The sequence below is a fragment of the Colossoma macropomum genome, unplaced genomic scaffold (assembly GCF_904425465.1).
Source record: "Colossoma macropomum unplaced genomic scaffold, Colossoma_macropomum, whole genome shotgun sequence".
NCBI classification, from domain to species: domain Eukaryota; kingdom Metazoa; phylum Chordata; class Actinopteri; order Characiformes; family Serrasalmidae; genus Colossoma; species Colossoma macropomum.
The window spans coordinates 47,086,762-47,230,940 of record NW_023494792.1 but is presented as its reverse complement, the minus strand read 5'-3'; the positions used below and the strand labels follow the sequence as shown (position 1 = coordinate 47,230,940).

At 39.2% G+C, this 144,179-nt stretch overlaps 4 protein-coding genes across 7 annotated transcripts; 2 read left to right on the top strand and 2 right to left on the bottom strand.

Annotated features, from left to right (window-relative positions):
* Positions 1–64,633: 64,633 nt before the first annotated feature.
* On the bottom strand, positions 64,634–72,341 carry creld2 (cysteine-rich with EGF-like domains 2). The gene is made up of 10 exons (XM_036577373.1): positions 72,004–72,341; positions 71,783–71,865; positions 71,187–71,297; positions 70,975–71,066; positions 70,718–70,894; positions 70,326–70,424; positions 68,951–69,034; positions 68,548–68,643; positions 68,294–68,434; positions 64,634–64,992 (listed from the first exon to the last, which is right to left on the bottom strand). The coding sequence occupies exons 1-10, from the start codon at positions 72,133–72,135 to the stop codon at positions 64,913–64,915; spliced, it is 1,095 nt and encodes a 364-aa protein (XP_036433266.1). The 5' UTR covers positions 72,136–72,341; the 3' UTR covers positions 64,634–64,912.
* Positions 72,342–74,438: 2,097 nt separating this feature from the next.
* Positions 74,439–80,593, top strand: alg12 (ALG12 alpha-1,6-mannosyltransferase). Its single transcript, XM_036577372.1, has 9 exons — positions 74,439–74,636; positions 75,948–76,080; positions 76,496–76,669; positions 77,550–77,744; positions 77,835–77,938; positions 78,453–78,676; positions 79,651–79,820; positions 79,919–79,994; positions 80,267–80,593. The coding sequence occupies exons 1-9, from the start codon at positions 74,475–74,477 to the stop codon at positions 80,502–80,504; spliced, it is 1,476 nt and encodes a 491-aa protein (XP_036433265.1). The 5' UTR covers positions 74,439–74,474; the 3' UTR covers positions 80,505–80,593.
* An 887-nt stretch (positions 80,594–81,480) lies between these two features.
* zbed4 (zinc finger, BED-type containing 4) lies at positions 81,481–88,658 on the bottom strand. The gene is made up of 2 exons (XM_036577371.1): positions 88,239–88,658; positions 81,481–85,897 (listed from the first exon to the last, which is right to left on the bottom strand). Exon 2 carries the CDS (start codon positions 85,689–85,691, stop codon positions 81,915–81,917), a length of 3,777 nt encoding a protein of 1,258 aa, XP_036433264.1. The 5' UTR covers positions 85,692–85,897; positions 88,239–88,658; the 3' UTR covers positions 81,481–81,914.
* Positions 88,659–89,326: 668 nt separating this feature from the next.
* On the top strand, positions 89,327–110,549 carry brd1a (bromodomain containing 1a). 4 transcript variants are annotated; one of them, XM_036577367.1, is made up of 13 exons: positions 89,327–89,653; positions 90,905–92,282; positions 92,900–93,056; positions 93,150–93,281; positions 94,089–94,217; positions 95,263–95,575; positions 96,383–96,634; positions 98,437–98,928; positions 100,310–100,436; positions 103,904–104,040; positions 105,515–105,624; positions 106,766–106,920; positions 108,477–108,660. In XM_036577367.1, exons 2-13 carry the CDS (start codon positions 90,922–90,924, stop codon positions 108,658–108,660), a joined length of 3,549 nt encoding a protein of 1,182 aa, XP_036433260.1. In that variant the 5' UTR covers positions 89,327–89,653; positions 90,905–90,921. The 4 variants fall into 4 exon arrangements, with proteins under 4 accessions (XP_036433260.1, XP_036433263.1, XP_036433261.1 ...); XM_036577370.1 differs by lacking the exon at positions 89,327–89,653 and having other exon boundaries at positions 90,922–92,282; positions 98,437–98,727; positions 108,477–110,549; XM_036577368.1 differs by lacking the exon at positions 89,327–89,653 and having other exon boundaries at positions 90,922–92,282; positions 108,477–110,549.
* The last annotated feature ends 33,630 nt before the right edge of the window (positions 110,550–144,179 follow it).

Below are 144,179 nucleotides of genomic sequence, written 5' to 3'. Positions count from 1 at the left end.
TTGTCTTTGAGGCCCCAGGCTTTTGACATGTAAATGGCCCAGTTATCTGGATCAGGGGGCCTTCTGTTACGGCAGAGAGTGATCTCTGTCTCTGCTTCACCATAAAACAGCCATTAAACCCAGTCAGCATATGCCATGCTGTTTCCCTCTCTGAGCTTAGATCTTATCGGAGAGGTGTCTTATGTCATATATCAATGTTCCTTAATTAGATGAAGACCAAAAGAATAAATCATACAATCAGATCTGTAAAATGTTTGCGTTCTTCAAACCAGACCTCAAGACAGTGGCTTAATGAGATTCAGTCATAATTATCCTGTTTTTAATTAATGCTAGTTGAAATAGCAAATCAGCTATAAACATAAATAGCAGTCAACCCCATATATACACATACTGTTTGCATCGAAAAGCTGGTCAGACGCCGACAGACAGTTATTTGGACACTGATTTTCTTCCTTGCGTCAGAGTGTGAATATTAAATGAGTGACAGCTTGCGTGCTGGCTCGTGTTGAGTGCCTGTAGATCAGGGTTGAGCTGGAATACTCTTTAGTTCTCTGTGGCACTCGCTGCCACCGTCATACTGACAACCTGACAGACAAGGAGTAGGGAGCCAGATGGGCCTGCGGACCCTCAGAGTGCACAGACTGAGAGGTGGGTGGCACACTGGCATCCAAAGACTCTATCAGTATGAAAAGAGAAAAGAAAGAGAAGGAGATGGGGAATGAGAGAAAGAGAAAAGTAGAGGAAAGAAAAAGAAAAAAGAGGGACAGGAAGAAAGAAAAAGGGAGATGGAGAGAGGTAGAATGTGATAGAGAGGGATGCTAAGAGAGAAAAAGAAAAAGTGAGGGATGGACAACAAAAGAAAAACAGTGAGAGAAGGAGAAAGAAGGAAGATATAGAAAAGGAAAGGAAAGGGTGATGAGATAGTGAAAAGGAAAAAGAAATATGGAGTAAAAGGAAAGAAAATTAGGAAGAAAGAGCAAAAGAAGGTAAACACTTGAGAATGAGAGGGAAGGAGAGAGGGAGAGAGAGAAATAAAGAGAGGCAGGGAGAAAAAACGAGGTACAGAGATAGAACGAGTAAAGGAGAGAGAGAGAGAGAGAGAGAGAGAGAGAGAGATACTATTATGTGTTCATGTTGTTATTGTCATTGTTGTCATTGTTATGCTTTGGCAATACTGGACCTTACAGTTATGCCAATAAAGCTACACTGAAGAGAGAGAGAGAGAGAGAGAGAGAGAGAGAGAGAGAGAGAGAAAGAGAGAGAGAGAGAACAAAGAGAGAAGGAGAAAAAGAAAAGAGAGCCAAAGAAAGATGAAAATGAGAGTGAGAGAAAAAGGGGTAAAAGGAGATAAAAAGAAAGAGACTGTTGATACTCACCTGCTTATCTTTATTTAGCCAGTAGCACCATTAGTAGTCCTATTTATGTCTCTATACCTAAGTAGTCATAAGTAGTACTTCTGTAGTACTTGGCTTGTACCATTGCTTTCCCAGCACTAACTAATGCAGCACTAACAACCATTAAGCAAGTGGTGAAAATGGATTGCCAGACAGAGTACCCCTGCCTTCTGTATTCTGATGTTTAATCTGGTCTAAGACAGCTGACAGCACTAATCAGAGATTTTGTGATAGCCTAGTTAAATGCCTCTGACAGAGCAGAGCACCACAGCTTGCGGTCTAGTCAACTTCCGCTACCATGGTGAAGTGTCCCGGTTGCAGCCCAGTCAAACTGCTGTCACAATATGATGTCCCCGGCTCATGGTCTACTCAATTGCTGCTGGCACAGAGCAAAGTCTCCAATGTGCGGCCTGGTTAAACTTCACTACCGCTGTGACAAGTGTCCCAGCTAGTCATCTAGTCAAACTCTGTTGTCATGATGCAGGGTCCCCAGCTCATGGCCTAGTTAAAATCCACTGTCATGACATGACGTCCCCAGCTTGCAGCCTATCCAAACGCCACTGCATGGCACCAATGTCCCGACTCACAGCCCAGTCAAACTCTGCTGTCACGAGGTGAAGTTCCCAGCTTGGGGCCTAGCCAAATGCCACTGGTATGGCACCAATTTCCCGGTTCGCGGCCTAGTTCGATATCGCAGTTCCCGGTTCACGGCTTACTCCATTGTCATGCCGCAAAGTTTTCGGCTCATTGCCTAATCAAACTCTGTTAGCATAGTGAAAGGTGTCCCGGCTCACAGCCCGGTCAATCTATGCTGTCACGATGTAAAGTGACACTTCATTATCGCGGTGCAAAGTCCACGGCTTGTGGCATACTTATACTCCACTATCATGGCATAAAGTCTAGGCTCACAGCCTAATCAAACTCTGCTAGCACAGTGAAAAGTGTCCCAGCTCGCAGCCCAGTCAAACTCCGCTGTCATGATGCGAAGTTCCTGACTCATGGCCTAGTTAAACTTCATTGTCGCAGTGCAAATTCCCTGGCTTACTGCTTGCTCATACTCCACTGTCATGGGGCAAAGTTTTCGGCTTGTGTCCTAATCAAACTCGCTAGCACAGTGAAAAATGTCCCAGCTCGCAGCCCAGTCAAACCCCGCTGTCACCATGCAAAGTCATCAGCTCTCAGCCTCATTAAACTTTGATGTCGCAGTGCAAAGTCCCTGGTTTGTGGCTTACTCACACTATACTGTCATGGCTCAAAGTTAGACTTTGCTAGCTCAGTGAAAAGTGTCCCGGCTCGTGGCCCAGTCAAACTCCACTGTCACAATCTGAAGGTCCCAGCTCGTGGCCTAGTCATACTCTTTTTTTGCATTGTGAAGTCCCTGGCTCATGGCTTAGTCAAACTCTACTGTCCCAGTACAAAGTCCCTCTTGCAATGTGAAGTCTCTGGCTTACCGCATAGTCAAACTCCACTGTCATGTTGCAAATTTCCTGGCTTGCAGCCTAGTCAGACTCCGCTACTGCAGTGAAAAGTGTCCCAGCTCACAGCCTAGTCAGACTCAACTACTGCAGTGAAAAGTGTCCCGGCTCACGGCCTAGTCCACGTGTGTCAAGCTCCAGTCCTTGCGGGCCAAAACACTGCATACTTCAGCACACTGCCTCATTAAACACACCTGATTCAGCTCATCAGCTAGGAAGCAAGGCCTTCATGAACTGAATTCAGAGTGGTAAATGAGGGTAAACTCTAATCTCTGCAGTACTTTGCCCTGGTAGGTCCCCAGTTTGACATGCCTGGCCTAGTCAAACTCTGCTGTCATGATGCAAAGTTCCCAGGTCACAGTCTGGACAAACTCTGTTACTGCGGTAAAAGGTGTCCCTGCACACAGCCTAGTCAAACTACATTACCCTCATGCAAAGTCTCTTTTCCCTACTCTCTGGCCAGCAGGGGAAGTTCAAAACAAAAACAACTTACAAACATACCACAAACAGTACAAAACAAACAAAAATGCACACAGCGTTCTTACACTGGACACCTGCACATTCATGTTGCTTCTTGCTGTTGTTTAAGTCTTTCTCTTCACATTATCTGTTTCTTTTCTGCTCAGCCATGGCTCACCTGGTTTTTGGATGAAAGTGGAGGAGCACATTGTTTTTGCCAATGGGAGCAGATGGAGCACAGTGTGTATATGATGCAAACAGAAAAAAGGTGGGAGACGGGGTATGAAAGGGAGAGTGACAAGTCAGGTCATAAAGACCTCTGCTCGGACTTGCTTCACTGCTGTTGCCAGGCTTTCCAACAAAACACAGGCTCACACAAACAGAGTGTAAAGAGAAACGCTAATAATATGTTAGCAACGGGCCAGCGGCACACACGTAAGCATGACACATCAGACGTATGATGTCAGCCCGTCTTGTGGACAGAGAAGTTGCCATGCGTTGGGTCGAGGTTCAGTTTCCTCTGCTGTGTAGACACCAGAGCCACTCTGATAAATATTCGGACATTTCCCCCTGGAAAGTCCCCATGATTTAAGTCTGAAAACTGAAGCGTGCTGGAAAAAAAGAGGTTATGGTCAGTAAACGGTTCATGTGCTCAGATTTATGCGCTCGTGAATCTGAATCTTGACCGTTACAAAGTGCAGTAAGGAAGTCGCTGGATTTAAAATGTCAAGAGGGCCAGAAGATAAATGGATTGCTGAGAAGAATAGAAATCCTTTGTGCTTTACAGGAGGCCTTAAAGGACATGTAGCTCAGCGTACACTAATTTTATCTGTCATGGATTACTACCTACTATTATCATGTCAAGAACATGTGCATTGGGCATCCTGTAGTAAAAGTCCCTCCTAAGATGACAATAAATGTACGCACATGTATTAGAGAGGAAGAAATCATAGAAAGAGAGAACACTTATGCAAGCAGACGTACATTATGCATATGGTCTAATGAACCCTTAAAAGCTGAAACTTATTGCTTTTGTTTTGCTATAATATTCAAACGTATCTCGATCTTAGTGCGACATTTGACACGATAGACCACTCTATCTTATTAGACAGACTAGAAAACCTTGTAGGAGTAACAGGAACAGCTCTTTCCTGGTCCTACCTCACTGATCGCTATCAGTTTGTTAATATAAACAGTGAATCATCTGCCCTCACAAAAGTAAAGTATGGTGTTCCACAAGGCTCTGTTTTAGGACCTGTATTATTCACATTATATATGCTACCACTGGGCACCATTATCAGTAAACACAGCATAAATTTCCACTGATATGCTGATGACACTCAGTTATACTTAGCAAGCAAACTGGATGATAAAATTAAACTTAGCAAGATTGAAGACTGTATAAAAGATGTAAAAGACTGGATGTTGAGTAACTTTCTCCTTCTTAACTCTGACAAAACAGAGGTTCTACTTCTTGGTCCAAAAGCAGCTAGAAACAGACTGTCTAATTTAACACTTAAACTTAACAATGTCTCAGTTGCATCAAGCTCATCTGTAAAAAGCCTTGGTGTCATTATAGACCCTGATCTGTCCTTCGACGCACATATAACTAATATTACTAGAACAGCCTTCCTGCGTCTCCGCAATATTGCTAAATTGAGAAATGCATTATCTCTACAGGATGAAGAAAAGTTAGTTCATGCATTTATTACTTCAAGGCTAGATTACTGTAATGCCCTGCTGGCTGGATGTCCCAGCAAAAGCCTTAACAAGCTTCAGCTAGTCCAGAACGCTGCAGCCAGAGTTCTTACTAGAACCAGAAAATTTGACCATATCAGCCCAGTTTTATCAACCTTACACTGGTTACCAGTTAAATTTCGCATTGATTATAAAATTCTCTTACTGACTTATAAAGCACTAAACGGACTCGCCCCTCTGTACCTGAGTGAACCTCTCTCTCACTATGAACCATCACGCCTACTTAGATCACAAGGTGCTGGCTTACTATCAGTACCTAGAATTAATAAGGTTACGTCAGGGGGGAGAGCTTTCTCATACAAAGCCCCCCAGCTTTGGAATAATCTTCCTGTTAATGTTCAGGACTCAGACACAGCCTCAGTGTTTAAGTCTAGGCTAAAAACCTACTTGTATAGTCAAGCCTTTGGTAATTAGTTTTCCCTGTCAGTTCTATACTAACACTTTAATCTGTAATCAGTCGCCCATTACAGAACTGACACCCATTACAGAACTGACTCTTAGTTCTGTCAGTCACTCATTACAGAACTGACTCTCTGTGTGTTTTTCCTTTCTTTCTTTCCTTTGCCGAGTTGAACAGCTGCCCATCCTGTTCATTCTGATGCTGCTGCCTCTCTGCCTGGATCGGGTGCCACTGGACCGGCTTGACCACCATCAAGCTCCTTGCTGTACTACGCCGTGCAAACCTCACCCTCACAACCTGGCCCCACTGATGCTGATGCTGCCGCCGCTGCTGCTGCATGAACTAAACTAATCAAATTAATCATTGCTCCACCTGTTTTCCCTGTTTTTGTACTAACGATGTTTACTATCTGGTGTCGACCAGAGGAGGATGGGTTCCCCTTCTGAGTCTTGGTTCCTCTCAAGGTTTCTTCCTGTTCCTAGGGAGTTTTTCCTTGCCACTGTCGCCTCTGGCGATGCTCATGGGGGCTTGGACCTGGATTTCTTTCTGTGATGCTGATTTCCTTGTAAAGCTGCTTTGTGACAACACCTGTTATAAAAAGCTCTATATAAATAAACTTTACTACTACCACTTACTATTTCTGTTATTATATATTTAATTGCAGTGAGTTACACAAATGACATTTGCATTGTGTATCGACAGGTCTTTCGACAAATCTGCTCTTCAAACTTTTTCCATTAGATTTGATGTCAGAAAAAGTGTGATTTTCTTTTTTCAACACGGGACTGTATGCACAGCAATAATGTCTAATCAAATCATAATTACATCTCACTCTTTTATGTAAAACACAAATGTGGTATGGATTGCAAGTTTAGAATTTCTCTGCTTGTTTAAATCAGCTACAAGTGAGCAGTAATTAATATGGATCTACGCTATGCTTTATGCAATAACGGCTACTTCCAAAGGCCACCACTCACTGACTGTTCAGCATCATGCAGCATCCAAAAGACATTATTTTTGAGAAAGGTATACATGCCACCACTTGGTGACTCCCAGCACAGTTCAAATTCTCTGACACTACACAACAGTATGCATTTTCCTATTACTGCATCAAATTAAAACCTGAACGAGACCACAGAAATCAATAGTATGTGGCATGTGGCTTGAAATGTACACCAATATAAACATTTTTAAGATAAACAGACAGATGCTAATAATCTGTTATGTCAGCTAACTAGCTTAATCTTTTTGGGAGCATACCTGTGTTCCCAGGGCCCTATGTTCAGTTCTTTGTGTGATATGACACAGTTCCAAAGGTCAAGGTTAACATCATGAGATCATCATAGGTCATACAGGGAACAAAGATTTTTCAATAGGAACATACTTGAACTCGGCTAGCCGAGCCTTAGTGAGCTAATTATCTAGCTAAGCAAACTTTGTAATTCAAACCATTTTGAGAATGTTTGATTTAAATGTGATGCGCTGCTCTTTGTTTGTTGTTGCTAGTTGTGTAGCCCTTAGGGTGCTAACTAGCAAGTTAGCAGAATAAAGGAACACACTTTAAATGGCATCAGATGACACATAAAAAGGGAAATGACAAGGGCAATTTGACAAGACATCTTAAGATAAGTGTTCTAAAGAAAGATGTGCTCAAAGATTTCATCATTAGCATGCTTTGCAATGAAGAGGTTCAAGTGAAGTTCAAATAAAAAAAAATGCTGCATATCACTGAGTAGATTCTCATTCTTGTTCACTGAAATGTTCAGTCAGAGTGTGTTTTAACAAGGGAATTTATTGGGAAGCAGCATGCATATTAAGACATCTTCAGATTTTATTTATTGAACATATAACACCAGAATATGTGTGTTTGTATGTATACCAGAAACAAAGGCATTACTCTTATTTTCATTTTGAGGAAACATGATTGAGGCAACATGGGAGCAAAGCTACTTCTCATGAAAATTTCAATGAGGGAATATAGAACCCTAGGAATAGAGGGCCAAAAATTACAAAGAGGGAACACAGGGCCTGGGGAACACGAGGTGTTTTGCTAGAGATTTCAATGAGAAAATAAAAAGCCAGGAGAATATTGGGATGATCCTGTTTTTTTCACCTTGTATGTTTTAGCTCAAAAACGAGTTAGTTGGATGTTGATAGTTTTGTTCCATTAATCTATATGAATGAAGTGTAAAATGAGTACCAGCTTGATGTTTATCAGCCCTCTCACTGTGACACATTGACCCAGTCCCATTTCACCGCTTGCCCCTACCACTTAGCCCTTACCCCTCCGTTTTGCATCTTCATGCCTAGGGGTAGGGTGTCCCGATTGAGATAGAGGGGTAGGGTGAAGTGTTAGGGCTACATGGCCCTCCAAACAAAGGTTTTTCAGAAGCTCACTCCAAACGGAGTGTTATTAGAAAAAAAGAAAAACCGGCAAGATGGCTGTGCAAGCGACCAAAGAAAACCACAAATATGAATACTTTCCCTTATAAAAAATACAATAACCATTGTATTATCTTAGTTTAATGTTGTTTCAATGTATCATGGTCTTTTTTTCATAACAAGCATAAAAATCGTAGTAGTACAGTATGCTGATGTCTCGGTAGCTAGCCAGCTAAATTTCAAAAAAGACGCTGGCAAATAGCTGACTTCAGCTTCATCTTACAGAAGAATTGGAGGTGGGTGATGATAAATAATTGTCTGCCCCCCCTCTTTAAAGAGATATGATTTGCTAAATTTAACTAAAGCCCAGCAGCTGAACTTTACCCTCCTCTGCTCTCAATGAAGACCACCAGGGTGGCCTACAGAGCACCGCTAGTAGTTAATGATGTAATATTCTTTTTTATTTGAGGGTTGTTCCATTTCATAGAGGAAGTAAAACAAGCGTTGGTGTAAAAATAAGAAATGGGATGGGCCATTTATCAGTGTTGTTTAGCTCCACTTGAAACTTTTTTTTATGCAAACAGCATATGCGATTATAGCCAGCGAAGGGTTAATAAGTCGAAGATAGTTAATCTTGTAAAAGACAAACAGAACATGCATCTTTGTACTTGTTTTGTGGTAACCCCAAGGGCTCCTTTAGAAGCTGTGTACAGTACAGCTCCAGGAACGAAAAATCAATCACGAGAGCATACTGTAGCTCATTGTGGGCTCATTATTGTAAATAAGAACAAATGTTTCCTACTCTTGGAAGTATTCTCTATAAACAAGGGCATTGAGAGAAGCAATGACTAACCCTCCTCCAGATGTAATAACAGGGTCAAATGCAAAGCAGTAATCATGGAGTGAAAGGGAGGGGAGATGTTTATTGTGCTGTTAAAATGGAAGGAATGTCTTCACCGTGCCCCCCCGGCGAAGGCATTTGTGATATGATGAGTGACTATTGCGCAAGCAACAAGACCTGATTTGTGGCGCAGTTATGCATGCACTGTACGCTCGTGGTGTTATTATGCACGTAGGGCACAAGAAATGCACATTCTACATGCTAAATAGAACATACTGCAACTGTGCCTCCTTGTTTTAATTAGCTTTTATGACCCAGAAAGGAAGACAGGTCTAAAAGTGATTAGGCCGTGCCGGAGAGTGAAGCTTATGGAAAAGCTGAGATGAGAAATGGTGGCTTCACAGTGTCAGTTTGGATTACAAGTCCTGCTACAGGTTTGCACAGACAAAATCATGCTAGCCAAACAAAAAAGACTCGCTGTTGCCATCAAGTCAACAATTTAGGACACCTGCTAGAAGTACCCGATGCACCCATGCATTTCTACACCCTGCAGTTAATATAGACATAATATAAAAAATAATGTAACACATTTGATTGTTCCACTAGGTAGCAAGATTAGTAGCTAGTATTTGTAATTTACATTTCCATCTTTGTGTCATTTTTTTGTCTAGCAAGTAGAAAATTGATAAGCTATAAAAAAACATGATTTTAGTATTATTAAGTGCTGTACTGTTGTTTCCGACTCCTGGTGACAATATTGGATAATGTTTCTCCAGAATATCCGGCCTCAGTTTGGGCCTTCAGGCTTCTGAATGGCTGGTTTATGATTCCTCTGATTGTATCTGATTGTATCCATCCATCTTGCTGCTGGTCATACTTTTCTTCTTTTACCTTAAACTCTTCCAAGCATAATGGTCTTTTCCAATGAATTGGTTCTGCTTAGAATAGGTCAAGATAAGAGCTTCATTTTGGCTCTCTGGGCTTCAAGTGAGAGATGAGGCTTGATTTGGTCGAGGATTTATTTGTTAGTTTTTTTTTTATTTGCAATCCAGAGTTCTCGCAAAAGTCTTTGCCAACACTAAAGTTCAAAGGCATCTATATTTTTCCAGTCTCACTTATTTATTGTCTAGATTTCATCCATAAAGAACTTCAGAGAAGACTACAGCCTGGAAGATTCTGATCTTTGTATGTAATGATAAATCATTGCATATGAAGATCTTCATATTGAGTTAAAAAAGCAGACCTAACTGGCACAAACAGCCATTCAAATAGCTGTCTTTAGCTAGCTAGCTATCTAGAAAATTAAGTAAAAATCCTCATAGGAAAATCTGTTCACTTCTTAGGATCTTAGCAACACCCTCGGGCAGTTATTTTCAATCATACAAGACCAGGCTACTGTCTCTTTGAATAGGAAGGGACTCTTAAATCTGAAACTGAAACCACATTAACTTTCCAAAGACATATTCAGAATCACTGATGAAATCTAAAGATGGCATTAATGTAATATTGGCTCAAACAACACAGAAGCTTTTTGTGTTTTTCCAGGTTTTTCTGGCTATCATGCACTGATCTCCACAACAAGGCATGGGTGGAGGGGGTGGGCTGGCTTACGCCTTTCCCAACAAGGCAATTGGTTCTTTTTATTAAGTGGTTTCTGTAATGCCATTATCGACTTTGTGATTGGCTGTTTCATAACTCTTGCTTCACAGAGTTGAGATGGTTGCAAATGATGGTTGCAATTATGCATCAGTCACCCACTACGAATAATTGCAGTGTGCTATGTTGACACACAAACATCAGGAATGTGTTGCTCACTCAGACATTTAGGAGCTTAGTGCAGCTAAGGAGTCCTGTTCAATGGAGTGCATTGTAATAACTATAAGTGTACAGCCATGTTGTCAGATCTGTGCAGTTTTATGATTTTTAGGTGAGTAATAACTGTAATAACTGCATTAATGCTAATTAATACTGATACATAGTAATTGTCTTTGAAATGAAGTGTTATTGTAGCAAATCATCATTGTCCAAAGACAAACATGTAGCATGGAGCATTTCTATTGGTCCATTCATCATGAAATTGTCACACAACATAAATGACAGCTGCTATGTTTAAATTATATATATATAATTTACAGCTAGTATCAGTTGCACTGCTCAGTTAAGTGCATTGCAAGAGCTATGAGTGTACAGCCATATTTTCAGAGCTGTGTTTTATGTTTTCAACTTGTGAAGTACAGTTGCGGCTGGCTTTCAAACAGGTTGCGGGAGGCTTTGTATAATGCACTCACTCACTCACATCTCATCATCTAACCCACTCATCCTCCTGGGTCACTGGGGTTGCTGGAGCTTATCCCAGTGCTCATTGGCCGTAAGGCAGGAAACACCATGGACAGGCCGCCAGTCCATCACAGGGCAAACACACAGACATTCACATTTACACACACTCACTCACACGTAGGGGCAATTTAGTATCTCCAATTGGCCTGACTGCATGTCTTTGGACTGTGGGAGAAAACCACAGGAAATCCACACAGAAACAAGGAAAACATGCAAACTCCACACAGAAAGGACCTCAGTCGCCAAGCCGGGGAATCGAACCCAGATCCTTCTCACTGTGAGCACTCACTGTTCCACCATATTGCCCTTGTATAATGCACACACACACACATCATCTAAACTGCTTATCCTTCTGGGTCGCGGTGGGGTGCTGGAGTCTATCCCAGCTGTCATCGGGCGGGAGGCAGGATACACCCTGGACAGGTCGCCAGTCCATCGCAGGGCTTGTATAATGCAATGTTTGTGAAATTTATTTTCAACTAAAGATCCATCATTTCACTATGTAAAGCCAGCCTTACATACTCTAGGTCATAGAGATGGGATTTACTGTGGATGCCAAATTTTTGTATTGGTGGAACACAAGAGAGTCATCAGGTCAGGCCTGCTGGAAGGACCAGACATACCAAGGCGTTTCTACAACTATTGGCCACAGGTTCTACATGCAAAACACACATGTACATGTGTCGTCTGTATCTGTGCTGTGCTATGCTGTGTTGTTGTTTCTGTTGTTTTAACCAGTGTTGTTGGCTAGTTGATCTTATCCACAAATCTAATTTCCCCTCGAGGTGCAGTGTAGCTGAATGAATGAGGATGAGGGTTATGTTTTTGTTTTGCATTTACAACCCTCATGTGTCTGTTTCTTACACCAACACTCAAAGTCATCAAGGTTTCAAAAGTGTATAATCATATGTTGCAAAGGTTGTTGTTAAAATGATCATTTTGAATGACTGCAGGAGCAATGCATCATCACGATAAACACACAAACCTTTGAAAAGGTGACTGACAACAGCACTTATGCTTCTTACATTACAGTATTGAGCTGACAGAATAGCCACAGAGTCAGAGCTTCGGCACTGGTGGGCACTATCCAAGGCCAGAAATCATGACTAAAAATGAAAACATTTAAGGCCAGATGATACAGAGAGTGAAGCACTGATGCCACGGAATAACTTCCCTGAGCCTGTGAATCAAAAAAAGGGGCTTGTAAAACAAATGTGCCTCTCTGTGTGTGGTGGACAGAACCCATGGCAACAGCCAATTGGAGCTGTGGATGTGACCCAGTTAGGCAGGGTTGTATGTTTCCAGATGGTTGCGTCCGCGCTCCTTTGCTGGTTGCTGCTTGAGGCAGCCCCCCCTCAGCGAGAGAATCAGCGGATAAGTGAGTTCCGTTCTGCCCTCTTTCTCCCTTAGTTCACCACGTTCTTTCCTTTCATGAGATTTCTCTTTTTCAGACCGTCCCGCTCTTTCAAAAGCTGTCCTTATCTCCTCATCTCCAAAAAGGAGTGAAAGGCCTCCATCTGTTTCCTCTGAGAACATCTAGTGATTGCAAATGTTCATTTCCCTGTTAATTTCAACTCTTAAACTGCGCATTCCAATGGAATTTCAAGTCAATAGCTACATATTTTGCATGTACGTTTCATGATAGTTACAGAATAACTTATTCAGGCTACTGAATGATAATCTTAAACATCGGTTCAGCCTAACATCAAATTCACCCAATTTTTGGAACCAGAGCTGCGAGGCTAATGCAGCTAACAGGTATGGGAAGCTTAGCCGTCAGTGTTGCAGAAATGGCATGACTAAATCACTCACATGCTTACCTTAAATTAAGTGAAATTCTTAGATGACCTCAAATAGACTTGTTTATGTTCTTTGTGATGCCACATAACATAATGTTCTTGATAAAAAATGGACAAAACTACAGACTTCAAGATGGCTGTGATCATTGATGCCAAACGATTAGGGGCATTGGGTCTTTTGCCCCTCCAAAAACCAAAGAAGGTATGGCATCGACCTCCCAAATCCTAGCACAAAGCTGAAACTGTATTGAACAGTAGGGATTTTAAGCTGCAGGGTCACTACGGCAGGGTTGCCAGATTGGCGGTTTTCCCAAAAAATCCAGCTGGTTTTAGGTGCAGTACGACAAGTAGATTTTATGCAGTCATGGGGTGCGTTTTTGTTTGAACTATTTTCTAAATGTACTGCGGCCACAGAAAAAGGTTTAAAAAATGAATCATCTTTATCCTCATGTTGAATAGCTGGCAAACCTAAGGACACACAGGCACATAGAGTATGATAACAGTTCGGCTCGTTCAGTGGTGACGCTGATCATTCTAGACTTGAAGGAGGACAAATGTGCTTCTAACATCACAAAGGTATCCCTGTACAGAGACACTGACAACTATTAATTAAATGACTCATTTTACAAGGACAATAAGAGGATTCACAAGAGTTTCCATAAGATTTGTTAGATGTAGAAATTATCTAATTAAATGTGTTGTTTCAGATGTTTACGTTTGTACTCATTCACATGCTCATTCACACATTCAGCATTTGCGCTGCTGAGTGGTGGAGCAGTAAGAACGATCCACAGATATACATAAGTCAAACGGATAAACAGTCAAATCAGTCACTCTTCTCAATAAAAATATAATTCTTTAAAGAGCAGGTACATCTGTTTACCCTCAAAAGCGTTCTGACCTGTGATTGTGTGATAGTTTTGAGCCTGTAGACCAACCTGGAAATCTGTGTGCAGCACTGAATGTTTAACTAGCGATAAATTTGATAACTGTCATGAATGTGAGAATTTGCATTTTTAATAGTTTCGCTTGTTTTCTGCTTCATTTTCATTGATTCGGCTACGACTGTTTTTAGTTGCGACTGAATGGACTTCATGTACTTTTATAGAGTTGGTATGTCATATGGTGTAGAGATTCTTAACCTTTTCCACCTCAAGGCCCACCTGTTTATCACTAGAAAGCATTAAGACCCACAAGAAAACAACGCTCAATGTTTTTGCTTAAAAATGTAATTTTTGGGAGATTTTCAAGACCGTCATTTGTGAGGGGCCTACACTTGCGATATGTGATGTGTATCGGTGAACATATATTTCTTTTTTATTGTTAGGTCAATTATTTTTTCACTGATTTTTATGACAAAGCGTCATCACAGGCCCACTACGGACCACTGGCCCCATTAGAATAGGTCCAAGGATTGCCAAGGGGTGCTTTGCAGCCCACTTGTGGTCCTTGGCCCAGTGGTTGAGAAACCCTGATATAGTGTACAAGGTAAATTTGAATTTTTCACTGAACCATTGCTGAAGGACACGTACCAAGACATTTCTAAAGGTCTTACCACATGTCTAGGCTTTATCTGCACTGTGTTGTTGCTGTTGTTTTTAACCAGTGTGGTCAACTAGTTGATCTTAAGCCACAAAGTTCCCCTTTAGGGACAGTGTGGTTAAATGAATAAGGATGATGTTTGCATTTTTTGTTTTGCATGTAGATGCCTTGTGTGAGTGTTTGTTTCACATAAAAGTACAAAAGTTGTGCTTTATAGCACCCCAGTCTAGTGCTTAGTCTAATTTGGTAGCCCTGAGCTGACACACTAGCCACAAGCTAGGATGCTAGTCACAGCACATTAATACAGTATGATATGCTGTGATACAATTCGATACAATATGTTATGTTGTTATATCCCTACTTAGCAGGTTAGAAGTGAGAAATATTGCAACTGACATTTAGTAAATTTCTCAAAGCAGTGATATGAACTATGCATCTCTCACTGAACCCACAGTCATGCAGGTTTCACTTTTTTTGGGAAATGTGTCACCCTCCCCTAATCAGAAATGGAGATTTTAATTGGTTCTGCCACAGAGTTTGACTGTCTTTTCACGAATGTGGGTGAGTTATCTATTCACTTTTTGCCTTTTTCTATAATATGCAGCCTATACTCAATCAAAAAAGTGGTGGGGCATCTCCCCAGTATTTTGAAAAGTGATGGATCAAATTCTCACTCACCTCATCATTCTCGCAGTCCTGAACCACTGAATAAGACTCATGACTGAATAATATGCCTGCAAGTAGAAAATACATTTTCTAGACTTACAATCAGAATATTCTTATAAAAAATGAAAAAAGAGATCTTTGGTTACCATTTCACCCATCATGTTGCTAACTAGTGGGCTCTCTTTTCAGTAGAGTAGACATACTGTAGCATGTTTTGCTGAGCTGTGATTAAAATGAATTTTGACATAAAAAGCCCTTGACCAGCAGAGCCTGACAAACCCTCTGCAAGTGTTGATGAACCAAAGCCAGTCAGCTCTGGGCACCATCAAATTACTGCCCGCACTGTGGGAGAACGGAAACTGCCATGTTCAAGAGTCCTGAGGACAGATGTAACTGCCTGATGTGCCAGCAAATGACAAAGCCAATATGGTCACACTGTTAAGTGGCAAACCAGCAACAGCCACTCTTCTGTATTAAGATGATGATGATGAAAAGCATGACTGAGGACAGTTGAGGTAAAAATCATGGTGAGATGGTTTGTTACTGTCACTGTTAGTGTTACTATTGCTGACAGTGTATCACTACTGCCTGTTGTATTGTTATATTGTTTTTGTTCATTTTATTATAAATCCATACTTGTGTAGGGCATGTCAGCTTGAGTACACACTGTTATTAAGGCAAAAGACATACTGAATACTAAGACATTCTGAAATGTATGTAAATATGTTAACAATTCTATTTTTTACTCAAACTGTTATGCTGATAATATAATAAAAAAAAATGCATTAAATTAGAAAAGAATGAAAAATAGAAGCATTTTCACTAGCAGTCTCAAGCATTTGGGACCCACTGTTAATTATATATATATATATATATATATATATATATATATATATATATATATATATATATATATATATCGCTGCTGTCAGAATAAGTGGACGAAAACTTCGTATCTTTTGTCATTTTTCAGTTTTTGGCATAATTTGAAAATGCCTGTTGCTCTTTACATTGTGTGTAAAGTTCATGATGAATAGACCAAAAGAAACAGTCCATAATGACTTGTGTTTCACTGTAAACACAATATGCTGTTTTAAGCACAAGGATGAGCTACTGAAAGCCCAAACTGACAGATGATGGGCAAAAATTGGAGGATGCCCACATTCCAGCAGTAATAGCATCAAAGTAAACAAAAACGTCAATATTGAAAGAAATATTTTCTTTGAAAGTTAAATGAGTCTTGGACATTAATCTGCACACATATCTCTGTTACAAACATTAATTTGGGTGAATAAAGTGATTTAATTTATGTTAATTTAGCTTTAGCTTTCAGTTAGATTTTTCATGTTGAAGTGGGCGATAGGTAGCATCTTCATGCTTTCTTCTTTATATAGCTGGTCTAGCCAGCTAACTAACTAATGTCCAGCTTAATTAGCAAAATAACCTACTTTGGATAGCAACAAGCTAGCTAGCAGAGTAGCCAGATCTATTGGCTAGCTAAAATAATGTGTTTTTTCTTTTTTTTTTTTTCTTTCCTAATTTTCTCCTCAGTTTAGCTATATCCAATTCCAACCACTAGTTAGGACTCCTCCAGTCATATGATACCATCAGCACTAGGAGGGTGAAGGCTAGCACAGACTTCCTCCGAGACCTGTGCAGGCAGCCACCGCATTTTTTCGAACTGCCACTCACACAACGTCATTGGACAGCCAAACGCGCTTGGAGAAATCAAGGCCTATTAGCTGTTAACCAGATTTCTTTGTTTGTGTGCAATGACAGTCTAGGCATGAATTCATTCATTCATTCAAATGCCAGGAGGAAAATATGTATATATATCACAGGTGCTAAGATTGGCTTGGGGAGAATTTTGCTGGCTTTACCCAGTTGAATCTCCCAGTGGAGGTCATTTGGCCCATCTGAGCCTAGCGCCTCAATACATAGCAACTCGTCCTTGTAACCATCATTACCATCACTACTGTCCTCCTCATCGCCGCTTTCCCAGTGGAAATAACATGGAGTAGCGCAGGCACACACTGACCCTTACAAAGGCCACTGGAGCGTGAACAACCCCATGGGATAGAGTGCAGCCATGCAGGAAGCTCTGGGCTCTGGCCACACAACCTCCAACCACTTACATCCACCATTACATCAGCATCTTCGTTCATTCCACAATCATTGCCCGCTGACCTTCAGCTTTTCTCTCAGAGCATTGCCCAGCTTCAGGTTACCATACAATCATGGGTCACACGCTGTACTGCTTTGTTTACTTCTTTGTTGACATTCTTCCCTCAAGCGTACCTCTGAGCTGGAACTAACTGTCCTACCTGATTGTTTATGTAATCACCTGGCTCGAAACTGCCGCTACGTGAGATTGTTTTGGGTTGCCACTTTTTTACAATGCAGAACGGACACTGAGCCAGGGTGTTATTGGTGTCAGCTCTCTCCCACAGAAAGCTTTTCCTCTAAACAGAGCAGATGGCTCCCAGGAAAGTTCAACTTATTGTTTATCACGAGAAAAAAGGTACGTAATTGAATCGTTTGCACTGTCATATTTAGCCTACAAAGGTGAGCTCCCTCCGCCCCCACCCCCTTTGTTTATGGAATCTGTGTGAGAGACGGCCTAACTCATCATAGCTCTCTTGTCTGGTAACCGATCAGGTTTCAACAGGAACACAGTGTTCTCTGAGGTGAGCCCGTTTACCCTCAACAATAAGTGCTCATTGTTCCCAAATTTCTTGGAGGGGACAGGTGATACACAACACCTGTGATAATGTGAGTTTTTATTGGAATAAATCAACGCCTCCACTTTCCACAAAAATAATGGGAGAAGAAACATTGCCAGCTTATTAGAAACACCCAGCTTGTACCTGCACTCATTGTCTGTTTTATCAGAAACACCTACCATATAGGTGCACTTTGTAGGTTTGCGGTTACTGACTGTTGACCATCTGTTGCTGCATAATTTATCAGCCCCAGCATGTGAAAAAGGACCACCACAGGAATGCCAGTGACTAGAGAAGATTTTAGGGTGGACCATTCTTAGTAATACTGCCGTTTTAGTGTATGTTGTGTTGGTATGAATGTATCAGGCAGTGGTGTTGCTGAAGTTTTTACAGACGTCAGTGTCACCGCTCGTCCACAAACCAAAAATATTCAGTCAACAGTCATCCAGTCATCAGAAACTGACCACTGATGAAGGGTTGGAAGGTGACTTACTTGACAACAAATCAAATATAGTTTCTAACTTTACACCAGCAAAGGGAACAAACAAGGTAGGTGTTTCTAATAAAGTGGCCAGCAAGTGTAGCCACTCAAATACGCAGGACCTGTCAACATCCATACCCTGTCCACAATTGTGTTCTTTCCTAGCAATTGTGGTTGGACAATCTTTACGGAGTGTTGACAAAAACCCTATTCAACAATAAATTTAATTTAAACTTTTGATTTCCTACATAATGTGGAGTTTAAAATGTTATCAAGCTGGACTTGAGCCCCATGCACGTCTATGAGAAATGCTGGATATTTCACCTAATGATCACCTGTGGTCATTTTTGAGTGTGCTAGGCTGTTGTGGACTATTTTAAGCCTAAATCAGCACCTTCTAACCAAATTTAGGAAAACCTGTTTGGTTTCTGAGTCTGTTTAGTTAGCTGCAGGGACTTGTTGCACAGGCCACTGTTGTTGCTCTAGACCATAAATCTTCAAACCAGACATTGAATACAGTTATCAGTCCTGGATTCTGTAATCTATGGTAGTTAACTGAAAACTGCATTCATAGTCTGGATTTGAAGACCTTTACTTTAGGTTGTTTCAACACTTGGACTGTTTCAGTATTTCAAGTGGTCTCAGACAACTGAGGAATGTTTTTTTGTGCCCATGTGAACTTGTCAAATGAACTCAGACCCCTCTATTTACTCCTAAATATGAACTGAAGTCCTCTAGACCATCTCTGGTGATTGTCTCACTACAGTTTGTTTACAGTATTGTGGTCTGATTGATTCATAGATTGTGAAAACACTGCGGCTTCAGTCCACTTCATGTTTTGCTTCATGTTTAAGGAAGTTAAAGGCCTGCCGTACATACACAGCCACAGTCTTTGAGCACTTCAGCAGATAAAAACAGACTCATTAAGATAAAGTCTGCCCATGGGTTCATGTGATCTCACAAAAAGACAGCAGCCCTGGCATATTAAACCACACCTTGTTTCTGTTCCGTGGGTAAAGGGTGATGCTGCGTTAAACACAAAACACAAGTTGAAATGACTGTAAAGCAGACTTAAGTGGCTTATTCCTTTTATGGAAAGCCGTCCAATCTCACAACATAGTTAGGGTCATTTGTGGTGTCACATTCAGGATTTGAACCAGCATAACCTTTGGTTCCTTTACAGCCTTAGAAAAAGAGGTCAAAAACAATAGTAACAGTATCTTATGAGAGTGACACTGCATTTATTGTCCCGTCCATCATAAAGGATCACACAGAAAGGGCAGCTTTCTGTCGTCTGTGCTGTACGTGTGTACCCTAAGCTGCACATTCCATCTGCTGCGGTCAGAACAGCAGAATACTCACAGAGCAGGTAATCTATAAACCAAACCTGGGCCAAGCATGTGTTTTGTGTCATGCAAGAAGGGGGCAAATGCTGACTTAGAGTGTGAGGGTTTCTGTGGTTACTTACTGCGAAGTAGGTCAAATGAAATGTGGTCATTACTGAGAAGAAAGAGGGATCTGAAAATAAGAGGACAAAGCTGCCCTACTTTTCTCCTCTTGTATAAGAAGAAATGTTTGTTTACAAAAATGAACCTGCATTGGCTGGAGGTAAACACAGCAGTGGTAACCTGTGATTTCTCTAGTAATTAGGCTTTTCAGCAACTTAACAACCAGTGTCCTATTTCACTGTAAAAAAAAAAAAAATCCCATGCATATTTCAGCACTGATTCCATTCTGGAATTCATGGGTGACCTACAATGAATCATCACAGCTGACCTTAAAATATGGACAGGTATAGATTACTCACATTACTTGAAGCAAAACGCTCAAGACTGGCACTCTTACACCAGAAAATGTTCACTTGAACCTGCCGACAGTCTGAGCTGTAAATTCCACTGTATAAGAGCTTATGTGGCTTGAATGGAGCTCCAAGGTCCAGTTCACAGTGCTTCTACACCAAGGCTATCATGCATTTTTCTGCCTCTACAAGCCTTGAGAAAAATTCAGTCGCTGTAAATGTAACTGTGTAAACTATATAAAATCACTGCTTGTCACAGTTTAAATTGATTTCAATGTGGAAACATCAGCTTTTGTTCCCCAGCCATACTATGTTTGCTAAAGGCCCGAGAGTATTGCTGAGGTAAATGGAAGCCTATTTGGTTGATTTTGTAAATGAAAATATGTTAACACATCCTTTACAAGGAACAAACTGATTCTATTAATTTCTATTAATTTGCTGAGCTTAAAACATAAATCATGAAAAATACATGCACAGGCCACAGTTTATATTTTATTTTTTCCCCAATATGTTAAATTCATAAAGCGTGCTCTTTGTAGAGGATGTGTTAACTTATTTTCAATCAGACAGTGAACTAAACATGTAATTTGACCAAGGAATCTTTGTTGTGGTGGGTACTAATAGCAATAGCAATAGCTTTTGGCATTTTAATCAGCTTATAATTTATATGTGCAGTGAACCTTACATTACATTCCGAGACAGATCATTGATTAACCCTTAAAGACCAACACAAAACAGTGGTCATTTCTGCTGTTTAATCTGCTGTTCACTGTCAGTGATACGATGTGTCAGTGCTGATTTGGCATGTATATGATAAGAAACATGGTCGAAACATTTTGTTTGAGTCTTAAACTGTCTTTCGAGGTTGAAACAAGTAAATGTATGAGTTGGAATGTACCTTTTACCATCACTCTGATTAAAGAAAACAGTAATAAGTCCTCATCAGTTAGAATAGCTCACTGCATGTGCTCACGTGCTTGCTCTGAATCGTAGTGCATTCATCAACAAAGGCAGCATGGTGCATCCTTTATATACTGATAGATAACACAGCAGCACACTTCAATAACTTAAGAATAGCTCAGCCAGCTCAGCAAGTCCCTGTAGTTACTGAATGATAAGCCTTAGTATGTAATAAGCCTGAGATTGTAAAGCGTTAAGATGAGACTCTACAGTACTTCTTTTTTTAACTTACACATGTAAACAGTAGGACTAGATTTAAACACTGAAAAATATGATGCACTGAATTTATTTGATTCAAGTGCGTGCACCATTTCCCAAGAAATGAAAGATATAACATCAGTACAGTTACTGACAGTGGTGACTAAACTGATAGACAAAATTGCATGTTTAATAAGAACTGGACATGCTAACCAGCAACATGATCATCAATATTTTGTTAGTGATTTTTAATAATAAATATTACTTATGCTGTAATAAATGCCCCTATTTCAATTTTTAACAAGCTTAGTAACATATAAATAATACATCATCATTTTGTTATTCATTATCATTAATAACAGTTTGTTAATAATGATTTTAACTTGGATTTGTGCTTTAGAAACTTAATTCTTAGATAATTAATATTTAACGGTTAATATATACTTGTTTGAACATTAATAAGCATTTACTGGACCCCTATTATAAAGTCGCAGCTGAATTTTACAATGTGTTTATGAACATATGTCATATTATTTATAACAGTTAATTACAATACACTCATGAAAAGTGCTTACAGTACTTTAAAACGCTGAAATATTAGATGTTAAAACAGGATGTAGACAAGTGCTACAGTTATTCATAGAGATTATAAAATGTATTCTTCATCTTATGCAACTATATAAATGCTGAGTTGTGTAATTTAGTAGCTGTATCACATAACAAAATAATTATGAACAAACTATGATTTATGATTTGTTTTCCTTTGGACAGCGAACATGTGACAATTATATACTCTAAATAAAAATTCTATTAAATATCATTAACAAACTTTCTGATTATGTTGTTATTTATAAGCGTTTGTCATTATAAAGTGCTGCTGATATACTTTACCCATGTTGAAATAATGTACACATTTGAATCAATGCAGCACTGCTTCCAGTACAGGCTGGTTTTTCTGAAAGTCATCAGGTAAGCAGTACTTGTATGTCAGCAATGAGAATACACTACAAATCCGGTTTGAGCCTTATGCCATAAATAGGATTGCGTTTTTCAAATTAGGAAAGCCCCTCTCAGTGCTTCTAGTAATCTGCTAGCTGTGGAGATTTTGCTTGACCAATCTTGTTAAGCAGTGTTTATTTCGCCATTTGCTTACTTCCTTTAGAACACAGTGTCAGCACCAAAAGTGCAGGTACAGGAATTCCTCTCTGATCATTTTCCCGGCAGAGGGTTGTGAGAGAGTGTCTAGCAATCCAGTGCTACACAACACAAGTACAACGCACTGTAACGACATGTTCCGGCTCTACACAGATGAACTGGCGTGACCAGAGCTTCTGCTGGTTGGGAGTCATGATGATGAAAGCAAACTGACAACACATTGTGCGTTTGGAGTTTCACCAGAGGAAGTCATTGTTTCCTGATGTTCTGACCTGAGTGTTGGATTTCAACATGACCTTCTTGTAAGGTTTTGTTTAAAATCTCAGTGCTGGAGGCACACACTGTTTACTGTGTCCAACAAGCATGTGTGTGTGTGTGTGTATGCGGCCATGTGAGTTTGTATTATTGTTCAAAAGCAGCGGATGATTCTATATAAGCTGATGCTTTATAACATGAAGTGGCCTCATATGTTTCTTATTTGAATGGGGGTGATCAAATCTTGAGGCAAATAAATTGACCAAAACAGTTGTAAATGGGTCATTCTGCCATTGTGGAAGCAAGCAATGGTCAATTTTATTTGCTTCAACTGAAAATGGCTGCTGTCCTTTTTATTGTGTGAACATTTCATGATGATTGGACCCACAGAAATGCTCTAAAATTACTTAAAATAAAACTTTTTACATTTCTTTACATGTTTTGCCTTCTCCTGTAAAGTTATTATTTTGGAGATACATGCTTTACTTTGAACAGTGACAACATGTAATTCAAGTGTAAAACATCGTCTTGTATGTAACAACAGTAAGATGAGGTAAACATCAGCTTCCATATTAGCCTTTTCTAAAAAAAAAAGTCTGCTGCCACTTTTGTTTTAAAGTCACGCTGTATGTGGAAAACCACAAATTTTGCAATCATGTTGTTGTTTTATTTCAATTCTAAAATCACTTCATGTTTCATGACTAACATCACTGACACAGTCTTTTTGTGACACAGTATTTTCACCGGATTTATCAGAAATACAATGTGATATTCCACTGACCACTCAGAGTTTGTCTTCCTTTGAGATATTTTTTACAATAAGCAATGCAAAAATACCTTACTTTGTTTTTAAATGCAATGTCAGGTTTCTATAACACCACTGACAAAATACATTTGGTGTGTGTGTGTCTATGTGTGTATGTGTATATGTGTGCATGTGTGTGTGAGGGTGGACAACATGGACAGGCTGCTGACTGACTACAGCTGCTAAAGGAGAATCCTATGCTGGCCACTTGTGATATTTTAAACATCTGGTATTTTTACAAAAAATGTTATGGGTGTATTGATTTAAAAAAAAACAATAATGTGGTGGGTCCACCAGACCACTGAGTAACAAAAACATGAACACCACACAGGGGTTAAAAAAATTACATAGGGCAGAGAATAACTCTAAATCATTTTTAAAAAATTAAACTGAAAAAACAAAATTGTAAAATTAAAAAAGTAAAATTGCTTTTTTTTCATAAAAATAATACCTCAGTATCTGTTAGGTCACTGCTGTGACATGCTGCTTTTCATATAAAATATGGTTTAAAAAATCACTAAAATAAAATTAAAAAATAATAGTCATCAGAGATTTTTGTTGGTTAATTTAGTAACAGAACGAAGAATACACAGACATCAAAGTTCTGTGCTTTATTCTTATTTTCAGCTCATTTTCCTGACTTTAAAGATGCCACTCCAGTAGGAGATTGACCTAAATAATACACAAGTAAAATATCTCAGTTGTGTTTTGTTTGATTTCTTGTGTCTGACGATTTCTTTAAATGTTGTCCTTTCATTAATATTTAACATAGAAAGTCTACAGCATCAGCTCCTAATATCTGAAGATCCCCTTATTTTTGATATGCTCTATTGTGTACCCTCATTTTGAACGTCCCCCAATGAGCACTGGGATCTCTGTGTGCTTCTGAGGGGCTGAAACCTCACTGATGCATTTAGATTCACATCCTGTAAACAGTGCAGAGCTGAGGCCTGTCACCATGGCGACCAGGTTTGTTGTGAAGGTGTTTGCCATGTGGATTTAATATGGGATAACTTCATTATTAAGTGGACAGTCCTAGCACGTGGCCTTCTCTCTGCAAACCACCAGCGCTGTTCATTAGCAGGTTCATCAGCATGTTTCTGATGAAGTCATAAAAATCATATTCGCCCTCATTAGTGGGTGGATTGAGTGGGAAACTGCAGGTCGTGACCCAGCCATAACCGGCCTAATGTGATTACACCAGCAGAAAGGGGAACCTGACGGTGTGTGTGCGTGTGTATGTGTGTGTGTGTGTGTATTTGCGTATGTGTGTTACTTTTAGTTTTTTATGATGAACAATTAAGATAGTAAGTATTTCATTAAGGCAGAATAAAACTGACACACCAGTAGATTGAGCTCAGCTCAGTTTCAGCTTACCTTAAAGGCAGCCAAACACAGAAAGGATCCATTTCTAAACTCTCATTCACACACTGAAAACACAACAGTTCCTCTTATTAATTCAGGATTAATAGTAATAATAGTTAATAATACAGGACGCTGTTGGCTGGATATTTTTGGTGGTGGACTGTTCTCAGTCCAGCAGTGACACTGAGGTGTTTAAAAACTCCAGCAGCACTGCTGTGTCTGATCCACTCAGATCAGCGCAACACACACTAACACACCACCACGTCAGTGTTGCTGCAGTGCTGAGAATGATCCACCACCCAAATAGTACCTGCTCTGTGAGGGTCCAGGGGGGTCCTGACCACTGAAGAACAGGGTTAAAAGGGGGCTAACCAAGTATGCAGAGAAACAGATGGACTACAGTCTGTAATTGTAGAACTACAAAGTGCACCTATATAGTAAGTGGAGCTGATAAAATGGACAATGAGCGTAGAAATAAGGAGGTGGTCATAATGTTATGCCTGATCGGTATATACATATATATGTATACATATATATATATATATATATATATATACACATTAGGGGTGGGAATCTCTAGGCACCTCACGATTCGATTCAATTACGATCCAGAGGGCTGCGATGCAATTATAAAACGATTATCGCTGCATCTTTTTTTCTATATAGCATTTATATTTTCTCACTGTGTGAGCTCAAGTTTCGAGTTCAAGTTTCAAGTTTATTTGTCATTTGCACAACATGACAGGACATTTATGCATTGAAATGCTTGTGGTGAGGCTCAGCTAATCACTCTACAGAAAGTAAATAAGTAAAAATACAAGAACAACCAACTGAAATATATTTAATATACACAAAATATACACAGAATATAGAGACAATATACATATTAAAGTGACTAAGTGACTCGGTGTTATTGTTATTTAAAGTGACTTGGTACTTTTAAAGCAAAGTATTTGTAATGATCCATAATGAATTTACTTCCAATATCTCTTATTAATAAATCAAATGGGAGTGATGTGGCAAGTGAACTAGAAGACTCACATTCAGTGCTTTCGTTTGGAGCACGAGACGCTGATGCTACTCATCTGCGATAAAATGCGCAGTTACGGTGAAATAAGATCCAGTGGTGATGGATGTCCACGCAGCACATGTTACAGCTGTTCTACCCGTTTTCTTTAGTGATTTTATAACTTCGGTTTTGGTCTCGTTGTATAGATGTGGGGCAGGGGAATCGCTGTGTCAGTAAAATGTCTTCGAGGTGGGACGTGTGCGCAAAAGCCCTGTTTCGCAACGACTGAGAACCGCCGTGCAGACTGTAGGTTGCATAGCAATGATGCGTTATTCACATTTATAAACAGCGCAGTTGGTTTTCTGGTACGTTAAATCTGCAACGAGAGACTGTCACACACTAAAAAGTGGCAAAGCTTAAGTCAGCTTCTCTTTCGAATTCTCCCGTTCCACCTTAAATGGTACCACATTTACATTCGGCACCTCAGTTAGAATTTAAGGTGGAACGGGTAAATTCGAACAAGAAGCTGAACGTTGAGAGACATTTAACTGATCTATCTCTGAGGAAAAGTTTTCTGGTGGAGATGGGAGGAAAGCGGCTGTAGGCGAAGCTTAAAGCAGAGCGAAGTAAATCTGCATTTTCGTTTATATTGTTTAGTCTATACTAGGACGTTAGCACATACTGAGACATACTGGACATTAAATGTTGCGGCTCCCAAGATGGTTTGATTTTTGTTGAAAGGTCAAAATGGCTCTTCTTAACATTTGTATTGTGACTCCTGATCTAACCTGGCTTTTAATGCAGAGGGAGCCGGTCGGATTTCTCGCTCATCCAGTTGTGTTTCTGTTATGTGCCGCCACAGACTGTCCGGGTGCTGCACTTACCCACTTCCAAGTTCCGCCTTTTGCGTTCCGTCAACATTACATTATAAATTAAATATTTAGAAAATCAATTTTTGACATTTGTGAATCGATTCAGAATCGTTCACGTCAAAATATATATATATTTCTTTTCTTTTTTTTTCAAATTATATATATATATATATATATATATATATATATATATATATATATATACCTGCTGCCCTTTACATTGTGTGTGAATTTCATGATGAATGGACCAACAGAAATAATACTTGTCTGGTTCCATTGACTTACATTAAAAGGTTTTATCATTTTTATCAGTTATCATTTTGGACATACGAGGATTTGTTTTGACAGCAGCGAGATGGACTTGCTTATGTACTTTAGATCATTGCCCTGCTGCACAATCCACCTGTGCTTGAGCTTTAGGTCAGGATTTTCGGATAGAAAGCAGAATTCATGGTTCCATCAATTATAACAAGTCATCCAGGTGCTGCAGAAGCAAAGCAGCCCCAGACCATCACACTGCCACCACCATGTTTGACTCTTGGTAGGATGTTCTTATGGAGGAATGCAGTGTTAGCTTCATGCCAGATGTAACAGGACATATGTCTTTCGAAAGGTTCTACCTTTGACTCATCAGTCCACAGAACATTGTCCCAAAAGTCTTGGGAGTCACCTAGATGTTTTTGGCAAATACAAAATGAGTCTTTGTGTTCTTTTTGGTCAGCAGTGGTTTGTGCCTTGCAACTTTCCCATGGATGCCGTTTTTGTCCAGTGTCCTTCTTATTGTGGAATCATGTACATTGACCTTTGAATTAAGGCAAGTGAGGCCTGCAGTTTAGATGTTTGTCTGGGTTTGTGACCTCCTGGGTGTTGTCAATGCGTTCTTGGTGAAATTTTGGTAGTCGGGCCACTCCTAAGAAGGTTCACCACTGTTCCAAGGTTTTCTCCATTTGTGGATAATGGCTCTCAGTGTGGTTCACTGGAGTCCCAAAGCCTTAGCAATGGCTTTGTAACACTTTCCAGACTGAAATTATTTAAACAGTATTTGGTGTTTACTTTGGTTGTCTTTGTCTAATATTAAAAGTAGTTTGATGATCTGAAACATTCAAGTGTGACAAATATGCAAAAATAGAAAACTCACACACACACACACACACACACACACACACACACACACACACACACACACACACACACAGACACACACAGTCTCAGCTACACACAATGACAAGTTGAACAGTGTTCTGCCTGTGTTGGTATATTTAAGAAACTGGCAAACAAAACAAAATAGTTGCAGATATAAAAACAACAGAACACGTGGAACTGTGTGTTGTTGTAAATAACATCATGCCTGTGATGACCTATGCTCATCTGTGATGTTATTTGCAATAAAATACTCCCTCTCGTGTTCTATTTTTCAAATATGAGACATGAGCATGACCTCATGTCCTGCCGTTGTATGAAAATAAATGCTGGAATGCGGTAGCTCCAGATATCCACACATGTATATTTTTGTTTTTCAACCTTCCTCCTCAACATGTGCTGCATCATGGTGACAATCAACTGACAGCAGATCAGATGTCACTGAGGCAAGACTCCTTCATTATTCACCAAAACATTCTCACATGTAGTAGGGATATGAAAATGCATCGATGCATTTTTATGCGGCTACATCGATTTTATATGGTAGAATCAAATCTCTTCCACGACTCTGACTGGCTGAGCTGCTTTTGAAGCTGGTAAAATACTCAGTATAGGCACACTTATGACCACCTCACAGCAATTAAATTCTCTGTTAATGTCACTTAATGCCATTGTGCTGTGAATGGCCTGTTATGCTGTTCACATAGACCACTGAGTGTACTGACAGATGAAGTAAGAACCGAATTCAGTTTAAAATCATGTGCTGGCAGCTTAATTATTTAAAGTCTAAAAGGCTAAAAGTTTGCAAGCTAAACAGGATAAAAATAACAGGCTAAACCGCTCCTACTTTAATATTCAGCTTTCAGATGAAGAATTTACTGAATGATTTGCGGTCAAACTGTGGAATAGAAAGAAAAGAGCATGGTGAATATCTTACATACTTTAAATGTGTGGGTTTTGGAAGATCTGCTTTAAGTAGTATTAAACTCAGTGTGGGAAAACGTGGCACCGTTAGTTTGATGCTAATACAACATAGAAAACTACTTCTAGCAGGGCTTCTAACTGTCACACATGGCCTCGAGATTCAGGCAGTTTGGTCTAATCTCTTAGTCATGCATTTTTACAAAATGACCTACCGATGAATCTGAATGCTCAAAAAGTTTCACTGATTAAAAACACTCTGGACTGGCTGTAGTGCTTTATTTGAAGGAAAGTGAAGGAGATCACGCTAACTAGTCAGTCACTTCCGGTCCAGGTGTGTTTTTGATCATTAGGGGCAGGACGAGTATCCATAGCAGCAGGAAACGTTCGGTGGAACCAGAGAATGTGTAATCATCAGCTAGTACTTTTTTACTGGTTTATATTCCATATTTTCTGCAATTGGTCTGTATTTTGCCCATATTAGACTAGGCTGACCAGTTCAGGGGAGAGCTAACAATTAACAAATGATCAGTGCTGAACAAAATTAGAACTTAGTGGCTTTCAGTCTTTCCTTCTCTGAAGGCTTAAATGTTATGTGACAGAATGTTATTTTATAGGTAAATAAAGCAAAAATCAAGCTGTATTTCTATATACTACATTAATTAAAAAGTTCAGGTGTTTTAGTCACATCCACTGCTAACAGGTGTATAAAATCAAGCACATAGTCATGCTGTCTCCATAGACAAACACTGGCTGTAGAATAGGTCATACTGATGAGCTCAGTGACTTTAAATGTGGCTCTATCACAGGATGCCACCTTTGTCACAAGTCAGTTTGTGAAATTTCAGCCCTGCTAGATCTGATTTGGTCAACTATTATAAGATGTTACTATTGTGAAATGGAAGTGTCTAAGAACAACAACAGCTCAGCCACAAAGGTAGATCATGCAAACTCACAGAGCAAAGCTGCCAAGTGCTGTGCGTAGCATAATAAAATCTCCTATCATCTGTTGCATCACTCACACTCTCAGAAAAAAAGTATGAAAACTGTGACTGGGGCAGGACCCCTCTTGTCACTGGGGTGGTACCCTCAAGAATACATCTCAATACCTTTAGTGAGGGAACATAATTGTACCATAATCCATTGAAATTATATTTTCTAAGCTGTATTGACTCCACACACCCCGTCTCATCTCCTGGATTTTTATTTTATTGTTCTGTTTTAAAACATTTGGTTATGAAAAGATACAAATATGTATTTTCCTCTAGGAAAAAAATATATATATTTTACGTTCAAAATTGGACCTTAAAACCACTGTTATACCTTAAGGTACAGTTACATTTTTTTGCCTTGATGAATGAAAAATGTACCTGCAGTACCTTTATTTACCTTTATAGTACCTTTATTTCTAACAGTGCACTACTGAGTTCCAAACTGCACCTGAAAGCAACAGCAGCACAAGAACTTTGCTTTGGGAGCTTCATGAAATAGGTTTCCATGGCTGAGCAGCAGCACACAAACCAAAGATCACTATGCGCAAATGCCAAGTGTTGGCTGGAGTGGTGTACAGCACACTGCTATTGGACTTTAGAACCCTGGAAACGTGTTCTCTGGAGTAAAGAATCATGACTGTCTGGCGGTCTGATGGACGGCAGTCTGATGGGTTGGGGGTGCAACTCCATATTAATGTACATTGTTTTGGAATACAACGTCCAACAAGCTCATATAGGTGTGATGGTCAGGTAACCACATGCTTTTGGCTATAGTGTATATCAGTCATATTTGAGTATGACGACCTTTTTTTAGTTCAGATGTTGTGAGCCAAACTCCCCAAATTAGAAACCATTGTTTTTAATGATGTTATGCAAACTAGTGCTGACATTTGGCATCGATATACTGCAGCATTCAGTGACTCCAGACACTGTTCGGTTTCTCTGCACATCCTAGTGCACTACTAAGAATTTTGCCATTACTGAGTTGAATAAAACCCGGAACTAGGTCACACAAAGCCACAGAAGATCACACGTGGCTTAAAATGTACAAAGAGAAAGGCAGTCAGTCTAAGGTCACGCTAATCATCTGTCACCTCAGCCAACTTTACTAGGCCAGTCTTTCTCACCTCACACATTCTAGGTGGAAAAGTGAAGAGTGTGAAGAGTGCTGATACCAAACGGGGTAAATTTATAATTGCTGTTGAAAATTTTATTCCATTAAATTTACATGAGTAGTGTGAAAAAATGAATGTGAGGTTGATGGTTGATGGTTATGAATGTGAGGTTGATGGTTGATGGTTATCGGCATTCTGTGTAGTACAGCTGCATTTTGTACTGCATCTGCTATGTGATGCTACGTAATGTAGTGCAGTGCTTCCAGTGTGCGGTAGTGTGGGGTCAAGGTGAAGCAGCTCTGTTCTTTTAATAGACAAACCATGGCATCACCAGCGCAAAGTGAACTATATTTCTTAACAAAATGATTTATTATTGCAATTATTATTCATTATAACTTAAAATTTATTTGGAAAATTTCTGTATTTTATCATATTTTGTGTTGTCCCCATTCTATAGAAGCAAAATGACTTGAGGTCACGAGTTACAGTGATTTTAAAATAGGTAAGGGTGTTTTACCTCACTGTGCAGCATTTTTTGACCTAAATGCAGAAATGGAAGTCATAAAATTTGTGTATTCACTGTATTTCTACAAATAGTTTGAATCATATATCAAAGTAATCAAACTGAATCATGGTAAAATGTGACATTATGTTATTTCCTAGAAAAATCAAACCATTATGAGGTCAGACATTTACACCCCAAACATGTGTGTAATTTGGCCTTCGTTTGCATACTTTATAGCTTATTCTCACAGCTTCAGGAAGAATTAAATGCTGATTTGGCATGTCAGTGCAGACTCCTCGTGGAAAGCCAAACCACAAGGAGGGAAAAAAAAACGCAAAGGAAGCAGAAAGGAAAGAGGGGTTGGTCTGTGTAGAACAAGCAGTGTATGGGAACCTCACTGAAAAGAGCCTTGAGGATAATCCAGCAGGCTTTGGGGTTCATTGGGAGGCCATTGCGTGAATCTGGGTCATATTGGCGCATTAGGAGCAGGGAAACACTCGAGCAAATTCACCGTGGGACCCATTCCTGTAGTCTAGTTTTAATGGTCAAATCTGGCCTTCGTACACTCTGCAATGCATTCCTATGCAAAGGCCATAGCCATTGTCACTTAAGCTAAGAGACCACTCAAAAGTTGTTTTAAATTTAATAATAGACTTTAAAAAATGTAGATTTAAAAATTATAGACTTCAAGTGTTATTTTAGGATTAGGTCACTTTTAAGTGTTATAGGGAAACTTTTTTGGAAACAGCAAGAAGTTATTAAGTAAAAAACAAGACATTATAATTATTATGTGCAGTAATATCCTGGTTAACTGTTAAGACTTGATCACTTTGATCATTTTAAAATATAAGGCTTTCAGGATCAATTCAATTGTAATATCATTCTCAATGTGGTACCTTTTTATTATTATCATGGAATCATCTATAGCTCTGTCATTCCTGACACATCTAATATTTCTTCATTATTTACAGCTACTTACAAAATTCTGTGAATCCTGTGAAGTTCCTTGTGCCGGAAGAGGCCACATCCAGATCCAGCCACTCCCAGATATGGCACCTATTTTAAGGGGTCCAACATCTCTTTCACATATCAGATACATTCATGCAACTATCTGTAGAGATGCATCAATAATATTTTATGATCATTAATAAATAACGAAAAGTAGAAAGGTTATCTAAAGTACATTGACATGTACACACTTTCAACTCATGTTAGGGTGCTCACAGTGACATTTATGCCACTGAAACAACACCGATGCCGTTTATCATTCGCAAATGCGCACAGGACCTGAAGCTAATGCTAATTCTATGGCTAACTTAAATAAAAAACACGTCTAATATGAAAAACCAAGAAATGCATGTATATGCCAGAGTAAACACAGCATATACACAATATTTAAATCCATACATGAGGCTTGTTTTGATGAATCTACAGAGTCGTGATGCGTGATGTGGGGATATCTTACTGTCCCAGACTTCAGATATGGAAACACTGAAGACTGCTGTAATTGTTCATCCCTCAAAATAGATCATAAAAAACACTGGTTTGTGACATTGATGTGTTAACTATTCACACATTCTGTTTAATGTATTCCATGTCGGATCCATCACTACTCGGTGTTCTGAGACTCGATCATTTACAAATGAAGCCCTGGCTCCTCCTATCATATACATAGGTGAACAATTACAGACTACTGTTAGCCACCTTCAGCCTCATTCATCATTGGTCAGTTTCTGTCCCCAGGATGACTGTTGACCAGATGTAATTTGGGTGGTGGGCCATTCTCAGCACAGCAGAGACTGTGATTCCGAAAAGTTGATTCCAAATTTTTTGAAAGGTGGTGTAGGTTATGTTTGTTTATGGTTGTTTTTGTTCAGAGGGGGATGCTGCTCATGACTCATGGTCCTGTTTTTGCTCCCATGATGCCTTTCTGCTCCCTGAGCCTTTATTCTCTTACATTTTATCGAGTCATGAGGCCTCTGTGTGAGTGAGTGTGTGTGTGTGTGTGTGTGTGTGTGTTTTAATGTAGTCTAAAAATAGCTCTGTATTTATCTGCTCACTGAACTGCTCAGAAGCGCTTAATTATTCAAGATGTGGAAAGGGCTGAGGGCCTGTTTTTTCCAGGGCATTAAGTGGGGCGAGTGAGAGAGAGAGAGAGAGACAGAGAGAGAGAGAGAGATGAAAACAAGTGCTTGCGTCATCATGGAGTGCATGTCACCGTGTCATTTCGTCATGTGCGTGTTCAGCAGATATTATTAGAGTGGATTCCAATCACTCACTTTTGTCACTCAGCGTGCGTGCTCCGCTTGAGGAACATCCAGCATGACTCACAGAAGTGTGGAGTGAGAGAGAGAGAGAGACAGAGAGGGAGATGTGTGTAAGAGAGAGAGAAGTAAATACAGTCAGAAAGGAGTTTAAGAGAAAAGGAGAAGGAGAGAGACAGAGAAAGAGAGAGGGATGGGAGAGAGACAATAAGAGTATATTAGAGAGATACAGAGGGTTAAAGAGGAGTACGAGAGAGGTAAACAGAGTCAGAGAGAGAGAATGAAGGAGAGGGGGAGAAAGAGGTAAATGAAGTGAGATATATCTATCTATTTGTCTATGTATGTGTGTGTGTGTGTATATATATGTATATATATATATATATATATAGAGAGAGAGAGAGAGAGAGAGAGAGAGAGAGAAATGGGTGGCTGAGAGAGAATGAGAGAATGTTAAAGAGAGAGGAAATGAGAGATTAGGGAAGGAGAGGAGTGAGAAAAACAGTGATGGAGGGAGAAGTGAAACAGTGATAGAGGGTATAGGTAGTGTGTGTGAGAGAGAGAATAAAGAAACGTTAAAGAGAGATAGACAATCCGAGAACGATAGTGAAAGAGTGAAAGAAAAATGAGAGATGAGTTTGTGATGAGTGAGCCACTCTGTGTGCGGCTCAGTCAATGTGACTGCGCTCTCATGTGACGCTGTGGCTGATGGGGGGGGTTGTTGTATTGTAATGTGGCTCTTAGTGTGTGTGTGTTGGTGGTGAGCGTGCTGCCCATTCACTGAGCCACAGGGGAGTGATAAGTCCCCCCCTCAGCCTCGTGACCAGTGTGGCAGGACTTCAAATACCACAGAGGACAATCTCTCATCAGCCCCATCGACATCACACTGATTTAGGAATGCATCAGGTCCAATAGATCTGAAAAGGGGAGATATATGTTTGAGACACCTAGCTATTCCAAATGGGTTTAACACAAATAAGCATAAGCAAATAAGATCCTTGTGTCCATGACAGTTATGTTGGTCTATGTACAAACAACAGTTTTTGTTACTGTATCTTTAAAACTGTGATATATGTCTAAACGAGTGGCTGGCTGTTATTGTGCCTCATTCAGTCCAGACTGAAACACTCTTTATAACTTCATTGTGAGCAGCTGGGATAAACTGCTATTGGGTGAATAGTTGAGTATGTGTGCTAGTTTTATGACATGACAAAAACAATAAGTTGAAACCTATGAAGACTATGAACTGGGGAGTGAATGTTTTGAAACATCCTTGCACACTGCATCACTATATCATCTGCATCAGATGATATAGGCCCTTTAAAAGCTATTATTAAAGGGGTTGTTTAGAGAAAACAATATAACATGAGTAAATACTATACTTACAATGACAATATAAGTGACAGTGCTACTTTAGGAATAATGCCAAAGCCCACATACTCACACCTTTCAGATGATTTAAACCAACTTTGAGCCAAAAGAGTTTCAATGAAAGCAATTAAGCCACAAGAGGCCATGCTTTTTTAAAACTCTTTTATTCTTTTTATCATATAATAATGAATATCATAATATACCACTGTATGGCATAATATACCAGCATGGCTGGTCACCAGCAAAACCAGCATATGCAATATTTTGACTGCTGGTATGCTAATCAATCAGAATGGCCATGCTGTGTGGCCAGCAAAACCAGCACCAGACCATCTCTGCCAATAAGCTTTGGCAGTATTAGTGTACAGTCTGAGTAGCTAGTATTGGTATGTAATAGTGTTGAAATTTAGACTTACTTTCAGAGCATAAGAGTATTAGCTTGTATGCAACATTGTTCGTATTTCAATTGCTAAATGACCTTGTAGTTCAGAGAACCCAGTGACACTCCAGGAGAAAATGTACACTGGACGAAATACATCAGCTTTAGAGCATTTTTGTTTACCACAGTGTCTAATACTCACTTTAGAGGTTAATATCAATAGAGGTTCAATATCAAGTCTATGTATGTTTCAAACACAGCACAGCGTTAGGACAACATCAGATTTAGGACTGAAACTATCCAGTTAATAAATGTACTTTTAACAAAAGTTTGTCAAATCATTATTCAGCCAAAAAAATGCTCTTCACACCAAGAAAGACCCTGATTGTTAAATAAGGGAAGGTCTTCTCAAGCTTCTGAGCTTTATTTTTCAATAAATGTGGTCAGGGACAGTAACCAAGAGCTAATTTCAGCAGTGTGAGCTGACCCATGTGTCAGTGCTCCTTTGCCTTCTTCCTGCAGCCTGTCATGCAGCGTCATCACGGGTTTTCAGTGCCTGCTGTTGTCTATGAGCTCACGGTTGGAGGGATCATCAGTGTTGATGTTTTTCTGTGTCTCAGTGTGTGAGTCATTGGACCCTTTAGTATCTTGCCACACAGCCCTGTCATCCTTGACCAAAAACACAATCGCATCCATGCCTCATGATCTTAACTGCAGCTTCAGATCATGGGGATTCCCTGCGCTTGTCTCTGCAATCGCTCTGCGAACACTGAAACAACTTTGATGTGGAAACAATTCTTTCTCTCTTCTCTGTCTCAGTCATGCTCATAAACCATAGAGAACAGCAGTGCACACTTCCCACCGGCCTTGACCCATTTAACATGGGTTGGTTTTTACACAGCCAGTGGCAAATATTGCCCAGCATAAAGATATACATTGCATGCACCTTTGCATATTTTCTATGCATTTTTTTTTGATAAAATGAAAATCTGTAGTGAATAGAGGTGGCACGATACCACTTCCAGTATGATACTGATACTGAAACCTTGAGTTTCGGCTGATACCAATCTAATATTTTTTCTTTAAAAACTATTAAGCTTTTTAATGAATTTTTTTATTAAAGCGATTTACTTGAAATTAGCATAAAAGTAAACTATTACTCTCGAACTACTCAAACATTTTACAATCTCACAGGAAGAAATACATAGCTAACAGCATCACATTGCACACTGTGCATGTTACATTGCAGGACAGATTTGTTTTGAGGATTAGATGAGGTGACACTTTATTTTGAGTGGTCCTTTTTAGATTAAACAAACACGCAGTGGATTCTCTGTATCATATCAAAAACATATGAGGGTTAGGATTAGGTTTTGGGTTGAGGTTAAGGTTAGGGTTAGGATTAGGTCCAGGGTTAGGGTTAGGTGTTGGGTGAGGTTGGGTAAGGTTAGGTTTTGTGTAATGGAAGTAACATATTAACAATAAATCTACTTAATGTAAGTAATGTATCAACAGAGCATCTTCAAGATATTTACTTCAAATATATTCAGATGCTTCACTGCTGCTACTTCACTGATGTGTTGTTGAAGTGTTACTGATAATCTGTTAAGAGTTTATTAATCATCTACAAAGGACCACTCCAAATAAAGTGTTACCGATGATCAGATTCATTCTTTTTTTCCCTCAGATATCCCATCCAGATACAGTTATCTGTTATTCAATTGGTGCCCTCTATAGTAGTGAAGCTAGTAATATATATGCAGATCATTACCTACAGATGCCTGCAAAAGTTTGGGCACACCTGGTTAAGTAACATGTTTTGTTGATTTTCTAAATGAAGTTAACACATCGTCTACAGAGAACACACTTCTGCTCATTTTTATGCACAATTACTGTTTATTTGTTGAATTTAGCATACTGGTAAAAATAAAATATAAATCAAGCCTGTGAAAAATTCATGGCATATTTTTAATTTTATGTTTTAGTTTTATCCCAACATGTTAAAATTATCCATAACATAGAAATAGTAGATGTGTGGTTGAGAAAGTGTTGAGGTATTCTTACTTAGAAATTCAAAATGATTTGCTCAAAATTTTGCATTTGATCGTCTACCGTATATTATTCAGGGCACCGTAAAAGGAGTTGGGGACAGGAGGGATTATGATGATGAAAGAAGCCCACAGAGTTTGCATTTTTTTTTTTCATCTGATTTTTAGTGTTACTGTTCTTAATTACTTCATCTTTAAATAATAACAAAAATAAAAGTCACTGGGGCAGTACTCCTCTTGTCACTGGGGTAGTACCCTCAAGGGTACATCTCAGTACTTTTAGTCAGGGAACATAATTATGAAATGATATTTTCTAAGTTGTATTGACTCCACACACCCCGTCTCGTCTCCAGGATTTTTATTTTATTATTCTGTTTCAAAACATTAGGTTGATACAAATATGTACTTTTCTACTGGGAACAACTTGTTTAAGGTACACAATTAAACCTTAAAACCACTGTTGTACCTTTGAGGTTACATTTACATAGTTTGTACTTTAATGAACCTGCTCAATACCTTTATTTCTAACAATTTAGTGGACCCCTTGGTGTAAACAATCAGTGGTTTAGTCTGGTTACGACCTGTAAGAAGGATAAAACTGTTGTTTTTAAATTAAAATGAAGATGCCACCAAACACATAAATCAGACAGAAAAAAACTGAGAATCAGTGTGGCACCATGTTTTTGAGGTAGTTTATAAACTTATTGGATCTGTAATAGAATGAAAGCCTATGCTATAGTAACTGCAGTTGTCAAAGGGAAATGATACGATGGAGCTCTTACATCCACATATCCTACAGCAAATTACTCAATCTCAAATTAAAGGTATATCTGTTTTCCAGTTCAGTATTCCACGACTGAATTTCATGATCTATAGCTGGATAGACAAACATGTTTGTGGAGATTTTAATGGGCTTTGAGTAATATGTGTAATGTATCTGTAATATTCTATTCAAAAACAGTTTATTATAGAGTTTTGCTTCGACAGCCAAGAAGCAGCACTTTTGAGAAGCAACAAACATTACAATTTTAGCAAGTTGCATATAAGATATTGATATGTGGTCACATTTATTATATTGTTCACAGCTTGCTGCATGGTGAAAATAAGAGTTGCAATTATGGAGCAATATCAAAATTAGGTTATTATGAAAATGTAATGTTATGACAGGTTCTGCTAATGAAAATTAGGACAGGCTAAGGGCCCATGCATGAAATCGACCAGGGGCCCAAAATTTCTACCAGGGTCCCTGATGTTACTGCTATCTACACAGTTATTTTTGGGGCCTAAAACAAATAATCATTTTCAAACTTGTTCCATTTTTAATCATATGTAACACCTCCTGTTAGACGAGTCTGTCTGGCTCCTTGACGCACTAGAGAGAGAGACAGCACACACAGCTATGTTGCTTTGTCTCAGAGATCCAAGTTAAGTTAGGGCAGTTCCTTGTGCAGTGAACTAGTAGTCTTATCAAGTCAGGTAATATGTCAAATCTGATGAAACATTTGATCAAAAACAGGATTTATCTCAGTCGAGAAAACCGTGTATAAGTAGCACCAATGTACTACTCAGTCTGAGAAACAGACCACAACACAGACTCAGACACAAACATCTTAGTAAGGATATATCAGCAGGTAAGATAACAGCGTATTGGGCAGCTTTCTGACATTTGATAAGAGAAATGAACTGCTGTGGCATTTGTCAGTGTAGCAAGCACATTTAGCACCAGCTAGCACCAAAACTAGCATTTATTAGCTGGCCAGCTAGCTGCTGTCCACTGGACTGAACTATACACAGACTAAATTGTTCCTTAAGGATAAGCCCTAATTACTCTAACATTTCATTTCCACGCTAGGCCAGTTGATCTAATGTGGTCGTCCACAGGGACATTGTTTGCTCCCTGGTTTAGGTAGGTGAACTAGCTAGAAAGGTATTTTTTCATCCATTGCATAAATATATATACAGGTTAAGTGTTTATCAGATTCTACAGTCAGGTTGTTATCAAATCAGTGAAAATGATTAAGACTATTTCCCACCACATGTGATTTCCCACCACATTCAGCATCCAGAGGAAGTGATTCATCTGAAAGGCCAAGAAGAGGGTAAGATGTCTTGTTTAAATTGATTTAAAAGCATATCAAAAAAAGTATTGTTTTGGTATTAGTATTGAATTCAAGGTACCAGATCAATTTTCAACAAATTTCAAATGACACTTAGCCCTACTTGTTGGTATACAGCTGTTCTTTCTTCTTTTGAGACTACAGCTCATCTTTTGTCCATGCACAATATAAAGAATTATCGTCTAGCCCAGGGGTGTCAAACTCAACCACTAAAAGGGCCATAATAAAAAATCTCCAGCTGTGTTTTCATTTTATTTTTATGTAACATTGTGCCACGACCTGAATGGGCCATTGTTTATTCAAAATATGTCAAGACTGCAACAGCTAAATAGGCATACTTATTCAAAATGATTAAAAAATAGTTCTAAATAAAAATCAATTGTTTTAGGTAGTTTTTTTTGCCTATTTGCTTGAACTAGACACCAGGCATCTTTTCTTTTTGTGTAACCGCTGGCCTATAGATTGTTGTTGAGGGAAGGGTGTCAGAATGCTCACCATGTTGTAGTGCATGCTGGGGACTGTAGTGCATCTCAGGCTGAAATAGGTTGATAAGAATAGAAAATTAAAATAGAACTGTGTCACCGGCCTGACTTGGCCTGCAGGCCTTGTGTTTGACACATGGGCTCTAGCATTTCTACAAGCCAGTGTCTTGGAGTATATGTACTTCCTTCACTCTCAGCATTGTTGAAAAGCAGTATATGATCCCTTTAGCCACTGAGCTGCCCCTGATGGCCCCACATCCTTTTTTGGGGTCATTTTGTTGTGTGCACGGCTGAAAGAGATTGAGTTCCACAGGCTGTGCAGATTTTTCGCCTGGGTTCATGGAGGGCAGAGGCCTAACTGGTGGTTCAAAGAGCAGATGACCTGCCTGGGCCGAGGTCATGGCCAGAGATGCTTCATTGTTTGTGTTTGTAATGTTGCTTTCTAAGACTTTAGGGATTGAAGTGGAAAAGTGTGGGTGTGGATATCAGATAAACAGGGTGTGCAAAAGGGCTACAGAGTTCTTTGGTCATTGACAACAGTGTGGGATTTAGCCACATGAAGGATAAATGCATTCAGAGGAGTTTGCTTGTGCACACCTCATGATGTGAACACATACACATTCACCTAAACACCAGGATTAGACATGAGTTAAGATGTGAGGTAGACCCATATACCGCACATTTCAGTAGACACGGTTATTATTCAGAAGCCGTCATTGTGCTAAAAGCCTTCAGTGCTAGGGGTGTAATTCTCTGACCTCAGAGTGATTTGAATATGATTCTTTAGGAAAGGATTCAACGCACCATGAAATCTCAAATTTCACCACAATTCAGTTCAATTTGATTCAGATATGCAAGTGTCACTGTAGGAGCTACTGGTTACACTTTACTGTATTACATAGTCCATAATTTTACATGACATCTACATAAACTTGACAACTGTCATAAAACTCCGTAAACACTTGTATGAGATTATTTGGGTATCGTCTGTCATAAAGGCTTCTTTTCTCAACTTTGATGACATAACATCTGTCAGGTGAATTTTTTTCTGACATTTCTTGACACTTTTTTGGGTGAATGACATAGCACACATTTCAACAGCTGACGTCAAACTGCAGTCCCACAGTAAAAACAACTGTTCAAAAAAACAATTAAGTAGTCATTCCTTAGATATTTACAGGGATCATATTATGGACTATTTAAACCCAAGGCCTTAATCGAGACCATAATAAGTTAAATATATACAAAATGATTATCATTTATTGGGTGCTTTCTATTTTTCTTATTTTTTGTATTTGTGCAAAGTTTTAGTGAAGTTGAAGGATTTAAGTTGAAATGTTTAAATAGATTTAGGTTAAAATGTTTAATAAAAAAAAATATGCAAAAAAGGCTAAGATGAGTCCATAGCCGGAGACTTATTTTAGCCACACCCCTGTTTTTAAGAGCAGGAAGTGAGACTGCCAGTGTCCTCCGGAGGCTGCATTTGAAGGCCGATTGCATCACCAAAGTTTCTGGCTCCATCTTTAAAGAACTTTAAAAGAACTTGACAAGAGCGGTGTTTCGTGGCGCAATGGTAAGGGCGGGAACAGCGGTGCTGTGACACAAACAGAAAATCCACCGTAGAGCAGGCCGTCGCATTTCGGTTCAGCCTTCATGGGTCTAAGCAGCCTTCGAAGGACGCGATCTACGAAGGTGTGTCCTTTGAAGGCTGCTTAGACCCATGAATGCTGAACCGAAATGAGACATTCTGCCATACGGCGGATTTCCTGTCCAGCCCCTGAATTGGGATACACAGTGCATCCCTGTCCATCATAGCCACATGATGAGCAGTTAGAGTCCATTGTTTTGATGTGTCTCAAGATCTGAAAATCAGTATGTAACAAGCAGTGTCATTACTGAAACACATTTTCTGCAATCAAGTAACTTTTTTCTGTTTTAACATAAAATATGATTAACATAATAACTATGATTTTATGTGTGTACAACTGTTCAAAGCTCTGCTTGCTAGCCATGTAGTTTTTTTGACTTATGCTCAAAATGAGCTAAAACTGTCACTATCAAAACATTTGGTAAAGTTGTGTTGTGATTGTTTTCTTTGTGACAAAATGGAATGTTAAATCATTTTTTTTAATAAAGTAAACCTAATTTAGTATAGGGACAATGAAAGCAAAAGCATTTTAGTAAAAGTCAGTAAAAAGTCCAAAATGTGTTTTTGAAGTCAGACTTTGAACCCTTTTGCTAGAATGATTCATATGAGAGAGACATAATACTACTGATGTGATGTAGTTTAAATCAGGGGTGTCCAACCTGTGGCTGCAGGTTTTCATCCCAAACAAGCAGGAACACATGTTTCCATTTGTTCAATCAGTTGATCTCAGTCTTCAATCAGTTGATCATGTGAACTCCTGCTTTGTTAGAATGAAAACCTGCAGCCCACCTGCTTTTTGTGCGTAAGACTGGGAACCCCTGGCTGAAACTTTGGAAATGGTACAATTAAGCTCACTTTGTCATTTTACCCTAGGAAGTCATGTCACAACCTAAAGTAAGAAAAAATCATTGTCGTCTGACGCAGATGTGATATTAACCTGATATAAAAGTTGGAAAATGCACCTTTTATAACAAAAGCAGATTGGAAAGAGTGTTTAGAAATGGTTGTGTAGCTCTATGTCACTTTTCGGTGTCATGTAAAGGTTTACTGAACTATTACCACAGTAGTATAACTGGACAATAAACATATCTGTAAATGACTGGATTGTTATGTTTGAAAATAGCTAAACAGTTTCTTTTTGATGAAAAAATTGCCAAATATTTTATTAGATATTATCATAATGTATTCTAACATTCCAAAATTGACACCATTCTTCACCTCTGGACAGCATTAAAAACGGGTCTGCAAATTGCAGCAATCCCTGATTGGAGCTTTAAGGCCCTGCTTTGTGTGTTTAGCCACTGTCCTGTTAGCACTGGGCTCTTTGTTGCCTCTCAAACACCCCAAGCATCAGAAAGCTGCCGGTCTGCATTCCTGCAACATGGCAGCAGCATTCTGCTCACCCACAATGCGACAGCAAGGCTGGGAGAATGTATGGGGTCAGATGGGGTCGAAACCAGGGTCAAAAGCTTCGTTGTTATTGTTTGAGTCTCTATGCAGTACAGCACTTACATTAGCACTCTGAAGCTAAGGGGTGACAAAGGTAGAAACGTTGGCCCATCTATGCCAGGGCAATAGGCCTTGCCGCATGTTAGGTGTCTCTTTCCGTGGAAAAAACAATGAATGATTATAATGTGAAAGTCATTTTGATAAAGGTACAGGTTAATGAGTGCCTCATATTGCTCCACTGAATCAATCATCACATAATCATAAAGTGTCTCACATAAAATAATGGCCCATTTATTACTGTTTAAGCCAGGACCCTTTGGTAATTGACACACTATGCCCATGTGTGCCTCTACTTTCTACTCTTCTGAGAAGGCTTTACATTAGATGCTGGAACATTTCTGTGAGGATTTGGTTGCATTCAACTGCAAGAGCATTAGGTGATGTTGAATGACTTGTTTTGGATCACAACTCCACTCCAGCTCATCCCAATAGTTTTGGATGGAGCTCCATCACTCCAGAGAATGCAGTAGCTCCACAGCCTGATGCTAAGGGGCTTTGTACCCCTCTAGCTGATGCTTGGCATTGGATGTGGTTATCTTAGGCTTATGTGTGGTTGCTCCAGAGCATCCCAGTGCTTTTCTGTGAAGATTATACATGCCACATGTGCAACTGAACACCTGTGTCAGTAATGGATGCACCTTAAAGTAGCTGACTTCACTGATTAGAAGTGGTGCCTGGATGCTTTTGGACATACAGTGTGTATATATGTATTATGTATTTAGTGTGTGTGTGTGAGTGTGTATTTGTGTGTCCTGGGTCCTAACTCGGCTCTTTGTTGGTGAGTGAGCGAGGCTGGAGTGTGCTGGGGAGAGTCACAGGCCTGCAGTGTTCTGGCAGGGAGCGAGGTGACGGCAGCACCACAGAGGACTCGTTGTCTGGCCGCTTGGAGCTGTGTGTGGCAGGAGCCTCCGCAGCTGCTTCCAGTTACCCGCCCTGTGGGGGCCCCGATTACATTTCAAAACAAGCACCCTCCTTCCACTCTCTCTCTCTTTCCATCACTCTCTGCCTCTCTCTCTCCTCCACAGAAAATGCTATATACTGACTGAAGGGAAAAAGCATGTAAGGTCGGTGTGAGTGACTGAGAGAGAAAGGGAAGACTGAGCATGACTGTGTTTTGAGGTGACTCAGCTACAGTAATGTAACATACGTGTGAGCGGTGAATGAGATAACATCAAACTTAAATGCCAAACAACTATAAGACTTCTCATCAAAATTGACCACAATATGTAGAGCGCTGTGCAAAAGCAGAGACAACACCCTCCATTTATTTCATTTCCAGTCAAAACAGCCATTAAGGGCAAATTATTCATTTTTCAAAACATATATTTAACAGAAAAATTCCACAGATGTCTCAACAACTAAAAATAATGCTTTTTTTCAGCCTTAATTACAGTTTACATTCTTTTCTTGACACATGCATTCAGTTTTTCAAGATAATCTGGAGTGATATTTTAGTTCAGTCTTAGAAGTTGGTTGTGTGTTCTGGTTCTCACAATCCAAATAACACAAACACATTCAGTAATGTTGAGGTCTGGACATTTGGGTGGTCTGCAAGTGTGAACATGCTAAATGTTGAAAAAAACTGATAATTATATTTAGTTGTTTCATTGTAAATATATGTTTGTTAGGAGTCCCATTTTTTTGTATCCTTTAATATTTTTTTCACTTATTTTCCTTGGAGTTTCTTTCCATCCTTATGCAAGTAGATTATTTTATATGTAATCTTCTCAGGAATACCTTAGAAAATTAATGCCTTCTACTTAATGGCCATTTTGACTGGAAAAAAGCATCTTGACTGTCATTGGCCAAGAATCTACACTGATTCCTAGACATGTTAGAGTCAAAGAATCAATTCTGTTCTAATCATCTCTATCACTAGCTGGTAGACATCATTAGAACCAATGAGACAAACAGTATTAAGAGCACATTGCTGTGATATAAGTTTGAAAAGAAATAAAAAAGTAAGCCTTACGCATTTTCTTTTGTGGTGTTTTGCAGACAAATAATATATTAATAAATAATAAATTAATTTGATACAAGTTAATGGTATAGACTAACATTAATTAAATTTAGTTTATTTATTGTAGAAAAAGCCCAATTGATATTAATGTTAATTATTTGTACCCATAATGTTGCTACACACCAATGTAAATACACCGTCGTAACATGAGTTCATTAATTGTTAGCCATGTGTTAGCTGGCTGGTGCATATATTAGCTGGTTAACCTATTGTTGGCTTCTTATTCACCAGCTTCTTAGAATTTTCCGTTCCACCTTAAATGATGCAGCAGGATGCAGTAAATGCGGCTCCATTTAAGGTGGAATGGAAATTTGAATTAGAAGCAGGTGAATAAGAAGCAAATTTCAGCTTCCTAAAGTTGAATATAGGAAAGAGCTTCATGTTAGCACACTATAGGATTATTAGTTATTTCCATATTTTAAGAAATAAAAAAAGACAAATATGTTGTATACATACACCGATCAGGCATAACATTATGATCACCGCCTTGTTTCTATGCTCACTGTCCATTTTATCAGCTCCACTTACTATATAGGTGTTCTTCAGTGGTCAGGACCCCAGTGGACCCTTTTTGGGTGGTGGATCATTCTCAGCACTGCAGTAACACTGATGTGTTGGTGGTGTGTTAGTGTGTGTTGCGCTGGTCTGAGTGGATCAGACACAGCAGTGCTGCTGGAGTTTTTAAACACCTCAGTGTCACTGCTGGACTGAGAATAGTCCACCAACCAAAAATATCCAGACAACAGCGTCCTGTGGGCAGCATCCTGTGACCACTGATGAAGGACTAGAGAATGACCAACACAAACTGTGCAGCAGCAGATGAGCTATCGTCTCTGACTTAGGAGGTATGAGTGTCTAATAGAGTGGACAGTAAGAGGACACAGTGTTTAAAAACTCCAGCAGCACTGCTGTGTCTGATCCACTCGTACCAGCACAGCACACACTAACACACCACCACCACGTCAGGCTTACTGCAGTGCTGAGAATGATCCACCACCCAAATAGTACCTGCTCTGTGAGGGTCAATGGGGGTCCCAACCACTGAAGAACAGGGTAAAAGGGGGCTAACAAAGTATGCAGAGAAACAGATGGACTACAGTCTGTAACTGTAGAACTACAAAGTGCACCTATATAGTAAGTGGAGCTGATTAAATGGACAATGAGCATAGAAACAAGGACATAATGTTATGCCTGATTGGTGTATTACTATTTTGATTTTATAGGGTACTAGTAGATGCAGATATATTGTTTTGAATCACCTAGTAATTGTACATGCAATTCATTAATTTGTAGATAAAGGTATTGCCATTTGTAACTGTTTTTCTGTAGTGAAGGTGCTATGCAATCTAGAAGCCTTGATGTTGGTACAGTCTAGTCACACCCCTGGCTACTATTATAACTATACACTACTTCAACACTATTATATAACAACAGCAGCTACTGCTGTAGCCTACTACTGAGAAAGCTTGCTGGTTTGTGTGGTAGGAATGCTAGCTGCATTTAGCATATATGCTAATATATTCCTATTTTGATGACTTGGCAACCTCATAATTCAAATTACACATTGACATGCAGGGGAAAACTCACATAGGCTAAAAAACAGCAGCTTTGAAATTTCACAGAGTGTGATGAGGATGTTTTTCAAAAATGCAATGCCTTCAGAGGTCTATGATCATTTGACAGATTGCAATCCACTTTGGGAAGCATAGAGGGTGACATGGCTTCTATTTTTCCATTGTACCATGAAAGATGAACTTTGAATGATAGCAGCATTGTGAGAGGAAGATGGGTCAATTAATCAATATTCAACAGATTAACTCATTATAGAAAAAATTGTTAGTTGTGGTCATATTATGAAAGGAATGAAAGTTACTATGGGTCCTTCAGTTTGATGATTTTTTTGCAGCCGAGTTTGATTCTGTGTGAGGAACTGACATACATTTGTGCCAACTTGTTACATAATGGCCGTTCTAAGAGCAGCCATCTGGGCCTCAGTATCTTGGCCTGTATTTTACAGCATGTGTAAAAGTGCGCGTGTGCGTTAGCGTGTAAGTGTGTGTGTGCATGTGTGTGGGCAGCAACAGGAAGACGAGTGGGCAGAGAAGGAGTCGCGCTGTTCCCAGATAGCCGTTCTGAGCGCTCCTCCGGCTGTGATCGTACCGCGCAGACGCTCCTGACTCAAGATTCTGCCAGAAATACAAGCTGGCAGGAAGCGCACACTTGCTCTCATTAATCTGCCATCATTAACAGAGAGCCGGCCGAGCGCCTCTGCCATTCCAGCAACCCATTCACAACTTCTCAGAACGTGCTAAGTAGAATAAAGAGGATTCACCCCTCACCTGCCTCGCCTTACACATACACAGAGAAAGGTCAGCAGGGGTTAAGCAGCAAAGCTGAGGGAAGAAAGCGTAAGAAAGAAACACAGTTAGGAGGCTTTGCTGGAACAGTCACACATTCAGCAGTCAAATATGCATGTTATTCCAATTATTTCATTTATGGACTGTGTGCCTGCTTTAATATGACGGTTCCACCAAATATCAAATGCACACAATTTTGCCCATCTGTTCAGCCAAGAAGTGTTTGGTGTCTAAAGTTTGCTTCTTTAGTTTTGCGGCAGAGCTACGACGCTAATGTAGCTAACAAGTAGTGGAAGCTTATAGCCATTAGCATCATACAGGCTGTATACAAACTCTGCTATATAATCTTGACTTCTGGACTTGTGTATCGTTGCTTCACCAAAAAATACATACATGTTCAAAATAGAAACTTTACTGGAGAAGCCAAAAACGTTATGTAGCTTTTGGCATTGTGAGCCCATTTACACCTGGTGATGTCACGTCATAGTATCTAGATCAGGGGCGTCAAACTCAACGAGTAAAGTGGCAATATTAGAAAATCTCAACAAATCTGTGGGCCAGAGAAAAAGAAGAGTTTTAATTTCATTTTAAAGTAATGTGTTATAACCCAAACTGGCCATTGTTTATTCAAAATATGTAAAAGTTTCAATAGTAAAATATAGGCATTTGTAGTAGACCTTAAAATATTACATTAATACTTGAAATATTCAAAATTTAAATGTCCCCAGGGGCTCAGTCTTTTAAACCTACCTATCTGCTTGAACTAGACACCTGGCATTCTTTCTTTGCTGCAAGTTAATTAATACTTAGACTCAATTTCTGAGCTGCTGAGCTAGCATTTAGTGTTTGTTTGGTTGAACTGCAGCTGAAACACAGCTAGTGTGTTTGGTGATATGACTGGTGTGGAATTGCATAGAATTATGTAGAATTGAGGTGTAATCGCTGTCTTGTAGATTGTTGTTGGGGTGGGAGAGTCGGAGTAAACATAACGTTGCAGTGCATGCTGGGGACTGTCCGGTCGGTCCCTAACCATGTGTGTCCACCATGAATATCTTCCTCGCCCAGTGACGTACTCAATGGGGAGGAGTTTTGGTTGTACTGGGAGGAGTTTTGGTTGTCGAATGTGTCTTGGAGAGACAGATGTGTTTACACTGCTTTAACATGTGGCTTAAAGGCATCGCAGGTAAAGTAGTTTAAGTGATCAGATTTGTATCTGTTTTAAATGCAGCTTGTGTTGCATTTTTGCATTACGCTTGCATTTTAAATATTTGTGTTAAAATCAGGCTGACCAATCAGAGCTCTGTTGTCATGGTTTCAGTCCAAGCAAATGTGCATAAGATAGCAGCAGAACAGCTCATCTTGCTTACAGCAGAGCACAAAAGCTGACATGATAAGCAGCTCGCTGACTATAAAAATGTAGAGGTTACAGAAAATATGTGGAAGATCTTAGCTGAAAGGCTGGGGAGTTGGTACTACTACACAAGGAATCCATTTCTTCTTTCTCTTCTGTCTTCTTCCCACATTCTTACAGTGTTTTAAATAAAAAATATGCATTGGACTTGATGTGAAGGTTCCACTGCGTTAAAAATGGCATCCGTATCTGAAAAAGTCATACTTGGAGTGAATAGGCTTTAACTTGTTAAATACGTTAGCTTTATAACTCCAGTCCAAGAAGCAAACTTCAGACACCCAACATGTCTTGGATGATTGACTGGTCACTTTAGGATAGGAGAAAGTGGAAAATTGCGTAAATTGGATTTTTGGACGAACCATCACTTTAAAGATGCTCAGATGCTCTTTGAGGGTGATCTGAAAGGGACATATACCAGAAGGAAGTGAAGGCATGTGGAAGGAGGTGGAGAGCAAAGCCGGCCTGGCTTGCATTTGTGGCTTGTTATTTTCCCCTTAATTAAGCCTGTGTACACAGCATGCTTGTCCTGTCACTGCGTGTTCTACGCATTCCTGCACAGATTGCGGCTCCATCTCTCACTGCAGGTGGCTCACGTACGCGGCCTTCCCCCTCACTCTCAAGAGGGGGGTTCTGACCCTCAACTAACTGCTAACCCAATTTAGGAGGCACAGGCCTGATCCATTAAATCCAATGAGAAGGGAGCGTTCAGTTCAGGTGTTGAGGCCCACAGGTATGATGTGACATAAGGCTTTTTTCCAAACAGCTGACTGTCTTCAGACCCATCTCTTTGAAAAGCGTTTAAAGGGAGCATCGCAAGGAAAACCAAACTTTCCTCATTTGTGGATCACATGGACAAACAGTCCATGTGATCTATATATGGAAGCTAAGCCTGTTTTGACTTTTATGATGTCACAAAAATCAGCACATTTACATATATTCACCAATTCAGCCTAAAACAGTTTAGCTATGCCCGTTCATGTTAAAGCTAACTGTTTTGGCCTGGACTGCTTTTTGAATGAGGCGCAATACAGAGCAGCCAATTGGAACACATCTCATTTACATATATTAGTCTTAAAGGCACAGTCTGCTTATTAGATGATAAAGAGTGGTTGAACGACTCATTTTGGTACATAAACCCACACAAATGTCATAAGTGGATTCTGGATAAAAAAACACAGGATAAAATATAAAAAAATTAGAGGATACAGACCCTTTAAATGACACTGTTGCAGTAGAAATGCATTGTGTATATATTTAGATATCAGCACTGATCCCTGCTTCAGGCAGTGTCTTAGCTCAGGGGTATCTTTAGACTATCTTTAGACTAGTTTAAGGATACATTTACATACATTAAATGTTTTCTGCTGGGCTGCAGGCTCTCTTTCTCTCTCGTTTTTCCTGGCCATGTTACAGCTTCTAAGATCAATGAAGCTGCTACGTTTAAACTTAAGTTATAAACTGAAGTGCTTTTTCACCCTCAGGGCAGAGAAAGAGCAGCAGTGGCTTCCTTTGAACGGGACGGCAGAGGAAGTGGCCCACTGGAGAATGTCAGGTTCCAGGCATGGCTTTACATGGTAATTAGGATGATTCCAGGTGTTCCCTCTGCTATTAGGTGCTTTAACACTCACACCCTGGATTTTGGTAAGACTGCCATCTAGTGTATAACAGCGGCAGTTCTGTCCGGTCATTTACACCAGCAAGAGATACATACAACGCTCCCTTTGCTCGGACTTGATCATACCCTTTTACGTTAGTATTTTGAAATCTTTTAGGCATGTAAATAAGGCAACCGTGTCATGTTTGGATTTGTCCTATGCGTTGATGTTGGCCATTTGTGATTATGTTAAATGTGCTTTATAAATAACATTTACCTACAGACTGACTTACATATGAAAGGTTTCATTGGAAAAAAGCATTGTTGCCCACTTCCAAGAATTTGTTTTCATGCTGTACATTTTTTTTGGGTGGGGGGGCTTTACACATACAAGAACTATCTATATAATAAATGTAATAAATGTTATATTATGATAAATACTTTATTAGATAAACAGACATCTTCTATTAATATTAATTTTCCAGTAAAATCAGCCATTATTCTTTTCAAAACTGTTACAAATGCATACCATTCTTTGGTTGGGGTGATACACAGCTGAGTTGTGAAAGAGCTGTGAGATATCAATTATTATATAGCTGTTGATTACATACAAAAATCTAATTAAACCCAAAATAGATTCTTGTTTTATTTCAAGTTATAGTCAATAACAACAAAAGACAAAGAAAAAAAGAAGAAAGAAGCACTAATTTGTACTGGAAACGATTTCATTACTTCTATACTGTGTTGTTATGATCATCTGTTGACATATGCCATAAGTTATTAATTGTGCTTAATCTTTTTATTAATTATCCTACTTTTTTAGCAGAATTGTGGCATTTTGCTAAAACATTTATAACATGAACATCAAATGGAGAATTTCGGTGGCACTAGAGAAATGAAAAAATGGAATTGTAATGGGCAGCATTAAATCTCTTTACAGAATGTGTATGATATGTTAATAATATTATTTGTTTCTGTTTTTTAACATTGACATATAAAGTATAATATCAATATGATAAGTGTAATTGTAGATATGCATTTTTTTTTCACCCATTTCTACATTTCAGTTGACCCCTCCAAATGGATATGGAGCATATTATTATGAAACTCTTCATACTTTCAAGGGTAAAGTGGTACCAGAGAAGAGCATTACAGTAGATTTTTGGGGTGATGCCAGGGTGAAGCCTCAAGCTGATGATAAAGGAGCTTGAAGTGCTAAATGTGCACAAGCTGCATGCTATTTCTCAGTGTCAGGATGGAACTGCACTTGAAACCTTTTCAGATTAATCAAGTGCAGTCTGGGCTGACAGCAGACATTCTGTACATAATTTTGAGCACAATTTTCATGTGTGTCTGTTTCAAATTGCAAGAGCATCCTTGCTGTTATCCAAGAGGGAATGAACCCACTCTGTTTGTGACAGCCCAAATCTCCAGGGCGATGTGTATGTGTGTGTGTGTGTATGTGTGTGTAGCTGATATATGTCCCAAACTGCTGACCAGTCAGAACTCGCTAGGGAGCCTTGCTGACCCAGCACAGCTCCACCCAGCAGGACTGCAGAATCATCGCTATCTCTCTCTCTGTTCTCTCTCTCTCTCTCTCTGTTCTCTCTCTCTCTCTCTCTCTCTCTCTCTGTCTCTCTATCTCTGTCTCTCTGTCTCTCTCTCTCTCTCTCATATGCATGTCCAGATGCATACAGTACTTCTTGTCATGCAACCTTACACAACATTACATGCAGTCCAGATGGTGTTACACTCAGAAAAACACTCTTGCATGCTTATAAATCAGGGTTCCTTCACGGTTCTTTGGTTGGGTATACAGTTCTAGGGTAAACCTTTGAAGAAGCATTCTGCTGATTTTTAAACTTTCTGTGCAATTAAATAATTAAGATGTCATTAAAGTCATTCAGAGTGGTTTGATGTGAACCACTCTAGAGAAACTTACTGAGTCACAATTATTCACAGTGGTTGTGTTATAAACCATATCTCTGAACAGTCTAATGCCTGAAACAGGTTTTTTATTTATTAAGCTAAATAGGTATGAATATGTTGCCTAAAGCCTGAGATGTTGTGACATAAACCTTTAGGCTTATATATTTATATATATATATATAAATATATATTCATGGTGGAGAGGTACATGCAGGACGTTATAGGGCAAAATACTCCCCAAAGAAAACTTATTACTTCAGAATTTCCACTATTTTATCATCATCAGTATTCCACATAAAAACCCAGAAGATACGTGTAGGTTCACTGGTCATTAGTCAATAGAATATTTTTATTGTAGACATCACAACCCCTGGTTTCAACCGCCACTATAATGATAGCAGACTTGGTAAGTTTAAACTCTTTCATAGCAAACCACTCTGAATGACTTTGTTTGTATCTCAACCATTGAATTATGCAACACAAATTGTAAATATTTGTAAGAATTTCTCTTTAATTTGTATACAACCTTTACATTATGTGAAGTTTCTCTAAACTTTATTAAGGTTCTTCACACACATACGTCATATAGAAAATTAATTGAAAAAAACATCAGTGACACTTTACTGTAGGGTGTTTTTCATAAGGCTACATAACACCTACATAAGCTTGTCATGACAACTGACATAACTCTACGTAAACGTTCATAAATCGCTGCTGTCGGAATAAAACCCATCTCCATGTTTGTCATTTTTCAGTTTTTGAAATAATTTGAAAATGTCTGTTGCTCTTTACATTGTGTGTAAATTTCATGATGAATGAACTAAACAAAGTGGCCCAAAATTACTTGGACAAAAGTCTGGTTCCATTAACCTACATTAAAAGCAAAGTATGTTTTTTCCTTCCACTATAAAGTTACCATTTTGGCGATTTCTTGATTTCTTGAGTTCTTGTTCCAACAGCAGCAAAATGCTTATTCCAGTAGGCGGTTAAATTTGGTTAAATTTGCTAAAAAAGTGAGTTAAAGTTGCTTTTACTACAGATTGGAATGCCCATCGGAATAAGCTTTATAAAGATTTACTTAGGGCTATGTCATCACAACAATATAGGTGTCATGTAGCCTTATGAACAGTACCCTACAGTGAAGTGTTACCAAAAAATCGATTGAAAGGTTCTTTAGGGAACCAAACGTGTCATCACGGTCATACCAAAACCTTTCATACATACTTTTGTGCATATCATTTGAAAAAGGCAGCTACCTTAACATTCCATGATAAATGAACAAATAAAAAATGTCCAAAATGAAATAAATCTTGTTGCTCTGCCATACATTAACAATTGAGAACATTTCCAAGATAGGATCTGTTCTGACAGTGATTTCCTATAATAGCAGGTGTTGGACGTATAAGTTATGGTGCTTAACAGGTTGCACATGAGTGAAGAATCTTTGACCTGCAGATGACCATAAAGAAATCACAGCTGGTCCTGTTGCATCACCCGCATCTGTGAGAAAATCGCTGAGACCCCAAGGCTCCCTCAACCTCCAGTGTGACCTTTCCTCAGGAAGCTCTGAAGAATAACAACAGCTTTAAAAAGAACTCTCTTTTTGGCAGAGATCTTGTTGCATTTAACTGTAAATACGCAGAAAATATGCTCCACGGTTGCAAAAAAGACACCGGTTGGTGGGAGTCATGAGTGAATTCCATCGCTGAGCCCAGCTAAGCGCTCAGACAGGAGCCCGTCCTCGTCTGAGGTCGGCCTCCAAGAGAAAACAGAACCATATGAATTAATATTGCTCAGGAAATGAAAGTGCCTTGATAGCACAAAAGAAGAGAAGTCTGCTCCACGTTAGGTTCTGTTTAATAAGCAAAAATAAGAGCATCCCAGTTTCATGACTGCAGCCGCCACATCCTTTCATGTGGCTATAGCTCATGGTAAACAGACTTTGTAAAGAGGCAAAGACTAATTTCCCCACTTATCCTGCTCCAAAGAGCTGAGAGCTCAAGACAAGGGCGAGATCCAACTGCTGATTTGGAAAATATCACACACTTTGAACACATGTCTGGCTGGTAAATCAGCTGTTCGTGTTTGATATGATATACAGTTCAAAGGAACACTCATTGGCTACTTTATTATAAACATCTGCCTTGCTGGTGTGCAGTTAGAGACCGTAGTCCATCTATCTAAGAGCCTCTCATCAATAGGCATTTATGACCACACACTGCAAAAACTATATCTATGCAAGTGAAAACACTTTAAATCAAGTCAATATGTGTAATATTTTTTATTACGAGATTGGTGTAAAGGTGTTATGCAATTATTGATCTTGTTTCTGTGCACTTGTGTAATTTTATCTAGTAAAAGTGTCTTAATTTATTGGCACATAATTTTACTTATTTTGAGAAAAATGCAGTTAATTTTTCTTATTTCAAGAAATAATATTTCAAACTAGTAGAATTATCTGTCAATGGAACAAGACACTTTACTAGATAAAGGCTGAAATGTATAGAATGAGATCAAATAATCTAATATCCTTATAATAATCTCATAATGAGACATATTAGATATACTGGTTTGATTTAAGATGTTCTCACTTGCTTAGATATCTTTTCTATCATGATGTTGGCTTCCATATTGTTATTTATTTTATTTTACATTATTTACTTAATTTTATATATGTTTATTCATATTATGTATCCAGTTTATAAAATCATTTTAGTACCACCACAGAGTCTAGGCCTGTGTTCATTATTTGAATTGTTAGAAGCAGAAAATGCAACCAACTCCTAAGACTGAACTTTGGAGGTGTAAAAAAAATATCCCTACAGATTTCTTGGAAAAACTGAAAGCAAGTCTCCCAAAGTTGAAATTATATTTAAATATAAGTGTTCTGCATTTTTCCTGACACTGAAAAATTAATAACTTGTCCTTAATGGCCATTTTGGCTGGAAATTAAATAAATGAAGGGTGGTCTCTGACCTTTGCACAGTACTGTAGTTATTCACTATTGTAGTGCTTTTATTATTTTATAAGAAATAACATGATTGGGATTGGTGTTGGCCCCCAGTTAGGATGTACAGTAGCTTATGGCCTCCAAATGTTCAGAAATAGTCCTGCCAGTGCCACACACACTACCATGCCACTACTGCATCAGTGTCACTACTGTGCTCAGAATCATCCACCATTCAAATACTATCTGGTCACACAGACGTCCTGTGGTCAGAAGGTGACCAGTGATGAATGGAACAGAGGGAGGCTGACAAACAGATGTGCTACGCTCTATTTGTAATAGTACACCTGTATGGTGGATCCATAAGGTAGGCAACCCCGATAAAGTGGCCAGTGAGTGGAAGCACAAGGATGTGTTTCTTATAAGTTGGCCACTATGAATAAAGCAAGGCTACTCTATATAAAGTGTCTAAGGAGTGAATCTATATAATCAGATTTAGTGACATAATGCATTTTGATGCTTTCTTCTCAGGCTAATGTCTTGACTGCACGCACTGCTCCAGCCTTTACTTTATTTGTTTACTCTTAATGTTCCAGACAGGCCCATCCAGACACCACAGCAGCAAGTTAGAACAGATGAGCCCTGGTATCCCTCAGAGCAATCAGTCGCAACCTGCACTGACCACAACCACGTCAGTGTGCGTGTCTGAGGTGAAACCCCCAGACAAAGGTCTGGGCCAGATCAGAGCTGTTTGGGTGTTTAAAGTACGAAGTGAGCGAGAGATCAGAACAAAACGTACGCACCGGGCCGAAGATCAAAGGCAGGCGGAGCATGCATCACTCCATCTCTCTCATCTGCAAAATCTCTTCCAAAGTGGCTGCTGGCGACCGTGCCAGCAACACCTCCCCCGGCCTCCCCAGAACATAAACACAGTGAGTGGAGAGAGCGTGAGATCTAACTGCTTAACCTCAGGCTTAAGAAGAGTACAGTACCTGTTAGAGGGATTCGAGGAAACGGACGAAACAAAGTGAACCCAAAGAAACCCTTTGTATAGTTTTCCATCTATTAAATGGCCCATATTCCACATTTTTCTTATATTTTATAAGAAAGAAAACCCATTGCACAGACTTTCATCTTTTGAATTGCTTATACTGTACACTTTTCTGAGGTCCACTTATAAAATTTCTGTGGTTTTATCTACTGAAAACAGATGTAATCCATTGTTACATGACCATTTTCCAACTTCTATTTATCCTTTAGAATTAAACAGCCTTTTTTTATTACTAAGCCTTAAAGACTGATAGATGTAAATTGTGACTGCATGCCTTGTATTGTGCAGTCAGAATGTGCAGTAACAGCACTTCAGCACGAACAGGCAGGCTAGACTGAGGCAATTTGAATGAGATGCATCAATGTGTTCATGGTTGTGACATCACAATCATGATGAATTCAAATCGGGCTATTTTTGCAGCTTACACTCTAAAAACTGTTGGGTTGTTTTTTCCTCCTAAATGCTGGGTTCAGCCCATTTGGGTCAATTTATTCTATTAATTCCACAGTGCTAGGTAGTTTTTGGGTAGTCCAGTTGCTGGGTTAACTGTGACACAATAACAACCCAGCAAAAGGGTTCGTTTTCAAACCACAACAATGCCAATTAAAGGGCTTCTCCTCAGGCAATGGTGGGAATCAGTAACTAAATGTCTCTAAAACATAGACATTTTACTACCTACTATTAAGTGAAACCAATACAATATTATATAATAAATTATTGTTTAATTTCAAGAAAACTACTGTATATTCTAACCCAGTGCTTCCCAAAAAGTAGCACCAGAGTAGTAGGATCAATGTACACAGTGAGCATGTAAAATAGGAAACTGTATTTTTATTTTTACAGTATTTTGTAGCAATAATACAGTAACACAAAAAATTGCTGTCTAAAAAAAGAAAAAGACATGGAAACCAACCTCCCCCTCAACCCCATACCACCCACCGCCATGGCCATTTGATTTTTCATGATAAAGTCCCTTTAAATTACACAATTGTGTCCTCTGCACAAAATCAGAACGTGGCCAATAGCATAGTCACACACTCTCTGACCCCAAATAACACAGCATAGATCAGCTATGATTCAGAATCCATGCTGGAGTCGACCTTGAGCTGCTCCTGCCCAGTGCAGTGCCTTTGATATCACACTGAGCTCTCTCAGGTTCAGAACAGGCCAAACGTCTGTGCTCAGCTGTGCCCTCCAGGCCAAAGATTTGTTCATCCTTATTGACGGTGGCTCAAACTCCAGCTGTGTGTCGGAAACAGGGCGACCACATCTGAGGGGTGCAGAGCAGAGGGCCGCAGCAGAAAAGAGGGTCTAAGTGAAAGCACATGCTGCAGCTGCTTCCTATTGTGTGTGTGTGCGAGCAAAAGAGAGAGGGAGTGTGTATGCTCTGGGCGATCGCTGACCCATGAGTTTAATTCAGGTCAGAAGAGTTGTTGGGGTCAGTACCCTTTGTTTTCATATGAATATTAAATCACTGCTTTGCCCTTATCACAGAAGATCAATAACATCTCTTCAGTCAAAAGGTACCTGAGGATCTTAAAACTGCATTGTTCTCTTAAGCTATGCAGTATTAGTTGTATACAAAACGTATATGATTGTCATGACTAATGATTTAGACTTGATTACTTGAAAAATGTTAGTTAAAACTTACCTTCTTGATGAATCTGCAGTTGTAAGTCAGCAATTTACATGATGATAATGCATATTTTAAATACTCCTGGTTTGTCTTACAGTAAAAAACAAAGCCTGATTTTGACCTAAAACTAGCAATATCATGTTATTTATGTTCAGCATTGCATCTCTCAGTCACATCTGTTTGACAGAATTCACTGTTTTGTATCATTTTAACTACAATAACCAGCATACATTACTCCATATACATCCCAGGACCATTGTGAATCCCTAGGCTGCTCAAAAAACTGCTAGTGACTGATCTAGAGGCTGATAAATACATCTGTGGTGCTAGTTGGCATTAGGGATATACCACTAAGCTTAATTAGTTGTCAAACATTTTTCTTTGCTAAAGAAATAATTCAGCCAGCTAGCAAAGAAAGAACAGCCCGCCCCCGAGTATCCACCCCAAAGCACTTAGTCTTCCAAAATTTAATTTCGCCTTCAAGACGCATCATCAGAAAGCTGTTTTTTTTCCTTGTCTTTAAACCTGGATATCCAGCTTTAGATTCCACTGGGGCACAGCTGAGGCGAGTGGACATTTTTCTAATGGATGTAGTGATGGTTAAACTGATCATTTTTGTCAAAGTGTCTCTTTAATACGCATTTCTTGTCACATAGTTTTTTAAAGATTTATATTTTCCCAATATTTCGTAATCTTCAGAAAGCTATGTATTGGGTGTGGAATCACTACAGGCCCCACAATATAGTATCACTATAATGGAGTCACAATGTGATACTTTTGCATTATTAAAAGATTTGTGATATGCTAAGTATTGCAATATATTGCAGTTTATTATTTTTGACTGCAAATTACTCCTCCAAAAAACTTGGTGTTTATTTAAGTTTGCATTTTGTTCATCACACTTCAATCCTTTTTACTGGATCACAATTGAGTTGTGAAGTAGACAAATCAACATTCAAAAAGACTTCATCCTTTCATTTACATATTTAGCAGATCCTTTTATTTGTGAAGTAGACAAATGATTCAAAACATTTAAACAGAACAGTTCACTGTGACGGTGATGCCAGTTTTGCCTTATTGGAGTCTTATTGTTAAAGTTGGGTATTTGAGTATTTGGTTAATCGCTCAGAGTGCCAATATTCGAACACTGAAATCACTGTTTGCTTATTCGTCACATAACAAGTAACATTTTTCATCAGATAAAATACAGAGACCAACAATTTAGTGAAACAAGACTATTTTTAACAGTTTTAAAAGGACTGCAAAATGTGGCAGGTTTACTCATATTTGTGTGTAATTATGTATATTATGTGCACTTTGCCACTCTGAAACTGGAAACTAAACATGTTTCTAACCATTTGTGTGGGACCTTCCCTCAATCAAAGGAATTCCTTTAATTGAATTCCATTAAAAATTCAAAGAAAACTTACCTATATTTTTCCGTTTTTCTACAGAAAACAGGTTTTTGACAGTAGGACACTAGCTTTACTGCTACTGAGTGCTAACTGGTTGGTGAGCTGATAGATGTACATGAGACACTCTCATGTCCTATTCATGGAGTTCAAAAGCACTCAAAAATATAACAGCAGTGTGAAACTCTCTGTGCAGTTCTGTGTTCCGAACATTAGTGTATTTTCATAAATGAAAAACGATTGAGGACTTACAAACTATGATTTTGCACAAAATCTCTAAAGGAACCTATTCATTTTGGACTCAATTCTCCTAACTACATATTCTGTGGCAAAACTACTTTAGCTGATGTTAGATGGCTCCAGAAAATATATTTGTCTGTTGGCATATCATCCACTGAGGAGAAAAGACCACCTGTAAGATGATTCATCCTCATCTCTAGTGTTGTACCAGTTAGCTATAGTTTTAGCTCATTAACTCATCTGAGGCAGCCACTATTACTGATCCAATATCAAAATCAACAGATTTCCCTTGGCTATTTTTGAATATTAAACATGTTTTCAAATGTTTGATTCTGCATGGCAATAAATATTTGTGCAACCCCAGTGCTGTCACGAAAAGGTAAGTCCACAGCTTTTGGCCAGAAACATACAAATACAAATGAAAACACTCAGCCAGCGCATTGCAAATGCACAGTCTTTCTGTACAAACATGACATGCATTCCTATGTTACTGTGGTGATTAAATCACTGAGTACTGAAGAGGGCAACAATGTGACCTCCTCCAGCTGTACGGGCAACATCAACACGATAGTCAAATTCATCCCATACTCGATTGAGCATGTCGGGTGTCACTGTACTCACGGCTTTTTCAATGCGATTTCAGAGATCATCCAGTGTTGTCGGGAGTGGTGGCACATGAACAGAATCCTTAATGTACCCCCACAAAAGAAAGTCACATGGCGTGAGATCTGGTGATCTTGGGGGCCAGAAGTGGAGAACGCAAAGCGCTTTCTGCTCAGGGGTCGCCATCTCCCTGCAGACTGAAAGGAGTCATCTTCCGGTGACAGTCAGAAACTCTATGACCTCCTCTTTCAGTTGGTATATGATTGGTTCCTAGGCGCCTCATGGTTGTAAAAATATGGCGCTTTGAAATCGGCTTAATCTTTTTGAATCACTCTGTTCATATAAGCAAACCAGCATCCAACTGTTGGTCTGTTATGACCAGCAGAAAGCATGCTGGCAGTATGAGACAGCTTGGCCAGGTTTGGCTGTCATTATAGCACCCTTTGCAGTAAAGCTCACATCTGCACTTCCAGCTGCGACTGAAACAATTTTCTTTTTACCCTTTTTTAATTTATTTTTGGCTTTGGGGATGAGTAGAAAACAAAACCTTTCTATCGCGATATCTTTCAAAACTGCACAGCACATCTCTTGACCAAAATATATAAATATGTGTTGCTACAGACCTGACCTGAAAAGATCTGAAATGCCCCATAGTATGACATACGGTTTTTTGTCGTAAAACTGTGTACTACTTTGAACAGTAGCATGTAGTATACAATACTGTATATACTTGTGCAGTTTGAAGTATGTAGTAAAGTAGCATGCCATTTCGAATGCACTCCTTGTAGAATGCAATGATGCACAAAACTGTGTCTGTGTAGCTCGAAGCATCTGCGTTCATGTCCTGTAGAGAAACCTACCAAAACAGATTTTCTTTACAACAGTGAAGAGGTCCCAATGTCTGCAACGCAAATATAGCCATTTTATTTACCACGCAAAACCACAAGTGAACCCACACTGTGAACCGAGTTTATATATATTGATGTTGATAATGGTAAAATAATGGTCAAAAAATAAGTTTTCTTGAGGGACTATTTTGCCTTAGAACATCCTTCATGTATCCCTACACCATGAATGGATTAAAAAACTGTGGCGTTTACTGCTCTTAAAGAATGAGACAGCTTTGGCGCAAGTCGTTGTGCTTTGTTAACAGGCTGTAATCGGCCACAGGCACAGTGTGCAATAAGCAAGGCTTTTGGCTAACAGGTCACTTGACACTAAGACTTCTAGGTCTGACTGACACAATTCTTTTTTACAGGTATAAACACAGAGAGCGGGCTAGCCCTGTTCTTCACAATAAGAGTGAATAAATGTCTCCAACATTTCCCCAACACATTACAACACATTTATTAAAATATGTTTTAGACTAAAACTTTGTCACACAACTACAGTAAAGTCAATATTTCAGATATCAGGCGGCATATTCATAACTATTTCATGTAATAACTGTCTGTGAGCTTTTAGAGGAGGACATCCGCTTCCTATCACCATCACAACAAAGCACCAAACATCTCTGAATGACTTGTTGATATTTTAACTATTTAATCGTGCAGAAAGTTTGAAAAAAATGCTGGAGTTCCCCTTTAAGTACACTGTACTTGAATGCTCAATCTGGGTTTTTGTCCTCATGCTAACTGTCACCTCAGCCTGAACTTGCTTTGCTGGAGCAGGCTAACCACAACACATAAAAGAAAGCTCACACAGCCATTTTTAACTTTAAACTACTACTTAAGGGCAACAACTGGAATGGCATTTACTACTCCATTGTTTACTCTGCAGAGCTGAGTCTGAGCAATATTTCCTTGTCTTCATTCCACACTGGCACACACGCTAGACTCATCCTGCCTGTGAGTCAGAGAGGAAGATAAGGGGGAAGTTTGTATATTGGGGGGAGAGGGGGTGTAGGGGAGTGAAAAATATGGTAGAAATCTGTAACACTGTTACATGCCTGAACTTGCACTAGATCTGTCTCTAACAGAGGTCTGCCAAAAACACAACGTAGCTCATTCCAGACAAGAAGGGATGTAGCTGAACCTTCAGCACATGCACTTTAGTGGACTGTATAACCGAAGCAGTGTGAGAGTGTTATCATCTGTCATGGTGGTCAAACGTGAAGCCTAGAATGTTCAACGTAAATAATAAATTAACACATTCAACCAGAAACGAACCTACAAGAGCGGGCAAGATTATTAACATCAGCCTTATCAGTCAAATGACTGTCCATACTGCTACAGTCTGAAACTGATCACAATCGATTCTCAAAGTGATGGCTTGGCCAATAATCAAATTTACATAGTTTTCGCCTTAACTCCAAAAATAGGCGATCTATGAAGACGTATTTGTGTCTGAAGCTTGCTTTCTTTGGTTTGCAACAAAGCTATGAGGCTAATGTAGCTATAACAAGCAATGGAAGCTTATAATCAGAGTGGTGTCGCAGTACTCAAGAAGCTAGTCTTTATAAATAAGCGGTCTCGGTCTCGACCTCATTTGGACTCTGCCTTGTCTCGGTCTCAACCTCACTTCTCAGTCTTGTCTTGGTCTAAGGGTGGAAATTATTGTCGAAACCAGCCAAGGTCTGAGGTAATTGGAAGCTAGCAGCACCGAGTGGTAGTTGCTTGTTTTCATGTCTCAGAGCTACGTATTCACTGTGTATTTCCTTTGTTTTGGTTATGCTTGCACTTTTTTTTGTGTTAAAAACTGCAGTACCACCACAATCCCATAGGGGGCAGCCCCCAGGTTGAAAACCACTGTTGTATAGGTTCAAGTAAGATCTGCTGATTAAAGATCTAACTGATCCTCTCCAGGATGACTTAAGTGAATATTATTTGTTTGCTGACGTTCATTGGTTCGAAAGATCAAACATCCCCCAAGGGCATAATAATGATAAAAATGGGTGTAGTTTGATTTATGTTCATTTGACTTTAGGTGGGGATTCTGAATACATTTTGGAGAAGGGAACAGAGAATAACCTCACCATTAGCATATATATTTTCTGAAAAAAATCTTAATCTGGTCTTGGTCTTGACTTGGATTCAGATCTAGCGGTCTTGACTGGACAACACTACCCCACCCATTAGTACTGCACATGCTGCTATGACATACTATCATAATGATGAAGAATGTTGCTCAGCTAAAAACAGTAAAAGCTATCTTGAAGCCTGAATTTTGTCCATACTTTTGTCCATTTTTAAATGTATGTAGACTATAGTACCAGAATAGTCACTATTGATAAAGTGTCATTTAGCACACAAGTGAGTCTCGTTGAGATAACTTTTCAGACACCTAACATGCACTGGCTGATCAACATTTGGGCTATGTTATTGATGAGAATATTGTGTAACTTTGGCCTATCTTTTGGCATTGGCATTGAAAAACACGACAGAAAAATTCTGACTTCAGTTAAACTCTGCAGTCAGGTAAATAACCAGGACTGGACTTTGGTACCGGTGCTTAACACTGTCCGACTGTCAGTACTCTAAATTGTGATCCTACAGTGCCACCAAGTGGTCAAAAAATGCAGAGCTCATACTGACAAAGGTGATCATTAATAAAGCCTACAAATATAGGTTTTATAGAGTCCCCAGTACATTTTGCTCTATGGATCCAGTCAATACAATGATGCAGTTGTGTTCTACTCAGTATGAACTATCAGAATTTCCACAGTCTAAGACAACACATATAGGTTCACTGACTGTTTTGGACAGTAAACAAAATTTGTGCTATGTCATAAGCATGTTGTATCTCATCACCACCACCGTGAAGAAAATTTGAGTCTGTAAGTTTCTCTACAGTAAATCATTTTACATCAAACCACTCTGAATGTTTACATCTCACAGATTTAATTATGTTGAACATTAGAAAAAAAACTGTGGAATTCACGTAAATGGAATTCTACTGATTTTTTCAAATCAGTGGACTTTTTAGTGAACTGCTTGTTAGAATTAAACATCAATCTAAACATTAGTGTAACTAAATCTTATCACTTTCCATGCCTAGCCACAACCCTACCCTCACCTGAAGCCTAGCCTAACCATGACCCTAATGCTAAACATGCAGTTCCTAACTAAATCCAGACCCCTGTTTCATTTGATTCAACTGAGAAGGGGGTGATGATCACCAAGAGCAGGACTACAAAGCAATACTTTATGATACAATTTCCCAACTTTTTTCCGTATTTGTGAGGATATCATCACACGCATACATCAGAAGTAAATCTCAAAAACACAAAAAAAAATATTTCTGACCTCTAAATGATCATAAATGATATAATCTGAGACAAAGTGGAATGACTTTATTTTAATTCACAAAGAAACAGCCCGAATAAAGTAAAAAACCGGACAAAAGGACATTCGGCAGCAGTGGGAGGTTGTGCTTGGGCATGACATCGTTGTATTTCCGCAGTACAAAAATAAGCTGTCCATGTTCTGCCGGTACAGAAGTGCAGTTTGTCAAGTGTGTGCAGTAAGTGCTGTGTACTCCACATGATTCTGAACACACTTTTGGAACAGTTATTGACACCTGGTGGCCAAAACAGGTACTGCAGCAACATGTCACAGGTCAACATGTTCTGTTACCCTGTTGGTAGATTCGGAATCCTCAGCATCAGACGCAGGTCCTTCCTGACTCTCCTCTGATAAGACAGGAATATGACAAAATAAGTTCACCGCACAAAGGAGAACAAATGGCATAATGTGTAAGATTTTCCTATATCAGGATTGCACCCTGAAATGTTCCTTGAATAAAGCTGCTCTCAACAATCATATATCAGACATGATTAGGTCCAAAGGGCATCAGCACCGTGCGAATACATAGAACTTTAAAGGAACATTCTACCATGTTCAACCTAAACTCAACCTGCAGATTAATAGCATGCAGTCATTTACCACAATCATTTTGACGTGTCTGCATGTAGTTAGAAAAACAAAGCATAACACCTGATGACTTGAAACACACTAAATAAAGAAGCTATTGGGCAGTTGCTGAAATTGGTCAGTAAATAGTTATAATTTTTTTTTCTTTTTTTAAGACGACTTTCACATATATTTGTCAGTAACATTGTATATCTGCTTGACTTGCCCTTTCAAAGTTGGCACAAGTTTTCCAGAGAGGATGCTATTTGTGTTAGGGATGGGCAGAATGAGGCTTCTGAAGTAGTAACACGTTTGAAGCAGTAACACATTGGGAGCAAAAATGGTTCTGACACTCAGCTCTACCATGACATCTGTTGGGCCATAAAAAAAACCAAAAAACCAAAAAACCAAAAAAAACACACATAATAAAAAGACTAACAATACCATCATTTGTTTCATTTCAGCATGAAAACAACAGTATTCAAACATACAAACACAGTATTCAAAGAGAACTCAGTCAAAATTTGGTGAAATGAATTATCTACTATAGTCATCATATCTTCATCAGTGTAATGTTGATTTTTCATCTGAGACCTAAACATCGAGCTGGACCTTCTTTTTAAACTTGTGTGTGTGAGTTTAATGTGTACAGACATGTGGCATGGTCTGAAAAACTCCTGCGAAATCTGATTGAAGGCCTCTGACTTTTAAGTAGCTATTTCATGTTTCACAGGGTGACTCGCGGCAGTGCACACACAAAATAGTTTAGCATGTTTTTTTTCTTCTGACTCTTTTCTTCTTTCAGTGGTAAGAAAAAAATCTTACAGCTGTAAATGTGTGTCAAACTCCATAATCAACTCATGGCACTTTACACTAGAATAGGACAGGGGAACTGATGAGCCCCGTATTTTAAACCTGCGTGACATAAAGTAATCACATGATCAGTGCTACTTTGAGCAATGCTTTCACATAATAATGGAATAATGGTGTAGGTCATAGGTGCCAACCACAGGAGGGCACTAGGTCATGTGCCCTCCCCAAAAATAAAGAAGGGGGGACGAGGCTTCCCAATCCTAGTGCAAAGTTCAACAAAAGCTGTGGTAGTGAAACTGCACAGAACAGTCTGAAAACAGATGCTGTAATGAAACTGCATTTAACAGTAGGATATTTGTGTGTGTGTGTATATATACATATACATATATATATATACACACACATACATATATACATACATACATATATTTGTATACACACATATGTATATGTATACACATATATATATATATATACACATATATATATATATATATATATACACACACACACACAAACACACCAAAACAGATCTCAGTAAATCGACACTGACACATTAATTAAAAGACTCATTTTGTAAGGACAGTAGTGAGTGATCAGTGTTTATGTAAGATTTGTTAGATGTAGAGATTATTTAATTACACTGTTTTGGACGTTTACTTTGGACTCATTTTGGGTCAGTTTTAGATTCAGGTTAGTTTTACGTAAACTTTTGGCTGTCCATCCTGTTTCACTCTGTGGGGCATGAGCGATGCAGCCACATAACTGCGTGCTTCAGTGCTGCTTCACTCACGCCGTCTGTGCGAAATCTCTGACATGAGCACTGAAACGAAAAGAGAGACCTTCCGCGTCGCTCCCACCATGCAGAGGTAGTGTTTTAAATAAACAATATTTCCACTTAATAATGATATAAGTAAACATTATGAGCAGATCACACACTATTTTCCCCGACTGTGATCTGATCATTATGTTACGAGATGACAGCAGTGCAAAGCAATCATCAAGGTATATGATAATGAACATGAAATAAATTATTAATAATTTACATATGATTCCTGTTCTTACGTCAACGTCCTTCTCACCAAATTAAACGTCTGTCATCGGAATACCACATAAATTCTATTTTTTATTTTTTTATTTATTTATTTTTTTGGCACCCTCACCCAATATTTAACTGAAGTTGGTGTTCATGGCGTAAGGAGCAATTTTCACAAGCTCCTGCCCCATCATCACACAAGGGAGGAAAAAAATGAAAGAAAACTTAGGAAAAGAGAAAGTGTTGTTACTCCAGTGTTGCAAAGTTGGCCAAATCTTCAGAAGGATAGCTCTGCTAAGATTTTCTCTCATGTATGTCTCATCCTAAGGCCTGTATTGTTAGAATGCACAGTGATGGAAAATACTCGAGGTATAGTACTTTGTTGTGATACTTTTCTACAATAAATCATTATTGTACACTTAGATTTTCAAGAGAAACTTGTTACACCTTGTTACAAATCTCAAAAAGATCCGGAGATCATGACATCTTTGTGCAAGAAACAGTACAGCCTATTAGTCACAATGTGCAGTGCTGATGAGGAACAGGACTGCAGTGTGCTGCTGACTGAGTGAAGGATAATACTGCATGATGAGATGGTCATGACAATATCACATTATGTATTAGGGATATTACAATGCAAATTGTGACAATGTGCACTGCAGAGAATAGATATTCTGTTAATAAACATCTGTAATCGATCAGCACCAATCAACACCTCAGCACAGCACTCCTTCTGCCTCCCAGCTCTACAGATGCTAGTACGCTGTGCAACAATGTGGTTACAGTAATAATTTTTTAAATAAATTATGTATCGTAAATCTAATCAAATCATGAATGTATTGTTACACCTCTACATTGTATGCACTGCAAGTTTATCCTAGCGTTAAAGGGTAAAATGAATTTTACAAGCATGTAGAAGTTAATGGCATTTAGACCAATTCGCTAGTTTGGATTATGCGGCACATGATCAGTTTGTGAGCAGCTGAAAAGTCAGTTTAATATTTTAAAATAATAATAATAATAATAATAATAATAATAATAATAATAATAAGTAGGAGGATAAAGAAAGCAAGAAAGAAAGAAAGAAACTAGTTTACTAGTTACCTTTTACTTTTATATAAACTTATATATTTTTTGTTCCACCTATCTGACAGTAACAACACAGATGTAGTAGATAGAGATCAATTTGAAAAATGCTGGAATATTCCTAAAGTAGTTACATGTACAGATACCTGGTTCTGGCTGCTGAACACAGATTCCATCTTGCTCCTGAAAGCCACTGGCGCACCGACACTTGTAGCTGCCTTTAGTGTTGACACACTCCTGGTGTTCCTCTGTGCACACTGCGTCAGGCAGCTCACACTCGTTCACATCTACCAAGAAAGGAAAAAGTGGAAACAATAAGTGCAAACATTATCATCAGCAGAGCCAGGCACTAAGCAAACACACAGCCACTTTAGGACTTCTGCAGGTGAACGTTACGTGCCTGTGCAGGTGCCCTCTTCATCCTTGTAGCCCTCAGAGCAGGCCAGGCAGTTTCCAGGCCCCGGTCCTTTACAGCCTGAACATCTGTTATCACACACTGTGGAAAAGAAAGAAATGGGCTAATTCAGTGATTAAACATGCACACACTACTAACGTCACTTTATTCACGTATTCATTTCACATTTCCATTTAAATTATAATGCTTCAATGTTTTGCTCATCACTTTGAGATTGTAGCTAAAAGTAAAAAAAGTAACATAGATTAAATAAAAATGAAGTGAAATAAATAACAATTAAATAATTAACAACAACAACAACAACAACAACAAATAAGTGACAATTATCATCAATGTATTGTGTTGATTTGACTCTTTGAGACTATGATGAATTGAAAAGTTCACAAACCATTGCAGGTATAAGATCCATCTGTGTTAAGGCAGTACTCTTTGTCTTTGCATGGAGAGGGATCGTTGGAGCACTCGTTGATGTCTGAAAGCATGTATAAAGAAAAAAAAAAAAAAATCAAGACTAAGAAAGGAGAAGAGCTTGAAATACCTGTCCCAACCCAATGAGAGTTAGGTTCAGAAGTCATTTCTCAAATATGGCTCTTGTAGAGTTCAAATTCATGTTCAGGTTCTCTCCTGCCACTTTTAAACACAACTTACCTTGCATTTCCCTCTGCTTTAGTTTTACTTTTTACTTTATTCTACCTCCCTACTTTCATTACCTTAAAACAGTTTTCAATCTGCTTGCTGGAGTCACTCACTCATAAGAAAATGGATAATGTACTAAAAAATGTTTGGCATGTTTAAAAGCATTGTGTGATGAATACATTTGTTAAAGCGTGATTTTTTTTTACTTTATTTTGAACAGCTGATTATTTTCTGTTGTCTTATTTTATTTTATTGGTCTGTGATGTAACGATGGCTATGTGGTAAATTAACCAGCACGATCCTGTTGCACTTTATTCAGCACTTTGGGTGATTGATGAACCGTTTCAGACACAATTTGGCGGCCAGGGGTGAGTTACGGACTCAAAAACAGGATAATGTGGGCTGGGTTTGTACACAATTTTGTTGGGCTTGGCGGATTTGGACAGAAAATTCTCAGGCTGTATTTGTATTTGAAAATTTCAAGCCCAATTAAAGTTCAAGAAAGGAGCAAGAATAGGAAACAGGCTTTGGGCTGTGACTATTTGTGAAAAATGAAGAAAATCTGTTATTTAAATGTAGGATTATGCTTAAATCTGTCTAAAAACTTGCACAGGGCTGCACAATATATTGTTTGTTAATTGTTATCACAATACTGCCATTCGCAGTACTGATATCACAGAGGGCTGCAATGCAAATAAGCATTCTAATCAATCACTAAGGGCTGGTTTGGCAGACTTGAAATAAGTCTAGACTAAAAAGAACTCCTAATGGTGATTCATCATTGGCCCTGCATTTTAGTCTAAGACTAGTCTTCATCCTAGTCTGGGAAACTGATTAGTGTTTATGTGCTGTGAGCACTCTGACCAGCCTCAGAGGCTCCAGACATGTTTCTGAGGCTGTTTTGATAAATGGAAGGCAAGCACATGATTTAACAAACATAAATCATTTTGAACAAAATGATGCAGGCCACTTTTTTATCCTCATCATATCACGCATCCACTAGTATGTTTTTAATGAGCAAGTTGTATTCTAACCACAATATGTAGCAGCTGGCTCAGAAGCAGGCAAATTACATTTAAAAAGTGACAGTTACAAGTTTCATTCATTCAACGAAATGTTTTTCTTACCAATGCATGCGCCTTCCTGGTCTTCCTCCCAGCCTTCCCTGCACTCCTCACAGTCCTCAGCAGTGGCTCCAGAGCACTTAGTGCAAGACGGATGACATTCTGGAAAAAAAAGGAGCGCAACATTCAGTCTATAGGTTCAATCTATAGTATCACAAAATAGCATGAAGCTGCTTCTGGATTTCATCACTATTGCTTCTAATCAGACTGATAAGTGATAAATGATACGACAAGTTCACCCGATACATAATATACAGTTTCGTCATCATATTTTCGAGGTAACAGTGAACAATTAGAATTGATACTACACACAGAATACCATCTTTTCTCCCCATTTTTTATGAGGAAGACTCATATTACGTTATAACATGCTCCACATGATCTGCATTGCTTACCTTTGCACAAGGAAAAGGTATCATTCCTCTCTTCGCTGAAATATCTTTCAGCACAATCCAGACAAAACTCTCCTTCATATCCAGAGTCACAAGAGCACTTGCCATTTCCTCCCCTCGTCCCATCACCATCGCACCTGCCGTTGCCATGGCAAGGTCTTTCAGCTCCTCCTACACATGCTAAATGAAACAACAAAGATGTTACTTAATGCTGACATAAAACAGACCAATCGGTGTTCAAAATCCTGGAATTTACTTACAGTTACAGTCTGGTCCAAACATTCCTTTCGGACAGCACACTTTGATGGTTTCAATGCAAAACCATTTATGCAGGTCTGGGTGTTTAGTTTTCCTGCAAACAGCAATATATTACGCTTTAACATTTTCCAAACTAGTCATAAGGAATCTGCACGATACAAGCTAAACATTGAAGAGTTGCTGTTGTTTAAGTTCAGAAGACAAGAGGCCTAACCTCTTGAACCACCAGGTCTCAAATTGCTCCTCATGTTCTTCCAACATGTGATTACACTCAAAACTGCTGCTTTCACACAAGCCCTCCAGAATCTCCATCAGCCGAATCTCACTGGGAAGGAAATCAACACAGCGTTACTTGGCAGTGGCACACAAAGTGAATAACGTCAACAAAGTGTAGAAAGTAGATCTCAGTAGGTGCAATTATCGGTATCAGCATCGGACAGATGTTTAGATTTAATTGATATTTTATATATTGATATTTTACTCCAGAAGAGCAGAACAGTTTCAGAAATTCTGTGCTACTGCAGTAAAATATTATAGCATTTTTTTTTTATTTTACTGCATTTCAAACCTTTACAAGTAAATGTTATATAATCCATGTAGATGTACTCTCAATTTCTATATTTTATGAAATGCTTATGCATTGGCAGACGTGACAAAAAACCGATATCAGCCCCCGACTCCCACACTGGAGCATCCCTACACATCAGCATACAAAAAGTTAATGCATTTGTTTACATGCATGCCAGCAAAACACTGCATATGTGTAGTGCAGAATGGACCACAACACTTACAGTGAAATATAAACCTCACCTGGTCTCATATTTGGACAGTTTCCTTTCTTCCCATGCAGTGTTTCCACCACCAAAGTTTTTATTTGCAGTTCTCTCAAAGCCCTGTGATAAAGAAGACAATAAAATGCAACCAATGGAGTGACTTAAACATACAAGTTTTAAAAAGTCTTAACGTTACTGTCACATCCCTGGACCTGGACAGGCTAAACACCTACAGTGAGAAAAAGAAAAAGCTCAAACCTTGTTGAAATTCTCAACGATGCGTGTGCAAGTTGAACATAAAGCTTTGACATCCTTCGTGCTGCCAGGTCCAACAGCAAAAACTAAAAGCAGACAAAAGAGGAGACTGACTGTTTCAGAGAGCAGCATCATTTTAGCAACCTTGCTACTAAACGCTAAGCCCTAAAAATCATGATAAAAGGTACTATAGTGAAAGTTAAAGACAAAAGCCAGATGAAAACGCCTTGTGCTATCAGTCTGTAACGTTAGTCAACAAAAGGCGCTCAGTATAAAGTTCTCTACGCTGATAAACATGCAGAGCTCCATGCCGGTTTCAGGACTCATGTACACTTCCGCCTCTGTTCTCGCATTACGATTGTGGCTTCTCCTGATTGGCCAAGCGGCCCGGTCAGTCAGGGCATCAACCAATGGCATCCCGCCACGCGCGGGGCTTCTATTCCAAACCATTCTAGCCCCAAAATGAATGAATGAATTAATTAATGCTAATTTATACGCTTAATGTCAACGTCTGATACGCTGCTATTTTACTTCATTTACATATTGAAATGTAAATATTTATTTTCCCATAACTGTTAGAAGTCGAAGTTTGAATAATGTAAAGTAGATAATGAGCATAAATGCCATGATTATTTTATCCGCATTATTTTTAATCCTCTTAGAAGTTGAAATAGAAATAGCAACAAGGAGAAAAGATACAATTATTATTATAAGCCCATGAGCAAGCCAACTACGTCTTATAATATAATATAATATAATATAATATAATATAATATAATATATTAGACAGGAATAATGGAAGGTAGTATCTAAATAACCCTGAAATAATGTCTGAAAACTGCTCACAATAGTTAAAAATACAATCCATTATGGATGAATGAATGAACACATGATATGTGTTCATTAGTAACATGGTGAGCGTGAAATACTATTTATAAACACTGTGTAGTACAAAATTACACAGCTTGTGGCCACAGGCCACAGTTCCCCTAACACATAAATGTGGGTAATTAAGAGGTCACTCCTGCAGAATGGATTTTCCCGAGAGAAGATGGCAAGGGGAAGTGCAGATTGGCTGAATTTGTCTGGGGAGAAAAAATAAGGAACTGTCGTGTGAGAAAACAAGAACAAAGTGCTTTCGTCCACTAGGAAAAAAAAATCAATGAGGAAAGAAAAAAGAGCGTGATCCATTTGAACAGTGATTTGATTCCTAAACTTCGCAACATGTCTGAGTGCATGTTTTCTCTACCCTCATACTACTATATGATCATATAGCTAGCATATTTAGCATAGCATATAACGATTCTCACAGGAAACTTTACTTTTAAGAAGTAAACTGAATGTATCTATACTACTGAAAAAGTGAAAAAGTTTGTAAAAAAATAAATTTGTAGAATAAGAACTGCTTCCTCTGCCGTCTCCTTCCGCTTTTTGAATATGCAGACAGTGACGTGAGAGTGAAAACATCAAACCTTTCCCATGCTCATATGTGCAGTGAGGGGAAACAAGACCCTTTTCTTTGTTATTTAGTATACTTCCAGTGCATATATCCACTTCAACTTTACACACATAATGTCTTTGTACTTATAAGCATAAACAGAGATATATTTAAAATACAAAACTGATAATGGGAAATAAAATAAGTATTCAGACACCACAAATTAATAACATTAATACTTTGCTTCAAAGCAAAGTACTAATGTTACTTCACTTTGGGTATGGTGTTCTTGGGATCATAGGTCCATCCCTTCTTTCTCCAAGCATTCAGGAGCTGATTTTTTTGCCACAATGGTCTATTTTTGTTCTAGCTGTTCAGTTCTTAATGAATTAAGATTTGTCTAAATTCTTATAAGCAAATTTTAGATGTGCATCTTTGTGGTCCTTTTTTAGCAGAGGAGTTTTGTCTGAGGTGTTGGAATGGAGATAATTGTTGCTTATTGTTCTCTGTGCAGCTGTTGTTCCAGCTGCTTTCAGGTCGTCTGGCCTTTTTTTTTCAAGTGACTGCTGGCTTCTCCTTCAGCTTCACCATGATTGCTACTTGTTAAGAGTCTTTTATAATGCCTCAGGTGCAATTTGTACATTGCAGCTTTATCATCTAGAATCTAAGTTATAAGTAGATATGTGCACTTTAAGTATATTAAATAACAAATAATAAAAAAACTGTCTGAATACAGTTTTTTTTTGTTTTCACTCTGATGCTGCATAATTCAGTTTTTGCATAATCCACCTTTGTCAACTTATTTAGCCATAAAAATAATATTCTGTAATTCAGAGACATGATGAAGAGTAAAAGACATCATTTCAGACTTCAGATGTAATAAAAACATGGACCAAAAGCAACATAACAACATATACAGAACAAACTTTGAATTCCTTCCTTATTGTGCTGCACATAGTTGGAACACTTACTTTGTAAAGAGCTTTCTTACTTCCCATACAGCCGGGCTCCTAGTGCGCATGCGCAGTTCTTTCCCATGATGGCGCGGAAGCGAGGCTTTCCCGAGTTCCCCCTGTTTCTCCTCTTCATGTTCGTAGCTGGTCTGCATTTGCTTGCGTGTCCTTTCACCAAAGTCGAAGAGAGCTTTAATTTACAAGCTGTTCACGATATCCTTTATCACAGACTTGACTTTGAGAAGGTAAGAGACTGCAGACTACGGTAGGTCCACTGTTCATGTGTTAAGCTGCTCTGCTGCTGTTGAGTCCTTCAGTCAGAACGATACTGCTGTGTGCTGTGGTTTGGGTCGAGTTGCATTTTGCGCAATCAAATAGAAAATACTAAGTCCACTAGGAAGCCATTTGGCATTTAGTCTTCCTCTTTCTTGCCTCTAGTCTTTCCCTCAGCAGTCCCTCTGAATTTACACTCCTGTTGTGAATAACAGCTTGGAAATACCGCCCTTTATTTCAAGTAAAATATTTGTGTAAATGTTCATGTGAGGGTTCATGTGAGACAGAAAAGTCACTCAGTGAGTTTCTCTCTTGCTCAGGTAAAGTTCTGTCAAATGAGCTAACCCGCTCATTTTTTGTCCAAAAATTTCCAGACAACTATCTAATGAGTGATTTCAGCCGCTTTAAGGTGCACCTATTGCTGACACAGGGGGTTAAAACACGTCTTGTATAATCTTCATTAGAACTGGGCTGTATGACCTCATTTATTGTGATAAGTTACATCACAGTATGCTTTTCTGAGCATATTGTGGACATCAGCTGCGCTTAAAAACTTCTTACCAACTGCATGTTTGATTACAAAGAGAGCATTTTTGCCATATCGCCCACTTCTAATCTCCATAGAAAAGCATTGCCAACAAAATGGGATGCTCTGGAGCAGCCACACATGGGAGCCTAACGTCAACCCACAGGGGTATAAAGCCCCCCACCAATGGGCTGTAGAGCAGTGGGAGCATTGTAACTGTGTTTACCAGGGTGATTGGGCTCCATCCAGTAACGCTAGGATGAGGTGGAGTGGTGCTGGTGATCCAGAACTAGTCATCCAACATCATGCAATCAGATCCTCACGACAATGTTCAATCTAGTGTAAAGCCTTCCCAGAAGAGCAGAGGCTGTTAATGCTACAAAAATGGGAACACTCCCATTATTAGTGAATACCCTTAATTTTGAAAGAAATCAGTGAGCGGTGTTTTAAAGAATTTTCACATCTGAAAGTTGTTTAACCTTTCTAACCTCAGCTCAGGACTGGATAGTGTCTACTGTTTTAACAGCTACAGTCTTGTAATGTACTTGCTCTGCCCAGTGTTGTGCTTCCCTGCTCAAACATATCAGACTTTATAATCAGCTAATCATGTTATTGAGGTTAAAGAAGACAGTAATTTGTACAGTGCAGGTAGACTTGAGGACTTTAGTTGGGAAACAGTGAACTAGACTCAGGTGAACTTTACTGTGCACACTGTAACCATAGTAAATATGGCTCTGTTTTGCATTCTTTTTTGCAGTATGATCATCATGAATTCCCTGGAGTGGTGCCCCGCACGTTTCTTGGTCCGTTGTTTATCTCTGCACTCAGCACACCCATGGCTGGTTTACTCTCATTCTTAGAGGCACCAAAGTTTTATACGCAGATTATTGGTAAGTATGCTGGTACACAAAGAACGTTTTTGTGTGTTGTAAGGCTTTCACCATCCATTACATGTAAAAACAAGTTGTCTACTGGTTATTTGGTTGATTATTTAACAATAATTGAGTATTAAACAATAATAAAAATAGATTTAACTGAACAATAACAATGTATGTATAGGTTTTTTAAAGGCTTCAGAATATTTTATTGGAAAAAGATGCATCTTCAAAAATTCTTGACAAAAAAATACAACCTATGCAATTATTCAAATATGCATTACATCATGCATATTATAATAAATACATTTTTTATTTATTGTTATTTTCAGTTGAGTTCAATCATGTATTGAGTGACAGCCTTACTGTATTGTTCAAGGAAAACCTTTCATAAACATTGATGACGACAGCAGTATTTTGTGTTCTGCAGTGCGAGGAGTTTTAGGGCTGTGTGTCTGCCTGGCTCTGTGGATCATGCAAAAAGAAGTGAGGAGACAGTTTGGATCACTGGTCGCAAGTCTGTTTTGCCTCATCAGTGCTTCACAGTTCCATCTTTTGTTTTACAGCACAAGGACACTCCCTAATGTTTTCGCTCTTCCTGTAGGTACGCATGATCTGGAAATGTAACTGCTTCTATTGGCAAGAAAATGGTTTATGGGAATTAAAACATGTTTATTTAGTGTCTGAAAGATTCTTTAGTTTTGCACTGGAGCTATGAGGCATCCAAGAAACTCCAAGATTCGTCCACCAGACTTCCAGACAGTGAAGCGTGAAAACATGTTACCACTGCTCCAGAGTCCGGTGATGGTGCGCTTTACACCAATCCAGCAGACGCTTGGCATTGTACATAGTGATCTTAGGCTGGTGTGCAGCTGTACGGTCATGGCAACACATTTCATGAAGCTTCTGATGCACACTTCTTGTGTTGATGTTGCTTCCAGAAGCAGTTTGGTGTTCTGTAGTAAGTAACGCAGCAGGCGATTTTTACACGCTACACACTTCAGCGTTTGCCGACCTCGTTCTGGATGGTCTGCCGCTTCGTGGCTGATCTCTTCTTGCTTATTGATGCTTGTATTTCACAATAATTGTACTTACAGTTGGCAGGGGCAGATCTAGCCAGGCAGAAATTTCATGAACTGACTTGCGGCAAGGGTGGCATACTTTGACATTGCCTTGTTTTAAAGTCACTGAGCTGTTCATTGCGATCCATTCTGCTGCAAATGTCTGTCTAAGGAGATTGCATGGCTATGTACTTGCTTTTATACACCTTTTTAGCAAAGGTTTGGCAGAAACACCTGAACTCAATATTAGGAGGGGTCGCCAACATACGCCATATCCTCACAGTGTAGCCTCATAGCTCAAGTGCAACCATATTTGGAGGAAGGGGAAAGATTTTTTTGGTGCAAAACTATAGCATTGACAGATGTCAGTCATCATACTTATTTCTTATCATACTTATTTCTTACACAAACTTAATTTCTCAGTTTTGCTGGCATTCACATCCTGGATGGCACAAAGGCAGGGCCGCTTCATCTGTTTCTCTGCTTTTGTCATCATCGTGTTCCGCTCTGAGCTTTGCCTTCTGCTTGGACTCATGTTGCTGATGTCACTTCTGTCCAGGAGGCTCAGTATTCCACAGCTGTTTTATTATGCTGTGCCTGCGGGGATTTTGTCACTGGGTAAGTATTGTTTTGAAATTGTTAGCTGTGTACTGAGAGATGTGTTTAGGTAGATTATCCTTGAACTTAAATTTCTCTTTGTCTTTGCAGGCCTCACTGTCTGTGTTGACTCTGTGTTCTGGAAGAAACTGCTGTGGCCTGAAGGCCAGGTGCTTTGGTACAACACCATCTTGAACAAGAGCTCCAACTGGGGAATATCCTTTTGACCATAGTAAAGAGTTTAGCAGTGCATAGAAATGCACTGAAAGAGTCGCTCAAATGTTGTTTTTTGTAATGATTTCTGATGCACACCAAAAAGTGAATGCAAACATAGAAAATAGACAGCTAAGAGTGTGTTTTAGTTATTTTTTTTTTTGGGTCTTCCTCTGGCTTTGATGACCGTCTCTCACAACTTTGTCTCACGTTTATCATATTTTTTATTATTTTAAAGATTCAGACATCTGGTGATTGTCTTAGCCATATCATTGCCTGATTTTTCTCCTCCTTTAAGGATGAGAGGTATGGCATATTGCATTGTCTTGTTGGAATATCCTGTGGCTTTTTGTGGTTGTCCCTTTGTACACATCAAAAACAGTTGCGAAACATCGGTGTGTAGGATATGTGCATCTAAGTAATTTTTGATTGTCAGTGTATTTCAGGCATCTCGAACAACTCTGCGGCAGCCCTTGTTAATTGTTTAGTCTTTTCTTGACTTCCTCCCCTCAGTAAACCTCCCCCTTCCTCTGGTACTTCTACTCTGCTGTCCCTCGTGCCCTTGGCACTACTATCTTCTTTGTCCCATTTGGCATAATGGACAGGAGAATGCGAACACTGCTGTTGCCCACAATTGGATTCATCCTGTTGTACTCCCTTCTACCACACAAGGAACTCCGCTTTATTATCTACACATTCCCTGTCTTCAATATAGTGGCAGCTCGAGGCTGTTCCTTCATGTACGTTGAATAGAGTATGTCTCTGAAGTTTGACTAGTTGTTTTGCGCTGGAAGGCTGTGTAGAAAGTGGTTTCATTGTTTGGGGTGTAAATCTCTGATCTCACAATGATTTGATTTTGTTATGATTTACAAAATGACTTAGTGCATCAGAAAATCATCAGTTTAAGTCCATACAGTTATCTTTGTGTAAAATTATTATAAATATATTATGTGTATTTTTTTAATAAAAAGTACTACAAATGTGAATAAGTGAATATTATTGTTAGGGATGCAAAGATATGGGGATTGCCATCCGATTCCGAGAACTGTTTTTTACACACTGTTGATACCGATACACAAATATTTGAATATTATGAATAAAATGTAGAAATTGGGGACTAAATCTAACTGGATTAGCATTGCAAATAAATAGAGCATGTATTTGTATAGAGTTACAAATGCAGTATGTTGAATAAAATACAGACATTTAGGTGTAGTAGTCCAGTGTAGCCTAAACATTCTATTCTGCCAGAGTGGCAGAAATACGTCACCAGAAATAAGATCAGTCTGAAATATCGGTCAAGTCTAAACATCTGCATGATTTTTGTAAGCAATTATCTGCCGATACCGCCAATATCACTGTGCGTCCCTAATTACTTTGATCAGCTCTGACATTACAGAATGGATACTGTTCGGTCGCCACCTTCTCACTGACGCATCATGATGCAGTGAAACTTTTTTACGCCCCTACTGTATAACTATGTTCTGCAGTCTTCGTCCTGGAGTGCCTCTGCTCTGTACATTCCCGTGCTTTCATCTGCAGCTCATGAAGAGCTTCTTATTTGTCTGATTTTAGTCAGTTGTGTTGGAGCAGAAAAAAAAAGCCCTAATATGTAGTGCACAGGTACTCAAGGACCAGGTTTGGGAAATCCCACTTTGTGCAAATGTTTGTTATCAGGAAAACTGATCTTACTTTTTTTTGCTTTCTGTTTCAGTTTAAACAATTACCAGAAGTCATGGATGTATAAAATTGGATCTCTTTTTGTAATGGGACATTTGGTGGCAAATGGCGTGTACTCAAGCATTTCATTATATGTATCTCATCACAACTACCCAGGTGGCAAAGCCATGCAAGAACTACACGTATTAGTGCCAGCCACTTCAGGTATGTTAATTTCAGTAGCAACTGAGGGGGCTGAGACGTTACACTGTAAAATGAGATCAGTCAAGTCTGATATAAGGTGTCTATATGGTTTGTCCTAGATGTGTCCCTACACATAGATGTACTTGCTGCACAGACAGGAGTGTCACGCTTCTTGGAACTCAATAGTAAATGGAGGTAGGTATCAAACATATTAATCCAATAAAGTCCATATCAGAAATTTTGAATTTCACCACTGATTCTTTTTTGTATATTCCAGTATTCCATGTTGTGATACATACTGTGTTTTGTGATAGTTTCTTCAAGTATTGTGATATTGATTTATTTTTGCTATACTGATTTTTACTTAATTTTTAACTGAACAATCTGTGAATGAAAGTATGAAAATAATGTGAAAAAATTCAGATGTTAAGCATTTAACAAGCTTTTTTCTGTGATTTTTTTTTTAGATATGACAAAAGAGAAGATCTGGCACCTGGGGATCCACTCCTGAAGACATATTCACATATACTTATGGAGGCAAACTCAACTCAGATATCACTACTTAGTGACTCTTATAAACCTCTTATCTTCATACAGGGGTACGAGCGCATGGAAATAAACGTATCCCACATTCCACCACTCAGCATTAAGCTAAACAATAAACTGGTTGTACTAGAGAGATTGCCACATTCACAATATAGATGATGGAGTGCTAACAGACTGCCAGTCTTGTTCCTATCAAATATGTTGTAAAATACAATCAAGTGACCAATAAATTTTTTTAATAATGGCCAGAGCTTGTCTTGTTACTTTGTTTTTGTTCTTAGCAGTGATGTTTTCTCATCAATGCAAAAGAAACACGCACTGAGCTAAATCAACACTGTGATTATCTAGAGTCTGTGGTGCCACGCTGCACATATTCCTGACTCTCAAGAAAAACTGGTTTGTGGCCCACGTCTGCTTGCCTTCCAAGAGGCACCTGGGGTTGTGTAACGGCTTGGTCATCTGCTCACCACTTCCTTTTACAAAGAGTAAAGAACATACTATTACTGTAGCACGTTTCCTGCGAAAGTATGTACGTAAGAACGATATTCCCTTAATATTGTGTAAAGCTTTCACTTCTACTCATTTTGTTGATCACGATGGCAAAATGGCATATGTTCCAGTTCACTGTATATGGAATAATATCCCACAACACTGAGTTCAGCCGTGTAGACATGTAAAAATCCAATGTTGTGAACAAAGCTTTGAAGTGAAATTTAAGAGCAGGACAAATATTTGAAAAGGTAAACCTTTTATTAACAAATTGACCACGAAAATCGCATGGTTCCAGTCTAGATGCTAACTCTTTAGCAAATTGTTGGAAATCATTATTTGTAAAAATGTACATTAACTGACATTAAATTGACATTAACCCATAATTTAATACCCCAGAAAAAGACATTTGTGCTTGCAAAATCAATTTTCAAACAGATTGCTCACCCTGAAATTACAGCATTATATTACATAATGTTAAGAAATTTTAACAAGTTTAAAACAGCTAATTCTAATGGACAGTACCGTAAGCCACAATATCACAATGAAAAGATTAAATTACAAACATTTAAACATCTTTCAGTCACAGCATTTCTTTTTGGGCCATGTGTTCATATTTAATAATAACAACAACAACAATTAGTATTCAGCATCCCATTCTATTTTACATATTCATTGAGTCAGTACACTATGATGTGGTTTGCACATCAGATAATATTTACAGCATTTTGACCTGAAGTAGTTCATATAAGGCACAAGAAGAGAGAAGACAAAAATCTGGCCATAAAAAAAAGAGAACAGCAACACACAAAAATCCCTACAGCTAAGTATCCCTCCCTCCCTCCCTCCCTCCCTCCCTGAAAACACTTATCACCGGGTATCACACCAACTCCAGTTACTAAGTGTTGAACAGTAGTACACATACAAAGCATTTATTTAAATTAACATGATCTATATGCTCTGTATGCCAAATCTAAACCTCAGTGTAAAATATTTTAAAGGGCCATCTCAGAAGCGATTTGGTCCTTGGTCAGGGTTTATCAGGGTCTAAGAAATAAGCTTGCACACATAAAAAAGGTCTCAGTACTGAAAATATATCAAAGGAAGGTTGACCTTTAAAAATAAGAGTCCTTCAAGATTTTCTATCAATGGTCTGGATTGATTCAGGGCACAGTTCACACCTGACGTGCTGAACAGAGTCTCTGCTGGTACAATGCTGGGTGGACAACCCACATAACGTACAGCTACTTTGGCAAGTTCAGGCCACAAGAACTTCTTGAGATTCCAATAATCCAGAGGATCACAGCTCTGGTCAAGGATGTCTTCCTCCAAGTACTCCAGAACAGCAAGCTCTGACGACTTTGGTCTGTCTTCTTGCTTAATCTTTTGCCTAATGTCATCCATCAGGGCCCAGAGGTTGTCCTTATTTGCGGCTGAACTGTTAGATGAAGCTGGGACCTCACCGCATCCGTTGGACAATGGAGGTTTAGTCTCTGCAGAGGTAGCTACGGATACCTTATCGAGTTCTTGTATTAGGTCTTGCTTGCACCGCTCCGCTTCCTCCTCGGTGAACAGGGAGGTCTTGTACCGGGGGTCCAGCATGGTTGCCCATGTATAACGTGGGTCATGAAGTGTGGGAGACATTCTGGTCACCATGGCCTCTTTCAGAGACTTAAGCATGTTGTCAATACCCATAGTCTCATCAAAAAGCATGTCTATCTTGCGGTTAAGGATATGAATGAGTGGTATGACTTGTCCAAGAGTAGCAGTGCGATTACTCATCTCCCTGCAGGCCACCTCAAAGGGCTTCAGAGCGTTGCAAACTGACTGCATCACCTCCCACTGGTCACAGCTTATAAGTTCCCTGAAATTGCACTCTAAAGACAGTTCGTCAATGGCTTTCTTTTGCTCAACTAATCTGTCAAGCATGAAATATGAGGTCTTCCACTTGGAGGGAACATCCTGGACCAACTGATTTTCAGGCAAGTTATAAGCTTTTTGCAGTTCTGCCAGCTTCTCCTTTGCCTTCGGCGAACGATGTACTCGCTCACAGATCTTTCGTGCAATGCTCAACAAGTTCTGGACCATCCTCTGACTTTTTATGGCTTCATTAACAATGAGGTCTATGTTGTGACCAAAACAATGCATGATGGTGTGAGCACTGTCCTCCAGCACGTTTCCTATGGCTTGATTATCAGTTACAATGAATCCAATCTGCAGGCCTGAGGAAGCAATCCAGGTGTCCCAAAGATACTCAAGCTGCTTCTGTATGCTCAACATATTGTAATCACAGTCTATTGGGGACACACCAAGCAGAGCTGAGCAGTGGAAATCTTGGCCCTGAGGTCGGACACATGACTCAAACGTTACCCAGTGGGCTGTAAGAGTCAGGTATTCCCGAGTTTGACTGTTTACCCATACGCTTGTTGTGAAATGGATAATTCCGCTCTCAGCCTCCTTGAGGTGTGTCAGGACAACCTCTTTCACGCTTTCGTACATTTCTGGTATGGCAGTGCTGGTGAAGTAAGATGAAGAGGGTACAGAATACTGTGGTTGGAGATATTCCAGTAATCGGTTTAAGCCAACGTTCTCCACCACAGCCGATGGCTGAAGATCCAGTGCAAGCATTTCTGCAATGAGTTTGGTGATTTTTTTGGCAACTGGGTGGCAATCATCAAATTTCTCATTATTTTCCTCATATGCAGAAGTGTCCATAAGCTCCTGCTTTACTGTGATTTCAGCTGATGACACATCACCTGAGATACTACTATTATTTTCAAGCACATGTCCATGAAACCTTTGCATGTGTCGAAATAAGCAACTAGTGCCTAGATTTGTTGGTTTTTTGCCCCTGCTTATTGTGCGGCTACAGTGCAAACAGACCACCTTTGTTGGGTCTCCAGAAGAAATAGAAAAGTGATTCCACAGTTTTGAAGTCTTCTTGCTAAAAATGGGTAGAGTGCGTTGTTTCTTCATACTAGCAGGGCTGTCAGCTGCACTTGCTGACATTTCCTCCTCTGCAGTGAGGGTAGTATGGAGTGACTGAGGTGAATACACTTGGACGCTTGTGCTTTTTTGGTTCTTTAGAACATCAGGATGTCGCCTCATCAGATGCCGCATCAAACAGCTTGTGCCGAAGTCACCACGTTTGCCACGACTAATGACACAAGGACAGTATCGACACAAAGCCTTGAGTTGGTCAACTGGGGAGACAATGAAGTGGTGCCACACCTCTGATTTTACCCTTTTCATTATTTTTTTGTTTTGCTGGAAAACCGAGCTTTGCTCTTGACCTAGACTCGGGCCTTCAGCAGAGTCATCTGGAGACGATGATGATGGAGGTATATTGTCATTTTTTAGGTCAAAGGACATGTTGAGTGAAGATTCATGTTCAGAATGATACGTGGCATCATTTACCTCCTCCTTTACAACCATATTTTCACTGTCATCATTGGGCACTTCATGTGATATGTTTTCAGGTGAGGTACAGCTGGGCTCTTTTTTGATCTCCACAGGGTCCTGCATCTGTGACAGTAGTGTTGGCGGTGTGGTATAAGGTGGTGGAATGGAGGAGCCCTGTCCATTTTCTTCAATGACGATGTCTCTGTGGGCCCGCCACATGTGGCGGATTAGACAGCTTGTTCCCAAGTCTTTCCCATTTTTACCCCGACTGAACTCATTCATGCAGTGAATACACACAGCTTTTGAGCTATCCGCAGGAGACAAATAGAAGTGTTTCCACACAGCTGATCGCCTTCGAGAACTTGAGTTTTTATGGGTTGAGCCTGAGCAGTCAGACCCGATGTCCATGGCATCGTCATTGTGGTTGTTGACGGAATGTGGGGAAGGTTCCATGCCAGAGTCAGTCTTGGCATTCTTTTCCGCTTTTGGCTTGACCTTTTGCAATGCCTCTTTGGATGCTACATCTGTGGCTTCTGCTAAAGAGATGGACGGTGAGGTGTGATTGTTTAAGTGGGGCTTAATGCTAGCTGCCAGGTCTCCATTATTTGGTGATTTAATGGGAGGTATTAAAGATGAGGCAGAATTGGATGAAGTATTTGAAGAGTCACTGTCTTGTAAAAGTACAGTGGGGTGAGCCCTTCGCACATGCCTCATCAAACAACTAGTGCTGAGGTCTTTTTCATTTTTACCCCGACTAAACTCTTTCATACAGTACATACAGATTGCTTTGGTACTATCACGAGGAGATATGAAAAAATGGTTCCAAGCAGGAGACTTCTTTCTAGGATTAAGAGGATTTCTAATAGACGTGAGAAGGCTTTGTGTGACAGCATCCATTGCAACATCGTAAAAAGTACTCGAGTAGCCACTCAGTATATTACCGTAGTCATCATCATTGCTTTTAGTGACGAAGGGACCAACAGCACCATCAAAGTACAGCTTTTCATCCTCCTGAGCACCTTCACCTGTTTCATTTGGTTCATCTTTGATATGCACATTTAGTTCATCTGCTGAATTGTCCTTGTCTGTTTCAGTGCTCTGGTCTTTAATTGAAATGGTTGGAGAAGTTGGCGAGCCCTGCTTATTGCAGCTCTCTGCTTCCAAACTATCTCCTGAATGTCCATCAACCTGAGAAGATGCATTATCCATTGTCCCCTTGAGGCACGAGGACGCAGAAGAAGAGTCTTTAGCCAGTGTGTCTGTAGGAGAATGAGCGGATGTTGCATCTGTTATCTCGCGAGGAGTAATGCGGTATGATTTAAATACATAACCATCTTGACCCTCAATTTTTAAACAGGTTCCTTTGGCCTCTTTTCTCTTGTCACTCTCCAAAGAACCATTATGTTCCAGGTGCACATCATCAGTCTTTTGAGAGAGGCCTTCCTCTCCATCCATTTTAGCAGACTGAATTTCTGCTAGGAAAAAAAAAAACCTTTTTTTAATGAAAGCAGCTTGTTAAGTGTTCAAGTGTCATCAGCGTGGCTGTCTCTATCATCCGTCCAAATATTTACAGCGGTGTGTTATTTTCAAATCCAGGTGAGGAAGACACATCAGACTTGTCCATTTAGGAAAGTGTAAGAAAGTTGCCCATTTTGTGCAATCTGAAAAAGAGAGAGGAAAGAGAATAAAGAAAAGTGCTTACACTAAAGAGGCAGTTATTCAGTATTAAGTACAAATTAAGCTAGAGGGAGCACAGATCCAGTACCAGCTATTGGTATCAGGCCAATATCAACAGAAGAGGCTGTAACAAATCTATCCTGAAATAGTATGTTGTGTGATGTAATGTTGTTAGCTGTGTATTTCTGTGGGGTACTAGAGTGTTTAAGTACTTTAAGTACTAAACTAAGCATGATAGCTTAATTTAGGTGCACATCTTAAGTGCTTCAGCTTATTTTAAAGCGTAGTAGTTTTTAATAAAGTATCAGGTCAGTGTCGGTATTCAATAATACTCAATGTTTCAATATCATTTTTGAAGAAAAAAAATCATGCCACCTCTAAGTTAAGCTGTTCAATGAAAGACAAGGCTAATACTGTTAATGTTTATTAAAAAGGGTAAAACAAACATAAATTATACACAGATATAAACAAATCATGATAAATCATGATCTGTCTCAAGCAAAATCAGACAAGTTTAAAAGGCTCTGGTGTGTCCTAACTTCTGGTGACTATAAGGCACTGTCTCTCTTTTTTTTTATATATGTATTCTTATTCAGAAGTTTGGGATCACTTCAATAAAACTAAAAAACAAAAATAAATGAATGAAATTATGGTACTAAGATGGTATTAATTATGGTATTAAGGGTGGCAGTAGAACAGAAGGAGCTCGATAGAACCAGAAGCAGCGAAGGCAGAATTGGATCTGCACCCCCCCCCCCTTCCTCCTCAACACACACCGCACAGACGGATCATTTTTTGTATTTCTTTTTATATATGCATTCTTATTCAGAAGTTTGGGATCACTGTTCAATAAAACTAAAAAACTTGAAGATAAATGAATGAAATTATGGTATTAAGATGCTACTACTGTACAATGTTACAGATTTCAAGTAATTAGTTGGACTGAAGTTACACTGAAAACTGAAATTAACATCCAGAATTCATTGTATTTTATACATGATCAAATCACAGGAAGGGTTACTTAAAGAAAATGACTACAAATAATTACAATACATTAGTATTTGATAACATTTTGGTGTTCCTAAAGAGTCCATTTTTAAAAATACAGACCTACATGATGCATAATGACAAAGGTGAATCATTTCTGCCAAGCGTGTTTAATGGGTTGTGCTTGACAGATCTGCTCCGTCGGTCACCTAACCCGGAACAGTAGCAGCGATAGCCTAGATTACACTCACGCTGCTATCGTTTTTCCTCCTACTTGGTTTTCAACTCACAAACAAAAACAGCAAAATCGTAGAAATGCAACATTGAAAGGCGTGGAAATTAGTAAAGGTTAATTAAATGACAAGAACACATTATTTGGGTCATAATTATATCCAACAAAATGAATTGACGCTAGCTAGCTGCTGTAGCTGTGTATGTGTTTATGTAGATAAGACATCTAACTAACATTAGCTCCAGTTTGAGTCCTCAGTGCTGAATACGTTTCTTCTTACATAGGTTTATTTTCAAGGCTGTCCAGCGTCCACCTAGCAAGGTTAGCTAGCTAACTTTTCCGGAACCGTCAGTGCACCCTGGCCACAGTTCGTCTAAAATAGCTGCTGTTTTCCACCAAAAAAAGAAAAGAGAAAGAGAAAAAACGACAACGAGGCTTCCTTATTACAACCAACACAGGCTGAACATGGAAATTCGTTAAGTTAACGTTAGTTCCCTAACATGTACTTATCTGAATAATCAGCTAATAACATCGCAGTGTGTGGTGTTTTTATTGATAGGCTATCTAATAAACAATTCCCCAAGACACAGCACGTTGCAGAGCAGGTTCTTGATAAAAACAAGTTTTTTTTCTGCAGACTACCAAACCCGGTTTAATCTTGTAGTAGAGGTAAGGTTCTAGGTTACTTGCGGGTGAATTATTAGCAACGTTAGCCATTTAGCTATCTGTATATCTAACGTTTCTTAAGCGCGGACAAAAACAACAGGAACAGCGAGGAGAGGTGCCGTACTGTCACATGGATTCAGAGGACTGACAACTTCAAGCAAAAGCACACTTCGTGTCATTTTCAAGCCCTCAAATGAGGTTTAGGGCGATTAGAGTTAGTAAGTAGGTCTCCCTTTTCACGTAGCTAGGCCCCAGATCTCGGAGACACAGACCTGGCGAGGCAGAACCCAGCAGGTCCTCGGTGGCAGTAGAACAGAAGGAGCTCGATAGAACCAGCAGCAGCGAAGGGAGAACTGGATCTGGCCCCCCTCCTCCTCCTCAACACACCGCACAGACGGCGATTTAAAGTAGCTTAGCCGGAGAAATAAAAGGTCACGTACCTTCAGCTTCGAGTGTCCAGTTCAGACTGCTGTTATACAGTTAAATAAACAGGTAAGATTGATCCTGGGGGGTAAGGGGGGCAGTTAGCTTCGTTGCTTTGTCTCCAGTGCGGTTAAACACTCAGCAGTTGTAGCTCCACTCAGCGTCGGACGGAAGGAACATGCTTTTATGACGTCACTGGGGGGTATTAGGGCAACACCAACATGGCGGGTGAGGGGGTAATAAAAATAAAACACATCCAGAGACGGCCGGCCGGGTTACATTACCACACCGCCGCTGCTGTTGCTGCTGGGGGTCTGTACGGCGACACTGGATGAATCAACAGCCGCTCTTAGAGAACTGAGTAATGTCCGGCTAACTACTACTACTACTACTACTACTACTACAGGGACTTTTGGCTGGAAATGTGTCTAAAGCACCCTTATCGTGTTGGTAAACCAAACATACGGGGTTTCTTGACCTGAGGGTCTCTCTCAGGGGCGCTAAGGCGCCATCAGGGGTGGGGCAAACAGGGGGCTTTTTTGCAATTTAAATGGAACCTTTTTAGCCTCATCATTTGCATATACTGCATACTAGAAGCACCTTCTCCGAAATACGATGTACTTACATCGTTATTATTCATGTAGATGTGTGCATATATATATATATATATATATATATATATATATGTGTGTGTGTGTGTGTGTGTGTGTGTGTGTGTATAAATAAATTACAGTGTATAGATTGGCTACTTATTATTATCTATTTAGAGTACCAAATATAACGAGGGTGTAAATTGGAGGAACATAAGAACATAACCTATTATGTAATAAAATTACATTTCTACTCATTGTTAATAACAATAATAAAAATAATAATAATAATTATTATTATTATTATCATTATTAATTGAAATTTAGTTTTTTTCTTTTATTCTATTGATAAAGGTTCACCCAACCGTTTGTTTTGTAGCCATACAAAACAATCTATAAATGTCCACACGGCTACAACCTAAACGGCTGTGTGAACGTCAGCCGCTCTGAATGTGAAACGCCATCACGTCGTGCGTGGCGGGTGGGCCGTTGTGTAGTAGCCGCCCGCCCGCATTGTTGTTGGGGGGGAAGGCGAAGCCTTGCAGCAGCTGCTCATCGTTTACGGGGGGAAAGAGGACACCATTCTTGCCTTTGAATGGCTTTTAAACCTAGTTTTCCCCCGCGGAACACGCTCCGGGAACCGTAGTCTCGGCGCTCAGGGCATATCCGTGCTCTCCTCACCCAGATTCAGCGGTGGAGAGCTCAGACTGCGCCCTGTGGATGAGAACATTGTGTACGGAATCACAGCCGCCGCCGAGCAGGCCGTATCGCCATTGCTTTCAGGAGCTGCTGCCGCCGCTGCTGCCGCCTCTCTTTTCAACCAGAAGCAACGGGGCTCTAAGGTAATGCGCTCTGAAAACAACAACTGCAATTCAAGCCAGAAGGGTTTGTTATAATCTGCGAGGTAGTCCGCGTTCGAGAGGTCTGCATGTGATTAAGAAACATCTCTAAAGGGCTCCACCAATCTGTGTTGCCTTGCCTGTGTCTGTGTTTTGCTGGACGCCATTTGCTCCCTTTTGCTGTTAGTTTATTATCGTGAGGTGCCCTCAGTCGCAGCACAGAGCCGCTGCTTGCTTGCCACGTTTGTTCTCCGTTCTCTGTTGTTGCTCAGCCGTGATCGATACAAAGGAAACGCGCTGCAGTCTGATGTGAGCAGCCTCAGCTTAGTGAGCTAAATATGGTTTAAGGTTTGGGGTTTGGAGCGTTTCCCCGCCCCCCACCACAACACCCACTTTGTGGCAGCGTCAGAAACTGTCATAGCGCTCACCTAAAAACGCTGCGCGTCTTGAGCTCGATTGCTCATTTCACCTTGTAGTGAAGCAAGTTCCTGTTTCGGCGTGTGTATCCATGCCGCGTTTATGTCAAGGTTAATGCTAAAGATTGAGACAGTTATTCGTTCGCGTGTGTTCTCTGCAGCTTCAGAGTGGGTGGTTAAATTGGAAAACATCACTAACTAATGTGAGAAGAGTATATTCCTCCTGAGTTGGCATAATTCATAATTGCAATAGATTAGGTTTGATCTATAGCCTTTGGAGCTATACATACTTGGCTGTATTAAAAGTATGCGAAGTGGTCTTAACTGCTAAGGAATGTAGTTTTTAATCTGGGGTTATCACAACAGTGAAGTACTTGCAAGCTTTTGATAAACTCTTGTCAGGAGAAACCAGTGCTTATCAAGCAGTGGTCCTTACTCCTCCACTTCCGCCAAGACTGACGGCAGGAAAACATTTCCCTTATAGATTTCTTAATTCTGTCCCAGCTCTGAGGAAGAGACACCTAAGGCTGGCTTTACTAAGACGTATTGATTTTAGATGATGTGCTTACCTCAAAAGACCACTGGCACCTTGAAAATTGACATGCGAATCAGTCACAGATTAGAGCATGTTCCGCATAGATATGAGGAAATGTGTGGTTGTGTGAAACGTGTGAAAGCTACATTGTAAGCATGAGATTTTGTGGGAATATTAAGACTGGTCTGTGATTAAGACTGATAAAATATTGATACTAATCTTTTATAAACTCTGATAGTACTTCAATACTGATCTGTTATTCATTCTGAGAGAATCTTAACACCCGTCTGTTTTCCTCTTCAGCTTTTTAAGGTTCCACAATGAGGAAAAGAGCACGGCAACCCAGGCCCTCTGCACCGCAGCGGTCGCCCTCGCCCATCAAACCCTCGCCAAACCGGGAGACCCTTACCTATGCACAGGCGCAGCGCATGGTGGATCTGGAGGTGGACGGCCGCATGCACCGGATCAGCATCTTCGACAAGCTGGAGGTCATCACCGACGATGACCCCACAGCCCAGGAGATGATGGAGTGCACCAGCAATAAGGAGAACACGGAGAAGCCCCAGCAGGCCCCATTGCGCTCTGCGCGGCTCAAAAACAGCCAGCAGAAAAAGAAAGCCGCTCTGAACGCACAAAAGCCTCAGGCACCCATAAGCACCCTGCCTGAGCCCAAATTTCGCACTGTGGATTACAACCTTCCAGCTGTACCTCGGAGACCTTCACAATACTACAAGTATGAGGAGAAGACTTTGGAGGAGCTGGACGAGGAGGTGGAGTATGACATGGACGAGGAGGACTACGCCTGGCTGGACCTCGTTAATGAGAAGAGAAGAAGCGAAGGGTTCAGCCAGGTTTCTCCTAACGTCTTCGAGTTCCTCGTGGATCGATTTGAGAAGGAATCGTTCATGGAGAGCCAGGGCCAGCAGGTCCAGCAGTCACTGGTGGACGAGGATGCTGTGTGCTGCATCTGCATGGATGGAGAGTGCCAGGACAGCAATGCCATCCTTTTCTGTGATATGTGCAACCTAGCTGTTCATCAGGAGTGCTATGGAGTGCCGTACATTCCTGAGGGCCAGTGGCTGTGCCGTCATTGCCTACAATCTCCCACCCAGCCTGCTGACTGCATCCTCTGCCCCAACAAGGGCGGTGCCGTCAAGAAGACGGACGATGACCGCTGGGGTCATGTGGTCTGCGCCTTATGGGTGCCCGAAGTGGGTTTCTCCAACACGGTTTTCATCGAGCCCATTGATGGCGTGGCAAATATCCCCCCTGCCCGCTGGAAGCTCACCTGCTACCTCTGCAAGGAGAAAGGCGTCGGCGCCTGCATCCAATGCCACAAAGCTAACTGTTACACCGCCTTCCACGTCAGCTGCGCACAAAAGGTTGGTCTCTTCATGAAGATGGAGCCCATCAAAGAAGTGACAGAGTCAGGTACCTCTACCTTCTCGGTGAAGAAGACGGCCTACTGTGGGGCTCACACCCCCAACGGCTCCGTCAGGAGGCCCCTCACCATATACGACGAGACCAAAAACCAAACCAAAAATGGACTCTGTCAGACGGCGGGGAAAAACCACAGCCGAACAAGACTGAAAAAGAAACAGAAGAAATCAAAGAGCAAGAAGGCCGCAGAGCCTGTAGCAGCAGTGCCAGCAATGTCTGTGCCTAGTTTTCCAACCAATAGGTAAGCTGGAGGTCCTGAAAATGGGCATCACTACAGCATTCTGTGGGTCTGCAGCTGCTACAGAGGGATCTAAAGGGAATTCCACAGATTTTTTTTACACAGCAAAATTATAAAGATGTAAACAAAGTCATTTAAAGGGGTTTGATTTGACATGTGGCATTCTGGAGTATCAGAATTTACAATGGTGGGGATAAAAATACTTTTATAATGCAGATTTACATGCACAGTGTTGTAAGGGAAAATACTACCCAAGGAAAAAATTGCCCTCTTTTTCCAAAATGTAGTCGAACAGCTAAGACATGTTTAGGTTCTAAAGTTTTTAGTTCTTGACTTTTGCGCTGGAACTTTGCCTTATTAGCACCCGTGCAAAAGAAGCAAACGTTGGGAACCAAACATTTCTGGCTTGATTAACTACATTTTGAATCAGGGAAACTGTATAAAGCAGATTGTTGGCCGAAATGTTGTTTTAAAGTGAAAGAGTGGCTTTGTGTTACAGATTTATTTTTTTTTTTCCCTTTGAAAGTCTTTACACGAAGGATAGTGATAAGCGTCAGTATCAAGCTGTTGAATATAGATCATTAATGTCTTTTTTTCAAATCGCTTCATGTCTCCCACAGGTTAAACACCATCCTTAATCAAGTTTCTCTCCAGAGGAAGAAGGTATTCGTCGAGCTGGTCTTGAACTACTGGACCCTGAAGAGACAATCACGGAACGGACTGCCGCTGATCAGGCGGCTCCATTCTAGCCTGCAGTCCCAGAAAACCGCACAGCCTGTAAGTCCAGTGGCATCATTCGCCTCACTGAATGTGTGGTAGATTGGAATGTTGAATAATGTTATGTAATGTTGATGTGATTAATTTATTCAGAAGCACAGTGAGGAGGAGAGCCGGGCGCTGAAGGAGCAGCTGAAGGAGTGGCATCGTTTGAGGCATGACCTTGAGAGAGCCCGGCTGCTACTGGAGCTGATCAGAAAGAGAGAGAAACTCAAAAGAGAGGAGGTGATGGCATCGTTCACTCTTTCAGCCTTACTACTTTTGCTGAATATTTTGCGCATGGTCATGCTTTAAGTGAGCTAATGATGCATTTCGAGTTCAGTGTGCTGGAGTACAAGTATTGGTTCATGTCTGATAGGGGAGTAAAGATTCATTAGTTTTCTTGATGGATCCTTTATAATCCTTCCCAATTGAATTGGAAAGAAATAATACTGAATCATATGCATCGGTCCGAAATCGATTTTAAAATGCTCTGAATCGAACAAATCATGATTTACTAACAAAATAAGCTTATTTAATCAAATACATGTGACATTTAAACATACATGTAGTCCTCAAACCTGCCTTCTTTAAAGCGCGAGTGTGTCAAGCACCATTCACAAGTGAACCACATACGAAAATCACGGAGGAAACGTAATGCGAGAGATTTACAAACCAGTTCTCACCCACTGCTGATCATAAATCTGCAGCTCTCTCTTAGTTTTAATTTAATTTCATCAGACAGAGACAAGCCAATGCTTAACATATGAATGCTGCTGTTAGCTAATAATTGCATAATGCTTTTACAGGAGGTAGTGAAGTAGTCCATTTTTTTTGGCCCAGGAGTGTACAAGTTGAACATATGCTGTGTACAGTAGCTGCCTTCATTTTGAGCGAATAAACCAGCTTTTTATCTGATGCCTGGTTGCAGTGACATGAATGCAAAATTGTATCTGTTGAGTTTTCTTGCGGCATGTGCTTATCATTTACATTATTTCTTTACTGTGTGTGTTAGAAGGATATTAACCTCATTTTTTCTTAATATTCCTGCAGATGAAACTTCAGCAGTCAATTCTAGAAATGCAGCTCACTCCATTCACCATTCTCCTAAGGTCTGTTTTGGATCAGCTACAGGAAAAAGACCAGGCTAAGATCTTTGCACAGCCTGTTAGCATCAAGGAGGTACGTGTGAAGATCTACATAAGTTTTGGAATTTCTGTCCATCAAGTTCTGCTGCTTGCTTTTCAAAACGATTTTTGCAATAGCTTGACATACTTTAATATTAACCATATTTATTTAAAGGAAAGCTGTATTACATGTTTTTCACAATAAGTGTTTGTGACAGTATTTTTGGAGGCATCAGCATTCAAACTTTTCTGGTGTTAAAACCACAGAGAGTCTCAGTATGTGCTCTTAACAAGAGTTTAGAAGAATAAAAAGTCAAACCATTATTTAGGCAAAACCTGCTCCTCATACCAAGCAAGACGCTTTGATAGACATGACGCTGTTGCAAAATATACCCTTCTGCAAAGAATTTCTATTATGTTGTCCCCTCCCACATATTGTGTGAACTATCAGTGGTTCTTGCACTAATACAGGTATGGTTATGTTAGGTTCGGGCCCTAAAGCAGAGGGAAGGTTTTACTGAAGATTATAAAATTGCGTGTTATAGTGACCTCACTATCATCCAAAACAACCAAAACATATGTGTGTAAAATGTTTATTTCTTATGATTTATACAGCTAAAACAGCCTGGGGACAAACTGACCCCAAAGAACACAGACGCACATGAAGCAAAAAAATAGTATATATTTATTATTTAGAGAGGTTAGACATTAAGTGGGATCAAATTGACCCCAAAGATAATAGGAGCGTTAATGTAGTAATGGCAAAATGCTGAGTGCTTGATGGAGCACCAGCGTAGGTCTGTGTACCTCTGAAATTTTTGGATGCCGCGTCACGCAATGTGTCCGGTTTTGTATGCCCAAGATCTCATTGACATCGACCAAAAATGTGTGTGCAAAATATTGAATATTGGCATCGGCCCAGAACTCCCATGTTGGTCCATCCTTAGCTTTACAACCTTTGGCAGATATTTTTGAAAAAAGTAACCATGAAATTCAGTTTTCACAAGACGGCAGGTTTTGACAGGCAACCCTGGTATATCACTAACTAAATGTCTGTAATGATGAGCACTGGAGTGGTAACAGACGGCTTGTTTTTTCAGGTGCCTGATTATCTGGACCACATCAAGCAGCCCATGGACTTTTCCACCATGAGGAAACGTATAGACGCACAGAGCTACAAGAACCTGGACGAGTTCGAGGCTGATTTCAATCTCATCATTACAAACTGCATGAAATACAATGCCAAGGACACCTACTTCTACCGTGCTGCTGTTAGACTGAGAGATCAGGGCGGGGCCTTGCTCAGGAAGACACGGCGCCATGTTGAGGGCATTGGCTTTGAATCTGACAGTGGCATGCATTCACCTGAACTTCCTAATATTGAGGCATCTGCTCCATTCTCCTGGGAAGAAGGTAAGGAGTAACGTAGTAGCATAATGGAGCCTGTCTGCCACAACGTTTTTGGTTCTTTCGTTTTGCACTGGAGCTACAAGTCTGATATAGCTAATGATGGAAGCTTAGAACAGTTAGCATCATGCAAAGTTCAGGCTTTGAGAAAGCTGCTACTACTCTTTGTAGCTATGCAACATACTTTTGTCCATGTTTACAGATAACAGTATGTCATAGCAGTGCCAGAAACTACATAAGCAAGTCTTTTTGAGATTACTTAACAGCTCAGTGAGGTTTGGGCCAATGCCATTTGGTGTTACATAGGTAGCCGGGTATAGAATTTCAATACTTTTGACCGACTGAGTACCACAGAGTATTTGAAAACTTCGTTCAGTCCCAGATTTCAGTATCTTAGGCAGTCGTCTTTGCATCCATGAGCCAAAATCTAGATTTGTGATTGTCTAAATTTCGTTCTATATGCCTGTTATTAAAGGCTTATTGCCTTATTGATCTGCAGTATGTTGTAGCCCGCAAACACCTTCAGCACCTCACACATATTTCTAGTTTAAGTCATGACTTTCGGTTTGCATTTTAAGAGAAGATATTGAAAAAGATATTGTTTAGTAATTGTTATCAAAATCAGGGTATCAGTATTGATATTGATATGGAAATTTTTTTAACAATACCCAGCTCTGTATGTAGGCTCTTATTACTTAACTACTTTAGCTTTGTAGCTCCAGTGCTGAAGAACCAAATTCAGACACCATACTTAAACTGATTGAATACATGTGGAATAAAGGGTAAGTACACTTTTTCTATTTCTTCCTTCAGTGGACCGGTTGCTGATCCCAGCCAATCGGCAACACATGTCCCTTGATGAGCAGCTGAAGGAACTTCTGGAGAAGCTGGATCTGACCACGGCCATGAAGTCCAGCGCCTCGCGCAGCAAACGGCTGAAGCTGCTGAAAAAGACTATCAGTGATGTGAGGATGGAGATGAGTCTGAGGAGCAGCCAGCCACTCTCCTCTGAACAGAGAAGAGCAGCAGTGGAGCCTTCAGCAGAGAACAACTCGGCAGAGGAAGGTTTGTTGGTTTTGGACATGTACTCCAGGGTTACTTGGTTTATAGTGATGGTTCGATGAAATATCGAACGTTCATATTTTCCTTTATCCTAAATGTGGCTCATCACTCAAGACATGTTTGCACTGTATCTATGAAGCAAATGTGACTAACATGTAATAAAGTTAAATCCCACCAGTTAGCATTGTACAAACTGCTGCCTTATATTGTGGTTGACACTGTTTAACATTATCTGAAAAAATGGACAAAAGTACGTTACAAACTGAATGTAGTACATAGTTTTGACCACTTTTATAGACAATAGTGTCATACAGTGTCAGTAATCACTTAAACCAGTGTAATTGAGATTGCATTTTATAGATCGGCGCTGTTAGAGAGAAGTGATTTAGCCATGCAGTTTGAATGATGCTAATTGGAGGCATATTAAGCTGTCATTACTTGTTAGCAATATTAGCCCCTTAGCTCAAATGATAAAAAGTAAATTCTGGACACCAAACATGTCTTGGCTAATTAAGTACATTTGGACTAAAGTAAGAATTGTGTAAATTAAATTTTTGGCTGAACCATTGTTTTAATAATCTGTTAAGTGGCGTTTCCCACCAGCAGTACTGTACAGCACAGTATGGGTAAAATATGAACTCAGTTGTCACCGTTACTTGCTACACCTGTGCATTCTGGCTCTACAAGAAGTAAAACGGTACAGTACAGCTCACTTGGCAGTGGCAATGACGACAAGACGCCGATCACACGTTTGAACCGCACCATACTGTACTGCAGTGCCCAGTTAAATACCTATAGCAAGCAGCCGTCTTTGAAGAGGTGTCTAACATCACAAAGCAGTTGTGAGTTTTTATGGAAATCCTATTGTCTGCTCTCATTTTAGCCAAGTGGTGCTTGAACCATGCATTCCTGTGCTTATTGAAAGTGCTTGGTATAACAAGAGCTTGCCAAACATGTGTGCCGATGATAGAATTGGAGCAACAAACCGAAAATATATGTGTGTGTGTGTGTGTGTGTGTGTGTGTGTGTGTTAGAAAGTACCCATTTATAGTAGAAAAACCTTTCTTTAGTAGTTGGACATAGATGGTTGTGTCTGTGAAGAATGTGAAGTCTGAATGTGAAAACAACAGAGTTTCTTCAGTAACAGGGCTGAAAGTGCCATCAGTAATGGGGCTGAAAGTGCCAGCTGCACCCTGACTATCCTTTGCACATGTTGGCTTTGCTGTCAAAAGCCAGATAATGATGATTTATTTATAACATGATGGCTGCTTACTTGTGGTTCCTCAAAACCATGAAGTAATTGTTTTTCCGAAAATCGAGTTTACACAAATGTAGTTGATCAGTCAACACGTTTGCTTCTTTAGTTTTGCACTGAAGCGATGAATGGAAGCTTATACCCCACCAATTAGCACTGTACAAACAGTTCCTAAGTGGTTCCAAGTGTGTCAAACAAAGAGCAAATCTGTTTGAGATTTCTTAACATCTTGATGTGGTTTGTAGCAGTTTGCACAATGTAATTGGTGGAGTTTACGCTTCTAGGGCTGTCATGATCCTAAACATTAGCTGATGAGTATTTGTCATATTAATGATTGTGATTATTAACTTTAATTTTCTTTTCTTAATGATTATGTGCAGTTATTAAGGTGCAAACCTAAAGTGGCCAAATTAGCTTACTAGCCATCTTGCACTCCTAGAAGTGTTTACTTAGTAACGAACATTGGTGGTACTGTAGAAATAATACACTATTGTCTCCTGCCATTCTCAGTTCCAACAAACCTCATAGAATTTTTTGTCATTTTTTGCAGGCGACAAATCAGTACCTCCAGAGCTGGAGCCCTCAGACTCCCACGCCCCTCTCGCAAACACTGATGGCCCGTCTGAGCCACCTACACTGAAGCCCATTGAGCCCAGCCTGGACCAGCCCCGGTCAGGCAAGCTTGACGGGCACCAGGACGCCTTCCCGTCCCACAAGGAGAACCTCAACGGACACTCGAGAGACCGACTGCTGCTTGATGATGGCGATGTCAGCGTGGTTGCCACGTCGACCCTGGCCGAGCCCTCCGGTCCGGTAAACAGACGGACGTCAGTGCTTTTCCGTAAGTCTAAAAGTGTCAGCCCCCAGAAGCCTGTGCGAGGCGGGGAAGCCCAGGCAGAGCGTCCTCAGCTGGGCGCCAGGAACTTCCTGTCTGTGGTGATCCCCCGCCTGGAGACCCTACTCCACACCAAGAAGAGAACACGCAGTGCCAGCAGGGGCAGCGAAGGGGAAGAGGAGTTACCCGCCAAACGCCCCGACACTGGTACTGCCTGCAGGAACGCAGCAGTCAGAGCGGAGTGCAAACCATCCGATTTCAAATACACAGTTGTATGCAAAGGTTTAAAGACCCCTGGTCAAATTTCATGTTTTGTTGTTTTTAAGGTAGCACATCTTCTACAGTAAACAGACTTAAATATGGCATTTTTCTGTAAGTTTTAGTGTGCAATTTTTATTTATTTGCCGACTTTAACATATTGGGTAAAAGTAAAGCATAAAATGTAAAATGTACCAAAGCTTTTGCACAGGCCACATTTTATGTTTTCTTTTTTTCCCCAATATGTTCGATTAATCAAACAAGCAGTAATAGTGAATCACAATGTGCAGACGTGTGTTGCCTATAGAAGATACTGATTTTCACTTAGAAAATCAACAAAACATGTCATTTGAGGTGCCCAAACCTTTGCATATGACTGTATGTAGGATATTAAATATATACAGTACTGTGCAGATGTTTTAGGCCACCTGGGAAAATTATTTTTAATGTTTTTTTTGGTCACTCTGCATTTGTTTGCTTGGAACAAACAGTATAATTAGAATAAATTAGGGCCCAGCCATTATTTGTTAGCTAATATTACTGGCTGATATTGAGGTCCTACAGCTTTAATGGCAAAAATCGAGAACATGCTCATGTTTAGTGGCTTGATTAATGGCGGAAAAAACACTTTTTATACGAGGAAAACCATTAACTGCTGATGCTTCATGCTTGTATGCAAGTTTTTATATAGACTGCTGAGCTTACAGTCATCACTTGCTCATTTTCACTACAGCAATAGAGGCTAAGTTGGTAAATTTAAAACCTAAAACAAGATCATTGTTAAAATAAGCAAAATGTAAATGCTAAAGTCTAACCTTTAGCTTTAGGGTAATTTGATAACACATAAAAGTTTCTAAGAGCAAAACCGCAAAGAATTCTGAAGCTCTGCCCCCAAGCTAGTTTTTATATTATTTAAGATTCTGAGTTTTTGTTGTTTGTGCAAACCTGTTACTTAACAGTATTCATGTTCATTTGTATTTAATGTATTGTTTTTTTTTTTCCAGTGAAAATACACATACTGTCCAGAGAAATCTCCTCAGGTTGTCTGACTTTTGCACAGTTCTGTAAACAGATGGCACAAGTTGTATTGTTTTGGTTGTATTGTTTTTGAAAAAACGCCCAGAGTTAGTCTGACAGTTGAGGAAAGTGAGAGAAAAGGAGACAAGGGAAAAGGACATCAAATAGAAGCGTAGCATTCAGACTTGCTCTCAACTTCAGCTAGCTTGTAGACTGCAATTTGTTTCCCCTCAGGCAGGCTCCACTTTGCTCACTGCAGATTTTATTATGCATTTTGACTTCCTCTCGCTCTCTCTTGTTCTCTTCTTCTCAGGCCTGTCGAACGGTTTTGTTCTGGAGCAGCAGAAAGAGTTGAATCCCAGCAGGCAGCAGGAGCCTCGCCGCAGGTGTGCTTCTGAATCTAGCATCTCTTCCAGTGGCAGTCTGCTGGGTGCTACCAGGTACACACGCATTTTCAGACAACTTCAAATTCTCCATACTCAGTGTGCTCTGATGTATTGAGCGAGTCTTTTAACAGCAAACGTGGTCTTGTTGTTTATTATTGAGCAAATGTTCAAGGCCCTTGAAATACTGTACATGTATGTCTGTGGTGCTTTCAGGTTCATTTATCAACTACAGATGTAGAAGTACATGAGTTCGAAATGAAACCAATGTCAGCTGTGCCCTTCACTCCTTCATTCAAGCTGTACATTAACTACAATGAGAGAAACTGCAAAACTGGTCTTAAACTTTCCTTTTTCCCAAGACATGTTTGTTTATACAAAAAGAAAGTTGTGTTATTTTGCTTTAGTTTTGCAAGGCAGCTAAGATGCTGGTCACTAAAGGAAGCTTACAGTCATATCCAAAAGTTTGGGCGCCCCTGGTCAAATGACATGTTTAGTTGATTTTTCTTTGTTTTTTTTAATAAAAATAACACATTCTCTACAGAGAATGCACTCCTGCAAGTTTTAATGCACAATTACTGTTTATTTCCTGAATTTAATGTATTGGGTGAAACATTACCACACAAAATCTGGCGTCTGCAAAAGTTGCAGCACATTTTTAATGGTACCATTTTAATAAACTAAACCCTCACACTTATTTTCACTTTACTATCACTGTGATGGTGAAGGGCATCTGTTACTTCTTTATGTACTACATTTAAAACATTGCAGTGACTCTTAAACACCAGTTTGTTTGAGCTGACATAGCTTAATTGAGTGCATATTTTAAGTCACCCTGAAATCAAAATAGCCCCTTTATACATTGTTAGTTCATGTCCCTGGCCACATTTAGCATGATTAATCATACATATCATTTAAAATACAAATTTATATTTATTTGCCCCTAATCTTCCATCAAAATAACCTTTGTCCACCTCTAAAACTGAATTTTTGATTACATCTTAATACACCAGTGGGTGGAGAAAAATATTAACTCAAAATATCATGTTTTCATAGAGAGAAAATGCTCAGCTCGCTCGGGTGTCCCTGATGCCATGTTTCATTCAGAAATGCATCAGAGTATTAAAGGAAAATGTGTCATGATTTTTCCTACCATGTTGACTTGTGATAAAACTTGTGGTAGTAGCCTACTGTATGCACTCAGGACATACAGCACTGAAAATCAACTCATTTAAATCTCATTTAAATTAACCTCACATGCATTCTTCCATTAGCCTTCCATCTAAGCACTCTTTACAGTGTGAAAACTGTTTCATCTGCGGACTGTTTTATGCTGCGGTGGGTAGAGCAGCCTAAACCCACACTCAAGTAAAAGTATTGATATTTGGTAAAATAATGACTCAAGTACCATCCCAAAAGTATCTTGGATAAAAGTACAAAATAGTTGGTTAAAAACATACTTAAGTACTGAATATCTTGGAGAACTGCAGTGCAATTTCTTTGTAAATTCAGCATCTGTCAGTGCTGGACCCACAGTTTGTTTGGCTCTAGTGAAGCCTTTTGGGGATTGCAAAGTCAGAGGTAAGACCAGTCACAAAGCAGTACAGATGTTGTCACTAACAAAATGTAATTAAAAAAAAAAATTAGTATTAGATTGAGATCGAATGTGACAACATGCATGACATGCTGAGTTGTGATGCTCAAATTGACCAAAAAAATTTCCCTTGATTTGGCAAAGAACAGAAAATTTGCTATTTGGAAATTGTGATTGTGATTTTGATATAAAAACAATAAATCTTTCAAACTTTTTTAGAGATGATTCTGTGTATTATAGGGCCTCCAAAGGCTGTTACATTTTCAGTGAGCTGTTCTCTGGCAGTCGAGTCACATCAGCTATTCCAGTGTGTTAGAGCACAAAAAACACAAAACTGCAGGACTGGATTTCAGACAGCACTGATATACTGTTCCTAGCCTAAATCCATGTATCTGTATTTTGTCAGTTATTCATCAATTAGTATTGCTTGTTTAATGATTTTAAACTGTGTTATTTATGGACAAGATTGTGTATAGCACAGTTTCCAACATGATAGCTCTTTGAGCGTTGTGTGGTTTAGCTCTGCTTCATGACCTCACTGTGCATAGTGCTTTGTCTCTGCAGTGGGCTCAGCCAAATAGAGTTCTTTTTTTCTGTGGGGCCAGATAGGTCTAAAGAAAACTGTAATTAGAAGCATATTTGTAGTGATTTCCTAGCTTAATGATTTTGTCCAAGCTAAAAGCTAAAGAATGTTGAAGACTCCAGGACTGATAGCTGTATCTGCAGTGTATTGTCATGCACATACATTGAGCAGTGTTTGTTGAAGGCATGAGAGATGAAGTGTTTAATTACTACTGTTCTGCTTTCACACTGACACTTGTGGTTTTTTGCCTCTTTGTTATCTGCATGTGTGAAATTGAAAGCCAACCTACAAGCTGTGCAGTGTGTGTCATGACTTCATACCTATCATCAGCTCTCCGTAAATATACTATAGTTCTCTGCAGACTGAATATCCAGTACATCATATATATTATTTGGATGTCGTGACTGCATTCTGCATTGCTGTTATAAGGCTTTGTTAGGGGTTTCATAGTAGTTCGTCTGGACAGGCTCACTGTATTTCAGAATGTATAAGTGAATAGCGTCTCTCTCTGTGTTACATCAAAACATTTTTTTGTGCAGATGTTGATCAGATTTTACCCTTGGAGTCAGTTGAGTGTTAAACTTGACTGCAGCATGTGCAGATTCACATTTACTCTCTATTGTTAGAAAATCTCATATCTCTGAAAATCTCTTTATGGAATAGGGGAAAAAAAAACATTCTTAAAGTCTGGATGATTTCTCTTGGTCTGTTCATTATGAAAAGTTCACACAAAAGGCAGCTGATGTTTTCAAATGGTATTTAAAAAATGTACCAGTGTGCAGTCTTTCATCTGGTTTGCCTTCCTCAAAGTGGAATTCCACCTTTTTTTTATTTTTTTTAATTTCTGGATTGTTCAATTGTTGAGATGTAAACTAAAGTAGAGTAATGTAAAGTGGTTTGATGTGAAATGGTTAATTGTAGAGAAACTAGTGACTCTGATTTCTTTACAATGGTACTGATAGGAATTAGGGGTGTGTAATTAGCAAAATATAGACATCTGTTTTTTATTTACTATCCAACACCATGCAAAAATACACTTTAGCCCAACGTTTATCTGAAAACTTTCGTAAAACAATGTCCCCGGCATCAGACAACACATTTGTAACTGTTTCATGTAATAACTTTCTGTGTAAAAAGCTTTTAGAGTCTTTTCAAAATGGAGCGTTTCACATCAGACTATTCTGAATGAGCGTTTAGTCATGCAGAAATTAGACAGAACTCGCCTTTAACTAATGAAGATTGCGATGAGCAATAATCATGACCTCTTGTTGCTGTTTCACTGATGTATGATTGACCCATACTAAAGGTATAAAAGCTCTCTGGACTTACTGCAGTCTCTCTCTTCAGCAGTGTCCCGCTGAGTTTTCCAAAGTGTGGGAAGGGGAAGCCAGCACTCGTCCGGAGAAACACTGTGGATGACAAAAGCGAGCTCATCGCTTGCATTGAGACTGGCAACTTCGCCAAAGCCGCTAGACTCGCTGCTGGTGAGTAGGCAGCTGGACGTGTGTTCTGATGGTTGCAGCAGGGAGGTGTGCTCACACCAGGCAGTGAATGTGTCTGTGTGGGTGGTAGTCCAGTTTGAGGTGTGTGAGTGGGGGTTAGCTATGCACACAGATCATCCTTTACAAACAATGGAAGGTCTGAAGATACATTTGATCACCACTAGCAATTTGCAGAAACTGGAACAACAGTCCAGTTATTAAGTAAAAAAACGACATGGTAATAAAGAAAATACATTTTTGTTACAGATAACACCTGCTTTCAGTGGCACAAATCTGAACTGGAAATAAATAAAACCCTTTATGTAAAATAAATGTAAAATTATTTCAATATATAGGAATGTGCAGTGAAATCCAGCATCCTGGACAGTAGAGAACAATTCTTTATCCAAGGCAATGAATTCAATTTTTTGTCATTTCAAAATATGAGACTACAAATGGTGTTAGCATGCTAGCAGGGACTTTCTGCTTCTGTCATTTAGCTGTTATGAGCGTACTGAGTGGGATGTAGTGTTTTCAAGTGGTATAAAACCTGTAGTGGAGAAGTTTGTGGGTGTTGCACTTCCTCTTGATACGTGACCTGAACCGATTACACATTGCTTGTCTAAAGTCCCTTGTATATAGTGTTTTCCCCACTGTTTATCTGCTGCTGCTCAAACTGTTCGAACGCGTCTGCACTGACTAGCACAGGAGAGTGAAGGAAACAATGTTTTTAATCAGTTTTTCACGCTTTTATTACCATTAAAATGATTTGTAAAGATTTAAATTTTGATGCGTCGCTATAGTTGTATTTAATCTTTTCTTTATATAGAAAAATTAAATTTATATAGCTCTTCTCATTTGAATTCTAAAATATCAAAATACCGTGGTCTAAATGAAATAACAGCACACTTGCCAACATTCTGAGAATTTTTCATGTGGTCAATAAAATCTGAACTGAATCCGATCACTGAGAATACTGTTGATGCAATGTGTAAACAGGTCTATAGTTTTGAGTAATCTAACGATTAATGTGATAAATAATATAATAAATTAATAATGTGATAAGTAATCAGTTTTTTTTTTTTAAAAAAAAAAGGTCAAACAATAAAAATGGACTCAACTGAACGTCTTTCAGAAGCAGAGGTTCCAAATATGCTGGAAAAAAAGAGACGTGTAGAAAGACTTCATGAAAAGGAAAAAAAAAAATATATATATATATATATATATATATATATATATAAATTTAAATAACCGAAAGACTAAATTTAGTTGCAGCCAGTCAGTCTTCATCCTGTAATAACTGGAATGACCATTTTTCTGCATCTTGTTTTGATCTCTAAATGCACTGTATGTTTTTGAGTTAGTTGGTGTGTTGTGGTGTTAATGTTCTGCCTCTATAAGCATGGCTGTGGAAGTGTTCTGCTCTGTTTGCAGTGAACCCCTCATAACCTCATTGTCGTTATTCCTGCTTCCATAGAAGTTGGCAACAGCAATATTTGGATGCCTGCTAATGCTGCAACAGTTGTTCTGGAACCTCTAAAACTAGTTTGGGCAAAATGTAGCGGATATCCCTCCTACCCTGCCTTGGTGAGTGTGAGCGTGCTTGTGTGGAAATTAACCATGTCCCCCCTCCACCCCCTCCATCCAGTGAGTGGGTTGATACCAGTCATGTGCTAATAAAATGAGTGCTCTGAGGTGGATGTGTGCTTGTATCACAGTGCATTGGCAAAAATATAACATCATGATATTTTCATATAATCAAATAATGACAATTCATTATGCAGTACTATGCAAACCTCAGAGGCCCCCTTTTATTTATCTGATTTACAGTCAAAATGACCATTAAGTAAATGTAATTTTTTCAAGAGATATTTTTGAGGAGATTATATGGAAGATAATTAATTTTCATAAGAAAGAAGAACATTTAAAGGAAACTACATGGGGGTAAAAAAGGGAGTTTTGAAAACTTGAGTTCAAAAGCATTCTAAAAACATACAGGGGAAATGAGACTCCTAACAACTATGCAAGACCTGGTAGACCACCAAAACTGTCCCCAACAGATAAACAGTACTTAAAGCTTTCATCTTTGAGAGAGAGGAGAAAATCAAGCTCTACTCCTGATTCAGATCTGAAAAAATCCACAAGTGTTTTTGTCCATCCTTCCACTGTGAGAAGACAACTCAACACTATGAGTCTGAAAGGATGTGAAGCTGTCAAGCTGTTACTGAGGAAAATAGATGAAAAACAAGAACAATTGCAGATCAAAGTGGACACACAAAATACTGAAAATGTTATATTTAGTTGTTGAGGCACCTTTTTTTTTTTTTTTTGTTTTTTCACTTTGTTTCGTTTTGATTGGAAATTCAGTAAATGAAGTGTGGTGCCTTACCGTACAATATATGCAGAAAAGTGTATTATGATGTCATTTTTCATAATAATGCTAACATATTGGCACATTGGCACCCCTACTGAGATGGCTGAGCACATTTAGGGTGGGTATTAAGTATTTTCTGTGTCCACTAGGTGGCGACATTCTACCTCTCAAGATTTTAATGACCTATTTTTAATGCTCTGTATTCAGTAATATCCCCCTCTGTCTTTAATGGACTCTGGCTGTTTAAGTGCAGGTTACTGCCTCTGTGCCTTTGTAGCTATCAGACCTTGAGTGGATTCTCTGCAGGTTTCACCTGTTTGGTTTATAACCTGTATAATCTTTTGTTTCTTCTAGATAATCGACCCTCACATGCCTCGGGTGGGCTGCCATCACAATGGTGTGTCCATTCCAACCCCGCCTCTCGACGTGCTCAGGATCGGAGAGCAGATGCAGTACAAGTCCGAAGAGAAGCTCTTCCTCGTCCTCTTCTTCGACAACAAACGCAGCTGGTGAGATTTAAAGAGCCCCTTAGCTCTCAGCCATTATTATGTACATGCTGTTAAGTTTCTAGGCTGCAGCACTGTTAAGAATGTCTGTGAATATTATATTATTACAGTAGTAGAAGAGTATTTTACTTCCCAAAATATTAGAAAAATTGTTGTAGTTAAATATCTACAACGATATTTTACCTCACACTGATTTCTTGGTGTTGTTTAAACCAGATATGAGTGTGAGGTACAGGAAGTGAGGATATTTATTGACTGTAATGGATTAATAGATTAATCTATTAAGAAGTACAGAGGTTAATAACATTCAAACTGAATGTACTTTAGATAGCCAATCAGCAGTCTAGATTTTGGAAAAAGTTTACTAATTGGCTCATGGATGCTGATGAGAGGAATAGCAGTGCACAATCAGAATCGGCCAAGAACAGAATTGGCAATTTTTTTTTTGCTAGGCCAATTTATTGCTTTGATTTTGGTCAGTGTATTACAATTTTATGCTACAAATGCTGCTTCTACATCTATACCAAAATATCAGAGCATAATTATGTATACTCACTCTGTTAAACAGCCAGTCATCTCTTCTTTCTTTTTGATGAACTACTGCATTTGATTGATGATTCGAAAGGCTCATGTCACGTAAAACCAAATTCTCCTTGCTTTAATAAAACAGTTTGAGGAAGTATGCAAACATTGTTGAAGTTTCAAAACATACCATTCACTCCCCAGCCCACGCAGTTCATATATAGAAACTGTACTTCAAAAACGGCTCATTTTGAATTGACTGCTTCTGTGGTGTCACAGAAAACAACATATTTACATTTCTACACCTATGCAACCTACACCGGTTTAGTTATGCCCATTCATGCTGAACCTGTAAGTACACAATACAGGGCAGCCCAACAGAACAGAGATTATTTGCATTTATATGTCTTAAAGGCACAGATAAAGAAATTGGGGAAAATGGTCATATGAAAATAAATTGACTGTTTTTGATACATAAACCCACGTGTTTTATAAGTGGACAGGAAAAAAGAAAAAGGCTCTTTCAAATAGGCAGCCGAGTTTTCAGTTATGAATTTAAAATGACACTTTGGCCCATTGAAGAGCAAATGATTGTTATTTATATTAAGACTTGTTTGTTTCAAGTGTTCTTTTAGCCCACAGAGTGTCAGTTTTGGGTTGGAAAAAAGGCCAATAATAATCATCCATCAGCCAATATGCTTGTAAAGATCAGAATTGGAATTCACCATAAATATTCATGGTTATGCATCTCTAGAGACCAAATACTGATGTATACAAAGTTGCTATTGAACATAGAAGCTTTCAATACTCAATAGTAGTGCTGAAGTGTTTCGGTCGGTATGATAAAAGTACTGAATTTCGAAGCCCAGTCTTGGACACCAGTGGCATTTCCCAAATTTACTTCAACTTCTGTGAGTGTGCTTTCATTAGCTTATATGTAATATAAACTCTCTTGATAGATTGTGTGAGGTTTGTTACCTTAAAAAAAAATCCCCCACTCCCCACACTGGAATAACCATGCAATATTGTATCTCTAGGCAATGGCTTCCTAAATCCAAAATGGTTCCTCTTGGGATTGACAAGACCATCGACAAGATCAAGATGATGGAAGGACGCACTTCGGCCATCCGCAAAGCTGTTCAGATCGCCTTCAGCCGGGCAATGAACCACCTGAGCAGAGTTCAGGATGAGCCCACCAGTGACCTTAGTGACATCGACTGACCCGCTCAGCAAACTGCTCAGCAAACCTGGGCATGTGGGCGGATTTTAAAGCCTTAGTATTCTTTTTGCCAGGCTGGCACTTATCCAGAGGCGCCTAGGGGGTATCTCACAAAACAGGATTTCTTATGTATAACACTCGCAGTTATTGCCAGCAATAAAAAATTCTATATTAATTATTATTTCATTTATGGTCATTGAAACATGGAAAGTACAGATTCTAAACTTTCAATCTGTATCACATTTGTGTTGGTAACTACAAGATGAGATATTTTATGATCATTTGAATTTGATGAATAGTTATTGTTGTGCAGAGTCCAGTTTACTGGATTTTTGCCACTTTTTAATATTTCTTAACATCGAATGATGGAAAAAAGTCAGTCATATTAATGCAAATGGAATGTAAATATCTAATTAGTTCACTCACTATGTTATTACATACATAATTACTATTGAAAAGTATTAACTATTGACTTCCAAGGGTTAACCAGATAACTAAAGCCCACAGTCAGTCCTGTCCAATAGGAAAGAAAGTAATGGACAGTTCTTTTGGACAGCCTTTACTTTGGGCTCAAGTTGTCCAGCTAAACAGAGAAATCCTGCCTTATGAGATACCCCCATGACGTTCCCCTGAGGCCTCTTTGTGAATCTGTAGTGTGTCTGCTGCCTCTCTGCCCTTTTTCATCCTCCGCTCCGGTGGCTGCTGCTCTGTTGAATGTGTAGAGAGGTTTGATCATTTCTCCTTCACTGTGCTGACTGACCACTGAGTGACCAGTGCCAATTCCACTGCCACTCGCCACCTCCATGTCTTTCACTCCGCCTGATGTTTTCATTTCCTCTCACAGAAGTGTTCATCTTATTTAACAAACTGTGTAAATAACTGTAAATGGCCCCATGCTAACTTATTCTGTAGAGTTACCGCAGTGGGTACTGTACATTCGTTATTTTTTCCTTTTTTTAAAGTAGTATTTATACTTTTTTTTGATGAATTATCTTCAGCATCCCCTCGTCTTCCTCACTGATGCAGGAAAAAAGTGAATCGTGTGAAGCTCAAGCAGGAAAGGATGCGTGATCAGGGCTTGAACATAATGTGAGACTATATCCTCTTCATTTGTTTTTTTTATCATTTAAATTATTGAAGTTTATATGCATAAACTTCCCTTTGGTATTAAATGTTTTTTGTAACCGATGATGTTTTTTACAACAGTTTTAGCGCTATTTTGTTCTGATATATTTATATAACTAAATATATATCTGTATTCTTCAGATTCTCACACAGAAAGTCTTGTTGTTATGGAAACTGAAAGTTCGTTGTTCTCATGAAACCAAAAGAAAAAAAATGCTGCCCAGACATTTCCTCTTTTTTTTTTAATTGTTTTTTTTTTTTACTTGATTCGTTTGTGTTGTTTGAACAGTTTTGCTAAAGCTGTCCTGGTTTTTTTTTATTTTTTTTTATTATTATTATTATTTTATTATTTGATAATACAACAGTTTGGTTGTGCTTTTGGGACCTTCATGATCATTGTAGAATGATGTGCCTGTGTTTATTTATTGTGATGGGGGGGAAAAAAAGGAATCTGCATTTACTTTATATTAAATGGGAAAGAAAGAAACGAGTCATTAGTCGCTTATGGCACATTCTGGTGGATCTCTATTGATTGGCCTTTTTTTTTATTATTATTTTTTTTTACTAAATACTGTTGGATATGACTGTTTAGTGAAATTGATTACGTTCATTTAGTTGTACTCTGGGTAGCAAAAGGTAGATGTTTGGATACCTTTTTATACATTCTAGAAGTTTCTTTTATTTGATAACAGAATGGTTGCTGGGATTTCTTTTTTTTATATAGATACACTGATAATAAAACAGGCAAAAGATATGAACCACAAAAGAGTCTTCAGTTGTTATTTCCATTATCCAGTGCAATAAAAAGGTGTTTATTGCCTGTATTCAATCCTAATGTCTAACTCTAGCTGTAAGGTTTATGAAGCTGTTTAGGGTTCTGCCACTGGATGGCACTGTGGCTTCAGGAGTGTGAAAGGCATTAGACAAATTTTACAAGTGGCTTCCTAAGGATGTGTTCTGCGTACTTCTCGTTCAGTCTTACATGTTTTTAATTAATTGAATTGAAACACTTAAATGTATAAACATATGGCTATGAATATACTGGCCAGTCGGTCCAGTCATTAAATTTAGGTTAGAGATTGTAAGACCTATAGATGGTGGCATTAGAACCAGTATGTATTACTGAGTCTTTGGCTAAGTTGGCAAAAATATGTACATAATGTAGGCAGGGCCATTTTTGTTATTTATAAACCTAAAATAGCATGGATTCATGAATATGAGAGGCATTCTATGAATTTCACAAGTGGATTCTTAAGGATGTTTTGTAGTCCTCAATCAGTCTTCATAGCTGAAATAAATATCAAACTAAAAATACTTTTAAGAATTGAAAAACTTTTTTAAACATAGAACTATAAAATCTACAAGCCAATGAGCCCAGACATTTTATTTAGACCATAATTAGGTCATAGATTCTAAGGCCTATAGATTGTGGCACCAGTATTTATTGGGTTAAGTTGACAAAACTATGCACATAAAGTAGTCAAAGCCATTTACCTTATTCATTGCACAAAGTAAATAACAGGTAGGGCTTTTTTGCTGTTCATAAGGATGTGTTGTAGCTGCCATTCAGTTTTTGTTGCACAGAAGCAAATCAGAAAATCTTTAATAAAGGAATTGAAAACATAAAATATACAGGTCAATCAATCCAGTTACTCTGTTAGGTTACAGATTTTAAGGCCTGTAGATGGTGGCATTAGCACCAGTGTGTGCTACAGAGTCTTGGGCTAAGTTGATGAAACAATGCACATAAAGTACGCAGGGCCATTTTTGCTATTCATAATCTCAAAATGGCCATTGTTCAATGTTATTGGTGGAAATTTGAAACTCTTATTTGTGCGCCTAAAACATATCACTTTGAACTATACTGGCCAGCCACTCATTTAGGCATCATCACCAGTACATATTACTGAATATCAGGCTAAGTTGGCAGAACTGTGTACATGAACTAGGCAGGGCAACCTTGGTATTCATAAAATATAAAATATATAGGCCAGTGAGTTCAATCATTTTACTTAGGTTAGATATTTTCAGGCCTATAGATAGAGGCATTATGTGGAGTCTTAGGCTAAGTTGGTTAAACTATGTATATAAAGTAGTCCAGGCCATTTTGTCAGTCATAAACCTGAAATAATGTGGCTTCATGAATATAAATGGTGTTGCACAAATTTCACAAGTGGGTTCCTAGGGATGTATTGCAGTCCTCGTTCAGTCTTCATACTAGAACAAATTACACTTAGAATGCTTTTAGATATTACTTTTTACATATCACTTTGAAATAAATAGGTCAGTGAGTTCAGTCATTTAAATGCTTTTAGACTGTAGCATTGGCAACGGTCTGTATTATGGAGTCTTGGGCTAAGTTGATAAAACCATGCACATAAAGTAAGCAGGGCCATTTTTGCTATTTATAACCCAAAACAACCACTGATCAGTGATATTACCAGAAAATTTTAAAGTCCTTCATATCTGCAACTATGAAATTGACCGTGTCGAAAGGGCCAAGCTAGCTTTTGATTGTACTGCTTAGAGCCCGCCGAAGGTGCGGCGCTGAATGCAAATATGGCGCAGGCGCCACTTTTGTCGTCTTTCTTTGCTATCAGATACTAATTGCACGGGGAGGTGAGCGCCACGCTCAGGTGGAGAGGGTGGCAAGTGGAGCATGAATATCAATCTACCACATCAGTGTCATCAAATGACTTTGACGGCGCCGAAAGTGCCCTAATTATCCGGACGCACTCAGGAGGCCTAGCTGCGTTTGGAGAGGGGCTTTGAGCTGCTCTGATCGAAGTCAGCAGGTGAAGCCCAGAGACAACCCAGGGGCTCTATAATCCCTCACACGCACGACATGGAGGTGTCGCAAAGGCTTCAGTGCGATACGTCAACTCCAGAGGAATTCTGTAGGGTTGAGGAAAAGGATAACCAGCCCTGCTGTCACATTCCATGGATGTGTTTTTTTCAGCTTTTGCTGGCCTGATATTCCTTGTTTTTTCCACTCCACTTCCTGAATTCATGGTTCATGGACATTACTCAAGTACCAATTAATTTGCACTGAACTGTAATTTATGCACTATGATTCATTTGCTGCAGTAACAGCCTCTACAGTTCTAGGAAGGCTTTACACTAGAGGTTGGAACACTGCTGTGGGGGTTTGATTGTGTTCGGCCACAACAGCATTAGTGAGGTCAGGTACTGATGTTGGATAAGTAGTTCTGAATAACCCCAGCTCATCCCAGAGGTATTGGATGGAGCTCCATCTCTCCAGAATGCGCAGTTGGTCCACACCCTAATGCTGGGGGGGGCTTTATGCCCTTGATGATGCTTGACACTCCCATTGTGCTGGGAATGAACTGTTGCGCTGCTCACGTGGACCACCGAGTGTCACAGATAAACCTGTTTGAACTGAGAGGCTGACAGCTTATTTTCATAACTTGGCTAAAAGAAAGCTAACAGGCTACACGTCTCCTTCATTACAGTTTGTTTATTGTGTGTTACTGCACACCAGTGGTGGACGAAGTACGCAAATCATGTACTTGAGTTAAAGTAGAGATACCCAAGGTAAAATATTACTGCAGTAAAAGTAGAAGTTCCTCCCTTTAGACCTCCACTTGAGTAAAAGTACAAAAGTATTTGCCTTCAAATGTACTTAAGTATCAAGTGAAAGTACTAAAAGATTAATTATGGCTCTGATGTCCTATTATCATTTTTGTAACAAGACTCGCTTCATTAACTCATTTTTGGTGAAAATACTCCAGTGTCGCTCTTGGTAAACCAAATCTTTTAATAGAATGTCATTAATTAGTCACTGATGTCTATTAAAATGATCATAAAGCACAAAACACTGAAGGCAAACAATTTCCATTAGGTAGAATCAACTGGCTATGAAATAACTTTTTGCAAACAATCAAAGTTTAGTTTAAGATTTATTTTTCAACTTAGTTAGAAGTTTAAGTTTAATAAAAACTTTAAACTCAGGTTCACAAATGAGTTTTCCTTTACTAAACTGCATCTGTAGGTCTCTGTTCATAAACATAAACCAGCATAAACAAATTTACTATAAAATGAAATAATGTTTGTATAAATTCAGAAAAAGACACGTCAGTCACAACTGCATATGTGTACATATTTCTATATTGTGGTCTATTTAGACAAAGTTAGGTTAGTTCATCATTTATGTTGAATAGACTCTCCCAAAATTTTACACTGCTGCACTGACATTTAATTGTATGCTTGCACTGGGTCAGTATGTCCAACAGGTCAAAACAAAGTGTGCACTGTGCCCTGATTGGTGCGCTCACTTTGCGCTTCTTTCGTTTTGACATGTTACGTTTTTATACACACAAAAGCCAAAAGGAACGACAGATTTCACATAATGTAGTGGAGTAAAAAGTAAGATATTTGAGTTTGAAATGTAGTGGAGTGAAAGTTAAAAGTCACCCAAAATAGAAAAACTTCAGTAAAGTACAGATATATTAAAAAACTACTTAAGTACAGTAATGAAATACATTTACTTAGTTACTGTCCACCACTGCTGCACACAATTCAGAATATCTGGAGGTCAGATGTTTCTTCCTTCTGTCAGTGTAGCAAAAACTCTGGACGCATTTGAATGCACTTCACTAACATCATAAATTGCTTACACACTCTTTTCAGAACACTCAACACAGTTCTTCATTTCTAACCACACATTCTATGAGACTCCTAATGATTTTTTTTTCAAAGAAGAAGGTAGAAAATGCATAAATTCAGAAATCAGTTACAGAGCTCAGACTGCAACAGGACACATTACAGAGCTTTTCTCTACACTCATTTGTCAGTGACAATGCAGAAAAAAGTCAACTTATATCAAACTTTACAGTGAAAATAATGCAAATAGGTAGAAACATACATGAGTGTGTAATAACTTATAATGCACATATGCATGTTTTACTTCATGCAGTAAAGCCACACAGAAGTATTCTGTATGAACTGGCTGCACCTGCCAGCTCTCAGCCAATGAGCTTCAAAACAGCAAACTGACACGTGAAAAAAAACAGCAACTACAGGTGCTGCACAGCTGAAGCAAGCTGAAAGAAGAGGGGAGGAAGAAGAGGAGTGTAGAGACAGTAGGAGAGAAACAGTAGAAGTTTCTAGTATGCACTGGGCCTGTGTTCTCCTGTTGAAGTCATTCAAGCTTCATTCCAGAACCAGCTAGTGCTCTGATTTACACCTCCCACCATATTCACCATTCCTACATCCAGAAGAAGAAGAAAGTTTTCTCTTATGGTCTTGGAAGGTCTATGAGGTCACTCCACTTCACATTTAGGAACATCAGAGTCAGGAGCTGCCAGGAATGGACAACACATTCTAGAAAATTCTAGAAGAATTTTAGAACACGTTCGGCAAGACAGCACACTGTATGAGATGTTGATCACCTCTCAGTGGCCAAATAGAGAAAGACAAGATCCTGCATAGTTACATTTATTTATTTATTTATTTATTTATTTATTTATTTACAGACAACACATTGTAAATATTTCAAATAAGCATTAATCTGTCAGCTGACTTCACGTTTTTACATTCTTAAAAGTATGGTATATATTTTGCATATTTTGTAAACACAAATAATAAAGCCATCATTTAATACTTCAGTACATTTATATGACCTGTCTTTTCACTGTCTCCAGGTTGCAGATCTGCATTTTCTTCTGTCCAAAAACAGCAGCAAACTCACTGAGACAGCCGTGTCCTCGATTCCTCTCTGCAGTGTGGAAATCTGATTTGTTGTAGAAATTCATATGATGGCTGTGTTTGGTATTTTGATATGAATATTTCATTTTTAGGAGAGAGGTCACGATTTTGTAGCTAGAGGTTCATTTTGCTCCCAATATGGGAGAATTTGCTAAAGGTGTTTTGGGAATGTGTATGTGAGCATTTGAGAGCAGAGACACCTTGTTCTAAAATGTGTGTAAGCAATCAAAAAGAACTGTAATGTTCAGTGTTAGGCCTTGAATTGAAGTATCTATTGAATGATTCACAGTAAAACTGCAAAATAAAAAGTCAAGAAAATGTTAAATTCTTCAAATGTCTGTATTTTTGGAGGATCTGCTTTGAGTAGTATTAAATGCTTAAAAAAGGGGGAAAGCAAATGTGTGGCACTGTCAGTTTTGTGGTGGTAATTTGGTTGAGCAAAAACTACTTATAAGGCAAAGGTTTCTGCATTAAACACTACTATATTGTGATAATGTCATTGCAATTTGACAAAAATATTAGTGAAAAGTAATGAAATGACTGCTGCGTACAAAAATGGGTAACTAGGTAATGGATAACTTCTCATTTAGTAGTCCAGTTGTTTGTCAACAATAACATACTCTAACTATTATTGGTTGACAAATTGTTTATCATAATATTTTATATTTTCATTGTAATTATTTACTGACAATTTGTATGTTTCTTCATACTTGATATTAGCACCATTTTATAAAAGCTATATTCCCATATTGCCTCTTTTAAAATTGTCTTAGGAGAAATTAAAGATCTCCCATGACTGTGTTAATGAAGGATCACTGCTTTCTGAATTCTTTCTCTTAAACCACTATGAGACAAAAGAGATTTAATTCTATGAAGGTTCGGAGATAAATGAGAAAAGCAGGTCTTCTGACAGACTGCTGGAAGACCTCTGCAATACGTGGATCTATAAATGAAAATAATGAGATGAGCCAGTTAAACCATTTGTGAGACATTATTTCATTTCTCTGGAGCCAAATTTCAGAAACAGGAGAAAATTACTCTCACACTGCATTTCAAATAGAACTTCTCTAGGAGTCCACTTAAGGCTGCGCATTACAGTCATTTTATCACAGGTAAGGGAGTTACTAAGAACCCTCCCTATCAGTGATTAAATCAAAGTAAAGCACAGCCTCTCGTGGCTTATTACTTTATTATCTATTAGCTTACTCCTAAAATTTTCACCTCAAAACAACATATTGTCGTTGCTGTGACAAAACCCAGTCTCCAAAATGGTAACTTTAAAGGAGAAGGAAAAATGTTGTTAACACTGAATGGATATTAGTGGAACAAGTTTTTTTCTAAGTAATTTCAGATCATTTCTGTTGCTCCATTCATCATGAACTTTAACACATTGTAAATGACAGCTGGAATTTGCAAATTCTGGAAAAAAAAGAGAAAGTGTTTCTTCAATAGTGACGATATAGAAGTCATATTAGGCCTTTGAAATCTTCCCAGTGTCCATTCAACCTCCACTCTTTCCACACTGAGGAAGCTTCATAACAACTTGGCCAAGTCCTGAAGGAGTCAACTAAAATTAGATGCAATGTGCCTGGAAACATATTCCTCCTTATATTCCTGGGACATTCAACCGATTTAGAGCCGAGCAGGCCGGCCTGAATGGATAGCAGCGGCATCTCAGAGATGTAAACTATGCGATGAAATGAATTAAACAGTTCCACTTTCTTTTAAGTCATATTCAGAGAGTGGAAAGCACTTCACCGCTTACCTCAGCGGACTCCTTCTCAAGTGGCAGTGAGAGAAACTCGGCATAATATTGGGTAGGCAGCAGCTGAATAAATATTAATGTGCTGTGCTTTAGCTAACCTACAGCTCCCTTAGAGAGCGAGAGAAAGAAAACAAAGGCCTACAAGGTACGCTAAGTCAACAACAAACATCAAAAGTACTGAAAGTACAAAAGGCTAAGTTTATTTTCACGTTCTATTTCATATGCTGACATTAACCTGAAATGTAAAAATGACATAAAGACTGTCAACTGTAACGATGTATGGCAGACATTGTTGAAGCTTGGACCAAAAGCTAGATCTAAAGCTCTCAAGTCTGACAATTATTAATCACATCTTAAACTTTCATTTTGGCTTATGTAGCACAGTGTTTCAGTATAAGCTAGCTTTGCACAAACTCGGGCACAATATTTATGCACGTGGAGGGGCAAAGGGGCCCTCTTGCCTAAAACTAGCTTTTAATATGTTATTTGTCATGCTATGTAATATTCTGTAGTGCAGCATTGCATCCCTCAGCCTGACTGACCGCATGACTCATGTACAGTCAGATCGGAATTCATGCGACTTTCACATCAATCCAACTCGACATTCGTCATAATTCTGCACTGCTGAAACCTCACAAACATTTGGGATGATATTTCTGTACAAAAACCTAGAAGATGATCCTTATCCAAAACCCCTCTGAATCCGGTCGTAGGACAGCGAGGCTGGAGTGTCAAAGAAAAGTTAAAAGTCTAGAAGCAATGTTTAAAGAATCCGAGGACATGAACCAAAGAAGTGACCGTGCCCTTTTTACAGCAAGCTCAAACACATACTGGGTGATGAGCCCAACTATCAATCACCTACCTCCGGTAGCAACTGGTGTTCGTTGGTAGACTTGTTTGTTTACCTCTGGACGAGCACGCCACATGAAGCATTGTTCCTTTGTGCATGCAGGTCAGTTTAGTAGTGTCATCTGTTCAGACTAATGTCGCATATAGGTCACATTTAAAAGATATTGTGAACAGGCAAACAAAAAAATCAGTGAGAAAATGAGATTTGGGCCACTTTTACCTGCTGTGTGAATGTAGCACTGGGCAAAACAGGGCAAAAATGGCATCCATCAGGCAAAAATGGCATCCATCAGGCAAAAATGGCATCCATCGGAGAGTTGCAAGGCGCAAAAAACACTGCTGAGCAAAAAGAAAACAAAGGTTCATCTTGCGTTTGCTAAAAAATATCGAAATGAACCCCAAGACTTTTGGGATAATATTCTGTGGACTGATGAGTCAAAGATAGAACTTTGTAAAAGACATAGGTCCTGTTACATCTGACATGAAGCTAACACTGCATTCCTCCATGAGAACATCATATCAACAGTTAAACATGGTGGTGGTAGTGTGATGGTCAGGGGCTGCTTTGCTTCTGCAGCACCTGGACGACTTGTCATAACTGGTGAAACCACAAATTTTGCTCTTTATCAGAAAATCCTGACAGAAAATGTCCGCCAATCAGTTTGTGACTTGAAGCTTTAGCGCAGTTGGATTATGCGGCAGGACAATTATCCAGACCACACAAGCAAGTCCACCTCTGAATGTCTCGGAAAAAAAAACTAAATTAAGGTTTTAGAGTGGCTGCGTTAAATTCCTGACTTGAATCCTATTGAGATGCTGTGGCAAGACCTTAAGCGGGCAGTTTATGCTCGAAAACCCTCCATTGTAGCTGAATAAGAACAAATCTACAAAGAAGAAGGGCCCAAAATTCATCCATAGCAATGTAAAAGACCCATCACAAGTTATTGCAAATGCTTGATTGCAGTTGTTACTGCCAAGGGTGACACAACCAGTTATTAGATTTAGACATATACATATGTCTAATATATAAAAATACATATTTGCCATGCTGCAGGATGCTTTACACACAGGATGTACACCTTTAACCACAGAAGACATGACAATCAGATTCAGAAACAGAAATGGAAATGGAAAAACAATCTTTGGTTTGCAATTCATTTCCTCATTGTCGCGAGTCAGCTCTGCCAAAATGAAAATGCAGTTGCAATCCCATTTGCAATTGCATTTTTACTGTCAGTGAGGCACTCCTGTCAATCAAACGCTGTGGGAGAACTTTGGGACGGACGTTTTAGCAAGGGGCGTGTTTTAAGAGGAAGTGACGAGTCTAAACTTTGGTGGTACTGGAGCTAGATGCTTGTTTATTGCTATACAGAGCTAGCAATAGCAACCACAGCTAGTGTTTTCAAGCTCGTTAAACAGGCAGAGGATAAACCTGTCTGAAGTGATTTTTATGTGTGATTCTTGACCCCCACGACCCAGAAGGCTAAGCAGTTTAGAAAATGTGTATATGTGTGTTTGTGTGTGTGATTCTTGACTAGGAAAGCTTGTGGCTGTACAAGTCATTATACACCATTACACAACATTACACACAGAAATGCAAATTTGAATTATGTCTTTAATAATGCACTTAGAAATGCAGTTGTAAATACACAATTGCATTTTAATGTTCAAATTTGCATTTTAATTTGAAAGTCTGGAACATGCTGCCATAAGCAACATTGATAACATAGTGAAAACAAAGACATCTTTAACAGAGATTTAAGTGAGAATAGAGAGGTGGCATCCCAAGTAGATGTGGGGAGAGAATACCACAATTGAGGAGGTACTATGCTAAATGACTGATCACCCATCGAGGTCAGTTTGAACCTTGGAACATAGAGAAGGTTTGAATTATTCAATCACAGAGTATGGGATGGGCATATAAATGGAGGAGCTCAGCCAGGTAATCAGGCTCCAGGCCATGCAGAGCTTTCTAAATAGTAAGAAGAACCTTGTACTGAATTTGTCACCATGCTAATGGTATCTTAATTACACCTGTTGTATTCTAACAGAGTGAGCAATCACATTAGATATTGAAATTTGACAAAGGCTAAGCTACATTTGCTGAAATAGTGACTTTTATTATAAAGGTTTTTTGAGTCAACAGGTTTTCTTTTTCTTTCTAAGTACTACAAAAACCCTTTAAAATAACTGAAGGAATTTTGATCCAAAATGTATTATAGACCACTTTCAAGACTGTTCTTTACTTTTTTCTGATGCTACAGAGTGGAGTCCAAAAGTTTGAGACCACATTGAAAATCTGGTATTTTTTATTTAAACCTGCAGCAAAACAACAGAACGTTTTAGAACCTTGAATTAAAAGAAGAAACATAAAAAAATCTGCACTATTTTCTGATCACTATGAAAATCACTATGTTAAGGCTTTTGTACAAAAAGTCAGATTTTTTTTTCATTGCTTCCACTGAAGCTCGTGTTCAGACGACTCTCAGGTGGATTTGATCTGCTGATCAGAGGCTTTTCCACAAACTTATGGATTCCATGCCAACTTGAGTGCACCTGTCATTACAGCAAAAGGAGTACATACCAAATATTAAGAAACTCTGAAATTCATGTAAACATTCAGAGATTCTACATTCAGAGATTCGCCTTTTCACCAGTCAGGTCAGACTTCTGGACCCCACTGTACATTGTTGGAAGTGGGCCATACAGATGCAATAAACAGTAATGCCATCTTACAATACTTTCTTTATTGTAGACATAAAGACGTATTTGCATTATTCATCAGCTGTTATTAATTTTAAAAACTGCCTATATCCAAAATTGTTCCAAAGGGATGTACAGCATTTTGAAATAAAACTCTTCAGTTGTAGCTGGTAATTGGCCCTGCACTACAAACGCGACAGACATACATTAAGTTAAAAATGCTGAAGTGTTCCTTTAAGGCACCATGAACAGGATGAAATCGTTACATCTGCTCCATCTCTCTTATACAGTCAGTAATCATATCTCTGATTAAAAAATGGCAAGCCCAGGCTCATTTGTTATTGATGAGCTTCCTCTCCATTGCCAAACTCTGTTGGTGAGCCACATTTGCTTACACAGAGAATTGATTTTTATGCTAATGGAGTCCTCCAAACTGTAACAAGGAACACTGCGGCAGCCATTGATGTTAGCACTACAAGATGAACAAACGGAATAAATATTTAGATAGAGAAAATGGATTGCACACTACCTGGCGTCACGAGTCGGTCTTGTAGCCTCTGGTTTGCATCAGAATCTATCAAGCTAAAACAAATGTTTGAGACTGGCCTGGTAGTGAGGTGCTTCTTTTGTTTAGTCCTCTGTTCCGACAACAAAAGGGCAAGAAACGAGATTTGTGTTTGTCTAGCAATCAAACTGTGCCCTGTTCTCCTCCAGGCAACATGGTTAATACTTAATTATCCATAAATGTCATGATTCAGTCCACCTTGAAAACAGGGGACTGAGCCTCATCGGGAGAAGCTTTGAAGTGCAGCATAATTAGTTGTGTAGTGAAGATAATTAGCAAAGTCCAGCTTTAAAGTAAATAGACTCAGCGCTGCATGCTCATGACTGTACATGAGGATTCTCTTCAAGCTAGCAGCTAATTACAGCATCAAAACAGCCAAGTGCACATACCATTGTGGAGGAGGAGAATGATGATGGAGCTTGGGGATGCAAGGTTTTACTGTAAACAGTGGGGATGCATGAACACAATTGGCCAGCATCAGAATTGGCCAATGTATTATTTTGATTTTGGCTGAGCTATGTTGCAATGTTATGAAATACAGTACTGTACAAAAGTTAGATACCATCCTTCATTTATTTAATTTCCAGTAAAACCAGACATATTCATTTTTCAAGAGATATTCCTGTGATTAGATATACGATAACGTCACTGTCCGAAGGAAAACATGTATTTCCCAACTAGTAACTTTACAGGAGAATGCAAAAACCTTCTTAACTTTTGATGTAAGTTAATGTGAAGAGAGTTCCAGAACAAACAGTTTTTGAGCATTTCTACTGGTCCATTCATCATGAATTAGAAATTTGCACTCAGTGTAAAGGACAGTGGCTATGTTTAAATGATGTAGAAAAATAAAAATTGACAAAATCAGAGATTTTTATTTTTTTGGGCAGTGATGATAAGTAAATGAAAAAACAAAAGTTTCCAAAACTAAAGTTCAAAAACATGAAGAGAAGATACAGAGAAAATAAGACTTCTAACCACTGTGCAAAACCGGATAGACCACCAGAACTGTTCTGATCAGATAAACAGAACTTAAAGCTTTCATCTTTGAGAGAGAGGAGAAAATCAAGCTCCACTCTTGATTCAGATCTGAAATAATCCACAGGTGTTTCTGTCCATCCTTCCACTGTGGGAAGACAACTCAACACTATGAGTCTGAAAGGATGTGCAGCTGTCAAGAAGCCCTTACTGGGAAATGGAAATTTGCAAATCAAACAAAGAAGCTGCTGGTGTTCTCAGACTGACCACCCCAGAGTCCAGAGCTCACCATCACTGAATGTGTTTGGGATTACTAGGATCATGAGAAGCAGAAAATGCAACAAACTTCAAAGACTGAACTTTGTTGGTGTGGAAAAATATCCCTACAGATTTCTCTGGAAAACTGAAAGCAAGTCTCCCAAAAAAATGTAAGCTGTAATAAAGGCTAGTGGTGGACACACTAAATGCTAAAAAATCTCATAATATATATATATATATATATATATATATTTAGAGGCTTCTGGTTACCCTTCTGTTAAATATGCAGTGTGGTCCAAAAGTCTCAGGCCACTAGTGAAAATGTTTCTATTTTGCATTCTTTTCTAATTAATCCAAAGTTTTCATTGCAAATTAAATTATGAACATAACAGTTTGAGTGATGAGTAGAATCTTTGATTGTTTACTGTAGTTCTCCCCAGAATGACAACAGAGCTGTAGATGATTCTTTAATAACTGAGAAATCTGAGTAATACTGACTGAGATTGAAGTTAATAAAAGTAAAATCCAGAATGTCTCATACTTGAAAAGTGGTGACCAAATCTGAGAGCACCTAACTTGACAAGAAATTACCACAAAATAGTTAATTCAAGTATATTATTTATCATTTAATAACAATTATTTTTCTCCAAAAATAATTATTTTCAATCTTCAATATTAATATACAATGTGTAAGTAATGTTAGTTTGTACATAAACACTTGTTAATATAAGTGATTCCTAACTTTTAAACAGGAGTGTTTCTGTAGAGCAATTTATACGCTCCCTTTCAAAAAAAGAATCAATTCTTTCAATAATATAACACCAACTTGGAAACAGGCAAAAAGTATAAAATGATTCTAATAAAGTAGCTGTGAAAAAAAAGATAGATTTATCTAGAATGATAAACAGAGCTGTAAATGATTCTACAATGACTGAGTACATCAAGAATGGAGTTATAGTAAATTTAATATCCAGATTTCATTCATTTCATTGATTTCATTCATTTCATTCAATCTCAGGACAGATAACTTAAAATAAATAAATAATCACCATAAATAATTCCTTGTTCACCAAATTCTTAAGATATTGAATAAGGAATCTAAAAATACCTTTGGATGAACAGTTTGTAGTACTTAAATCCATACTGTATAAAGTGCTATCAGTAGGGTTTGCACCTGCTTGTGAATTGTCTGGGGGGCCGTGAATCGTCTCTGCATTTTATGTTATCTGTAGATAATCACCTCAGCTTCTTAGCAGATGAAGGCCTGCCTACGCACACTGGCCGAGTAGGCGCCACAGTTCGGCGACCCCCAGCACTGACCTGTTTCTCACCGTGCTCAGCATTCTGCTGCATCAAATTAAACCCAGAATGAAACCACAAAAAGATAGTAGGTGAAATGTGGTTTGAAAAGAAAGGAATCAATGTAAAATATCTAAGATAACAGACAAACACTAACCGTCCGTTACCTCAGCTAGCATTACTAGCATTATTAGCACAATTAAGTATTAACTTATTTCACCTTGTATATAAAAGTACCCCTAAAGTCATCAATTAAAACAACAAAAAATGATCTATGTTGAAAAATAAACTGTTCAATATTTTATATAAAAGGAACTACTAAAGAAACTACTGAAATGGTATAGGAGTGTCCCTAAACTTTAACACGCATTAAGAATGTAAAGAGGTATGAATATTCACAATTATGCAAATTGTAAACGTCCCCTTGCCTCTTTGTTTATACATTCCCCCTACCACCCCAGACAGCAAGAAGACAGCGGGCCACCTTTGACCTGCTGACAGCAAAGCTGGAGGCCCATTGGCTGTTTACTCACTGTTTTCTGGGCGGCCCACTGATGGTTAAGTAGAGTATTAGACGAAATGTCACTTTTCATTGCCCATTTTGCACTCACAGTCCTATTTATTTATTTATTTATTTATTTATTTCATTTCTTTCTTTTATGATCCTTTATAAATTAGTTTACTACATAATTTTAATTTAGCACAGTGTCAGCAACAACAGTTTCAACAAAAGCTTTTTATATTAGGCCTAGTCATTAATTTTGTCTCTGTTTGTAATATTTGTTTTATTTATTTATTTATTTTTTTTTCCCCAAAATAAAACCCTCTGTGCATTTAACCTCTTAACATGCCACTGCCCACCAGCAGGTCCAAAGTCTTATTACACACTTCTATAACCTAAGAATAGGTTACCAGTTTGTATTGACGTCCCTGTAGTTACTGAATAATAAGCCTTTGTATGTAATAAGTCTGAGATTTTAGGGGGTTAAAATCTGTTTGAGGAGATTAAAAACTAGTTAGACCTTGTATGCAGGATAGTAATTAGCGTGGTCCAAGGGTGGAAGCTATCAAGCTAGCAGATCAATATGTTTGCTATCATGGACGCTGCTCACCATTTGAACAGGTGAGACAGGGAGGAGACAGCGCTCGATTTCTCTCACTCAGTTTTGGGTCTTTTTCCTCTAAACTTGTCTCAATGTAGCATCAGTGAGCTAAAATTGTTAGTGGTTTAGGCTTATAGCTATGCTACCGTTAGCCTCTGGTGCTAATGAAAGAAGTTTAAGCTAACAACTCAAAAAAAAAAAATTAACAGGTTTAACACACAAAAACAGGGTTGAGCCTTTATTCTCTAAACTTCTGCTAGTGAAGCATCTATGAGCTAAAATGAATCTGCATGGTTGTATGTAAAGCTGTTTAGGCCGTACCGCTAAGGAAATGCTAGCTTCTAATGCTAATGTGTCACGTCCCGTGGCAGTGCCTTTTAACCCCGATGGTGTTGACATGGGATGTGAGTGCTGAGGCAGGTAGAGCAACAAGTTCTCTCTCTTCCACTCAGTTCACGAGCTTGTGCTACCCTTACTGACAGCAGCTAATACTGGTTTGGCATCTGCAGCATGGGCTCATACTGCTTCCCGCGACTGTCGTAGGCACTTGGGGCTCAGACGCTGTACTCATGCTGCCTCTCGTCCCTCTTGTCGGCACCTGGCACATCCTCTCATTAGCATAGTTTAGTCTATTAAACCGTAAAAGGTTCAAGCTCATTTGTGATGTACAAAACTAAGCTGCTAGGTATTCCCTCAAAAGGTGGATGTACTGACAACACATTTGACACAAATATCAGTCTATATAATCATAATAAGCCATCCAAGAAGAGTCAACTATTTAAAAACACATTTTTGAGGGCAGGGGGTCTTTGAATCAGTGAGTTTGTGATAAGTTAGTTAGCAGATACCAAACATGATAAACTCACTAAACAATGTTGAAAGTTTTATTCCATAAAATCTATACTAGTGAAATGCAAAATAAACTTGAGCCTGATGTTTATTGGTGCTTTTTGCGTGGTGGATCTTCTCGGTGAGCGGTAGCCCTCAAATCACTGCTTAGCAGCCTCACTTGACACCATTACTTTCTTCAAGCTTTAAGTTCACAGCGCACTAGAACTTTCCAGATCTGGTCATAAGAGAAGACTTTGAAAGACACCCGGCAGAGTAGAGTGTCTTGTTTTCTACACTTTTTCCAAAAGCTCTGCATACAGGCTTGGGGGTGACTTGTTACATCACTGATTAATATTTCAAACAAAGTAATGAAAATTGTTAATATGGCAAGTGATTCCAAACTTTTGAACAGTAGTGTATAGAATAATGTTTAGTCATGGAGGGATTTATGACTGGCTATGTTGTTATGTGTGTGTGTGGCAGAATGGAAGCAGGATAAAGTGGGAGATCTATGGAAGAAAAGCTTCGTCCTGGGAGAGCCCTCCACCAGTCTCATCAACATGCCTCTTCTTTTCTTTTTTTTTTTCTTCAAGGGCAGCACCGTGAGTGACAGGGCTTAATGTGTATCTCGCCAGAATTGGATTTGATCCTGGGGGGCTCTGCCAGAGGCTGCTGCGTAAGAATTGTTACATTTACACTTTCATTTTTGCCCCTTTTGCTCTTTCCAACAAACAGAATTACCTCGCTTTGAGAGCGAGCATTGTGAGAAGCATTGTGAAGAAATCAGTGTCTCTGGACTGAAATGGTTGCTGGGATAGGTTGTGCCCTGAGAGTTTACACAGGGGGCTTTTGAAGAGTGTGTGTGAAAAAGAGAACATCAGTTCAAGTACACAGATTCTGAAGCAATTTTCTTCTGTTTTATGGTAAATATTAGAGATGGCATGATAATGTTTTTTCTTTTCCAATATTGATATTAAAACCTTGAGAATCAGTCAATTTTGATCTGATATTTCTTATTTAAAAACTACTGTGCTTTAAAAAGCCCATATCCCACATTTGTCCTGTATTTTATTTTCCTCCCTGAGGTCCATTCATACTGTTTGTGTGGTTTTATGTATCCAACTTAATTTTTAAATGACCATTTAAAAACTGGTATACTTGTATACCTGTTTACTTTCATGTTTTAGTCTGCACTGCTTTTTGAATGAGGCAAAATACAGGACAACCAATCAGAACAGAGATTATATATAGACTGAACAGGTGGATATAGGTAAATGTGTTGGTTTTCATGACATAAAAAACAATGAAACAAAAGTTCTTATTGCAGTTTAGTTTCCATATAAGGACTGAGGAGAAAATGGTACATTTTGAAACTTTAACCATGTTTACAAACTTCATGAACAACTGTTGTAAATTTGGTTTTACATGACATGGGCCCTTAAAATGAACTAATTAATGAACTAATTTAATTAAAGCACTTCACTGAAGATGAGCATCTACAAGTATGCTTTCAAACTCAAAGTACTCAAATTCTCTCTTACCACACAGGCATAAATACACAGCTAACAGCATCAAATAATGTGAGTATGTGCTATTTTGGGACAGATTTGTTACAAGACTGAATTGGGTTATTTAATTTTCCCCTCCGATATCTGATCCTGCATTTTCTGCTGTTGTCAACATCATATTCATATCCACTGACACCGAAATGCTATCTGTAATAAATATACATTTTCTCTTGCTTTCCCCTGTTTCTCTTGTTTTAGATAGAAACCCCCATTACAAAAAAACTTTTACTATATTTGTTACTTTGTTTTACTTTATGGTTGATGGTATCTTAAAGTGATAGTTTGGCCCAAAGTCAGATTTACACAGTTTACTCCCCAAATATTGCCGATGTTTGGAATATGAAGTAGGTCTGCACTCCCATGGGATTCCCGTTGGACCTGCGAGATCCGCCACAATATCTTGCAGTGTGGAACTAATTTTCAGTGTTGTGCATGGGACCGGGTGGGTGTAGTATGAAGCACGCATGAAGTGAAATGAATAAGAGAACTGAATAAATAGCCTAAATGAATAAGAACAATCACTAAATCATATATATATATATATATATATATATATATAAAAGGGCGGCACGGTGGCGCAGTGGGTAGCGCTGTCGCCTCACAGCAAGAAGGGCCTGGGTTCGATTCCTGTGTGGAGTTTGCCTGTTCTCCCCGTGTCTGCGTGGGTTTCCTCCGGTTTTCCTCCCACAGTCCAAAAACATGCAGTTAAGCTAATTGGACACGCTAAATTGCCCCTCGGTGTGTGTGATTGTATATGTATGTCTGTCTGTCTGCCCTGTGATGGACTGGCGACCTGTCCAGGGTGTATCCTGCCTTCTGCCCAATGACAGCGGGGATAGGCTCCAGCACCCCACCGCGACCCAGAAGGATAAGTGGTTTAGATGATGTATGTATGTATGTATATATATATACATATATATATACAATATAAATATAACAGTAAAACAATTACAACAAATGAAGTCATTCTAAAGAGTGATGTAGCAACTGATCATGTGAACAACATGAAAATTCTTGTAGCTTACAGAGATGTTGGAGCCTTCAGTCCAATGGCCACAGCTGCCCATTCTGTGGTTTAATTCTTGCTTTGTGTTTACTAGGGACAAAAGGTGTATGGTGCAGTTACTTCACAGTCAGCTCAATGACCCTCACTATCATGTAATTTCAACAAAGAATAATGTATTTGTGAATAGACTATCTCAAATATTGGATGTCAGTGTGCTTTGACAGAACTGTGCGGGCAGGAGCGGACCAAATGATTCAGATTTTCTGCAGGAGCGGGCGGGAATGGGATAAAAGCTTGCGGTAGCAGGAGGGAGTGGGACTGAAAAAACAGTCCCATATGGACCTGTAGTCTGAAGTGTGCTTCTTTTGTTTTACACTAGAACTAGATCTACAAGGATAACGAAGCTAATGTCAGTGTGTACTCCCAGTGAGCATTGTGCTAACTTAGCATACACTTGCTGCTTGTTAAGCAATCTTAAATAGACTTGCTTATGTTGCTTCTGACACTGTATTACAGAGTATAGATCTCTTTCACACTACTGGATTCAACATAATAGAAAAATTTAAAGCTTTTACTGTCTTTAGTCCTATTCAAGCTGAATTAGTTTGACCAGGGGAGGGTGGAATTTGAGTGATTACAATAAGATTCATGATTTTAATCCAATATGAGCCTGTCCATAGTCTTTACAACTCTGCTAAGTAATAATTCAGGAGTGAATTACCTTCTATAATTCTATAGTTCCCACAGTAATAGTAGTCCTGCTTGAATTGACATCACAGAAAACGGAAACCCAATTTTCTTTTATATATTTTTTTAAGCTGCTAAAATGGAGCTTGATTTGACCCAATTCCTTAATATTCAAGTTCAAGAGAAGACTACTGAAATCCACAAAATTTTTGGTAATACAGAATTACAAAGAGAAGGAAAATGAAATATCTTGAAAGTACTTTCTCTTTTGGGTGGCATTTGGTAAGCCTGTTGCATAATGCTGGTGTAAATGTCTGTGCAATGATGTTCCGATCTGAGCTATCCAGGGTAATTTGAGGAAATTACACCCACCCCATTCAAATTGGCTGGTCAAATTATGCACAGTTATATTAGCGGACCTTCTCAGCTAGAATAGTTCCATTGTTCTTCCCTTATGGAAGTTGTGTTACGGACAATTCAGATGGGATAACCTTTCACATGAGGAGATGGGGTAAAGTAATTTTTGTCTTGTCCAAATGCTTCATGTAAGTCATTTTGACTGACTGTGTGCTCCCTCATCAGGAAGCACTCTGGGGCCTTTTACCTTCTATAAAAGTAACCACAGAAACAACCTAAGGTTATATTAATCCTGTGCGAATCAAAAAAGTCTTCAGTAAAAAAATCTAAATCAGTCATTTCTTCTCATCACAGATGTGGTGAAAGAAAAATGAAATGCAGTTTTTCCAGGACAAGGTGCTGCATTTAACATAGAACAGCAGCAGACAACAATGTAGATAGACAATAAATACAATAACTGCAGAAAAACCATGCAAATGTTATATAATAAACTGTTCTATACAATTTACAATTACAAATATATAACAATTATCCACAGGACAGTACAGATTAGCCATTGAACAAATGGGTGGTGAAAAATTGACCAGCTGTTGGTCCACAGCAGCAAAAATAGTTGTGTGTGAATTCTTACCAGTGCACTGTTAATAACAGACTTTAGTAGCGCAACAAAAAAATTTAATAAAACTGCAACAATGTGCCAAAGTGGCTGGGTGCAGAAGGTAAAGTGCAATAGATGACAGGGAGTAGTATGGCTGAGGTAGTAGTTCAATGAGAATGCTCAAAGGTCCATCAGGTAGATCCGTTCAGCGGTCTGACTGCCTGCGGGAAGAAACTGTTCATGAGTCTGGAGGACTTGGCCTGGATGCTCTGTAACCTGCTTCTAGATGGGAGTGGTGTAAACAGTCCATGTGATAGATGAGAGGGATCTTTCCTGATGCTGCATGCTTTCCATTTACACTGTTTGGTGTAGATGTCCTTAATGGCGGGGAAGCTTGACCCAGTGAAGGACTGGGCAGTTTTCACTGCCTGCTGCAGTGTCTTCCTGTCTGAGATGGAGCAGTTTTCTCACCAGACAGTGAAGCTGCAGGTCAAGATGAAGTGTGCAGGAGGAAGTGTTCAGGGACCAGGAGAGATTGTCAATAATGTGCACTCCCAGGAACTTCAACATAAACACTTTTTGGACAGGATTACTTTTATATGAAGGGGGGGATGTCATTTTTACCGGGATTTCTCTGTGTTTTAGGCCCGTCTTTATGCACCATGTCAGTCATTTTTATGCACTGCATGCTCCCACATCGGTAAAGATTACAGTGCCATTTACCTTCTATAAAACGAGCTGTGGAGATAACCCCAGGTTATATTAATCCCATGACATGTCAGTAAAAAAACATCATAAAAGGAGTTTCCTAAGTAGAGAGGCACTTGGCAAAGTTTACTACTATTATCTGTCATTTAAATCAAACTGATATATACTGTCCTGCAGTACAGTGTACAGTATATTAAATGAATGTTAAAAAGTATAAAATTACAGAAAAAAGTTTGACTTTATGCAGCGATGTTGGTCACTGGCCATGAAATCCCAAGCTAATGACCATGGTAATAATGCAGTGCATTCACTTATACAGTACAGGACAGATATTTAGGGTAAATGGAATAATGGCTAAATTAAACATTTTACTCTGTACAGTATGTACATCCAAATCAGGTCAACAGTATAAGAATTATAACCATTTTCATACATACCATTCATACATTCCATTCATATTCCCCCTCCTTTTTAGGGGTCAGAAGAAATTGGACAAACTAACAAGCATAAATTAAATTCTTTTTTTTGTTGAAAATCCTTTGTAATCAATGGCTGCCTGAAGTCCAGAACCATAGACATCATCAGATGCTGAGTTTCTTTCCTGGTGATAATCTGCCAGTAAATGAAATGCATTCTGGATTGTGCTGAGGTTAGGTGATAATTTAGGTATTTTTTTTTGCCTTAAAAATTTGTTTCAACGTGTGCCTCTGCACTTTTTAATCATTTGACTGAGTCTGAGTAGATACTATAGCCCTATACACTTCATAATTCATCCTGCTGCATTTATCAGCAGTCACATCATTAATAAACATACAAGGGAACCAGTTCCAGCAGCCATACATGCCTACACCAACACTACCTCCACCATGCTTTACAGATGGGTTGGTATGCTGTGGATCAAGAGCTGTCCATTCCCTTCTCCAATTCTTTCTCTTCCCATCATTTTGGTACAAGTTGATCTTTGTCTCATCTGTCCAGATGTTGTTGGTCCAGAATTGTACAGCATGAGGCTGACCAATGTTGTACATCTTGTGGTAAACTTTCTCATGTTTGTTTGTATTTATTTTTAAAGTTTATTTTGACACAGATACATCTAACTCATGGAGAATATTCTTGTTCACTGGTGGGGGTATGGGGATGGGGAGACAGGGCTGGTTCAGTGGTAGGGTTATGAGGATGGGGAGACAGGGCTGGTTCATTGGTAGGGGTATGAGGATGGGGAGACAGGGCTGGTTCATTGGTAGGGGTATGAGGATGGGGAGACAGGGCTGGTTCATTGGTAGGGGTATGAGGATGGGGAGACAGGGCTGGTTCATTGGTAGGGTATGAGGATGGGGAGACAGGGCTGGTTCATTGGTAGGGGTATGAGGATGGGGAGACAGGGCTGGTTCATTGGTAGGGGTATGAGGATGGGGAGACAGGGCTGGTTCATTGGTAGGGGTATGAGGATGGGGAGACAGGGCTGGTTCATTGGTAGGGGTATGAGGATGGGGAGACAGGGCTGGTTCATTGGTAGGGTATGAGGATGGGGAGACAGGGCTGGTTCATTGGTAGGGGTATGAGGATGGGGAGACAGGGCTGGTTCATTGGTAGGGGTATGAGGATGGGGAGACAGGGCTGGTTCATTGGTAGGGGTATGAGGATGGGGAGACAGGGCTGGTTCATTGGTAGGGGTATGAGGATGAGGAGACAGGGCTGGTTCATTGGTAGGGGTATGAGGATGAGGAGACAGGGCTGGTTCATTGGTAGGGGTATGAGGATGAGGAGACAGGGCTGGTTCATTGTACTGGTATGGGGATAGGGAGACAGGGCTGGTTCATTGGTAGGGGTATGAGGATGAGGAGACAGGGCTGGTTCATTGGTAGGGGTATGAGGATGGGGAGACAGGGCTGGTTCATTGGTAGGGGTATGAGGATGGGGAGACAGGGCTGGTTCATTGGTAGGAGTATGAGGATGGGGAGACAGGGCTGGTTCATTGGTAGGGGTATGAGGATGAGGAGACAGGGCTGGTTCATTAGTACTGGTATGGGGATAGGGAGACAGGGCTGGTTCATTGGTAGGGGTATAACGATGAGGAAACAGGGCTGGTTCATTGGTAGGGGTATGAGGATAAGGAGACAGGGCAGGTTCATTGGTAGAGGTTTGGGGATGGGGAGACAGTTCTGGTTCATTGGTAGGGGAGTGGGGATGGGAAGACAGGGCAGGTTCATTGGTAGGGATATGAGGATAAGGAGACAGGGCAGGTTCATTGGTAGAGGTTTGGGGATGGGGAGACAGTTCTGGTTCATTGGTAGGGGAGTGGGGATGGGAAGACAGGGCAGGTTCATTGGTAGAGGTTTGGGGATGGGGAGACAGTTCTGGTTCATTGGTAGGGGTGTGGGGATGGGGAGACAGGGCTGGTACATTGGTAGGGATATGAGGATGAGGAGAGAGGGCAGGTTCATTGGTAGGGGTATGAGGATGGGGAGAGAGGGCAGGTTCATTGGTAGAAGTTTGGGGATGGGGAGAGAGGGCAGGTTCATTGGTAGAGGTTTGGGGATAGGAAGACAGTTCTGGTTCATTCGTAGGGGTGTGAGGATGAGGAGACAGGGCTGATTCATTGGTAGGGGTATGGGGATGGGGAGACCCCCTACCAATGAACCAGCCCTGGTTTGGGGGCTAGACTGAACCATTTCAGGGTAAATAGATGGGGGTGGGGGAGTTGGGCAATACATAGGCTCTCTGGATATTTACTTTTTGCCAAAACAAGAAAATAAAAAGACACTGCTAGTTTTATAAGTAGATTGTACATAGTACCACTTTTATAAGTAGTCTGCACATAATATTCTAATGACAATAATGATAATTTAATATTGAAAAAAAAAGTCTATGTAAATAACCTGAAGTACCCTTAAGTTGAGAGTCTGCACATATCCATTATTTAATTTCAATGCCAATATCATGTGGTAAACAGCTAAAATATCAATAACCTTGTTGACATCCAAGTAGTTATGGACCTAACTCTGTATAAAACCATACCAAAAACAATACTTCCTCCAATGTTGTATCAAATTACATAGTAGACGTACAGTATTACACTGTTGTTCCAAAAACTAGAGATTTGCACATTTATGTACAAACACAGTTCTTTTGCATTGTTCTAGTGTACATAAGTGAGCTAGCTTTTAGCAAGCCTTTGTTTTTTAAGGATGCTCCAGATAACAGAAACGCACCTCCCTCTAATGGCTCCTGAGTGCTCCTGCCAATGCTCACAGCTTCAGAGGAGTGATGAAATGAAATGAAATGTTTGTCATTAACCTAGGCCCAAGCTGTCTCTGGGTGGAGGCAAACTGCATTATGTATATATAAAAAAATCTCTTATCTCAGCCTGAAGGCATAATGTCTGTACTGGCTCTTACACAGGGCTGCTCTAGATGTCAATCTCAGTCAGCGTCTTTGCCATGCATAGCTGGAGTATTCACACAAGGGCCCATTCTACCTGTCTTAAGATAGCTTTCTCCCCTTGCTGAAATAGGCAGGAGCATTTCATTAGAGTGATATGTCTTATCTGCAGTGGAAAAGGGCCACGTCCCGGATTTATACAGCCGAATTTTGAAGATATCCGTCCTGTCGCTAAGCTCTGTCACTCCTGGAGACAGTGTTGCGACTAGTAACTTCAACAGACATAGCACAGAGATACAGTTCATGACTTTTCAATGCACTGTTTCAAAACTGTAGCTTTTTGTCGTAACTGAACCTTGTATATGAGAAGTAGTAACTTTATATTACAAGAAAAAATGAATGTAATGTATGTTAATGCAACAAGATTTTGAACCAAGCCATTTTGGAACATTTCTGTTAACCCATTCACCATGAAACGTTCACACAACACTCTTAAAAAAAGTTCCTAAATGGTTCTTGGCTTTAATGTACAGCTCCAAGAAAAATTGGTAATGTTATTTAAAGGCTACCTACATAATGACTTCACAACACATGCATAAGCATTGAATAATTTATTTACGTAAATGTTCATGAACATTTATGCCAGCAAAAGGCACAATGATATATAATGTTTTATGAAGTAAACTGACATAAGGGGTCTTAAACTAAAGTGACAGACATGCCGTTATGAAACATTGTTCCCAGGTTGTGGAAGCTGTAAGGCAGAGGCCTAGCTAAGAACACTGTATTTCAGTACTAAATTCTAAAGTCCATTTTTCAATTTTTGACATAATTCGAAAATTTCCCTGTTGCTCTTTACATTGTGTGTAAATTTCAATTTTCAAATGGCCCAAAATGACTTGGGAAAAAAGTCTGGTTCCATTGATTTACATTAAAAGTAAAGTATGTTTTTTCCTTCTCCTGTAAATTTACCATTTTGGAGATATGAGGTTTTCTTGTGACAACAGTGATATATTCCCTCATATCAATACACATGCACGTACAAAAATCATCTACTTGAGTAAATGTAGAAGTCCCCTGTCTGTATTTGTACTTAGTTACAAAAGCACAAAATGTCTTGCTTTTAAATGCACTTAGTTATCAAAAGTAAATACACTGAGCTGTTACAGTTATAGCATTTTTATGAGCAGTTTCCATTAAGGAGAGCTATGTGGCTGCAGACATGAACAACGGAGTTAGTAGTTCATGTCTGCAGCCATGCAGGTTTTCCTATAGAGAAATTTAGCAGTTTTTTGTTGTTTCTTCTGCATATTTTAATGGTTGAGATATAAACAGAGTCATTCACAGTGGTTTGATGTGAAATGTTCAGTTCTATAGAAACTCACTGAGTCAGAATTGGTCACAGTGGTGGAGATAGGAACCAGACATTTAAAGCTCCCTCACAAAAAATGATTAAATGAAATGGTGTTAATAATATTGTCTGAGGCAAGAAGGTTCCTTAAAGGTTCTTTAGGATACTGTAAGTGGTTTTTCTGTGGCACTGCTCCAGTTAACCCTTTTTGGCACATTTATAGGGTTTCCAAAATCCAAAAACAAAAAGGACGTAGGAGGTTTTGACATAACAGCTATGATGTGTAAAAAAAACAGTCCTGATGTTCTTTTTAAAACAGATCAAAAAGAATGGACTCTTCCCTGTTGCTTTCAAGCTGTTTCCATCTGATGCAGTGAAGTGGACAGATTTTAACTCTGTTTAAAGCTGCTGTCTGATCCTCCTCTGCTGAACGAATAACCTGCTGTGTTTCAGCACGGGTGTCCTTTACTCGTCTCCACCTCTCAGCCTGCTGCATTGACTGATTAATAGTGAAAAAACGCTGTTGCTCATTCTCTTTGTATATTGATCGCAGAACAAAAGTGAAGGGACAATGCCCTGCAAATTACACAAGGATGCAGAGTAATCACCTGCAGTGTTATCTCACCATCTTCCACACAAGCTACTGCTCCTCATGTCAAGGCATTTTGATGTAGCTAGGCCTCACTGACTACTTCTGGTCAGGTAGTACATCGTGTATGTATATGTTTGATAAGGTATAAATGCACATATAGTAGGGATGAATGATGATATTGCAATCATATATAGACAGATAATTGCTGAATTAAAATTATTGGCATCTGAGCAGTGGTGTCTCTGGCACAGAAAGCCTGGTGGGGCACAATAAACTGAAGGGGCAGCAGCTGACTTTTAATGAACCTACTCACAAGCCTGAGCCAAACGCAAATGCACTGCATCAATAAAATCACAAATTCATAAATTAACGTAACGTGGTGCAGGAGTTGGTGGAAGTGGAGGCAGGAGTATGAGTGATATGATAACAACATTAGATCTCACAAAACCTTGTTATACAGCATTACATTACAAATCCAAAGACTTCAAGCAGTATACGATCATTATCGTCTGCAAATACATATCCAAAGCAACTTATCAGTTCAGGGAAACACATTGCTTTCCAGGCATTAGGAATAACACGCCTTATAATAATGCAAAATGGCTGACCAGTGACTTGTCAAAAACATTTCTCTCAAAGTCCACCAGTCTATGAATGAATTCAAGTGATAGCATAGCAAATGCATGAAAAGAGCAGGCAAGGAAAGCAGAAGAGTGTTTTTAGCCACACTCACAGTTAGCCATATTTTTCTCTTGAACCCCTCTGGATTGAAGGAACAGTTTTTGTCCTTTCCAGACTAAATGCTGTAGTAATCCTCTAGCTGGTGTGGTCCCAAATGTTCAATCTCTAATTTCTGCTCTAAAAGCAGGGTACCAACTTGAATTTTTTCGACTTATTATATTGCCTTTCTATTATGAGCGGCTACCACAGCTGATGAGGAACAATGGCTAGCTGCGTAGCAACGCCCATACCGTAAACGCTGTTTACTAAACGTCTGGACATATGTAGATTTATTATTTTTTATGATGGGCCGGCTACATGCTCACCAAACGAAGACTGCTAGGAGAAATAGGTAAGCTACTGACATTTCATTCATTATATATATACATACACACACACACATATTATATATATATATATATATATACACACACACACATATATGGGGTGGGAATCTTTAGGCACCTCGCGATTCAGAGGCTGCGATGCGATTATAAAACGATTATCGATGCATCTCGATGCATCTTTTTTTTCTATACATGATCATGATTTCTATTTTCTTACTGTCTGAGGACTTGGTAGTTTTAAAGCAAAGTATTTGTAATGATCTATAGTGCATTTACGTCCAATGCGCTGTTAGGGTGAAGATCCAGTGGTAATGGATGTCCACGCAGCACGTTACAGCCGTCCTACCCGTTTTCTTTAGTGATTTTATAACTTAGGTTTTGGTCTCGTGGGGGGGGGGCGGTCTGACTGCAGGTCACGTGGCAACGAGATTTCGGCGAGCTAGCAGCGAACGATAAAGGAAAAGAGAAAGACAGAAGAACATTTGGAGATGAATGGACTTATTCGTATTTATAAGCAGCACACTTGGTTTCCTGGTACGTTAAATCTGCAACGAGAGACTGTCAAACACTAACTAAAAAGTTGCGAAGATGAAGTCGCTTCTCTTTCTAATTTTCCCGTTCCACCTTAAACGGTGCCGCAATTACATTTGCCGTCTCAGTCAGAATTTAAGGTGGAACCGGAAAGTTTCCGCAAGAAGCTGGTGAATGAGAAGCGACTTCAGCCTCGTAAAACAGCTGAAAGCTGAGAGACATTTTACAAGAAACTATTCAGCTTCTGAGGAAAAGTTTTCTGGCGGAGATGGAAGAAAAGCGGCTGTAGCTGAGCTAAAGCTTAAAGCAGAGTAGAGTAAGTCCGCGTTTTCGTTTATATTGTTTAGTCTATACTAGGATATTAACACATACTGAGACATACTGGACATTAAATGTTGTGGTGCGGCTCCCAAGGTGGTTTGATTTTTGTTGAAAGGACAAAATGGCTCTTCTTATCATTTGTATTGTGACTCCTGATCTAACCTGGCTTTAATGCAGAGGGAGCCGGTCGGATTTCTCGCTCATCCAGTTGTGTTTCTGTTATGTGCCGCCACAGACTGTCCGGGCGATGCACTTACCCACTTCCAAGTTCCGCCCTTTGCGTTCCGTCAACATATATATATATATATATATATATATATATATATATATATATATATAGAGAGAGAGAGAGAGAGAGAGAGAGACCTTAGATTTGGCTAAAATTTCAAATCAATATATATATGATGTATTTATTGTACTGTCAAAGAGCAGAACATTCAGGTGATAGTAAGCTACTGAGATAAAAAGTATGTATATTCATTTTACTGTATTTGTAGCCTTATAGCAGGCATGTCAAACTGGAGACCTTCCAGGCCAAAGTGCTGTGGATATTAGCGACCACCCTCATCTAAAGCTCTGAATTCAGTTCATGAAGGCCTTGCTAATTAGCTGATGAGCTAAATCAGGTGTGTTTAATGAGGCAGTGTGCTGAGCTTGACACGTGCTCAGTAATAAATGTTATATTTCTTTGTAGTGTGAATGTAGGTTGATGTAGTCCCAATGTAAACATTTAATCAATGTTTACGTATCAAGATATGCATACAAAGAATATCATAAATAGCATCAGCTTATGATTCTCAAATCAGTGGATACCTCACATATAATACTCTGCAAAATTCATAGGCGGCCATAAAAATAAGTGTTTATCTGGGCAGTGAGTATGTTTTTGTCAGCAAAACAAAATACAACATTAGAATAAATATATACAAACATAAATACAGTAAAATGTAGCAAGAATTTCTTGTTTTCAGTAAAGTTATTGATATATTGTTTAGAAGAATGCAGCCAGAAGAACACATGGTTTGATTTCTTTTGGTTTGGATTTGTTACATTACATCCATCAGCTGCGCATCTGATTTAATTTAATGAAGGATTGATTAGATAAACTCAGTATTGTATGGTAACTGTTAATACTGGGCTTTCTTGAGAAAATGTTTGGAAATATTTAAGCTAACAATAATGTTAGTGTTTTTGAACAAATACATTGTTACCACCCAGATTTATAGCTTTACAATTACTGTATATTTTAGATATGGGGAAATGTAGTTATACATATTTTTCCTTTCTTTTTGAATGTTCAGTGCTAAGATGTTATAGATACTCACATAGTTTTGAATATGAGGAAATTCAAAAACTATTATTGTATTATTGTATTCTATTATTGTAATGAGTTAAAATGTGAAAAAAGCTTTACAAGTTTGTCCAAAATCCACAATCGATGTTGGAAAAACAGGCAAAGGTCAAAACCAAAACTAGCCAATAATATATAAACATAACACAGATAAATCCAGGCAACCAGAGTCCAAAAAAGGGAAAAGGCAAAAGGCAGAGTCAAAAATACATACAATGGTCTACGAAAGAAGCAATACTTTGCAACTTACCTAGCCTAAAGCCCGGGCTCATAAACGAATAGAATCTGGTCAGATGTTACATAATACAGGTGAAGAACATTTATGTCAGGGGAAGCTGATCTCTGATAGGTGGAACCTGGTGAACTTGACATAATGTGTTCAGCCAGAGGGTTCTGGGAATTGGAGTCCCAAGAGTCATGGCTGGAGAGATGTGTGACAAATACTCCTATTCAAATGACTTGTTTGTTGATTTTCTAAGTGAAAATAAGTTAACATATCCTCTACAGAGAACACACTTAGATATGCTAGTTTCCTGCACATTTTAGTTTAGAGTTTAATATATGAAAAATAAAAAAAAAAAAGCGTAAAATATAAACTGTATCAGAGGTCTCGGGACTTTATTTTTTTCTTTTTCTCCCAGTATATTACATACAGCAAATAAATTGCACTTGTGCATTAAAATTCAGTTCAATTCAACTTTATTGTAATACCAAAACATGTTCAGGCTACTCTGGTTCATAAACGTGAAGACTAGGACATAAGTGCACATGTACTAGTGGGTTAATAGACTAGTACAAAAACAACACACAGTCCATGAATATAGAACAAGTTAGAGACAAGTGTTTTTGTGCATTGACAATGTGTCTGTACAACATATGTGCAGCATTCTCAGTGGTACGTCCTTTGTTTAGTGTTCAGTCCAAATATATAAGAGGTCAGTTAGCAGTAACATGGAGAGAGCTTGGAATTAGATGAAAGTGCAGTGTACATATAGTTAGTGTTGATGTTCATGATCTGGTGGGTGCTGTGAGTGTGACCAGTTTAACAGCTTAAGGGGAAGGAACTGTTCTTGAACCTGGTGGTTCTGGCTCAAATGTTCTGATATGTCTTCCCAGATGGCAGCGGGTGGAACAGGAAGTGGTTGGGCTGTGTGAGGTCTGAGGTGATACTGCTGGCTTTCCTCAGACATCTTTCATTGTAAATGGCCTGTATGGGTGGGAGGACAGCTGCAGCGATGGACTGGGCAGTAAAATGGGTAGAAGACTGTTCTCTGTAGAGGATGTGCTTATTTTCACTTAGAAAATCAACTCAGGCCACCCATATTTTGCATATGACTGTATGTTAAAAAAGAAAAAGTCTTGGGGGTCATCTAGATGTTTTTGGCAAGACAAGCCTTTGTGTTTTTTTTGGTCAGCAGTGGTTTGCGTCTTGCAACTCTCCCATGGATGCCATTTTTGCCCAATATCTTTCTTATTGTGGAATCGTGTACATTGACCTTAACTGAGGCAAGTGAGGCCTGTAGTTCTACATATCTTTGTCTGGGTTCTTTTGTGACCTCCTGGACTCATCAATGAACTCTTGGTGAAATTTTGGTAGGCTGGCCACTCCTGGGAAGGTTTACCACTGTTCCAAGTTTTCTCCACTTATGGATAATAGCTCTCGCTGTGGTTTGCTGGAGTCCCAGATCCTTAGCAATGGCTTTATAACCCTTTCCAGACTGGTAGATTTCAATGACTCTGTTTCGCATCTGTATTTCAAACTCTTTAGAATGTGGCATCATGTGCTGCTTTTTGAGACCTTCTAACCTGCTTCATATTGCCAGACAGGTTCTATTTAAGTGATGTTTAGATTCAACAGGTCTAGCGGTATCATGCCTGGGTGTGATTAATAAAACTGAATGCTATAGTCAGTTGAATTTGGTTAACTGGTTGATTTAGTAGTTAAGGGGGCAATTTGTACTAAACAGCATTTTTCCTTCAATAAATAGTGCATAATTTAAAAAGCAGCATTTTGTGTTTATGCTGTGTTTGTTATCTTTGTCTAATATTAAAAGTAGTTTGATGATCTGCACATGTATTTTTCTTTTGGAATTTAAGAAATGATGTATGTTGACATATATTGCTCATATATTTGATATATGAGGAAATATATATGCCTATTTTTTCTTCCTGTAGTGTTTGTTTAAATGCATGTATTTATCTCCAGCAAAAGCTGTTACTCTGTTACTGTTTCCCTTGGTGAATGTACTGTGAGTCACTGTTCATGCCTTCAATGTATGGCAGAAGCTTTTAGTTTTGAATTGCCACCATAAAATATATTATTAAATTAGAAAGGTTCAATGCAAGTAGAAAGACTGTAGTAGCCTGTTGTTGATTCGCCAGTGAATTCAATGTTGTCATTGTCTTTGCTAGGATTTTTGGTTGTTTTTTTTATATCTTTCTCTTAAGACAAAGGGAGTTATCAATCACAGCAGTGCGATATCTATGTTCAGCCAAAGGCCACGGTTGGATGTTTGAGTGTGTGCTAAATAGTTGATATGTGTTGAATCTCTGATGAGAACTGAACTGAACTGAACAACTGAAATTAATTCCATTATGCAGACTGCATTATGCATAACGATTAAATTCAGTATTCAACATGTGATGATACATTTAAGAGCGCTTTTTGTTTTTTTTAGCATTTAGTTTAATCGAGACAGCAGACCAAAAATCGCCAGTCATGGTTTGGAGAGGGGTCAGTCTGTGAGAAAAGTGATAGTGGATAGTTCTTTAAATGACTTGGTCTGTGCTCTTCTGTGTTTTATTTTATTTATTTCCTGTACAGTACTCCAGTCTGAAGCAGCCCCCGGGCTGGACCTGAGGCTTCGGCCTTCAAGTGGTGGCAGATTGGGCAGCAGCGTGCGTGTGGGCGAGCGAGCGCCTGAAATGGACTCCAGTGGGAGGGAGAGTAATTTATATGCTGGAGGTCTGAGGTCTGCCGCCTGTGGGAGTAGGTGAGAGAGAGAGAGAGAGAGAGAGAGAGAGAGAGCAAGGGTGGGGTGCAGAAAGGTGAAGAGAGTGAGTAAGTGAGGGGACAGAAAAAAAAGACAGACAAAAGAGAGAGAGAAAGAGAGAGATAGACAGAGAGAGAGAGAGAGAGAGAGAGAGAGAGAGAGAGGAAGGATGATAGGGAGAAGCAATGAGAGAAAGAGGGAAAGAGACAGGGGAGAGAGGGAGAGAAAGAGAGAGCACGAATGTGAAAAATAAGAGAAAGTCTGAGAGTGTGTGAGAGAGAAATACAGTGAATGAGAGAAATTAAGAAAGAAAGAGAAAAGCAATAGAATAAGCAAGAGAAAGGGAAGAAAGAATAGTAGAAAAAGAGGGAAAGTGAGAAAGAAGAAAAGTTAGAGAATGAGAGTGAGAGAGAGCGAGAGACTGAGTAAATTATACTATAGAGGAGAAAAGTGAGTGAGTACTGACAGAGAGAGAGAGAGAGAGAGAGAGAGAGACAGAGAAAGAGAAAGAGAGAGAGAAAAAATAATGTTGAGGGAGAAGCACAGAGAGAAAGGGAGCGAAATTGAGAGAGGTGAAGAGAATAGAGAGAGAAAGTAGCAGAAGAAAGAGGGGAAGAGAGAGAGAGAGAAAAAGTGAGATAGAAAGAGTAAGAGAAGAGAGAGAGAGAGAGAGAAAGAGAGAGACAGTGACTACAGGAATGGGGATAGATAAATAAAGAACGTGAGTGAAATACAGTGAATGGGAGAGAAATAAGAAAATGAGCAAGGAAGAGAGAGGGAAGAGAAAATGCTAGATAGAGAAAGACAAAGTGAGTGAGATAGCGAACAAGAGAGAAAAGAAAGGTAGAGAGAGAGAGAGAGAGAGAGAGAGAGAGTGGTAGTGAGAGAGTGGGCATAAAATGTTAAAGCACCCTGTTAATGGCTGTCTGCAAATAATGTTGTCTAGTACGCTGCAGAAAATGGCCTGAAATTATGTAGTGGGTTTCACTCCATTTGGATGCGCTGCGTTTTTCGGCCCATTCCCCTCTGAGCGAGCGAGGGTGTTAAAAAACCCTTTTCTACATGCTTGGCCTTTTACATTTCCTCTGTATTCCTTTTTTGACTTTTTCTATGTGAGGGTTCCTAATATGCACTTACCACCCAGATGCTGAAACTGGGCAGTAAGGTCAGGCTCTATAGGCCAGTCCATTGTGTATTCTTCCCCAGTGGCCACTCACAGCTGGGCGTGCCATGGCCTGCTTCCCTCTCAGCACAGTACAGGCCGCAGGCATCAATCTCTCAGCCTCCACTGCTGGCTCCGGACCAGACCTCTAACAGATCCACTATGGTTGTGGGGGTGAAGGCACGTGTTTTCACAGGAAATGGGGAAGTGGTTAGTTTAGCTGCTTGTTAACGAACGGCACTGGCGAACGCTCAAATGTCTTGATAAATCACAGGCTCGTGCTCATTAATAAGCCGCAGGCCGAATGGGAATAATTGGCGATTCTACAGAATTGGAGGAAATTGATTAACAACAGAAAAAAACCTCTATTTGAAATACCATAAGATTGTGTGCTCTTGAGGAGGAAACAATTTAGAGCATAAAAACTGGAATATACGTTTAATGGGTTTTTAAGCAGAGAAAAAAGAACCCCATACGCTAGAATAAAATGTGTACATTAGAATTAGATGGATGATTTTCAATTAGAAGAATTTCTTATTTAATGTAACTCCAGAGTCTGTCAGCACTGACTGAAATTGCTGTCTAGATGTATGCAGTACTCTGCTGTAACTAAGTAAACTAACTCAATAAATAAATAGAAAATGA

What these genes read in the sequence shown, in the direction of transcription:
- zbed4 (XM_036577371.1), bottom strand. Translation starts at nt 85,691, where the DNA reads ATGGATGGAGAGGAAGGCCTCTCTCAAAAGACTGATGATGTGCACCTG.
- creld2 (XM_036577373.1), bottom strand. Translation starts at nt 72,135, where the DNA reads ATGATGCTGCTCTCTGAAACAGTCAGTCTCCTCTTTTGTCTGCTTTTA. An exon ending in GTTTGGACCAGACTGTAACT is followed by an intron (nt 70,895 to 70,974) that starts GTAAGTAAATTC and finishes TGTTTCATTTAG; the next exon opens with CATGTGTAGGAGGAGCTGAA. An exon ending in TGGATCTTATACCTGCAATG is followed by an intron (nt 68,644 to 68,950) that starts GTTTGTGAACTT and finishes TCTTTTCCACAG; the next exon opens with TGTGTGATAACAGATGTTCA.
- brd1a (XM_036577368.1), top strand. Translation starts at nt 90,922, where the DNA reads ATGAGGAAAAGAGCACGGCAACCCAGGCCCTCTGCACCGCAGCGGTCG. An exon ending in CCTAGTTTTCCAACCAATAG is followed by an intron (nt 92,283 to 92,899) that starts GTAAGCTGGAGG and finishes TGTCTCCCACAG; the next exon opens with GTTAAACACCATCCTTAATC. An exon ending in AGCCTGTTAGCATCAAGGAG is followed by an intron (nt 94,218 to 95,262) that starts GTACGTGTGAAG and finishes TTGTTTTTTCAG; the next exon opens with GTGCCTGATTATCTGGACCA.
- alg12 (XM_036577372.1), top strand. Translation starts at nt 74,475, where the DNA reads ATGATGGCGCGGAAGCGAGGCTTTCCCGAGTTCCCCCTGTTTCTCCTC. An exon ending in TGTTTTCGCTCTTCCTGTAG is followed by an intron (nt 76,670 to 77,549) that starts GTACGCATGATC and finishes TTAATTTCTCAG; the next exon opens with TTTTGCTGGCATTCACATCC. An exon ending in GAACTCAATAGTAAATGGAG is followed by an intron (nt 79,995 to 80,266) that starts GTAGGTATCAAA and finishes TTTTTTTTTTAG; the next exon opens with ATATGACAAAAGAGAAGATC.